The 123,958-nt window shown below is 38.8% G+C and overlaps 3 protein-coding genes across 3 annotated transcripts; 2 read left to right on the forward strand and 1 right to left on the reverse strand.

The window, feature by feature from the left end:
- Positions 1-9,000: 9,000 nt before the first annotated feature.
- Positions 9,001-11,560, reverse strand: LOC119784705 (carbohydrate sulfotransferase 5-like). The gene is made up of 2 exons (XM_038286901.1): positions 11,532-11,560; positions 9,001-10,200 (listed from the first exon to the last, which is right to left on the reverse strand). Exon 2 carries the CDS (start codon positions 10,153-10,155, stop codon positions 9,001-9,003), a length of 1,155 nt encoding a protein of 384 aa, XP_038142829.1. The 5' UTR covers positions 10,156-10,200; positions 11,532-11,560.
- A 3,847-nt stretch (positions 11,561-15,407) lies between these two features.
- On the forward strand, positions 15,408-80,297 carry spire2 (spire-type actin nucleation factor 2). The gene is made up of 15 exons (XM_038286933.1): positions 15,408-15,840; positions 45,873-45,916; positions 46,437-46,820; positions 47,795-47,875; positions 47,974-48,138; positions 49,852-49,938; positions 50,650-50,767; positions 56,972-57,132; positions 58,053-58,275; positions 67,360-67,481; positions 70,811-70,948; positions 71,021-71,088; positions 71,602-71,629; positions 75,549-75,646; positions 79,115-80,297. The coding sequence occupies exons 1-15, from the start codon at positions 15,543-15,545 to the stop codon at positions 79,413-79,415; spliced, it is 2,316 nt and encodes a 771-aa protein (XP_038142861.1). The 5' UTR covers positions 15,408-15,542; the 3' UTR covers positions 79,416-80,297.
- Positions 80,298-82,986: 2,689 nt separating this feature from the next.
- Positions 82,987-119,704, forward strand: sntb2 (syntrophin, beta 2). Its single transcript, XM_038286932.1, has 7 exons — positions 82,987-83,941; positions 102,880-103,102; positions 103,634-103,844; positions 109,738-109,880; positions 114,771-114,967; positions 117,030-117,220; positions 119,161-119,704. Exons 1-7 carry the CDS (start codon positions 83,233-83,235, stop codon positions 119,251-119,253), a joined length of 1,767 nt encoding a protein of 588 aa, XP_038142860.1. The 5' UTR covers positions 82,987-83,232; the 3' UTR covers positions 119,254-119,704.
- Positions 119,705-123,958: the final 4,254 nt, after the last annotated feature.

Raw genomic sequence — 123,958 nt, forward strand, 5'->3', positions numbered from 1 at the left:
TTTTATTAGAAATAAATCATACACTGTTCAGAATACGAAACATGGGGCTGATAGTTACATTTGTGTGGGTTCCAGCACATATTGGGGCGGAAGGAAACGAGAGGGCAGATAAAATGGCAAAAAGGGCAATTAAACATTCTATTAGTTTTATAGTTAAAATAAGTAAATCAGAAGGAAAGAGTATTATTAAAGAGAAACTTATGGAAATTTGGCAAAAAAGGTGGGATGAAGATAAAACAGGAAGATGGTTTTATAAAATTCAGAAGATGGTAGGAGAAAGAAGAAATGGAAGAAGAAATAGAAAGGATGAAAGAGTGATAACAAGGTTAAGATTTGGTCATACAGGACTTAATCATACACTTTTTAAAATACAAAAACATAAAACGGGCAAATGTGATTTCTGTGATAAATATGAAACCATAGAACATGTTATATTAGAATGTCATAAATATGAAAAAGAGAGAAGATATATGAGAAGAGAGTTTGAAGACATTAAGGAGAAGGTTAATTTATTAGATATACTGAGGAAAAATTTAGGGAGTAAACACATACAAATAATTATTCGATTTCTAAAGAAAACGAAATTATTCCATAGAATTTAATTATAGTAAGTGTGTTTGTGAGTGAAGGAATGATATACAAAGCTGTGCACAAATATGTTTATATTTTTAAGTGTGAATGTTTGAATGTATGTTTAGAAGAAGTTAGGGTAGAATGTATCAGGATCAATATTTAAACCATCACGAACCACACTCCATACCAGTAAGTGGCGGTAATGCTACTAACAGTTTGTTGCCAACCGCCATAAAACTCGACAAGAAGAAGAAGAAGACAGACAAGTACTCCGTACGTGAGCGGGGCGGAGCGCTGACGGAGTATGTGGAATCTGGGGGTAAAGGAGGACAAATACACGTCCGGCTGGGTGCAGCGCCGGACGCCGGACAGTGCAATGAAAATCCGGACTGTCCGCCCTAAAGCCGGACATCTGGCCACCCTATCTGCAGTCGAGCAACTTTGCGGGATATATACGAACTCGAGGAAGAGAAGACGGGTGCACAACGCCACGCTAGCGGTAAATATGTTCGATTACTGGTAGCTATGCTAAAAGCAGCCTAGCTTAGCTAGGCAAGCTAAAGACAACCTAGCCTAGCTAGGTAAGCTAAAAGCAGCCTAGCCTAAAGCTTTACTAAAGTGTATTTTTTGTGATTCACAGGAAGCATTATGCCGTCTTAACAACTCGGAGACTAATTGCAGGCGCTATGAACCGGCAGGGGTAAGGTTTAAAGAATATGCTTTCATTCTGCGGTAAAAGGACATGGATACGGATGGATACCGACCATAGCTGTACTTTTTTTTTTTTTTCACAGACTACAGTCGCCTCACAATGAGGCGGTGACCTCCTATTTGTTTGGATTTGCACGATGTTGATAAAGACGACATTGTGTGTAAGTGACTTGTTTTAATGTTTTCTCCTTCCTTGTTACTGTGACTTGCGTTTGATTTTTTTTATTTTTTTATTCATACCACTCTCATTTAATTGTTTTCCAGCTGCCTGTAAGACGTATTATGAGACGGTATGCAGGAGCTTCAGATACACGCTGCTAGCCAGCACGCTGCGTGCGGAGGCCGCCAGGCTATCTGCTCGGAGTCGGGCCAGACGAAAGAGGGTAAGACTTTATTTGGTGACTATTTTTCAGGTGCATTGATAGATGTGTTGTGTCCATATGCAGTGCGCTGATTCATGTTTTTTTTTTCAGCTGCTGAAGGCGAGGCAGAGTGTGCTGGCAGATGAGGAAGTGGAACTCTGTAAGTCCGCCACCGTCGACCTCATGTCCGACGAAGAAGATGGCGTCGTCGGCGGTGTCTCTGGATGGATTGTACGGTCGCCGCCATTTCGTAGGCCGGATCTCACTGAACTCTGTGTTAAGCTGCAGTCCCGGTTAGAAGCGATGTCGAAGTACAAGGCCACGCACAGTATGCGTCTGCACATCGGACCTGCCTCGGAGGGAATGCTGCCTGTTACCTCCAACCCCGAGGAAGCAAACGGACCGTTCACGGAGTTGTAATTTTTAGATACGCATGTGTTTGGATACGCGTTGTATATAGTTGTGTGTGTTTTAATAAAGCTCTTTCTTTGCATAAACAGCTTCCTGGCAAATGTTCATTTCCTGTATAAATTCATTCATGTCCTTGATGGTAGCATAATAATTGTGTAGTAGTGTAGGATAACATAAATACACAGCATATGAATGAATAAATATATGAATATATATATATATATGAATGAATAAATATATATATATATGAATAAATATATATATGTAAATATATATATATGCCAACCAATCACGAGCGACTTCACTTGTTTAAAAAGAAGTGGTTCCGTCCAATACTCAGTAAGAAAATTAAAGCCTGGCGTGGCCACGTGTGGTTTTGCTGCCAATCACGAGCGATTTCATTTGTTTGAGAATAGTGGTTTCAGCCAATACTGAGAAGGTTTTTCAAGCCAGACCTGGCCAGCCGCGCGGGTTTGCTGCATTCATATGCTAATTAGGGCCATTAGTACAGCTGATCGCTCTCCACCTACGTCACTGTCCGTTTCCGACAATTTGTGGCACGACAAACGCGGACAAGCACGGGTTGCAAATTGTCGGAAACTGACGAAAATCAGGCAGATCTGCGGGAGTTTACGGGGGTTTACGGGGACGAAAATCTCACTTTTCATGCAGTGACACTAAAATCCTCTCACTCCACTGGCTGCCAGGAACCATGATATGAACCATAGAATTCACTAAGAAAAACTAATGGGCATAAACAAACAGACAGCAAACAAACATCAAACAATGATCTGGCCTTGATAGCTGGGCTGGAACGAATATAAAGCAGAATCTACAGGTGGATGAGATCAGATGATTAGGAACTGGGCAGAACTGGGCAGGTGAGTGAAATGAGCAAATAAGATCAGCTATCAGAGCAGATCAAGACAATAGCACCAAGATTTTTAACTTTATTATCTGAGAAGAATAGAGAAGTCAGAAGTGACTGAATAATCAGCTTCTTTTTCAAAGACACTGGTCCAAATTCTATAACTTCTGTTTTGTCTGCATTCAGGAGCAGAAATTTGAGAGTCATCTAGGTTTTTATATCTTCAAGACATGCCTGTAATCTATGCAATGGGTTAGCTTCTTCTGGATTTATATACAGATATAGCTGATCATCATCAGCATAACAGTGGGAATGAATCCCATGCTGTCAAATTATTATACAGATTGGCAGCATATATATAGTAAAGAGAATTGGTCCTAGGACTTATCCCTGTGGCACTCCACAGGTAACCCTTGAGCATGAGAAAGATTTGTCATTAAAGTGAACAAACTGAAATCAGATAAATATGATATAAACCAGTCTAGTGCTGTTCCTTTTAGTCCTACAAAATATTCAAGTCTTTCTAAAAGAATATCATGACCAACTGTATCAAATGCAGCCCTGAGATCTGACAGGGCAAGTACAGATACAAGTCCATTATCTAAGGCCATGAGTGATATCATTAGTGTCTATCATATCATTAGTGACTTTCACCAGAGCTGTTTCAGTGCTATGATGAGGTCTAAAGGCAGACGGAAACTCTACCAAAAGTTAATTACGGTGTAAGTGGTAGCACACTTGTTTGGCAACTACTTTCTCAAGAATTTTAGATAAGAAAGGAAGATCGGATATAGGTCTATAATTTACCAAGTCAGCTGGGTCAATTGACAGTTTCTTAAGCAAAGGTTTAATTGCAGCAGCCTTAAAAGCCTTTGATACATATCCCTTTAACAGGGATAGAATAATCACATCTAAAATGGAGGACGAGATCAAAGAGAAAACTTCCATAAATAACCTGGTTGGAACTGGATCTAACATACAAGTTGAAGGCTTAGATGAAGACAATAGTTTTGCTAATTCTGAAAGTTCAACTTGATCAAAGCAGTCCAAACCTGGTTCAGGTTCTATGGCTACCTCAAATGCTGCATCACCTTCCAGAGATAAATCAATCATAGATAGAGGAGTGCTAATGATCTTATTTCTAATAAAAGCAATCTTATTTATAAAGAATCCCATAAAATCATTACTGCTAAGAGCAGGTGAGGTGAACGGTTCAACAGAGCTATGGCTCTGGGTGAGTTTGGAAACTATGAAAAAGATATCTAGGATTATTCTAATTCTCCTCTATTAATGAGAACTAATATATCTTGCTTTCCAAAGGGTTCTCCTATACAGCAGTAAAGTATTTTTCAAGACTAGGCAGGATCGCTATGAGCGCGATTTTTTCTCCAGTTTCCTAGTATTTAGCTTCAGGGTGTGCAGCTCTGCATTAAACCAGGGAGCCAGCTTTATATTTTTAAAGTTTTTTTTCTTTTTCAAAGCTGCTACATTGTCTAAGAAAGTACCCAGAGAACCTGCAACACCATCAATAAAATCATCAACCTGTGAAGGGGAATAAACTAAATATTTTCCCTCTGCAACACTGCTCAGCGACACAGAGGAGAGAGAAAGTGAAACAGATTCTTTAAAATTTATAACTGCACTATCTGATAATGATCTGCTAAACTGAAACCTTCTTTTGGGGGAGGAGAAGTCTGTTAAAGTAATCCTGAAGGTTATTAAAATGTGGTCCGATGTGGCTGTGCTGTAAGGAAATACTGTTATTTCTTCACATTCTATGTCATATGTCAACACAAGGTCCAAAGTATGAAGATGAGAATGTGTGGGGTTATTCACATTTTGAACAAAGCCAATACTATCTAAGATAGCATTAAAGGCTGCACTTAAGCTCTCACCTTCAATGTCAGCATGGATGTTGAAATCCCCCACTATGATGACCCTGTCAGCATTTAACACCAAATCAGATAGGAACTCTGAAAACTCATCTAAAAATTCAGAGTAAGGACCTGGTGGACGATACAAAGATACAAAAAGAAGAGGTTTTCTTGGTTTGCAATTTGGATGAACGAAACTAAAGGTTACAGTAAATGTTCAAAAGAGTTGTAGTTATTAACTGCCTTTGGAGTAATCAGTAAGTCAGACTAAAAAATTGCTGTTGCTCCTCCTCCTCGCCCAGGATTTCTGGGTATGTGAAAATTTAAATAACTGGAAGGAGTTGCCTCATGTATGCTCACATAATCCTCTTGCTGCAGCCAGGTTTCTGTAAGGCAACATAAATCAATGTGATTATCACAAATCAAGTCATTAACTAGCAGACTAGCAGAAAGAGATCTTATGTTAAATAAAACCAGATTTAATCGTTTTAAGTTTACCCCCAATTTGAGTACTTTTAATTCCAATTAGATTATCACGATTTACTCCTTTGGGAATTTTTTTCTAATTTATTAAATTTTGGTCATGGGCAAAACACAGTCTAGATGGAGTAATGAGTAATGAGTAATGAGAGGCGGATGGATGCCATCTCTCCGAAATCCTAATCCTTCTTTTAGGGTTACTCATCCAAGCGTATTTCAAATCACAGCATTGAAGTCTTCTGCCGGGGCCCGAGCACCAAAGAACTTGTTTCGTTTATGTCTTCATCTGCCTCTGTCTCCTTCAACTGTTCAAGTTGTGTCAGATTTACAGAGAGCCTTTTCAAAACAGCATGTTTCAGCCCTTCCAAAAGATGACCACTAGGTTTTAGGTCAGGGCTCATAGGAGGCTGTGTTCGAGAAATTAAGATTTCCCTTATTTCATATATTAATTTATCCAAATTACTCACTATAATAATTTTCACTCAGTCTGTTTCGCCGGCAAGGCCACACAATTCTCCTGCATGAGGGTGTTTGTAGACCAGACATAGTTCTTCCCAAAACAAGCCAGATTCTTTCTCAAGGATTATTTATAACATGTTACTGTTTAACCAAAATTTTCCATTATTGTAAGTAATGGGAACACACTCTGCCTAGGCAGAGCAGGGCTTAAATACCACGCAGTAAGGGCTGTATGATGAACTGTTCTCTCTTTGCAAAGATATGAAAATAAAGTATCGGCTGAGTGAAATCCATTGATCTCTGTTAATTTAACTGGGATGAATAGTTGAATACTTTTTCCCACTACAAGGCCATTTCAGAATAGTCTGTTTTCCTCTGTGTTTTTTCGGTCATCATCCTGTTAGCCTGTTACTGAGACTAAGCTTTCTGACACTGGGCAGCACATTTACTCCACATTTCTTACTCCAGGAAACTTCTGCTCTATGCGAGGTTCCCACCCAAACAGGGACAGAAGGATCCAGACTTCCAGGAATCCGCAGAGCGTTCAGGCAGTGTAGTGAAACCTGTTTAACAGGTTGTTATTCAATGTTAAGTTCCTCAACTGAGGCCACCGAGTGGCAAATGTTATAATTTTGTTCATTGCTAGTTCACTAATGCCGTCCTGTGGTCACTTTTATTACTACAACTTGTTTACCAGAAAGGAAGAAAGCCTGTTGATCCATGTGCTCTGAAAGAAGCACTTTTTTGTTGGGTTTCTTTAATTTAAGTGCAAAACGGCATCGTCTGTAAGTACTGTTCTAATTGTCCTGTCATATAAATCATAATTCGTAACCCGTTGTTTTATGTGAAGATAGACATTTTTACTTGTGTTAGCCCAGTGTGTTAGCCTAGCTGACATTAATTTTCTGTACCTTTGTGTGTTATAGTTTTACAAGATTCTCATTAAACCCTGCTAAAGAACCCATGCAGACATGCACAGAGGCAGACAGGGAGGCTCAGATGCAGACAGGCAGGCTCAGTGGCTGAGAGAAAAGAGACAAGAACTTGTACCAGGATTTCAGCAGGACTTTAAACTGGTCTCCTCCTTGGAACCAGGCTTACGGGAATAAAACTGACCTTCTCCGGGTCCCGAGCCAATACCCTGAGGACTCTGTAGAGAAGGATCAGGAAATTATCAAAAGACAGGACAAACACTAAAATCCTCTCACTCCACTGGCTGCCAGGAACCATGATATGAACCATAGAATTCACTAAGAAAAACTAATGGGCATAAACAAACAGACAGAAAACAAACATCAAACAATGATCTGGCCTTGATAGCTGGGCTGGAACGAATATAAAGCAGAATCTACTGGTGGATGAGATCAGATGATTAGGAACTGGGCAGAACTAGACAGGTGAGTGAAATGAGCGAATAAGATCAGCTATCAGAGCAGATCAAGACAATAGCACCAAGATTTTTTACTTTATTATCTGAGAAGAATAGAGAAGTCAGAAGTGACTGAATAATCAGCTTCTTTTTCAAAGACTCTGGTCCAGGAGTAGAGCAGGCACACCTCATGCAGAGGCTGCAGTGCTTACTGCTGTTGTCCAAAAGAGGGCTCCGGACCCAGGGCCAAAAATCTACCGGAAGTTAAAAGGATTTAATATCTTATTTCTGATTTGTTATTATTTTGTGAGGACTACAGTTGATAATGATATCCATTGTAAAATGTCAATACATAAAAAGACAATCTCTGAAAGAACATAAAAAATAACACATTTTCTTTGAAGTCCTTAGACTTTTAAGTATTCACACATGGCTATCTATTGTCATTCTCTGCATATGACTGTAGCTTAGCAATGCTAAGTGGATCCTCAAGACCCACTGTGTGCCAGACAAAACAAAAGTAAGGTATATTTATATTATGTTAGATAACTACTGAGGTCTTTAAGGATAGGAGAGATGTTTTCTAGATCTACAGATAAACCGACCAACCATCCTGGACAAGCTGACATTTATGAGTGATTCTAAGAGGAAAATGAACCAGGAAACAAAATGAAGGGATTCCTGAGGAATATATTGATAAATGGACAAAATTAACATCTATTATGTTCTGCAGCTACAACGATTAGAGTGTTGTTTGAGCATAAAAATAATTAAACGTGTTTTGCTCAGAGAGATTGTGTTTTTGTTTATGTGGCTTCATTGAGCCTTTTAAATTGCCCCTTAGGGACAAATAAACTTTAATGAATTGACTTTACTCTTCTTGGTAAACCCCTATCTTTAATGTTTAGTTTTTAAATTTGATTAAACTATAAGAAATCTTCTCATCTTCTTTGAAGGTCCAGATTAAAATCTTCTGGAAAATGCTTTATTAATGAGCCATATAAATAGTAAGACTGTTTGCTTTATCAGCTTTATCGTGAGAACATAACCTGAACTTGTCATGCTATACTTCTAACCACTGATTAAAATGAGATGTAAGCTTAGCCAAAAAAAAAAACACCAGCTGTGGGAAAGTCTCTTGTTATATGGAATGTGTTTTGTTCCATTCCTGTTGCAAGCACATACGGTATGTAAATTTGAAATAAACATGATTTTTGACAGCATTGTTTTCTCAGATTTTTTTTCTTTTCATAATTTAATTTAATTTTAAATCATATGAATATTATTGTCCTCTACAAAAATGTAATTTAATTTTTATTGTTATTTTTTTTAAGATCTCCTTTTCAATTTAAGTTTGACAAATCCCATTCCCTGGACTCCCAGGGGTGGGCTTTCCTTTGCAGTAAGGGTATACGACAAATTTCTATTGGTCTGCTCGACGTTAGCAGCAGCATTTTTATTGGTCAGTGTGCCTGTCAAGCATTAACATTCTTATTGGGCTTAAAGTGAAGAGAATGTGATCAATGAAGCACAACTCGTAAAGAACGCGAGTCCAAAACTCAATCTGAAAAAGACATTGAAAGAAGAAAAATATAAAGATTGTAAAAAAAAAAGAAAAAAAGAAACATACATTTTGAAGTAAAGTTACTTTTTTGGGTTTGTTTATTAAGTTTTTCTGAGTTTCATTCCTGCATTGGGTTTTTTCACATTTCTATTTACGGTACAAAACATGATCTTTACTCACAACAATAATGGAGCAAACCCCTCAAACCGTTGCAGGAATGCTTGCTTTGTTTTGTAAAAAAAAAAAGAAAAACTTGTATAGTTCTATAGGAGCTTTGGGGCATCTGAGCAGGAGGCAAACTCTGAGGTCTTTTGACAATAATTCAAAGTTCATGTTTTAGCTAACCTCCAGGTGAACTGCCGTTGTACCAGCAGATCGTTATCGAGTCTCCTCTGCTCCTCTTTGCTGTGAACTGTCTTGTAGCCGAGCAGCGACATGGCTCCTCTACACACCTCCTGAATGTGTTTCACCTTGCTGTGTTGCATTGTTACGCGCCAAGCTTGCGAGACCTCAGTGGCGTTCCTGGAGGTGATCTGAAAAGCTTCCTTAAAAGTGCCTTGACCCTTTCCGTGTGTCACTCTGTAGACCCAGTCCTCAAGTTTTCTGTTTAACTTTAATCCTACAAACTTGTACATGTTGTTTATCTCCTTCAGAGGGTTGCGTGCTACGTCTTCAAAGCGAATCATTTTGTAGCGACCTTCGAGAAACGGGGGTGGTTTCAGTTTTGCTCTTTCATTGATCCGCATGTGGCTCTGGCAGACCTCCTGCATGACTTCGTACTGCACATTGGCCTCTGGAACCTTTCGATGCTCCAAGACAATGGCGTTGTCCCTACGTAAAGCCTTGGCTGAATTCTCTCTCGACCGCATCACAGCCCGAGGGTCTCTAACTAGGTGAACAATGCGGAGGTCCAGGTTGGGGTCTTGCAGAAGGGGATAAAGAGATTCCAGCTCAAAAAATCTTACATCTTTAATCACAATATGAGAGTGTCCATGACAGGTGTCTTCCACCTTCTTCAAACCCTGAGCATCACATCTCTGTAGGCACTGAGTGTGGTTGGTAGCCATTAGGGGGCAGGCCGGTGGCGAGCAAAGCGCCCGGCTTTGAGTCCACATAAACAAAGAGGACACATTGTGTTTTTCTGAAAGGTAGGAACGCATCACAGAGAGGTCACAATGATAAATATGCCATAAGAGATCCCTCACTGCAAATCTGTGAGCTCGTAGGCCAGATTTCCACCCTTTGGTCCACACGTGCCAAGTGGGCTCCGAGAGATAGAAAACAGACGGGTGCTGACTGAAAACCTGGCCCAGGAAGGATGAACCTGATCGCCATGACGACAGCAGGAGAATGTGAACTTTGGGTTGAGATAAGCGGAAGGGGTCAATCTGAGCATACCAGCTGCAGAAGAGCACTACAGCTGCCCCCTGCAGGATTACCAGGGGAATAAGAGCTTTGGGGCTAAATCTGTAGAGGCGACTCATTGTTGAAGTTTAAATTCAGTTGATACAAGTTGAGTCCAGGCTCCTCTGTGAAAAACAAAATACAACATAAAAAATATTTTTTTTATTTGATTCTAGTATGATGAAGAATAGGTGCATTTAATAATTCAAGCAAAGCAGAAATTCAAGACTGGACGTTGGCACATCTAGTTAACAGGAATGTGGGTAGCCTCTCATCAGCTTTAACCTGCACTTTGCAAACAAAGTGCTCTGCTAGAACAATATTTTATCATGAAATTTAATAAAGGTACTTCTAGTAAGGGAATTAAAGAGGTCAAAAGAGTCTAAAATGCAGCGTATGAAAACATTGTACACATTTAAAACTGCTGTCATATACCTATTGATGTGGCTGTCCATCAAGTTCACCATAAAAGCAGTCTGCAAGATGCTGAAGGTTTTGCTAAAGCACTGAAATGCCTCCACAGGACCTAGAATAGGTCAAACAGACGTCTGACAACAGCTTACTGTCTGGATTACTTAGAACACATTATGCTCTCATGGATTTGTTTAATAAAATAAAGCATTTGCATCAGTCACACTCATTTCCTTCCTCGTTGATGTCTAGTATTGTATCATTATGAATGCTAACATTTAGAGTGTCAGATAGATGGCATTTGTACTATTGAAAAATTTGTTTTTAGAATGTTTACATTTTGGTTGTTTTATTTTTTCTGCAGTGTTTGTTATACTGTAATACGGACAGAGAAAGTATCTACAGTATCTAAGATATGCATGATTTAATTAATTGTTTAAGACCAACAAATGTCATCTGGTGGTTCTCACTTTTTAAGCCCCTTAAAGGTTTTTGCTTTTTTTGGTGTTGGTTCTTTCACATTTTATAAATTTAAACTGGGATATTGTGTATTTTCCTTCCATGATAAAGTAAAAAAGTAAAACATTAAAAAAGCTCATCTTTAACCCACCATTTGTTGACAAAATATGTTTATCTGCAGTCTTCATTTTTTTTTTTACTCTGACAAGAAAAGTCAGAGTATTGCAAATTTTATTTCATATTTTTTATTTAAAACAAACTCGAGATCAATAGACTTTTCTAATTTATATCTTTTAGAAAAAAACATTCTGAAATCATTGTTGAATTTTTCTTTTTACTTTTCTCACACACACAAAACCCCAAACACACACACATACGTATTCTAATATTTGTTTTCATGTTTGCGATTCTCTCTGCCTTGAAATGCTAAAGCTGAATTATCCAACTGACAGCTAGTGCAGACTTTGTTGGAAAAGGGAACATCCTTTTAATCTCCAGGGGGACAAACCCTTTTTATAATTCCTAAAATTAGATTATTCAATCTTGTAAAAAAAGATCAAGGAAAAGTTAAACCTTAAAAGCCTACCTTACGCCTCTCACCAGCAGCTGTGTGTCATCCAAACTGCCTGAAAGGCTCAGAGGCTCTCCAACCCACAGTGTTGAACATTCATGGTGAACACCAGATGGCACAATTGTCTCTCCACAAGTTACAACTTCAGAGCATCAACATTAGAAAAAAAAATCCGACCTACAGGATTAAAATATTCAGTAATTGAAACATAAAATTTACATAGATTCTAACAGAGTGAGATTTTTTAAGCCATTATTTCTTGTAGCTCAAACAACATGACAACCTCAAATTTTGTAAAGTAGAAAATTGTGCAATGGTAAACCATAATCAAAGAAAGATGGATAAAAGAAAAATGTAGAACAACAATAACTTAAATAATCCAAGCATTTAGGAGATGCTCATTTGGGTAAGTAGGTTGGACTGAGGGTTGATTCAAAGCACAAAGAGCTATCACACCCATAATAGGTGGGCTGAAATGATCAGATTCTTTCTGTTCAGTGGCTTTTCAACCACAGAAAATATCAGAGCATCTTATAGGCTATTGAGAAAAGGAATTAAATGTCACACTCCATCCATCCATCCATCCATCCATCCATCCATCCATCCATCCATCCATCCATCCATCCATCCATCCATCCATCCATCCATCCATCCATCCATCCATCCATCCATCTTCCTCCGCTTATCCGGGGTCGGGTCGCGGGGGCAGCAGCTTAAGAAGGGAGGCCCAGACTTCCCTCTCCCCAGCCACTTCTTCCAGCTCTTCAGGAGGAACCCCAAGGCGTTCCCAGGCCAGCCGAGAAACATAGTCTCTCCAGCGTGTCCTGGGTCTTCCCCGGGGCCTCCCCCCGGTGGGACGTGCCCGGAACACCTCACCAGGGAGGCGTCCAGGAGGCATCCTAAACAGATGCCCGAGCCACCTCAACTGGCTCCTCTCGACATGGAGGAGCAGCGGCTCTACTCCGAGTCCCTCCTGGATGACCGAGCTTCTCACCCTATCTCTAAGGGAGAGCCCAGCCACCCTACGGAGGAAACCCATTTCGGCCGCTTGTATCCGCGATCTCGTTCTTTCGGTCATGACCCAGAGTTCATGACCATAGATGAGGGTAGGAATGTCACACTCAGGTTCCAAATTTCATTTCTGGTGAAAGACAAGTTTGCACGTTAGTGGGAAATTAAGCTCCCAGTCATATCATCTGTGGATGTTGGTGCTCTGGATTCACCAAAGTCCGAACTCAGTGCAGACATATACCAGGACATCAGAGAGGGGTTTCAGTTTCCTTTTGCTTGGACATTTTATAGAGGTGCTTTTTTCATTCCCAAGCAGGACCTGCCTGGTTCTCTCCTACACTGTGTAAAAGGAAAGCTGGATCAGTGACCATGATGCTAACTTGCTGAATTTGCTAGATATCCCTGAACCCTGTTATGATCCTTAAGTGATTGGGTTTTGTTTTGGTTGTTTGGTTTTGTTGTTAATGTTGTATATTATTTTCAAAGGTCTTGTCATCTTAAGTGTGCTGCTTCCATCAATACCCTTGTTTATAGATGCTGGAGATCGGCCTGTTTTCCAGTGTAGTCCTGTTTCTCTGACCTTGACTGGCTTGATGTGCTCTCTTCATCCTCTGACTTGGGAGCTGGCTCGGAACTCGTCTGCCTGGCTGTGTGTTTCCTGGATGGGGTCGCCTTTTACAGTTGCTTTCTGTATCTCTGCTTCTGTCTCCTTGAACCTCAGTCGGCCTCGGCAGATGGCCGCTCACACTGAGCCTGGTTCTAATGTAGGTTTCTTCCTGTTAAAAGGGAGTTTTTCCTCTCCACTGTAGCTACAAGCAAGCTTAGTGTGAGGAATTGCTTTTGAGTCGATGAGTCGATGTAAACAACTGGTTTTCCTTAGATAGAAATTTGACTGTATGATCTGGTGAACTGTAAAGTGCCTTGAGATGACATGTGTTGTGAATTGGCGCTATATAAATAAACTGAATTCAATTGAATTAAGTTCATACCATTATGTTTCCATTATTTGAAGGTAGTCAGTGTTGTTTTACCTCCTGTCCTCTGTGTACTTTAGTTTATCTTTGTAGATTAGTGTTCATTCCTTATACCTACCTTGCTGCATCTGAACAGGTTTTAACCGTAACACGGAGGAGACGGCACATTACTCCAATTTTAGGAGTTGGAATATAGAAGGACGTGGGTCAGAATAACATAATTGCTTGACAAAAGCGTAAAGATTTTGCAGAACTAGAGAATGTTAGGTTTCTGTTTTCTGTGATGTTTCTTTTTTGAGTATCCAGTTTTGCTTTTCTCCTTGTTTCCTAGTTTTTATGGTTTAATTCTTAGTTTATTTTGTTCTTTAGGTTTTTCTCAGGTACTGTCTCAGTCTTGGTTCTGTTATATTTTCTTTTTAGTGTTCAGTTTTGCTTCGCTCCTTGTTTTCTAGTCTTAGTGGTTTTATTTTTATTTTGCTGTGTTCTCTGGTTTGCTCGGACCTTGTCTAACTCCGTCATATTCCCTCCTACTTGTCTCTCTGAGCCTTCCTCCTTGTGATTTTGATGTCTCCATGGTTTTTTTTTGTACGTTTAGACTTGTGTTTTCATATTTTTTCTTATCTTTGGACTCTTGGTTTCCTTGTTTATTTGGACTTTGGTTTTCATCTTGGATTTTTGGATAACTTGCCTCGTTTTCAGTTTTTACAATTCATCATTAAATCAACTCGAAATTCACCTCTGCCTTCCTGCCTCTACTTTGGGTCAACTATCCACTAACAAATTCTGACAGAGACCACGTTTAGTATATAACAAATCTATCAACTATCCCTTCTCCCAGCAGTTATACTATATACATTAAAAACATCATTGATATTCAATAGAAATCCTTAGCTGTTAAAATCTCCACTCTTTTTCCACTGTTCCTGTAATGGGCGGTTCTAGACAGGTTCCAACAGGGTCCAGAGCCCCTGTAGAGTGGTCCTGGCCTAGGGTGGCCAGATGTCTGGCTTTAGAGCGGACAGTCCGGATTTTCATTGCACTGTCCGGCGTCCGGCGCTGGACGTGTATTTGTCCTCCTTTATAAGGCACTAGGCTTGTAGAGCAGATTAAGTGTGTCAGAAAAAGATCTGCTTGTCATTGGTTACAAAAATAAACAAGGATCAGAATTCTGATGCTAAGTATTAAAGTTAGCGTCCTGTCAACACCAGGACGAAGTGTAGACTATGACGTGAAAGTGGATTTCAGTGATTTGCCCACAGCTGAAGGGATGACCATAAAGAAAGGTCTGCTGCACACACAGACACTTAAGATAAGTTCCCAAAAGACTGTGGCTCTTAAAAATAAAGCTATACTTTTAGGGCAGTTGAATGTATTTTCTACAATATCTATTGTTGTTTAAAAAATATTAGGCTATTTTATTATGAATGTTTCTAGTTAAAAAAAAATGTTTAAACGTTTAAGTCCACACATCTTATGCTTTGTGGTATTCTGCACTTTAAAGATTCATTTGGTGGTCACTTTTTAAACACCACAAGGTAATGCTGGGAACCAATTATTTTTTACATTTCTTTAATATTTTGTTCTATTCAGCTACACAAGCATCCTCTTTAAACTACTAAGAATTATACTATAAATGTGACTTTACTCTATCCTTATGTACACCTTAGTAATTTATTGATATGCCGCACAATGTCCTCCTTTTTGGTGCTATAGAAATGGCCACCCTATCCTGGCCCCTAGCAGAAGTGGATAGTAAAAGGCCTCTACAGAGCTCAGTTCCAAAAATCCCAGCATTTTTTAGCTCCACAATAAAGACTAAATACCTCTTTTATTTTGAAAGTTTGATCAGTTTTATTTTTGTAGGGCGTATAACCGGATGTAGTTATAACGTCCGATACCTTGACAGCGCAGAATATAATCAGTACAGCTGCAGTGGTTGACAACACATCAAGCAGTGTGCTGGAGACGGAGCCAAACAGAGCTCAGCATCCATGACCCCGGTGTTTAGCAGGTGAAGAATGGGATCCGCGGCATCGCTGACATGGCCAGATCCACCAACCGAAGCGCCGAGGACGGGGATCCCCGCGTGAGCGCCCCCACGGACCGAGCGGAGGCGCGGGACCTGGCCGAGCCCCGGGAGCTGTCTCTGGAGGAGGTGCTGAAGTCATACGAGCAGCCCATCAACGAGGAGCAGGCATGGGCGGTGTGCTACCAGTGCTGCAGCGGGCTCAGGGTGCCCCGCCCGCAGCTGCGGAGACCCGGCCGGGTGAAGGAGCCGTCCTCCATCCTCCTCCACAGGGACGGAACCGTGTCGTTAAAGGAGGAGCCGCGACCGGACAGTAAGACCGAACCCCACCGAACTTAATCAAAGATCAAAACAAAATTGGGAAAAGTGAATTTAAGGAGGTTGACTCTTTACAGTAAATTGCCATTAGTTATAATTAAACCCCCCAAAACATAAACTACCGTTAGGCGCTTATTAATCCAGGTTTAAAGCAATAGTTTTCTTTGCCAAAATTAGCAGTGAATTAATCAAAATATACTACACTGGCGGCTGTAAGACTCACAGAAATAAAGCGGAATTCAAGAGTATTACTGTATTACTTTCATTAGATACCTTAAATAATTATTTTCCCTTTTAACGTTATGGTTAAAACGATTCTTTCTTAAATTAAACAATTTTCCAGTGGAGTTTGGCACACAGGAACAATTTCCTCTCCAAACAGCTTGTGCTGTGCGTGTTATTGTGTTTTCTTTTTGTATTTGTATTGCTTTTGAATAAATTACCACAATATTTGTGTCATAATTGTTGTATTCTCTTAAAAAAAATGTCGACGAATGAATAGTGTGCCGGTAGATGATTAATTATTCAGAGTAGCTTCTTTTATCCCAGCTTCTTTTCATTTTGAAAAACTAGAAATACAAGCAGGATGTTTTTCTTTATACAGTCTCCTATTTATTTTAAATCCCGTTTGAATTTATAATATCCTTCAAGTTGTAAAGTATTTATGTGCTCACTGCGGTCTAAGGAATCACCTCCAGAGTCTACATGGAGACAAGTGGAGGCCAAACTAAATGGAATCTGGAGGAGACTCCCATCCTCCTTTAGGTGGGCTACTGCCTTGCAGACTGAAGCATGATCATCAAACTTTTTCACAATTTTATGCTTTAAAACTAGGGATGCTCGATATAGCCTTTTTTTTGCCGATATTCAATATGCCGATATACCAAATGCTGAATTTTCAATTCCAACATAAACCGATACCGATATAAACTAATTTCACATCATGCCAGTCACAAAATTTATGCATAACCTATATTTACTGTGATGCCCCACTACACACATATCCCACAAATGATTAACATTGTAGAGGATAAAAACAGCATTTCAACTTCAGGAAAATACAAAATTTGACATTTATTTTCAACACTGTCTCAAACAACATTCAAGCAAGAGATAAATCTCTTTTTTTTCACAGATTGGAAAAAAGTGTACCGCACCAGTACAGCTGAATTGCACGGAATTGAATGTAAACACAAATGAAATCCAGCGTAGGATCGCTCTTGAAGGACGAAGTCTTGGTTCCCCCGAACATGACAAGAACCTCACATTTCGTTGAAAATTGCAAACTTCAAGTCATCATTTGAAACTTTAAAAAAGTTCCACAAACAGCACAAACAGTTTAGCTTCGCTGCTGCTACAGAGTTTGCTGTCTGGCACGGTTTAATGACATCATCAGGGAGCGTTGCGTGTTAGTAAGTGCGCTCGCTTCAACATATTTCGCAAAATCTAGGCATTATATTATTGGGTTTTAATTATCAGGGGGAAACCCGATAAGGATATGGACAGATATCACATAATTATGCTAATATCGATATTATCGGACATCTCTATTTAAAACATTACATTTTCACAAGTAATTTAATTTGATTATATATGTAACACAGCAGCAGGAAGTGGAAAGAACAATTTTTAAGAACATTTACTCCTAAATGCAATCAGTGGGACCAGTTGCTTCAATTAATTAGTAATCAGAGTGCGCCTGTTTGTAACTTCATCTCATAGATGCAGCTTTAAAGTAGGGCTGCAACTTACGATTATTTTTGCCAATCGATTAATCTATTGCTAACTTTTGCAGTTCATCAATTAATAATTGGATAATAGGGCTGGGTGTTTTCGCCAAAGTGCTGAATCGATTCGATTTTGATTCATACAGTTCTAAATCGATTAACTTCGATTCGATCCGTTTTTACAATAATGAAAGTGGTTCAACTGTTTCAAAATACTCATGTATTTTATTTTTTTTAACTTTCATATTAAACACAAAGTGCAAACTTGTAAATCAGACAGTTTAAACTTGAGATGTGAACAAAACTGTCTCAAAAGAGCAAACTTGTTTGTGAAAAGTGAAAAAGTCAAGCCTTACACAAGCAACACACGTGACACAGCGGGGACACAGCAGACATGCATGAGCTGTATTATCTTCAATGCATAAACCATATTTGCAGTGTTTTCTGTACAGCTACAGGGTGTTTGCTGGTCAGCCCCCATTTGTTAATGTCTTCAGTCAACCTATTGGCTATAGTTGCAGCTGTCTGGCTTGAAGTCATCTTGGTGGTCTGTAGCACAAGATGTGAGGCGCCACTCGTTATCAATGTAGTGGGAAGTCACCTTAATGTCACATATCCAGCACATTGTATTTTGCTGTTTTAAATCCAAAATGGCTCCAGACATCAGACTTCAGTTGGGACAGCTTACTGAATGGTGTGTTACTTGGGTCGGCATTTGCACACGTCTGCTCATTTGAATGTGAAAGTCACGCACGTCACTATAAAACTAATCGATCTAATTTCTTACACATCGATTTTGCAAAAATGTAAAAACGATGTAGAAAAAATAACGGGTATATTTACTATCTTAAGTCTACATGAAATCTATACCCTACACAGAGTAATGAAATACTATCTGTAAAATTATCTATGTAAACAAACCTCATCACTTGAGAAGGTAGGTGATGCGGACGTCGTGGAAGACATTTTGTCCCGTAACGCTCGCCGTATTGTTGGGGGGGAGAAGCGGTGGGGGGGGAGATGTTCACGTTGCTGCAGTCTGACCGCTAGATGTCGCTAAAAGTTACACACTGTAGCTTTAAATCGATTTTATTACTCAGCCCTATTGGATAGCTAAAGGTTCCTTAAAAATGACTTTTTACAGAATTAAACCGGGTGAAACTAAAACTTTTCCACTTGAGGAGTTCTTGGTAGAGCGTATTGACAGATGAAAAAACATTTTTTTTTACTTAAATACAAAATGTTTAGTTATTTTTACAATTTTGGTATAATTCCAGCTTTAAGTGGGTCGCTCTGTCAGCTAAAGGCAGCTCTCCAGTTAACGATTAAATGATTACTATATTAGTTGAAGATTATTTTAATAATCGATTCATCAAGGTTAATCCGATTAATTGTTTCAGCCTTACTTTAAAGGCCTGGAGAAGTTCATCCTGATGTTCAGCACTTGTAGAAAAAGCTCAATAAATTTGATGCTTTGATGGAATACAATAACAATAAAAGCTGCACATTTTAAACCTCATTCATAATTTTCCTTTTACTTCAGAATTACTCTCCTCTTTGTCTTATTCTGTGGACTAATATTGACATTGAAATATGAAGCTGGAGTGTGACACAATATGAGCCTTTTAAGAGATATTGATTGCTTTGGTAGATGTTTTATTTTTATTTATGTCATAAACAGGAACTTTGCTTGTGGTCAGAGTTCTGGGATAAGTTGAAAGATGATTTATGCTAGGAAAATCATGTAAGCTTGGTCAATTTGATTTATATAGTGATGCCCGATGTTGTCTGAAAAGAGAACATCCTTACAATATCAATGGGGACAAAAACTTTTATCTGTGTTTCATTATTTCTCGAAGTGAGTGAGGTAAAAGTGTGTACTCTCTAAAAAACTCCTAAATATCTGAAAGCATTTGAAATGTGGTGAATTAATTTGTTAATGGTTGTCTTATTATAGCTTTTCGTTTAAGAATTGGACCGTTGAGGTAAATGTCTATACCATGTAAAGATTTATTTGCAAGTAAACCTGTAAATGTGTATTTACACTAAGATTGCAGGTCTCTGTTAAAAAAAAGGTGACCATCTGCGTATGAGCTCATTTTATAATATATGTCTGCAGTTTGCGTTCTTCCAAAAATGAAAGGACACCAGAAGTCTTTGTCCAACATGACTCATTCACTGTGAGACCTGCCAATGTCTGTCAAGGAAAATAAACTGTGTTGCATTCCTTTATCCCATTCCTTAAAGCACTGTTGATGCCACTTCGCTGGCCCAGTAGATACGCCTGTCTGCGTGTTTTGGCTTCATCAGCCTTCTTGGTTCCAGCAGGTCCTGTGCTGATAACTGACATAACTGTTTATCTTGGCTTTGGCCTTGCTCCTTACTCTGCTTTTACAACTCTGTGTAACATATGCTCTGCTTGCATAAAAACACAGATAATATATATTTGAATAAAGTGGAACTTTTTATATATTGTTAGGGCTTGTTAGGGTTGTTGTTCTGCAGGAAAAAAGGTCCTGGGTTTCAATCCCAGCTTGTGGTGTTTCTGAGTTGAACTCTTGGTGCTTTGCCTTTGACGAGTCATGTAGTGCAGTGTGAGTGTGTGCACAGTTGTGTGCACTGTGTGTTTCCCTGTGATGGACTGGCGACCTGTGCGTGCTATGCCACACCTATGATTGCTACGTAACTTGTTACTTTGGCAATGTGCTGTGAATAACTAACGATTATTTTGGAAATCGATTCTGTCAATTTGTTTTTCAATTAATCGATTATTAATCAGATAGCAAAAGGTTCCTTAAAGAAGATTTTTCATGAAATTAAACCAGGTTAAACTAAAACCACTTGAGGATTTCTGGAAAGAGCATATTGACAGACGAAAAATTTTTTTTATTTTTTTTTATCTGAAATGCAAAGCGTTTATATATATATATATATATATATATATATATATATATATATATATATACATTTATTTATTTTTTTTTTTTACAATTTTGATATAATTACTGCTCTAAGTGGGTCTCTCTGTTAGCTAAAGGCATGTTTTACAGTCTATATTCCAGTTAACGATGAATCGACTACTAAATTAATTGACAATTATTTAAATTATTGATTAATCACAATTAATCCAATCAATTTTTTCAGCCTAAGAATACTTTAAATTTCAAGATATAAAAATTCACAAAAACAATTGTTCACTCATGTATACATTTAAATAGTCAATCAAAGCAGTGAAGTTATTTCTTCTTCATTGACCCCTCTAGGGCAGGGGTGTCAAACTGAAGTCCTGCAAACTTTTAGCTAAAGTTGGACTGTTACATTTTTTTTTAAGATTGAGGCTAATAATGCTTTTGGCAGGACATGCCGGCTCTTTTCTTGGAACCAATACTAGTTAATCTAATAACTTTCCAAGTCGAAATTAATAATAGATGGTACAAAGAGTGAGCAGCAGTGCTGCTTCATGTTGTGTCAAGACATGGCTGCTGAATGCACTGACACAGTGCTTCCTAAACGTTTCTTGTGAGGACCGGCTTGTGTTTACCAGAACGTTTTTACCCCCCTGATATCCCTAGGTCTGCTCTAACTTGACTAGACTTGACTTTTTCAAAAGTCAAGAGTCAATTACATTTTGCAATATAATAAACTCCAATCTGCTTTAAGTCGTTATAACTACCACTTTTAAAATTGAAATATTTTAATTTAAGCTGTTCATTCAACTGTGTAACAGAAATCAACATTGATATTGATAAATGTATGGACACAAACTGTGTCCTTTATTCAATTTGTTTTTATCACGTCCAACTGCAAGTACACAGCACTACCCCTAGGGGGCGTCCCCACTTATTTTCATAAAATATATGAAAAAACTATGCTAACATTGGCCTCCAATGTTAAACTAACTTGCGCCGTTACTAGGGGTGTAAATCACACCCATCATGGCGATTCGATCCAGTATCGATTTCCTGACCCAACGGTTCAATTATTTTTGATACTCAAGAATACACCACGATACGATTCGATTAATCGGTTAGTTTTTTGGGGTTTTTTTACACCTTACAGGCTAAACAAAGTTTCAAGTTTGAAATAAATCAATGAAAGCTGTAACATCGATATGCTTTTTTTAAATAGAAACAACAGCAAATAACAGAAGTAGAAAAGTTGCATAAAAGAATACTGCAAAAATACTGCACATAATCAGTGCAATGAGTGCAATGCAATACCTCAGCTCCAGACGTCCCCATCCCCTCCACAGACGCTCCGCTGCACCTCTCCCAAATTGTAGCTGACCGCAAACAGTGCCGCAGACAGGAGGCCGGCTTGTTTTGTTTTTATGACCAAAATTGCAGAAAACAACTCGTGAAGTTTAACCCGCTAGAAGAGCGAGGTGCACGAGAACGCTGGGACCCTTTTTCCACCTGGATCTCCGCTCTTTTTGGCCCTCATGTCCCTCCGTTGTCGGACTAAACTCACCCCCACTTCCTCGCCGCCTCGGCCGTATCTAGACCCACAACGTGTTACGCAGACCACGCTTCAATATTGAGCATAATTTAAAAATGTCTGTGTCTGCAAGCTTACTGCAACACACTGCTGTAAGAGTATAACCAGGAAGCAAGGTAGGAGGGCAAAATAGGTTTAGTGCCACCGCAGCACGGGAGGGAGAATTACGCCCAGGAGTAAATGGATAAAAATAGACCGGAGGGAAAAAAAAAAAAACATGAATCGATTCTCTTGTGGACGTGTTGATGCATCGGATCATCGGCTGTTGCATCGATGCATCGATACAAAACGATTATTATTTACACCTCTAGCCGTTACCACAACATAAAAATGGCAAGGTCTGTCGCTGTTGTTGGGATCTTACTAAAAAACATAAAAATATTTTCAACTCTTCTTTTTTTATAATTAAATTTTTCTATTTTCGACAAAGGAGCTTGATTGCTAAATGTGGCCATATTTCCACCCATTTTGCTGAATAGCAATAAGGACTTGGTTCCTCCGTGGGTAATACGCTTCTACAAAGTTTGCTAAGATACGCGCTGTATCAAAGTGTTGATCTAGACTGTGAAAGTGGGCGGGGCAAAAAATCACCCTGGAGAATTAGGTAACAGTCCCCACTCGAACCAATCAATGAGAACAAACCACTGAAGGACCCGGGTCAGAAATGCTTGTATTGGGACACAGCCGAGTTCTGTAGAGTCCTGCTAATGACCAAATTATTTATTTGAAGGGACGTTAAAAAAGAGACACATTTAAAGGGGCAGGACATCAGAGATGTCAACATAGACATTAGTTTATGTCTGCTTGTTTCTGGCGCCGGTAAATAACTAAGTGGAATTTTCTTTTCACAGACAGGACAAGGTTGCATGACTCTTCATGTAGTCCTGTAGTATGCTGCCCCAACCCTTCCACCACCCACCTCCCATCCCCAATGTATGCAAAATAAAGTGAGCTCTGCTTTGTAAACATCTTTAAATGGCTAAACTGTGTTTTTTTTGTTTTTTTTCCTGTGGTCATTTAAAGGCCTGCAGTCAAAACAGAGGCCTTAAACTTCTTTCTGTGAGAAATAAACACATATAAGATAGAGAATCACACTTCTGAAAGTCCTCTGACATGGTTGCCACCATGGTTTACATGGCAATCATGGCTGGATAAATCAGAGGATGGTTGTTGTCTCCTTTTCTGCTGCCCCTCCCCTCCCATCATCAGTCTCCTCAGGGAGGAAGCCGGACTTGCTGGATCTGATGGTAAACAGTAGAGCCGGTGTGCAGTTTTCAGATGCTGCTGACATCAGCTGCAGCTCCAAGGCTCCCATCAGACGGAGCACAAATCTGAGCTGAAGCAGCCATCGTAACATGAGCCGCCGTGCTGCATCGAACCCATAAATGGCTGAATTGTTAGGGTGCAGCTGCATGAGGAGCGCTCATGAGCTGCCTGCCATCTGGAGCCTGCTTACAGATCTATCTCTGCCGTTCGGTCAGAAAAATATAGTATATTTTAGTGGCATCTTGTAAAGTTTTTATTGCCTATAACACATGTCAGAAATGATAAAGCAGGTGGTGAAATTTGATGCTGTAACCTTTATAGGATTTCAATCAGATTGTTGTGATCATGTTTGCAAAAATAACAGCAAACCTCTTAGATAAGAAGAAAAAGTTGATAAAATGTTTTCAAGATTATTTAATTCCAAAGTTCAAAGCCATTGTACCAAAGCTGGTAATTGTTCTCCTTAAAGAAATCTTAGGAAAAGTATTCATAGAGTAAATTTACTCCAAGTACACATCAGCAGAAACTTCATCAATAGAATCAAAATTCCTTTTACTGTCATTCTGCAAAACAGGCCCAATGAAATAAAAAAATAACAACTTTTGACAGCAATAAATAAATGAATAAATAAAAGAATAATACTAATAATAACAAATAAGTTTATAACTTAGAAACAAAGGGAATGTTAGGGAAATTAAATGAAAAAATAAAAATAAATAAAAATAAATAAATAAAAAGATAATGATCTGGCTGTAGAAGAGATGCGTTTTTCAGGTCAGTTTGTTTTTTCTCACAGACGAGCAGACGCAGACATGTGGAGAACTTCCTGTAATATCTGCAGGATAAAATCTGCATTTAGGTCTGCATTTAGAAATCTGATCCTTAAATATGGTTCTAAGCTTTTTCAAATTACCCAGAAATGTAGAATTAGTTATCAAATTGTTTTATTCTATGCAGATACTCAGTTTACCTTGTTTGTTAATGTTGTTTTTTTATGTTTCATAAACGAATATGTTAATTTAAGCTTTATTGTTCACATCTGTAGAAATATGTCTTTGGCTTCACAGGGTGGTTAAAAAAACCCAACAACAACAAACAAACAAGGCTTGGAGAAAACATTGAGCAACAGTTGAGCAACAATATTGCAGCTGGAATGAAAAAGTTCTGGGAGATTTTCTTGGTTGATCTAAATCTCCATCCAGAAGGGAAGCTTAGCAACTTCCCCAAAAACAGGGTGAACTGGGTGACAATTTGCTGGAGCTTTAGTTTTTGTTTTGTTTTTCTCTCAGCATCCTAGTTATTGAGTTAACAGAAATGATGAAGGAACCCTGGTTTTAAAAAAAAAAGAGAACACAAAGAGCTTCAGCTGAAAGAACTTTCTTATTTGTCAAAATCTAACCAGGGAACAGTGAGCAGGTTGCTATTTATGGGCAGGACTGCATAGTGCAGTGCCTGGTAGAACAGTTACCTTACAGCAAAAATACTGGCCTGAGCTTGAAACCCACCATTGGATCTTCCTGCATGCAGTGTGCATCCCAGTGAAAGCTGTTGTTCTCCCCTGGTACTCTAGCTCCTTTCCACGCTCCACTCAGTATGAATAAACTGCCCCATGCGTGTATGTGTGCATGGTTGTCTGTCCTGTGTCCCCGTACTTTTCCCTCTGATGGACCGGTATCCTGTCTTTCCCCAATGAGGGCTAGAGTTAGAAGCCAGCCACCCTGCGACCATGCAAATGCAATAAAAGGATGGATGTTTACGGACCTCAGTGGCTAGATGGATGCATGTCGGTCAATAAATGTCTCTGATGCATTTAGAGGAAAGGCCATTTAAGGCTTTGAAGGTAAGCTGGACGATCAATATAAAATCTGAAAGGGTGATGAAAAGTAAGCAGGAGGAAGAGGACTTTTTTTCCTTGTTATTTTCTGCAATGAGTCAGACCTCATAGTTTGGACCTTGTCAAATTATTCATTGATTTTGATTATAACTGCTGAGTAAACAAGAAAGCAGGATCTAGAAATGCTGTCATCCTTTCAAACCCAAAAGTTATTAACAAATGGTCTAAAACTCCTCTCCTCGTGGCCTAAAGGTGTTAGAAAGGTATACCTGTTTTTCAGTGAATTCACTGGCTTTGAAAGGTAGCATTTAATTTGGCATGCCATTAATGTTAAGTCTAAAAAACACCTGCATGCTGTCATGAGTCGCTCAAGCACATTAGGTATTGTCAAATAATCCTTTCATGGTAACTCCTTTAAATCGCTTTTGCTATTGCTATTTGGATCCAAACTCTAATGTCAGTTAAAAGTTTTGTCTATTTATGTCTTTCTGCTTCTTCTGTGCAAGATTCTAATAAATGAACTCTAAGCAGTTTTCTCTGAGTCATAGCAATATGTATATAGATAGATGGATGGCTTCTACATTAAATACGATTGCACCACCTTAACCACAAAGAAACTAAAGCAGCTCTTGATGAATAGTTTTAAAAATAATTACATATGCTGTGGTTGTAGTGATGATCTTATTTTGGTATTTGCATTCCCAGATTCTAAAGCCTTTGATATAGAGATCAAAAGTACAAAATACAACGGTTACACCCTTTAAACTGGACCTCTGTGTGTACATAGGGTGTATATCAAAGGCTGATAAGGTCATTTTATTACTATAGTGGTACAATGACGATAAGCAGTTCCTTATAAACCTTCACATTAACTGAGTTTTGTTGCAGGTCTTCCAATAAGTGCAGAGATCCTCTTAATGCTGGCCTAAAATAGAGGTTACTTTCTTAGTTTGTCCCTCTGGTTCCAGGAGGGAAACTCAGACTTTCAGCTTACTGTGGTGGATCCGTAGTTTATTGGATTGTTTTATTCTCTGATATGTCAGAAGTTGAAGAATATGTTAAAAGTTTTAAAGAATAGAAAAACCTTTGAAAAAGTTATGTGTGGTTATCATTAGCAGGACCCTTAGATTGGGCATCAATGCAATGTTGCTATGGTTACCCAAGAGCAAAGCAGTGATAGCAACAAGTTCTGATACTTAACATTTTATCAGGAGAATATCTGTCTATTAAACAGTTGCTTTGAGCACTGCCTTAAAAGACCCAGCTGACTGCAACTCACTAAAGTGGCTAAAAGACTCAAAAAAACAAACAAAACAAAAAAACTGGGAAAAACGAAACAACAATACAACTCTGGTGGTATTTAAAAAAAAAAAAAATTATTTCTCACTCTAAACAGCATTTTTTATATGCATAGATAAGCTCTACCATGACCCTAATACAGTATGCATTTTTTAATGCTTTGGGCCTGATCTTCAGAAGGCTTGCGTGTCTTAAAACATGTCCAAATGTGTTTGTATGTGCAGAGCAGACCTTTAAAGAAGGTGCAGTGAGATTTGTGTTCACAATTCAGCAGACAGGACTTGCAAACCTTTTTCTGCATGTTTGCCTTCAATAATCAGATCATATTCTAATGAACAAACAGATCAAATAATGTATGGAGTAGGGGTGCTGTTGATTATTTTTTTTAATCAATCTATAAAAATTGGATAGTAAAAGTTCTGCAAACAAGATTACTTACAGAATTAAACCAGATGAAACTAAAATTTTTCCACTTAAGGAGTTCTGGATAGAACATATTGAAAGACGAAAATGTTTTAGTGTTTTTATGTTAAATTAATTTTTGTTCTTTGTCACAGTATTAATATAAATACTTCTCTACTGATCTGTTTCCTCTGTCAGTTAAAGACACGTTTTAAAGTCAATATTTTCCATTTAACAATTAATCGATTATTAAATTAGTTGACGATTATTTCAATAATCGATTATTTACCATTAATCCAAAATAATTGATTCAGCCCTAGTAAGGAGGTTTTGCAAATGTAAACATTTTCCACATGCAAAGTAGTTTTTCAAATTGGAAACTGAACTGCAGTCATAGTTCTTACATCTAAAAAGTCTCAATCTAAAAATTAGAAAAGCAAAAAAAAATCTTTACAATGATAAAACAAATCTACAGGCGGGCACTAATGAATACAGCGGGTGACAGACAATCTTCATACAATTAAACCAAATCAGAAGAAGTGACTGAAGCTAAATAGTATGGCATGTTTATAAATAAACAGGACAGATAACATAGCGTGACGTCATACATTCGGGATATCACACCGCCATTACAGGAGCTGTAAACTACTGCATAGAAATGACTAATTCTGACTGTATATAGGCCTAATGTAAAATCCGTCTGGACGCCGTTTTGTGCTGCTTATGAATGCAGCAGTCATGCCTGGGAGGAAGAAAAAACATAATTCTTCCGTTTTCAAACAGAAAATATCGGCTTGGGTGCAAGCCTTTACGAAGGATTGCCGAAAATTGGCAAAAACTGGATGCCAGAGTCAAAGCAGACATATGTGTGTATTAGGCATTAAAACTATATCATTCATTCTAAAAATTTGAAGATAAGAAAGTATCATTAATTGACCACCTTTTTAGTAAAGGAGGGAGTGGAGATTGGTTTTTTATCGAAATAGAAAATAGAAAAAATTATGTTTACAAAGGATGGAGTGGGGAATGCACCTAATAGGTTTGTAGGTGGCTTTTAAAAAAGCTGTTTTGATTTAGCCCAAGATGGACTTTTTCGTTGTACTACTTCCAGTGCAGACAGCCATCAGCAGTCGCCCTTTGGGGTTAATAAAGTGTTTTGAATTTGAATTGAATTGAATGGCCTTGAACCTCATCTTTCTTTTACTGCCACTCTCAAACTGCCAGTTAAACATACAAGTTGCTGATTTTAAATGGACAAAGCCAAACTGGTTTGCACATCTAACATTTGCGCAGCAATCTTTGTAGATCAACCGAAACACCCCCACTTATCTCACATCTAACAAAAAAATTGCACTTGTAAATTAGTGCCTCTTATTCCTGATCTTTGAAGATCGCGTCCTTTATTTATTGCATTTTGTGAGATTAAATTAAAGCGGATTGTTTCACTTCTTGTTCTGCTGCAACATCTTGATGATGAGTAGTTTTGATTTCAGTTGAACTCAGTAGATATGTAAAAGCCATGCCTTGAAATGTCACAGTTAAAGCATCTGTTGAGTAAGGAAAAGCAAATGTGTGTAGACCGTTGTTAGGGTAACAGTGTAGAGCAGAAGTGAGCTTGTCGCTTATAACAGCAGCTATTAGTGCAGCTGCTTTTACTGTTACAAAGTAGTAGAGCAGATTTCCCTGCCTAAATTAAAGACAAAGAAGCGGAGTGTGAGTTTGTCATCACCAATAAGGAGCTCTTCTGTGATAAAAACTTTACAAGTGTTGTCAACATTTACTCTATTCATTTTCATTATGGTACAGGACTACACTAATTTTTTTAATCTAAAAGTGATATATTATGTCTCTCTTTTCAGAATAGTGGGAGACTGATAGAGGAATAAGGCAAAAATTCAGATTAGAGCAAAATAGTGTTTAATGAGGGTTTGAGAAAGTGGTCAAGACTGAGCCCTACTACTAGTATTCCCTTTTTGTTATACCCTACTTATAGACAATGCTTTCAACAGCCAGAAGGAACAGATGCCTACTACATGACACTCTATTTAAATTGTTAAGTGTTTCTTTGTACGACATATGCCACATATGAAGATGGTCCACCACTATCCTCTCTAGCATAGAAAGTACACCTAGATCACTGTTTCTATGCTTCTTTATATGTTTGTTTCTCTCTCCTTCAACCCCAGCAGGCCTCAGCAGAAAACCTGCTTCTGCTGGAGCTTTCTCTCTATTAAAAGGGACTTTCTACTCACTGCTATCTCTAATTTCATCCTCAGTATGAGGGGTTGCTACAAAGTCCGTCACTTGATGTAGTCTGCTGGATTTCCTTCCATGGAAAACATTTAACTAATCTGTCTGCATGATTTGATTGGATTGTCTCTGTAACGTGCCTTGAAATGACTTGTGTTGTGAATTAGTGCTAGATAAATAAACCGAACTGAAGCTTAACTGGCTGTGTATAACATGGCAGCAGTGAAAGAGAGCAGCTTTCCTCACATAATCACTTCTTTGTTTTCCTATTGTGATTTCTGTCTCAGATTTCCACGTTTTATCAGCTAAAGAAAACAGGAGAGGCTGCTTTCTGCTCAGTCTTTATTTAGCGGTTAGGAATACATCTGACATGAGATGTCTTGAACTATGACTTGTGAAATGCTCTAACAGACTGTTGATCTTGCTGTAAAGATGAATTGAGACATAACCTTGACCTGCTCATTGTAGTTTTAAGCCATTCAATCTCTAAAAAGCTACATCTCCTCCTTCTCTCTTTTGTGAAGAGACAGAGGAGCAAAAAAAAACAACAACAAAAAAACACCAGACATTCATGAATAGTCCTGGAGGCTTATTTCCTCTCTCACTGGCCTGCTTACAATGATCCAATGCAGCACTTTATAGCAGATTAAAAGTGGCCGAATATTTTTGCTCATTTTTCTGATAATAAATGCAAAATATAACACATCATTCTCCTTTGTTTCGTCTCTAATTACAATTGAAATCAATAGATGTTACACGTTCAAGCAAAACCATAGAGGGATAGTGCAGTATAAAGTTTTTAAAGACTGACGCATTAATGAGCAAACACATTAGTGACTACTGTTAAAGATGCATCAAAGCAGAGGTGCACCTCAAACATCGTCACAGACAACAGTAAGACAGTGAATCCTTGTGTAAGGCGAGAGTAAATATTGGGGCACTTTTAAACAAATGAGGTTCAGATTTTTTTGCTTGAAAAGGTAAGACGCTCTGTTCAAAATAACTATTTTTTATCACTTCATTAACACAGTTGGAATGATGCCTCTAAACAGAAGACCTTTGCAGTTCTTTTTCTTTTCTCCTATGCATGTGCACAACAATGATGTACTGCAGGTTGTCAACTGCAAAGCTGTGGAACTTGACATATGCTCCTTTAAAGAGTGGTTTAAATAAAATCCAATTTCTATTTTGATTATTAGAGTTTATTTATGTGATATTTGTCATTAAACGTTGTGAGTTTTTAAAACTAATCTGCGATTATCATAAAAAGAAACAATCAGAAAACTTTAAAACAATCATCAGAATGATGCCGCGTGTTTCTGCAAGGTTTTAGTTCAGGAAAAATTTTATAACTTGTGTTATAACTGCTCCATACTGTTTACCTTCTCTGATCATTCATTGTCAGCCCCGGTCTTCTGAATCCAGTTTGCTTTTTCTTCTGTTACTTTTCTCTGTCCTTATTTCCATGGCAACAGGAGACAAAGTCCATACTGGTGGAGCTTTTGATTAGCTGTGAGTTAACGAAGGAAATGGCGAGGTGTCAGCTTCAGAGGAGGGAATAGGATCCATCATTAGCCAGGATAAACTGTGTGTGACTAATGAGAGGCTGTTCTGTTAGGTGCAGCAACGTGTCAGCAGGAGAACCCAGAAACCTGAAATTATCTTTTCATTTTATTGGCAGAAAGATCTGGATAAATAAGACTTTTTAACAAACAAACATCCATCTTTTCTGTCTTCAACTTGTGGCTCCAGGGCCTCACGTAGCTGTTTAGTTCCTCCGATTTGTTTTCCAATAACAGACTAAAAACACTCAAGTTGTTTTTAAGAAATTTTCGTCTTCTTTTTCCTATTTTCCATACATTCTCAATGGACTCATTGAAAAAAATATATATCAAGATAAGAAATGGATTCTTCATTTTCACTAAATTGCCTTTTATATACAAAATATTTTTAAGTTCTGAACAAAAATCTATCTAGTTTAATGAATTAAAGTGGGTAAAACAAATCTCTGGTCTCTGGTCTGGATCGGGGAGATTGGCTGATCTCTATACCACCATCAGTTCTCAGTTATTCATGTAATTTGATGCATTTTTTGAATCCTTTATCAGCAAAAAATAGTCTAATCCTAATTTATTCATAATCATAATTCTTTACAAACATTTCAATTCAATTCAGTTTATTTATTTAGCACCAATTCACAACACACGTCAGCTCAAGGCACTTTTCAGTTCAACCAGATCATACAGTCAAATTGATTGAAAGTTTTCTATCTAAGGAAAACCAGTTGATTGCATTGACTCATTGACTCAAATGCAATCCCTCACACTAAGCATGCTTGTAACGACAGTGGAGAGGAAAAACTCTTTTAACCGGAAGAAACCTCCAGCAGAACCAGACTCAGTGTGAGCGGCCATCTGCCGCCATTTGATCTCTTCTTCTAAGAGAAAACTCACTATTTGTTTTTAGCTCTTTTTACTTTTTGTATTTAGTCTATAAAATATTACAGCACCAGCTGGTGACTGGAGGGTCTATTTACATGTAGGAAAGGAGCTTTATTTAGATTTCGCTACAATTCATTTCAAATGTTACTGTTAACTGTGAACACACACCAACAAGCTGTGTGATAGAACAACAAATCAAAGCTTGATTCGAGCTCAAATCATGCTCAAATATGCCAAACATTTAACTCTGCATAAATATAAAGTAAATTTACAACAACTTTAATTGAAAAGATAAGAATTTATTTACAAAAGTCCTGCAGCTCCATGGGCCAATCATATTTCAGTTCAAAACATTTTGACTGAGATGGTTAGGCTAAACTAATTAGCTAATATCTAAGCCTGGGGGAAAAAAATTAAAATGGTTGAAAATCACAATCAATAAAATGATGCAATGATATTTAAGTTTGCCATGGATTTTATGTTCAACAACGAAAGTGTATCTTGAAGAGTTTAGAACGAGGTCAAATTAGCTTTTAAGCTGATTTGGAGTAATTGGAACACTTTCAAACCAATTCACAATGCAGATCCAAGAGGTAAATAAATCTTATTTGGTAAAATGACATTTTATTCAATGGTTTGCTGAATTAAAAATCAATAAAAATGTTTGCCATTTGATTCTTAATCTCCAATTTTTTCCCCTGAACAATATTGGGTAGGGAACTTGGGTTTCACCTGGGAACTTTCCCATAGAGATCAACACAAAGACCCGTCTCAGAGTTTTCAAAAAAGATTTGAATGATCCCCAAGACTTAATATAATTGTGTTGCTAATAACAGCAGTATAAACATCAGACATCATTAATAGCCTAAATTTGACATTGGTGGATCTCTAGTTTAGATCAAAGCACACATTTATTTGTCAGAATGGCCTAGTGAAAGTCCAGACCTAAATGCCATTGATAATTTTGTGGCAAGATAAGAAATTGTTAATAGAAGCTCTCCGTTTTATCTGTCTGAGCTTGATCTACAAAGAAGAGCAGGCAACAATTTCAGCTTGTAGAAGTTTGAAGTTGGTTGAGTACAGCTTAAAACCCTACAGCTCCAGCTGCAGAGAAAGATCTGCTCAATCAGTGGGGCGGCCCAAATGCATGCCACACTTTTCAGGATATTATTGGTAAAAACATTAAAGAACCGTTCTGTCTTTTGCTTTAACTTTAAAATTATCTCCTCCATTGTGTTTGTCTGACAGATAACATTTTAATATCTAAGTTTATGGCTGTAATGTACAATGTCATAAGAAAGTTCAAAAGGTGTAAATACTTTCAAGGTACTGTAAAAGAGTGATGCATCCCAGAGAGTAGAAATGGAAATACACCAAACGATCATTTTCCAGAGCATGTGGTTTACTGGGTTATGGGTTTTTCCCAGGGCTGAGCTTTAGGGCTGTTCACTGCGGATTCTTTCCCTCTTTTGTTTTCGTTGGGCTGTAACTGTGGGAAACATGGAGGTATGATCGGTTTCCCACTCTAACCCGGGCCTTGTTGCCAACCTGCCCGACAGGTTCAGAGGGCTTCATGTTATCGTCTCCCTCCTGCTTTGAGGGTTTTGTAACGGACTCTCCTTTTGTTGCTGATGGAAGCAGCGTCTCCTTTCACACAGGAAATAGAGGCTCTGCCGGTCGATGTGCTCACGCCCTGCTGCCAGGCAAGCGCTTTGTTGTAGGCAGCAAAAGTTGCCAACCATGTCCTGCAGCACAAACAGACCTAGATGACAAAAACCCCATTCACAACCAGGGAATCAGACATCACTAACGATGTGTCATCTCAAAGTAGCCTGCAGCTAAAGTTGTATAAGTCTCAAGGTTTTTATTTTTGATTATTTATATTGGAAAAGCAAGTTAAACCTTATTTCTAATAAAGGCTAATTTGTCAGGTTAGTACATTTATTCTAATATTTTCAGATTTATAGCTCTCAGATATCTTCAATAAGAAGCATTGTATAGGTGCTGCCTTGAGATTCCTTTTGCTGGAGTATTTTCCCTGATAAATGTGCTTCCTCCCTGATCATGTCCATATTTCTGTCCATCCAGTCTCCCGTTTTGTCTTTAACACAGGACAAAAATGTGAGTTAAGATGAAAGGTGGCAGACTTTCCCATGAACTAAATGTTGTCAAACAATCAAACTAAAGGAGCCGTAAAGCTATTAGAAGCTTTAAGTGCCGCAACTTCTACCTTTTTTAAAGCTATAAGAAGTGAACTCCTGCCTAAAATTTATTTTGTAAGACATTAAACCACAAAAATGTTTTTACAACAGTCTTTTTTTTGTTCATTTTCAGTTATGTTTACTCATTTTATGCCCATATCATTGATTTTTTTTTATATATGTGCTTTAATCAGCAGCTTAGTGGAAATCTGCTGTATAGTTTGTCTTAATATGAGAGTGCCTACCTCCAGGGTTTATTGGACTCCCTGGACAGATCAATCCCAGAACAACACACTACCTTGATAATATCAACAGTGGTATTTTTACCCCTTCTAAGGGGATCTCACATCCGTCTAGCTCACGTTAGATTTGCTGTTTTCCTTCCATGCTAAAAGCCAGAGGCAAACACATCACTGCTGACCTGCAGACTCTGATTGTTGTTGAGCCACCAAGGTCTGTGTGTCTGTCTGTGGTATTTTCCTTTTGATATTTCTTTGCGGTCACTTTTAGAAGATGTGATGGTCTGTTTAGTTTTTTTCCAGGTTTGATTATGTTCTGTGAAGCTCCTGTCTTATCCTCAGCTCCTGTTTGTTTTAGTTCATGTTTGATTCTGAAAGCCTCTATAACCTGCTGTTTGTTGTGGGCAGTTTCTCGCCGTCTGTGTTTCATACCCGATCGCTGCTCCTCTGGCAGTCTGTCTGTCGTGTCTTTCTCAGATATTATTCTGTCTCGTTCTCAATGTGTCTCTTTATCTTCCTCCTGTTTTGTTTTTCTTTCTAGTGCAGCGACCATGGAGTTTATTCTTTGTTGTTTCAAGCAGCGGTGCACCGCAGGACATAGCATCACGCATCACTTGGTACCCGCCTCGCAGATGTTTTGTATCACTTTGACAACCAATAATTAAAAAGTAATTTTCTATGATCTATTCATTGTCTGCTGTATGCCCCGATCCTCTGGAGTTTGGTTTTGTATATTCTGTCATTTCTTTAGGTGTTTGCTCTCAGCTGCAGCCTGTTAAACATCACATCACACACCTGTTCTACAACTACCAGCTACCGCCCCTTTACACACAGACATCCCAGTACATTAGAATGTTAGTGAAAGTTTAATTTGCTTCTTCTTTTTTAGGTTCTAAAGTGGTTGGTAATTTAAACAATAATTTACTATACATTTATAAAGATTCTTTATGTCATGGTGGGATTAATGGACCTAACCCACATGCAGAACACACACACAGACTGGAATAAAAGTTCAACAGTTTATTGAAACATCAATGAATTATTCAGGCTGATGCAGGGAAACAGATCCAGAACTGGTCAAACAGGGTTCTCTGCAGAGGGGGACAGTTCGGTTAGCAGTCTTCCAGAGAACTTGCAGATTGTGTGTTTGCAGGTCTATACCATATCAGAGAATGAGCAGAGCGGTGAAAGAGGGGAACCAGGAGGGTCCAGAGGCTGAAGGCAGGCAGAGGGCTAGGCAGAGGCAGGGCAGAGCAGTTAATCTTACTGAGCAGGTTCAGAGCTTCTCTCTCAGCTCTTTCTGAGAGCAGGCAGGCAGGTTTCAGACTGAGTTGGATTTCCAGGGTTCTTCTGAGAACAGACAGCTTGGTTTCACGTTAGAGAAACTCTTCCAGGTTTTCAGGTTTCCAGGCAGGTTCTTCCTGAGAAGCAGAGAGGACAAAAAGCAGATTAGGTTCAGGTTTTGGCTCCAGGGGAGTCAGAGATTCAGACAGGCAGGTTGGCTCAGGCTTGCTAACCATAACTGGTTTAACACTCTGGCACTGGAGTGTTGCACTGCCACTGCTTATATGCTGGTCTCCTGATGAGCAGATGAGAAACAGCTGGTGAAGTCAGTTCCAGCTTCAGGAGACCAAGAACGCCCTCTGGAGGAGAAAGGCAGACAGAACCCAGAAACCAACAGAAAAACAAACCCCAGGAAGGGATCCTTGGCGCCCTCTGGTGGGCAAGCCCCCCCCCCCCTCAAGGGCGGATACAAGACGCACCAGAATAGTCCATGAAAAAGAAAAACAAAAAACAACCCACCCAGGGTGGGCGGAGGGGGACACAGGCAAGGAGAGCAAGAAAATATGAAAACAGACGAAAGCAACGAAAGTCTCTGACGATTCACTAGGCAGAATCTCAGGTGGCCGGCCGTGGGGCCGGGACCGAGGCAGGGTCTCAGGTGGCCGGCCGTGGGAGCGGCAGCAAGGCAGGGTCTCAGGTGGCCAGCCGAGGGGCCGGCAAGGCCGACGTTCCGGGGGCCAGCTGCGGGGCCGGAGACGTGGCAGACGCTCAGGAGGCCGGTTTACAGGAGGCCGGCTGCAGGGCCGAGGACGTGGCAGAAGTTCTGGAGGCCGGCCGGAGGCAAAGCAGAGTCCCAGGAGACCGGTCGCGGGACCGGCGACGGGGCCGAGTCCTTGGAGAACGGCCACAGGGCCAGAGGAAAGGCAGATTCTCTGGAGGCCGGCTACGGGGCTGGAGCCAAGGCTGACGCTCTGGAGGCCGCGGGGCCGGAGGCGAAGCAGAGTCTATGAGAAACAGCTGGTGAAGTCAGTTGTAAAATTATCTCAAATATGTTGAATTCGTTGGTAACATATTCATCTTTTTTAAGTACATTTAACTCAAACATGTGGATGCATCAGTATTCTTTGTGTGTTAATTAGGAATAAGTTAAATAACTTTAAGAAGGTCATATTTGGTTGCAGGTTGTTAAATGCCAAAATCTGAACCCTATATCGTGTGTAAAAAAGTATTCAACTATTCACCCTAGTTAAATAAACGGAGATCAATGGATTTCACTCAGTCGGCACATTTATTCATATCTTTGCAAAGAGAGAACAGTTCATCATATGGCCCTGATGGCACAGCATTCTGCCCTGTTCTGCTAGAGCAGCGTTCGTCCCCCCTTACTTACAACAATGGAAAGGTAGTCAGAGTCAAAACAAATTACAGACACTTTGGTTAAACAGTAACATGTTATGAATAAACCTTGAGAAAGAATCTGGTTTGTTATGGGAAGAAGCTATGTCTGGTCTACAAACACCATCCTGCAGGGAGGATAAATTAATATATAATAGAAGAGAAAAACAAGTTTGCCGACAACACGTGTCAATAGTTGCTTGGGGTTATTGTAATGCCTACAATGTATAGATGGCAAATCTTACAAGTAATAGGGTGTCTTTGTGTTTAGAGTTAGAAATAAAGAAAAAACATAACATAAACTTTGCAAAATAAAACATTAAAAATTTTTGTTTTTGTTAACAAAAAAACTTAAAGATCATTAATAAAATCTTATGAGTTGGTGAATAGCTATTTTGATTAGACTAAAATCTAATCTAATCTTTTTTAAAGTCAACTTAAAATTTGAAGGCATCTGATTACCTCTAAATCTTTGAGTTCTGGTCGCTTATTCTGGTTCACAGTGTTTTGGGATTAGGGCTGGAAGATATGGCCAAAATATATCAGGATATATATCTTAATTTTGGTCGACACGATATAATTCGAATATCATTGTAAGCAATAAAAAGTCTCAAAAAAATGACAACAAAGCCCAAAACACATTACTATGCCAGGTCCAATAAACTCATCCTGTATAAAAATTTAGTAAGTGAAATGCACATTTAACCAGATGATTATTATTATTGTTTGCTAAACCAAGCCTTAGAAACCTAGGGGTTATTTTTGACAAAACATTGTCCTTAGAGCAGCACTCAAAACTGCTGACAAGGAACTGTTTTTACCAACTGAGGAAAATCTCTAAACTTAGAACAATTGTGTCCAGAGATGATCTTAAAATGATTATCCACGTCTTTGTGTCTTCCCGTCTAGACTGCTGTAACAGTCTATTCTCATGTCTAAACAGAAAGGAAGTTGTCTCGTCTTCAGCAGGTCCAGAACTCTGCGGTGAGGTTACTGACGCGTAAAAACAGAAGGGCTCATGTTACGCCGATTCTAAAAACTCTTCATGGGCTCCCAGTCTCTTTTCAGTTCCAGTTTAAAATCCTGGTACTGACCTGCAGGGTCTTTCACGGTCAGGCTCCCTCCTACATTAGAGACTTGTTGTGTCCATATACCCCCTCTCGGGGGCTGAGGTCTCTGGACCAGAACCTGCTCATGGTCCCTCGTACTCGTTACATCACCAGGGGAGCTTGCTCCTTTCAGGCGGTCGCGCCAGCGCTCTAGAATGTTCTTCCACTTTCCTTGAGCTTACTTGATTCTGTTGATGTTTTTAAAAGTGAACTGAAAAGAAAGAAAGTGTTTGTCACTCTCCGAGGGCGGCACTGCGTTAGAAGGAGGTGAGGCAATGCAACAAGACTTGGTGGAATATGTTTTATTGGTGCTGCAGTTCACCAATACACCGACACCCATTTTCCTCACTGCCAAGCACAGCAGCTTGCTTTAGCTTTTGGCCACTCCCACTCCACACCAGGTGAAGGGGTGACAAAACAACAATAAATTATTTACAAACCCAACACAAAATAAAGAGTACAAATAAATATTTACATGCATGCAACTTAGAAACAACTAATCCTAAAGTCAATCAAGAAATTAAATCAAACTTAATATAACTTTAGAGTATTATCCCTCTTAGCTCACATGGTATGCTCCACCCTTCTAAGGAGACACACCAGGAAGGTAAACCCCAATTAACACAACACAAACTGAAATAAAGAAATTAAACAAACTATCTGTTCTATAAATAAATCCCAATTAACACAACACAAACTGAAATAAAGAAATTAAACAAAACTATCTATTCTATAAATAAACCCCAATTAACATAACACAAACTGAAATAAAGAAATGAAACAAACTATCTGTTCTATAAATAAACATCAATTAATAGGGATGGAGCCTCTGCTCTCCATCACATTTCCTCCCCCCTTCACCCAGGACAACAGTTGTTCAATCCTCATACATTCTAGACAGACAGTCAGCGACAAGGTTAGACTTCCCTGACCGATATTGCACTGTAAAATCAAAAGGCTGCAATGACAGATACCACCTTGCAATACGCATATTAGAGTCTTTCATTTGGTGCAACCATTTCAGCGCCCTATGATCTGTTTCAAGGGTAAAAGAGCGCCCCAACAGATAATACCGCAATGATTCCACAGCCCACTTAACTGCGAGGCATTCTTTTTCAACTGTGGAATACCTGGTCTCTCTGTCCTGAAGTTTCCTGCTGAGAAAAACAGTGGGATGTCTCTCACCATCAATGTCCTGCAGCAACACTGCACCAAGGCCTACTCCAGAGGCATCAGTTTGCAGTATAAACGGGACATCAAAGTCTGGGCTGTAGAGAACAGAGTCACTGGAGATTGCAGACTTCAGATCCTTAAAAGCTTTATCACACTCCTCAGTCCACTTGACTTTATTTGGTGCAGAGACTTTTGTTAAATCCGTCAGAACAGCAGCCCTCTCTGCAAAATGGGGAATGAACTTACTGTACCACCCCACTAAGCCAACAAAAGCACGGACCTTCCTTTTAGTTGTGGGAACTGGGTATGCGTGAATAGCTTCTACTTTCCCTACTTGAGGTCTAACTTGTCCCTGTCCCACCACATAGCCTAGGTACTCTACCTGCCTCTGAGCCAACTTACATTTGTGAGGGTTAATTGTGAGCCCTGCAGATCTGATGAGCTGTAAAACATGCTGCAGATGATTAACATGCTCCTCCCACGTCTGGCTGAAAATCACCACATCATCCAGGTATGCTGCAGCAAAGTCAGATGCCTCCATCAGCACCTGGTCCATGAGGCGCTGAAACGTTGCTGGTGCCCCCTGTAGGCCAAAGGGCATCACCTTGAACTGGAAAACCCCAAAAGGTGTTTTAAAAGCAGTCAACTCTTTCGCCTCTGATGCCAGGGCCAGTTGCCAGTAGCCCTTGCTGAGGTCAAGTGTGGTGATAAAATTGCACCTCCCAACTCTCTCCAAAAGTTCATCAATGCGAGGCATTGGGTAGGGGTCAAACTTAGAGACACTATTGAGGTATCTAAAATCAATACAAAATCTTAAAGTGCCATCCTTTTTTGGTACTAGCACGACTGGACTGCACCATTCACTCACAGAGGGCTCAATGATCCCCAGCTCCAACATGAACTGCACCTCATTCTTGAGTTGTGGGACAAGACGTTCTGGAACCCTGTAGAACTTCCTGCGCGGTGCAGCGTCATCTCTGAGGTGAACCTTGTGCTGTATCAGGCTTGTGAACCCAGGTTTTTCCTGAAACAGCTCTGGATCCAAAAGGGGCTTTATGTCCTGCTGCTGAGAATGCTGGAGATGAGAGACAGAAATAGAAACTGGTACAGAGCTACAGGCTGGAAAAAATAGCTCATCTTCCTCTTCATCATCCACCACCTGCACAAAGAGGTGGGGCAAAACAGTCTCTGCATGCTCCTCACTCTGCAATGGATCCTGTTGAGATGACTGTGAAGCAGATGACATATTAAACTGTTGTGGAGACCTGTGGTATTGTTTCAGAAGATTAACATGGAAGGTTTGATGTTTCTTCTTCCTTTCAGGCATATACAGTTCATAATTAAGCTTCCCGAAACGTCGCATGACCTCATACGGGCCCTGCCATTTAGCAAGAAGCTTATTATCACTAGTGGGGAGCAACAACAACACTTGCTGTCCAGGATGCAAGCTCCTCTCCCTGGCATTTTTATCATACCAGGTTTTCTGTTTAGTCTGAGCTGCTTTCATGTGCTGATGTGCCAATACAGCCATTTGCTCCAGTTTCTCTCTCATTTTTATCACATAGGACACCACATGCTCACCCGATGGACTTGGGCTCTCCCATTGTTCTTTAAGAAGATCCAACGGTCCCCTCACCTGTCGTCCGTACAGCAACTCGAATGGAGAGAATCCAGTTGATGCTTGTGGAACTTCTCTATATGCAAAAAGCATATAGGGCAGCCACTTGTCCCAGTCTGTGCCAGTCTCTGAAACAAACTTCCGCAGCATGTTCTTCAGTGTTTGGTTAAAACGTTCAACCAGTCCATCTGACTGGGGGTGGTATGGGGTGGTGTTTATACCCTTTATACCTAACAACTGATAAACCTGCTTTAAGAGTTTTGACAGAAAATTAGTCCCACAGTCTGTAAGGATTTCTTTAGGGATGCCTACGCGTGAAAACAGATGCAGCAAACAGTTAGCCACTTGTTTAGCTTTCACTGATCTTAAAGGAAAAGCCTCGGGGTATCTAGTAGCATAATCACAGATAACCAGAATGTAGCGGTTACCGGAGGAGCTTTTCTCCAGGGGACCTACAACATCCATTCCTATCCTTTCAAATGGAGTGTCTATGATAGGTAATGGCTGTAGATGAGCTCTAGATACACCTCTGTTGGTCGTCAACTGACGTGTGACAGGAAGAGCAGAATTTTTGCACTTGTGTGTACATGCCTGGCCACACAAACCGACTGGCTATTCTATGAAGGGATTTCTGGAACCCAAGGTGCCCGGCCCAAGGAACTGAATGACCGAGTTCCATCACTTTTTCCCTCAGCTGCTGTGGCAAAGCAATGGCTTCCGATTCACCTTTGACCTGATAAAGGACACCCCTCCGCACAACATAAGTTGCATCTTCCAAGACACTTGTTTTTCCCTGCTTCTTTCCCTCAACTTCAATAACCTTATCAAACCATGGTTTTAATGTTGGGTCTGACCTCTGATAGGCAGAAATATCTGAAGGAATATCAAAGTCAAATAAAGGGCAGGGTTTCATCTTTTCATCCACCTCCATTCTGACTGTACCTGAAAACTTATCCTTTCTCCTTTCAGCTCTGGATTTAGATGGTTTTACTGGGCCCACCTCCAGTTCTACATCATAGAATGGTAATTCTTGAAGTGGGTTCTGTGCTTCCTGAGCTCTAGTTGTGACCAAACTCCAGATTGGAGATGAAATTTCTGCTTCTGCTATTTTGGGGACATTTATCTGCAAGGGTACAGTGTTCTGGGTCCTGAACTGTGTGTCCTCATGGTTTCTAAAGAGAGTCAAATGTTCAGCTTCTGTGTTTGACACTAAATCAGTTAATGTGGGAACATCCAAGCCCAAAATGACAGCATAGGGGAGCCTTGGTGCTAATGCTACAGGTAATAAAAATGTTTGACCTCCTATAGTTAAATAAATCTCAGCTACAGGATACTCCATTTCATCACCATGGATGCAACTTATTTTTGTCTTAGTATCACTCCACTGCTCTCTTGGCACCAAGCTAGAAAGAACTACAGATTTAAAACTTCCTGTGTCTAATAAAGCTGTTTCACGTTGACCATTTACTAGCACAGGGACCGTGTGAGCAAGTTCCTGGGCAGGGGATGGGGAAGGTGGTCTGGGAACCGAACATAGAAGGGAGGGCTTACTCCGTGTGGTGGCAGGACATGTGTACTGTGTATGACCTATCCTGTTATACTGAAAACACCTTACATCTTGCTTTGAGGAGGAGTAATTCTTAGCAGGATTGGGTTTAGCCAAAGAAAATGACTTAGTAGCTGAAAAACTCCTAGTCTGACCTATAGCACCACCCCTTTCACCCCCATCAGACTTACTTCTTCCTGCAGGAAAGTTGTCACGCCCAAAGTTGGTTCTTCTGGCTCCCGTCCTTGCTGACAAAAAGACTTCTGCCAAACTTGCAGCCTCGTCTGCAGACTTTGGGGCTCGTTCTCTGATCCACACCTCCAAGTCTGGATTCACCATCCTGAGGAACTGCTCCATGATCATCAGTTCTGCAATGTCCTTCACTGTTGACTTCTCTGGTTTGACCCACTTATAGAACATGTCCTTGAGTCGAACATAAAGTTCTTTTGGTGTCTCACCCTGATGAACATCCAGGGATCGAAACCTCCTTCTATAGGTGTCGGCCGTTATGTCATATTTGGTCAATATGGCATCTTTCACCTTGTCATAAATGTGAGAATGTGCAATGTCCATCAGCACATAAGCACTACGTGCTTTCCCAGTAAGTAGTGGAACCAGTCGGACCGCCCACTCTTCTTTAGGCCACTGACATACCTTAGCAATCCTTTCAAAAGTTGTTAAGAAGTGCTCCACATCATCATCAGAAGTCAGTGGAAGCAGCTTTGGCTCCCTCTGTCCAGCTGGTAATCGGTAGAACATCTGACTTTGTTCATCATCATCTCCTTGATCAACATACGTTTGAGGATCTTCCTCCATGTTGTCACCATCATGCTGTCGTTCCTCTTTCAGTTCCTCCACATGAGCCTGGAGTTGTCGAAACTGATGTTGTAAATTCTTCCATCTCATTTCTTGGCGTGCTGATTCCTTCTCCATCTGCTGGTCTCTGGCAGTTTGAGACTGCATCATTGATTGGACAAGGCTTGCCAGCTGATCCAGTTTGTCATCAGTGCTAGCACCAGGAGCAGCCTCAGCTCCACTCATAGTTGTAGTACTGTCTTGAGTCTCAGCCTCATTATTTCTTTTTCCACCTCTGGGCATCATTGCCTCATTGTTCCTCCAAAGCCACACTTCTGACACCACTTGTCACTCTCCGAGGGCGGCACTGCGTTAGAAGGAGGTGAGGCAATGCAACAAGACTTGGTGGAATATGTTTTATTGGTGCTGCAGTTCACCAATACACCGACACCCATTTTCCTCACTGCCAAGCACAGCAGCTTGCTTTAGCTTTTGGCCACTCCCACTCCACACCAGGTGAAGGGGTGACAAAACAACAATAAATTATTTACAAACCCAACACAAAATAAAGAGTACAAATAAATATTTACATGCATGCAACTTAGAAACAACTAATCCTAAAGTCAATCAAGAAATTAAATCAAACTTAATATAACTTTAGAGTATTATCCCTCTTAGCTCACATGGTATGCTCCACCCTTCTAAGGAGACACACCAGGAAGGTAAACCCCAATTAACACAACACAAACTGAAATAAAGAAATTAAACAAACTATCTGTTCTATAAATAAATCCCAATTAACACAACACAAACTGAAATAAAGAAATTAAACAAAACTATCTATTCTATAAATAAACCCCAATTAACATAACACAAACTGAAATAAAGAAATGAAACAAACTATCTGTTCTATAAATAAACATCAATTAATAGGGATGGAGCCTCTGCTCTCCATCACAGTGTTTAAGAAAGCATTTGAATTCCAGTAGATTAAGGGTTGTTTTATGACCATGTCTTTTGTGACTGTAAATGTATTTTAATTTTGTGAGGCACCTTGTGCCCTCTATCTGTGAAAGATGCTACATATATATATATATATATATATATATATATATATATATATATATATATATATATATATATATACACTATATTGCCAAAAGTATTTGCTCACCCATCCAAATTATTGGAATCAGGTGTTCCAATCACTTCCATGGCCACAGGTGTATAAATTCAAGCACCTAGGCATGCAGACTGTTTTTACAAACATTTGTGAAAGAATGGGTCGCTCTCAGGAGCTCAGTGAATTCCAGCGTGGAACTGTGATAGGATGCCACCTGTGCAACAAATCCAGTCGTGAAATTTCCTCGCTCCTAAATATTCCACAGTCAACTGTCAGCTGTATTATAAGAAAATGGAAGTGTTTGGGAACGACAGCAACTCAGCCACGAAGTGGTAGGCCACGTAAACTGACGGAGCGGGGTCAGCGGATGCTGACGCGCATAGTGCGAAGAGGTCGCCAACTTTCTGCAGAGTCAATCACTACAGACCTCCAAACTTCATGTGGCCTTCAGATTAGCTCAAGAACAGTGCGCAGAGAGCTTCATGGAATGGGTTTCCATGGTCGAGCAGCTGCATCCAAGCCATACATCACCAAGTGCAATGCAAAGCGTCGGATGCGGTGGTGTAAAGCACGCCGCCACTGGACTCTAGAGCAGTGGAGACGCGTTCTCTGGAGTGACGAATCGCGCTTCTCCATCTGGCAATCTGATGGACGGGTCTGGGTTTGGCGGTTGCCAGGAGAACGGTACTTGTCTGACTGCATTGTGCCAAGTGTAAAGTTTGGTGGAGGGGGGATTATGGTGTGGGGTTGTTTTTCAGGAGCTGGGCTTGGCCCCTTAGTTCCAGTGAAAGGAACTCTGAATGCTTCAGCATACCAAGACATTTTGGACAATTCCATGCTCCCAACTTTGTGGGAACAGTTTGGAGCTGGCCCCTTCCTCTTCCAACATGACTGTGCACCAGTGCACAAAGCAAGGTCCATAAAGACATGGATGACAGAGTCTGGTGTGGATGAACTTGACTGGCCTGCACAGAGTCCTGACCTCAACCTGATAGAACACCTTTGGGATGAATTAGAGCGGAGACTGAGAGCCAGGCCTTCTCGTCCAACATCAGTGTGCAACCTCACAAATGCGCTTCTGGAAGAATGGTCAAAAATTCCCATAAACACACTCCTAAACCTTGTGGACAGCCGTCCCAGAAGAGTTGAAGCTGTTCTAGCTGCAAAGGGTGGACCGATGTCATATTGAACCCTATGGATTAGGAACGGGATGTCACTTAAGCTCATATGTGAGTCAAGGCAGGTGAGCAAATACTTTTGGCAATATAGTGTATATATATACATTACTTACTTCTCTCTCCTCATATTTCTCAGTCAATGCCTTCTCACCTTTTTCAATGTCTTTCTTTTGACTGCTTTATTTTTTGTTTTTTTTTCAGGAACACAAACACCCCTAGGTCAGAAATATTTGTAGACAAATCACTTTAATAAATTATCTTAACAACTCATGACTAGCTTTGAATATATGGACTAAAGTTCCCGAATCAATTCTCGTAAATATTTCTATTAAGATTTCCGTCATACTTTCCTGCTTTATTCTTTACTTATAGTGCTGTTTATTTATTTTTATTTTTTTGTTTGTTTCAATCCAAGCTTGGTTTACTTTGCAATTTTCATACTTGTACTATTTTTCCCTGGGTACAGAGAGTTTTGTCTGTTTGGTTGGATCATTGCTATCTGATAAACTGGTCTGAAAATGTCACACAACCAGAAAACCTAAGATCTACTGGTTAGGCAACTTTAGAAACAGGAAAGTGTTGGGATTGCATTGTTGATCCGCAGAAATACTTGAAGCCCTAATCTGGTTTCTATGTGTCTGGTTTTCCAGATGAAAATGATGCTGCTGACCTTCCACCCATCGCTGAGCGCCAGGTAAGAAATGCAGAAGATGCAAAAAAGCTGCTGCACTTTCAGCTCATATTTATATACTCCGAGATCAAAATAAAGAATTTTAAAAAGGATATTTGCAGATAAACACAAATTAACAAATGTTTTTCTACAATTTGACCATCAGATTGATTTTAAATCTGAAAAAAACAGAGTAGGCAGTTAAACCAGCCTTTGTTTCTATTGTTAGCTGCTAATAAACCAAATCTTCTCAACCTTTTAAATAAAAGTCTTCAGTGTTTTTCCAGGCTGCCTGAAGATTTGTTTTTTTTCTTACCAATTTCCTCTCCATGTTTGTACACAAATACATACCAAAAATCCATACATTTTCAAAAGGTCGACAAAATTAAAAATATCCAATCCAAATATATAGAATGGTATAGAATTTTGAAATATTCTATTGTAATTATACAATTTTTTGTGATAGAAAAATTAAAATTTTTAGGTATTCAGGGTTCATGTTTGCTTCCTGCATGTGTTTTTACTCCATAATTCCTGCCTTCAGCTGGTTCAGTCCCTTGGTGTGGCCATCTATCGAGCGCTGGACTGGGGGCTGGATGAAAACGAGGAGAGGGAGCTCAGCCCGCAGCTGGAGAGCCTTATCGAGCGAATGGCCGGCGGAGACCAGAACCAAGAGGGGACCAGCTCTGCTGGCAGCGGTGCCTCGGATGAGGGGTACAGCGGACAGGAAGAAGAAGAGGAGGAGGAGGAGAAGGAGGAGGGGGTGAAAAGGCCGGTTAGTTCGTTTAGTCAGGTGGTGGTGCTCTGTGCATCTCGTCTGGCCAATCCGAGCCTGGCTCCAGACCACTACCAGGCTGTCTGCCGCGCTCTGTTTGTGGAGACTCTGGAGCTGCAGACCTTCCTCAACAAGATCCGAGAAACAAAGGAGGTACATCACAGTGTCATTGTGGCACTATCCCCGAAACATAAAATGTTTATGTCCTCATCAAACTCAGACAGCAAAGAAGAAACAGGGATTCAATCGTAAAAGAATAGAGCAATTCAAGGAATTATTACATTTATTAAAAAACTTGTAAAATATGAGCTCCAATATATCACTCTGCATCATCTTTTTTTCCTGGGTTTTCCTTAGTAGGCATGATGAAATAAAACTTCAGACAAAAAAGTCAAAGCAAGATCTGAGGATCTTGCTTTGATTTAAACCTGCTAAATGGGTTAATCAGCTAATAAAAATAAAAGATGTCCTATTTTGAGAGTCTTTCTTTCTTTCTTTCTTTCTTTCTTTCTTTCTTTCTTTCTTTCTTTCTTTCTTTCTTTCTTTCTTTCTTTCTTTCTTTCTTTCTTTCTTTCTTTCTTTCTTTCTTTCTTTCTTTCTTTCTTTCTTTCTTTCTGTAGACCTTTTTTACAGAATGTGTAAAGTTTATATCTTTTCAGTAAAACTAGTGTGGTCTAGATTCTAGTTTACATCTTTACATCTCAGATCAAATCGATTTCTATAATCTGGGTTTTCTGCGATAAACCAAGAAGGAAAACTAAACGTTTAAATGTTGAAGCTGCTGTAAGGCTTTCTCCTATTATCACATTAAAGTGAATGTTATAGTTTGTATATGTAGCTGCCTTGATGTTCATAAATGCGGGGCTGTGTTTGTGGGATAACTCAGTGATAGGTTTATGTTGAGACCTAGAAAGGTTTTTATATCCGTTAACTTTGACACGTTTGGGGCAAAAGTTCATGAAATCACTTCAATCAACAGATTTTTTTTTTTTATTACATCCTGCTATTGTAAATATCTGAGGTCAAGTTTAGGTTTCAAACATAGCTGATTGTTGCTTATCAAATAAGTTCAAGTTACTTTTAGGGACATGAGAGTTTAAATGCTTAGATATGTTTTTGTTGTCCAGATGTTGAAGAAAATTTCTTCTCAAGAGCTTCAGGAGGACAGATCCACAGCTGAGCTTGATGCGCTGAAGCACACAGACTGGGTGAGACGAGAGGACAACAGAACTGTGTGTTTGATCACGTGCAGGCGGAGCCGTTGCGCTGACAGATCCAGATTTATCTTCTGTTTTTTCTGCACCAGGCTCGTCTGTGGGTGCAGCTGATGAAGGAGCTGAGGCAGGGGGTGAAGCTGAAGAAGGTCCAGGAGCAACCGTTCAACCCGCTCCCCACCGAGTTCAGCCTGACGCCATTTGAAATGCTAATGCAGGACATTCGAGCTCGAAAATTTCAGCTTCGCAAAGTCATGGTGAGAGTCGCTGTTCCTGAACACGTCAATAAGTTCAGAAATCACTGGAAGCTTTTAGTGAAACAGAAACAGTAAAGCTGTTTGAGGACTGAAATGCAAAACAGACAGTTTTATTTTTGGAAAAAGGTTTCTTTAGGTCAACTTATAGACTTTCTGCTTCTAATGCATTTCGTTGAAATGCAGTAGGCAACAGTGGTGTCGAATGTAGGAGTTTGCCCTGAAATCGAAGGGCTGACAGTTCAGGCTTCGGCTTTCAGTGTCATTGTATCTATAGGCAAGACGCTTTGCCTACATTGCCTACTGATGGTACTCAGAGGGACTGGTGTTGCCATTTTACTGCAGCCTCACTTCTGTAAGTGAGCCCCAGCATAGCTGTGGCTACACTGTAGTTTGCCATCATCAGTGTGTGTGTGAATGGGTGAATGACTGAATGCAGTTTAAAGTGCTTTGGTTAAGTATCCTGACTTGAAAAAGTGCTATGTAAGTAAAGGCCATTTTATAAAAGCTTTATGTGATTTATTTTTGAACTGCCACTAATATCTCCTCGGGCACCGCACAATGGCAGCCCACTGCTCCCTAAGGGGATGGGTTAAATGCAGAGAGTTAATTTCATTGCTCTGTACTTGTGACAGTGTAATGACAATAACGTTGGATCCCAGTCCTGAGGTGAGAATTTAGCTGCTTAAGTTTCAAGACTTTAGCGTCAGTTCAAAAATAGTGACATATAAAGGTGTTTACTCTACACACCCTAACCTAGTCTCCTGTTACAGCCCGACTGAGAATAAAAATAATCTAGTCTGGGGATGACAGAGAAAAAAAAATAAGAAGAAAAGGGAAAAAATATAAAAAAGGAAGAAAGGAAAATAAAAATAACATAGCTCGTCTGTGCAAAGAAAGAAAAAAAATGTTAAAAATCTGGTCCAGAGGAACAACATTGGGGAAAATACCAGTTTTCTCCATCATTTGTTTACATTTTTATGATTACATATTAATTATATATAATTATATGTGTGAACTAGAATTTGGAGCCCAACTGAAGTCCTAAACAGGTCCCTGCTTAAACCACAGCAGAGATTCCCATGAAATTCAGATGGTGATAGGTGTACAGAGATTGCTGAAATAAATGCCAAAGAGGAGATATTGTGGCAAATCCTGCATAGATTTAAATCTCAAAATCCCAGAAATCAGAAATAAGAATGGAAATAAAACCAATCATTTTATTCTTTATCCTAAATAAAAAAGTATAGATATCAAAGGTGCACATTTGTTGTCAATTTGCATTAAAGCCATTAAACTTGACATTATTTTTAGCTTTAAATGTGTCCGAATAATAAAGGGGGGTATTTTATGACGACCTGGCAGAGCTTCAGGTGAAGCAGGAAGACTCTGAGCAAGTCTGAAGATTTGATCTGAAGCTTTATGGAGCAAGAATGCAAATGTGTTTGTGGCAAAGGAGCCTCAGGCCTCCATATTCAGCTCTCAGCCACTAATTTAATGCATATTTATAAAACGCCTTCCATCCTTCTGTTTCATTTTATGGTGTTCATTTATTTTTGTAGAGCCCCAGCGTGTGAAACAAAAACTACAGACTACGGCTGATGTTGCCTTGTTTAGCTTATAGCTGTCAGGGTCCAAAAAGTCATTATGTGTGAAAATGTTTATGAAGTGCATGATTTCTGCAGTTGGCTTATGTCATGTTTCTGCTTCATTAAGGTGGACGGTGACATTCCAACAAGAGTGAAGAGAAGTGCCCATGAGCTGATCCTGGACTTCATCAGATCCAGACCTCCTCTCAAACCTGTAAGAAGATCCAATCTAGGATTCTATTAATGGTCCTTTATCGGAGCATTTAAACCTCTTTAACTTTTGCAAATATTTTCCCATCACCACCACAAACTAAAATGTATTTCATTGCAATTTGCATGTCCATCTCAGTTCTTTTTTTGCTATGCAGCATTTGATATGTTGACCAAAACTCAATATTTTTCTGACGTCAGCGCCTTCCTTCCTCATGTTAACCGGGACCTTTTATAGTCTCTAGTAAACTGCAAACAGGACATTGATTTATTTTCTTTCAATACATGAATTTCTGCTGCTCTTACAGATTTACTGAGGTTTAGTTTTACATTTTTCTTTTAAAGCAAAAGGTTTGGATTTTTTATCTCTGTCTTCTGCGTGATGCTCTTCTCTCACGGCCTTTAGATTTCAGGTGGATGATCACCTCTTTGTAGGTTTGCGATTATGTGCCATAATCTTTTCAAACTCAGACGATTGCTTAAGGACAGCTCTGTGAGATCTTTGATCTCCATGGAAAACATTCCAAATAAATGTTCAACTAGTTTGTGTTTTTAATGAGAGGGAATTTGAACATGTTTCAGGGCTGTGAATACTTTGGTAAAGCTGTGTAGATAGATAAGAGTGTTTTGCTTGGGAGACATGGAGAAACTTTCTTTTATTTGTATCTCAGATTTGTTGATAAGCAGATGTAGTCACATATGCTCTTCTCGTTAGGTTTCAGAACGCAGCCTTCCTCCTCCTCCTCCACAGCAGCAGTCGCTTCATGAACGCGTCCTGGCAGAGATCAAGCAGGAGAGGAAGCTCAGGCCTGTGGCACCACACACAGCCAGATGTAAGGAAAAACCTGCTGGATTTTCCTCAATAATCATCTTTGAAAATGTCTATTTCTGTCATTATATACTATAAATTAAACTCGGGTTTATTTATATTGCGACAATGCAAAACACATCACCTCAAGGCACTTTACAGAGACAATTCAATCGAGTCATCCAACAGACTGGTTAAAAGTTTTCTATCAAAGGATACCCATCTGATTGCACCGAGTCGTAGACTTTGCTGGATTTACCTCTCCTAGATGAGCATGTAACGACAGCATATAGTCACTTGCATTTAGTTGTTGGCTCTACAGCAGACAAATCCTAGAGGGCCGATGTCCTGCAGCTTTTAGATGCGTCTTTGCTTCAGCACACCTGACTATGAGCTCATTAGCTGAGCTTGACTGATGCTTGTGTGTCAGTTTAGATAATTCTTTCAGGTGTGCAGGGAAGGGAACATATCTAAAAGTAGCAAAACATCAGCCCTTGAGGATTTGAGTTTGAGACCCCTGCTCTTCAGCAAACCTTCACACTGTGCGTCTCTGCAGTGACAGTGGAGAGGAAAAACCTCCAGCATAACCAGACTTAGTGAGAGTGGCCCTCTGTTGAGGCCAACTGGGTGTTCAAGGAGACAAAGTACGCATACAAACTGAACATAGAAGCACCGATCCATAAATACGTTCTATGTCAAAAAAATTTATTGTAAATTAGCTCCACAGGAGGATCTCTGGGAAATAAACTGTTTTGCAAATGAGCTCTGAGGCAGTTTTCATGTCAAAGGGATGAAAAATAACATATATAGTCAGCCACAGTAATAGCTGCGCACATAGCTATCTCTAGGAGAGAAACAGGACTAAGCACTGAACAACAGGACCAAATCTACCATCTATAATGAAAGTTGTTGATGGCCAGGGCTTATGGGTTACTCCAGTATGATTTTACAGCTAAACAGAGCACCAGGCCAGATGAAGCTACTATTGCTAGAAAAAGTAGAGAGAATATACAGTTAAGGGTTGAACTAGCAAATGCTGCAAAATTAAAGAATGAAAGTAGAATGAAGCAGAAGGGGTAAAGTGGAAGCCATGTCCTCCAGCAGTCTAAGACTACAGCAGCATAACAATAGAGGTAGTTCAGGATAACCTGATGCACTCTAACTATTAGTTTTATCAAACACAAAAGTTTTAAGCCCAGCCTTAAAATTAGACAGGGTGTCTAGCTCACGGACTAAAACCGGTAGTTGGTTCCACAAGACAGGAGCCTGATAACTAAAAGATCTGCCTCCCATTCTATCTTTAGAAATTCTAGGAACCACTAGTAAACCTGCAGATTGAGAGCAAAGTGCTCTATTAGGAACATTATTAACAATCATATCTCTGATATAAGATCTGGCCAAGGGCTTTACATCTGAGGTAGTGTTGGCCTAGTAGGTTAGAGCAGTGCGTTTGTGCTGAGAAGGTTCGATCCCCATAGCCACTCTGGGTTCCTAAGCAAAACCCTTTACCCCACACTGCTCCCTGTGCGCCCCATAATGGCAGCCCACTGCTCCCCAAGGGGAAGGGTCAAATGCAGAGAGTGAATTTACCCATTGTGGGACAATAAAGGGATTTACATTGTATGTCATAAAGAGGATTTTAAATTATATTCTGGATTTAACAGGAAAAGCAAAACAAAACAATGGATGGAAGCAAGGATTGGAGAAATATGATCTCTCCTTTCAGTTTTCATCAGAACTCTGGCTGCATTTTGGATCAGGTGAAGACTTTTGAATACAGATTTGGACTTCCTGATTCTAAAGAATGACAAAAGTTCAGCCTTGAATAACAAATGCATGGTTTCTCAGCATCACCCCTGGACAGGATATGTCTCATTTTTGTAATAGATATTCTGATGTAGACATTATCAGTTGATATGTCACCACATGGGGACAGCAAAAGACAAAATACAGTCAAAGGGCTTTAAGAGAAAAAAAAAAAGATCCAAAGTTACTTAAGGAAAAAATCATGGCTGTAAAAAGGGAAAATGTACAGGAGCAGTTACATTACTGTGATGTTGATGGATTCATGGGGGTTCTGCTACCTTGATTTGGTCAGTTTAAACAAGGGTAGATCAATACCACATCTATGTGATTTCATACAACAAGCCACCATTCAGACATCAGCACTACTACTTCAGTAACTTTGAAGCCCAACCAAAATAGATCAGGTTTGGATTGAGCGGCAGGACTGAGGTCAACAAGAATCTTTAAATCCTTTAAAGCTACAGTGTGTAATAATTACAGGGATATACAGTCAGAAAAGTAATATATTATACATAACTATGTTATTTATCATCATCTACGAGCTCAGCCTCTTAACCTTAATATTTGCGTTGCCTTAGAATTCGTTATTTATAATTACATAGGAGCGGGTCTCGCAGCCATGGAGGCAGACATCTTTGTGCTACGGCAGCGCAGAGCCAACAAACTAGCGATTGCGAGATCGCCCATTACGCTCGAAAGTAACTACGGCAAGTTGAGAGAGATGAACTGAGACGGTACTGAAATCTATACCCTACACAGACTAATGAAATACTATCTGTAAAATTATCTATGTAAACAAACCTCATCACTTGAGAAGGTAGGTGATGCGGACGTCGTGGAAGACATTTTGTCCTGTAACGCTCGCCGTACTGTTGGGGGGGAGAAGCAGTGGGGGGGAGATGTTCATGTTGCTGCGGTCTGCAGTCTGGACGTTAGATGTCGCTGAAAATTACACACTGTAGCTTTAAGTGGAAACCCATAAACATTAATTCTACAACTAAATTAAAAGGATTCAAGGTGTCAACATGAGAAGAAGAGCTCAGTTACCAAATGGAAGCTAGAAATTGTTGAATTTTATAGGAAAATGTTAAACAGCAGTAGGTCTATAAGCCCTCTTATGGTTTCCCATGTTACAAATGTTTACAGAAACAGTTGACAGTCTAAAACATGATTTCTAGATATCTCCCAGTTTAGCATAGCTAAAGGTAGCTCATGTTTTAACAGTGTGACGGACAGCAAACACGGCTGAGTGTTTCTCTTCTTAATAACAAGCAGGGGGTGTCTACTCAATATAAACCACAGAAGTAGTCATCTTTTGCTTCCCCCCATTGAACTCACATGCATTGAGCTTATAGAACACATCTGAGGGTAAACTAAGATAAGGAAGTTACATCTTTCTTATTACTTGTACCCCCCCTCTCTGGTACCACTCTGGGCAACTGTCCCTAAGCTGCATATCACTCCATCACTGCTAAACTGGATGAATTCAACTGGATCTTGTTGCATCAGAACTGAAATTTCTGTTAAGATGCATTCATTTGGGTTGAATTAACAGCTTATGTCTGGATGGAAATGTTTCCCTATTGTTTCAAATTGAGGCTTTGAAGATAAATAGAATTGAATCAACCCGAATAGATTTTTTTAAATAAACACAATTTCTAACAATGTGTCGCCTCCTACTGGTGATTGCTTTAATGCACTTTCTGCTTTTCCGTCAATGTTTTATACGAGTCATTATTTCATCTATGTAATGCCCCCCCAACCAGATAAAGCAGATAAACCTTCTGAGGTTTTCCAGGTGCATTAGCTGCTCTTTCAGCTGTTTGTTCTTCATCTAAAATAAATTAGTTTGACATAAGAGATCCTTACTGTATATGTTAAAGTTAGATCATGTTAAAACAACAACTGCCATGGAAGAATCTCATTATTCAGATATTTAAAAAGCTTTTTGACTGTGTATACCACATCTTAATTTCTACGTGTTCTTTTTCTAACACACAAAAGATAAGGAATATCTGTCTGAATCATACTTTGTCTATAATTGCATATGGGATATAGGTTTTTTTTTCTAGTGTAGGATTTTTATCTATTTAGAGGAAATTTCTGGTTATTTTAGGGTCTTTATTCAGTTCAACCACAGATGTTTATGGGCTTTCATCATTTCTGCCATTATATTCCCTTATCTGGCTGCTGTTTCATTGCTCCTGTTTTATTAGGGAATTATTGCATTAGATGTGATCATATTGTGAGTCTGTAGGGTAGACCTGGACTCTGAGATGAGAATACCTCCTAGTTCAGAATATCATCCATTTTGCTGCGTAAGCTCAGACAGTATCACATTTCACAAATGCAGAGCAGCTATTTTCAGATGAAGGTTGGGCTAATTCACCTTTTGTGACTTTGTTACGGGAGAAAGTCGGTAGGCAATAGGAGCAGTGCTCTTTAAAGCTGTACAATGAACTAAAACAACACTGTCCTTTAAAGGGCCTGTTTGTTAGCTTTTTGTAACAGAGGAATTAATAACACAACCAGTTAAATACAGATATTCCTGAAATCTATTCATCATGTGTTTAAAGCTGTTTTTCTCAGCATGGGCTCCTGATTGCATTTTTAACACAAAAATCAATAAATTAGCAACTGCACATTAATAAAACAAAATGTTTCCACTCTTTTCAGCTAATTGACAATATGTCAAAAAAAACAGCACATTTGGAGTTATTTAGACGAAATCAGGTGAATACAGCTTATTTTTTATGCTGAAAACCCTGCAAAGATGCATCTAGCCAAAACGTCTTTTGTATCTTTTTTCTAGATTGATATACTTTGCAAGAGCAGATTCTGTGGGATTATAATTTTTTTTCTTCCCTAAATACGTGCTATGAGTAAGACAGTAAGACATTTGCGCTTGGTAAGACTTCTTGAAATCATGATAGATACTCCCAAAACAAGAAGTCTTGCCAAGTACAACTGTCTGGCTTCACCTATTTTGAGCAGAATTGTCCTAAAAAAGATTCATAGTCAAACAAAATCTTCTCTTGTGTAGTATATTAGTCTCAAAAGAAGAGCAGAAACATTTTTTGCCTAGATCTAAGATCTGTAAGACTTAGAAGGTGTCAGGATTTGGTTAATGAGTGAGATGACCCAAAAGCAGAGGCAGAGGTGAATCTGTTGTGGATTTAATAAAAAAAACTTGACAGAAAACAGAGCCTGGTTATCCAAAAATCCAAGGAAAACGAAACAAGAAACCAGAAGTCCAGAAATCCAAAAAATCAAATAAACATGAAAACAAGTCCAACGTACCAGAAACCTTGGGGAAAATCAGGGGAATCCCAAACATGATGAGGTGGGCACAGAGAGAAGGAGTTGGAGCAAGCAGACGGGGTTTGACAAGGATCCAGCAAAGGGGAACTGAACAGAGAGGGCTTTTAAAGGAGACTGAGACAAAGAGGGGGCTAACGAGGGGGCAGTGCAGAAAACAGAGCTAGTGAAAGAGGACACAAGGGGGCAGCAGAGGACAACAAATGGAAAACCAAGAAGACTGGATATAACAAAATGATAATCAAATAACTAGGATAATGAAACATGGTGAAAAGAAAACTAAACACTAGAAATCAAGGAGTAAGGAAAGACAGAATACTCAAAAGAAAAACATAACAGAAACCTAACAGAAGGACATTTTTGCAATGGACACAAGAAAGAAAATAGAAAATATTAAATTTCTACTGCATAATAAAAGCAAGTAAAAAAAAGTTGGATTGTAGACTTTTTTTTGTTTTGTTTCGTTTTGTTGTTGCTGTTATGCCCAATAGGAGAGTCCCAAGCAGCTCTTAACAAATAGGGATTCAATTTTGACTTAGAATAACACTAAGTCTTTTCATTTTCATTTTTCTGGAAGTTTATTTTGAAATAACGGAGCATAAGAATTCTAAGCTGTTTCTACATGCAGAACATTTATAAAATAAATAGCACGAAAAAACCCAAATAGTTTATAAAACTTATATCTTTGTTGATTGCTTGGAATCAGGTTTTTTATTAAATTATTTTATTTGTAACACTGTTTTTTTGTATTTCACCTCAGAAAACATTCTGAGCGTGAACACTATACATTATAGCAGGTTTTAGCTGCTTGTTTAAACAATTCTCTTTAAAAATGCAGTAATTTTTTATGATTTACTGGCTGTAATAAAGTTCAAATGAACAGAAATGTTTTGATAATGAAAAAAAAAAAAAAGAAATTCATGTATTTTATTTTTAAAGACAAACTTTTTTCAGAATGCAGCAGAAATGGTTTCTCTGAATGACTGAGGGACAGTAATCACTCTCAGATCCTGAAATTGCTCTTTAAGCACATCTTTCCTCTCCACCCTCTGATCTGAGTGCTCCTCGTTCTTCCCTGATTCTGTTTTTCCTTCTCTTCTCTCAGCGTTCGGCTCGCTGCCCTGTCTGGCTCAGACGTGTCCTTGCAATGTCAAATCCACATCTTGCATTGATCTGTCGGTATCGGAGCCTCGGCCGCCGGCCCGGCCTCGCATCCTGCTCAAGGCTCCGACGCTGGCGGAGATGGAGGAGATGAACATCTCTGAGGTGAAGCAGACTCACTACTAATCACTTGTTTTCACTCTGTGTTTTTCACAGCTGCACCCTTTTTTATCCTGTGTTGAGCAGACTGAAAAATATGACATTTGTATGCAGTGTTAGGGAGATATTAGGCATTAAAACTATAAAACATTAGATTGAATCAACATCCTTCACATAAAGGTTTTCACCCTCACTGATCTTTGCAACGCTGGAGAAACTTTGTTGGATGTTATTAATCAAATATTTTATATCTGCGCTACAGAAGTTTAAGATTGTGTTTTTGTCTTATCAAAGATATAGATATAGATAGATATGTAAATATAATATAGATTTGATACGTAAATAAAAAATATAAGATTTTGATGCTAATAAATTAAGTTGAAATATATTTAATATTCATGTATAGCGTTTGCTACTAAATGTTAGCAAGACGCATGAAATATGAAGAATGTTTGCTGAATAACAGAAATGTAAGATTACATACATTTTTACATTTGGTGTTTTATATTCCACAGGAAATTTACAGAGGCTTTTGTGGAGAAATTTAATTAAAAAAAAAAGTAACGAATAAAACATGTGATCAAACTTAGAGGATGAAGCTTAACTAGCTTGCTGTTAAGTTTTGAACAGATTGAATTAAAAAGATTAAAAGTTCTAATTTTTAGAAGAAGACGTCTAAAAAACTTGACCCAATTTTCCAATCTTCTAGCTTTTAGTCACGGAACTTCATAAGATCTTCATTTTAAAGTCATAACATAAAAAATGCTAAAAAGAGCCACAGAAAATAAAGATAAATGAGTGTAAAGATATGAAAATAAAAATGTGAAGGAACACAAAGAAAAATAAGTGATTTAAACAATCTGGCTGGTTTTTCATGCTTTCCCATTGCTTTATTATGATTTCCCACCTTCCTTAAACCCTGGTAGGAAGAGGAGTCTCCAGTTGAAGGAGAGATGAGGAGAACAGAGAGTTCTCCCACACCGCTGAAAAGAGATCGGTCCTTCTCTGAGCATGACCTGGCCTTCCTCCGCGGGGACATCCTTCCCTCACTGTCTGAGTCAACCCAGCTAGACGACATCGTAAGGCTGAGGGACACCAGGCCGAGATCCAGAACGCTGACCGGCACCGGGCCGCCCCCTCATCACCGAGGTCTGATCGATTATCCCACACCAAACATATCAAACCCAGCTTGGTTTCTGAGGCTGAGAAGATTTATTTCAGTCAGAATGCTGACTATAGACTGTTTCCTTTATTATTTTTATGTTTTTAGCTTGTGTGATCAATGCACCTAGCCTGACATAGTCCTACTCAATTCTAGTCAGAATATGAGTCTGATACTGCTCCATAGAGCTGTGATTATGGGGCGTGTTTCGAACGAACCAGGAAAAAAAATGCCTCTGCACTCAATTGGATAGACCTACAACCAATAAGAGCAACGGAGTGCGTGACGTATGTTAAGCGATGCATAGTTGTTGTCAACAAAAATCAAAGCGTGCAGTCTCACTCCTAGAATAAGAAGATGAGCCTTGATCGCGTTTCTCTGTTCCTCTTTTAAAATTAATTTGCTTTCGATATCTTCTAAAACAGACCTAATAGCAGAATCTACTCACCTCAACTCTCTTGCGGCAGCCATTATTGTTGTCACCCAAGCGTGCTTTGGTCACGTGGTTGATAACGTTACTGTTGATCATCTGTCCATCATCGTATAAAGCCCGCCCTGACAATTTAATTGGCCCGCCAGATATTGTGCTAGCATACTCGTGCTACTATTGAGCAATGCCAGACCGAACTTCCCGACCTCAAACGATGTGGGCGGGACTAAGTTCGGAATGGCACCCTGGCTACAATGCACCTGCTCTCTTAATGAAAATCTAATTCACAGAACTGAAAAATAACTTCACTCTATAAAAAATGACTCCTACAACATTTTATCATATCCCCACAAGCATAAAGGTATAGTGGAGGATTTTCGCAGTTTTGAAAAGACCCAACCTAAAATGCACATGCGCAACCCTGTACCCACTCCCAAGAGACAACACATATTTAACACATGGGTGAGCGTGCATGAGCCCATTTCTCCTCGTGCACGCTCTGTTTAAAATTTGGTGTTTGCATCACTCATGCAAGTTTACTTTACAAAAGAAGATTTGCAATTTTTCACTATGTCAGACTCACCACCTGTAAGGGAAAATGGGAATAAGCACGTAGGACGGCCTTACGTAAACATATCACCAGAATGATGGACAATTAGGAGGAACACTTATTTAGATGATCCACTCAGAAAAAGAACATCCTCCACTATACCTTTAATGTTTAGAGTGTAATTATGAGGAGAGAAGAAAACAATATGTAGTGTTTTACAGCCCTTAGAAAGCAACGATGAAAGATAAACAAAGCTCAGGTCAGGGAGAGCAGGAAGGTTAAAGCAAGTTTCAAGCTCTGAATATCTCCTGGAGCCCAGTGAGTGACGGTCTGACAGTTCCACAAAGCCAGTGCTTCATCTGGATGAGCTACAGACCTCAGCAGCTCAGGTGGTAAAAATCTGTTAAAAAAAGGGCAGCTATTAGTCAAAATCTTGTGCTTTTTCATCAGACGACATGTAGGCGAAGGAGATGCATTGGTCAGATGAAACCAGCATAGCATTTTTTTAGCTGAGCTGCAATATATCTCAGCTAAATACATGTATTAGAATTCATGGTTAAACAAGCAAACAAATGTTAAAGCATACAGCCATTCAAAATGCTCCTTCCCAGTCAAACGCCAGCCAAATGGCAGCTAACTTCCCTGCAACTCCCAGCAAAACCCCCTTCAAACTTGCAGCCACTGGAGTGTCCCCCCTCTTGCGTATTTCTTTACTGTGACTCCACACTTTAACTGACTAAAGGGTCAGACCAGGAGATGACGCATCTCTTTAGATCTTAATGTCCACAAATCATGACAGAAAGAATATTTTAGTACAAATATTGGTGTTTAAAAAGGAATTGTAGGGGACCAGCCAAGGGCCCATCAAGGAAAGTGGGGACATTTTGAATGGCTACTTCTGTACTACTGCTAGTTTTCTTAATCAAAGCTCCATTTACAAAAACATGTTCTGTTGTTGAAACTCTACTTTAAAACATGGTCGTTGCAGCTTCACTTCATTGGAAGGCTTTCCTTCTGTGGAGACATGGAACCTCCTCAGTGTTGGAAGGGAAATGGATGGGACTAAAAGCTGGACAAACCTGGGAGAACACCTGTTAGAGGCTGCAGACCAGAGACTGAGCTGAGGTTCACCTTCCAGAAAAACAGACGGAAATAGAATGGATCATATGTTCCAAAAGCTGCCTCAAAGTTTAGGTTTTAGGTGATGTTCTCTAAAGCTCCCCATCCGTTCTGACTCAGCTTCAGATGTTTAGTAAAAAAAAACTACAGACAAAATAAATCAGTCTCTGGGGAAGTAAAGCTGGTAGCCCAGTAGGCTTCTATGAAATATGACCGCAGGGAAAGGTAAAAGTTTATATCTTAGTGCATAAGCATCTTATTTTTTGTGGTTGTGATATGATGAGGAGGGAGAAGGTGTAAGGATTAAGAATTCATGTGCAAGGTATTGAGGACTATACTTAGAAACTCAAGCCTTAATTACTGCAATTCAGAGATGTGCGCTCATCAAACCCTTCTGCCTCTACAGCATCTTAACACATACCTGCAGTTAGTCTGAGAGATAAGGTCCAATATTTTGGCTCAAATGAAGATTAAAACCTGGAAACCGCCTGTTTGTGCTCAGTAACAGTTTTAATTCTCGTCCTCTAGAGGGAGACAAAGTATCAGAGAAAGGATCTTTATCCAGGTGTGATGCTGCACATCTGCAGCCTGCAGAGGCAAATAAAAACATAACCCAGAATTTGGATTCAGTGAGAAGTAACAAACCAGATGAAAACAGTCAAACATCTGCTTCAGAATTCCTCTGAGGTTTGTCACATTTAAACGGCCCAAAGAAATAAAATGTGCATAATAGTAAAAACAAAGAGAAGCTTAAATAGGTTCTTGATCTTCCTGCTGATTTTACAAAGCATAGGAACTGACGCTCTGACTGAACCCCAATTAGAGAGCAGTTATTCTTTATAACCTCTTTTTTCAAATTTGAACATCAAATTTTTATTTGACATGAAAGGAAAATAACAAAATAAAAAGACATGAAACTCCCGTTTTTACTATATTTAAATGTGCATTTAAACAAATGTGTAGCCTGATTTTATTGCTCTAATTTATAACCAGCTAGTGAGACTTGTGACTACGGTTGCTAAGACAACAACTTTCTCCTTAATACAGTTATTTAAACATCTTTTATTTTATTTTAACCTAAATATAAAGAAAAAATATAGGATACACCCCTGTTGAAATAGAGGTAGTGTTTTATAAATTACCTTGTGCGGATTATCAACCTTTTTTTGCTCTTTTGTTTTCTCTCAGAAAATAATAAACTTATATCAGCTGGTTAGATTTTTCTGGTCATGTAGCTAACCTGCAGTCTGCTGCTTGACACTTTCACATCTCTTATCTTTGCAGTTATGACTTAAACAGCAGAACCTCAATAAGAAGGAGAGGTACTTATTCGGCTTGAAAACATGACTGTTTGGTGTTTTGTTGCAGCTTCAGGTATTTCTAAACAGATTTTTCTGTCTTGGTATTGATCGAAGAATAACATTATGGAAAATATGTTTGGATATTAATATGCATCAGTTAGAGACTCTGATCTGAGATTTTTTAGTTTTATTGCAAAGGGAATTTTGTCCCATTTATTTAAAAAACATATTAACATAGCAGGACTGATTAAAACCCAAATGTCGTTTTCTCTCTGCAGACTTTACTATACCCCAAAGCTCATGGAAAACTTTGAAAAGAAATATCATTACATTACATGCTTTATTAGATTACTATTTGTTACATTTATGCACATGATACCTAAGTGCTTGTGTCACTTTATGTATGTGTAACAATTCAAATACAGATACCCAAATCCTTGAGGGTCAGCTTTTCCTTCGGCTTTTTATGTGTCCCTTACCCCAAACAGTGGAATCAAATAGCTAAACTTCTTCATCAGCAGCAGTTAAGCTCTGTTAGGTGTGTTGATATCTAAATGCTGCAGGACATAGGCCCTGGAGGAAAGGAGTTTTATGAACACTGTTTTAAATATATTTGATGAATATAGGTTTGACAGCACAATTAAATTGTCCCATAATCCTGTTTATGGCACCTCTTCTATTTTAGGGCCGGATCTATCAAAGGTTTGCGTGTATAAAAACGTGAGCTATTTCACTGCGCACGCTAAAAAATGTACAAACTGATCTATCAACAGCGTGCTAAAATGATTTGGTCTTTAAAACGTGCTAAATAGCGCCTCTTATCCATTTAGTACTTTTTCTGCAATGAATATGCAATATGGGGCGTTTACACGCAAAAGTGCGTCTTGTGGGAGGTGAACATGTAAATATATTAATTTAGCACTCGCAAAGTGATTTATTAAACCTGAAAGCAATTTTGCTAATGGTATCTGACTCTATATTTAACACGTTTCAAAAGAAGGTGCAAATGGTCTGTATGCGTAATTGCGCACACATGGCAGCGGTTATTGTCGCACAAGGGCGTAGGTTTGATTTTAACTTTGGTAGGGACACGATTGGTCGGGTGTCATTGGTGCTATGCAATATGCACGCCCTTTTTTATGCTCGATGTGAGCATCCGTACTGATAAGAGGAATTCAATGTTAAAAGAGAAAAGCATAATTTTGCTACATTAATAAAAATTAAATAAAAAAAACACTACACTCATTAGATGCTGTTTATCAATGTTTGAAGCATTAATTGATTATTTCAATAATCGTCAACTAATTTAATAATTGATTCATCATTAACTGGAGTATAAAGACTCTAAAACATAATATAAATGTAAAATGTGTCTTTTTCCAACAGAGCAACCCACTTAGATCAGTAATTATACCAAAATTGTAAAACTACAATACATATATATAATCAAAATTCTCCATCCAGAACTCCTCATGTGGAAATATTTTAGTTTCACCTGGTTTATTTAGACATCACCTGAAGCACTGAAGGGCCAGCTGCTTCACCTACAAGCTGCCCTGCACCATTATTACTGGATATCTGTGTTTCCTATAATCATATAATGTATAAGTGCATTTTTAATAGTAAAGGATTAAATGTAACACAACCTTTTATCATTGTCCTATATTGCTACTGTCTGACTGTATAAATAGCTCCTTATGTATATTTTCTTTTTAGTGGCATCATCTACAAACACAACACTGAGAATGAGCCTAAGTTTATTAAAATATAAAATCACTTTTAACAATTATAAAAGACAATATAACACTATCTTATCTGTAATTTAATAATATCCAAAATAAACAGTCAGATTCCAGCATTTTTACCAGACATTAATGTTTGTACTAATTTACTTATAGACTGTGTGGAAATCTATGTAAGATAAAATCAATGTTAATATTCTTCATCTGTTTGTTCTTCTCTTTATCCTATTTCTAGAAGTATAAATAGTCAATTAAATTATTATTATTATTTGGAACCCTAATTATGCTTTTTAAACGATAAACAGCAGATGTTTAGCCGCCATTTCTTGTTGTTTTCCTCTATAAGAGAAATAACACCTGCTAATAATTATACCTGAACTTCCTCAGAGTCATCAAAAAATGAAACCAGTAACAGCAACTAAATATTGGTAAAAAGGAAACCCTCACATTTTCTTTTTTAGGTGGCTGTGGCTAAGAATCAGAAATGTTGATGGCTTACAGCCTTTATTTGCCCATTTTGTGTCTTCAGAACTCCTGGCTGACTCAGAATATTTCGTTTTATAAAAGAAAAAAAAAAGGTTTTTGTTTTTTAGTGTACATGATATTCATTTTTTTATTGGGACTAGTTTCATAGTCTAATATTAATTGTAGTAACCGCTGCATTCTAGTGTGAATAAATTTTCAATGTTGTGCTCCAAGCACAGCGGACTAGAAAACAGCCAATCAGAAAGAGAGAAGGCGGGACCTAAGGCAGAACAGCCAATGAGAGTGGAGTTAAACAGCGCAGCACAGTTCAATGCGCTGCTAGGTGAAAGGGACAGGAGAGACCAGGCAGAGGAGCTGCGAGAGGAAAAGAGCCACTGCTGTAAATTATAAACATGTTGCTCACATCCAATTATTGGTCGGGACAATTAGGACGGTTCAAAACTTTGGTAGGGACATGTCCCTATGGTCCCTATGCAAACCTACGCCCATGTTGTCGCAAGAAGAAGACATGGAAATGAAGCAAGGAGACGCAGAGAACGCATTTTTTCACTCCGTGTGAATATTTTTGGAATGAACGAGGAAACGATCATCAAAAGATATCGTTTATCCAGCATTGACATTTTGGAGCTGTTGGGGGAACTCCGATTGAATTTTGGAGCCAGCCACAAGGAGGACCCACGCAATACCAGATATCACAAAACTCCTTGCAACATTGCACTTTTTTGCATCTGGGTCATTCCAGCGTACGGTTGCAGCGAGAGCTGGGATCTCCCAATCTCGTTTTTCAGAAGTGCTGTCCGACGTTTTAAATGCCATGTCACCCGGACGCCCTAACGGAGAACCCCGACCTCCTCCCTGCGCCTGTGGAGCAACATGCCAATGCTGCGGGGATGCGTTTTTTTTTTTTTTTTTTACTACAGTGATGTAGAAATTCAGCCACATACCACCTTAGGGAATAAAGGTTGCCAAAGTGTGTGTATATATATATATATATATATATATATATATATATATATATATATATATATATATATATATATATATATATATATATATATATATATATATATTTTTTTTTTTTTTTTTTTTTTTTTGGAGGGGGTGGGGGTGTCACTGTAAGATTAAAATTTCTTAATGCACTAGTTTGCACAAACAACAAACTACTTTGCCGCAAACCACAAAACGCGCAAAACCATCATTTAAATAGGGTGTCTCTAACAGTTTTGCACCTGCCAACACTTACGCAATCGCTCTTGTTAAATCACCCGCAAACCATGGTTCAGCCCCTCGCGCAAAATTCCAGTTTGCGAGCGCAAATCACTGCACGCAAAATTAGATCTTGATAAATCCGGCCCTCAGTGTCATAGTAATGGTCCAGATTATTTTATGATGAACTAAGGTATAAGAAAATGCAGAAATGATTAGATGAGATTTGTTTGCAATCTATCCATTTTCTATGCATTTTCTGTCATGCTTTATCCCAGCTGAGGTAGCAAGGGGTGCTGGTGCCTCCAGCTGTCTATGGTCGAGTGGCTGGATACACCCTGGACAGGTTGCCAGTCCATCGCAGGGCAACTCAGAGACAAACATGACAAACAACCATTCACGCACACTTACAAATAAGTAGAATTTAGAGAAATGTTTTTGGACTGTGGGAGGAAGCAGGAGTACCCGGATAGAACATGCAAACTCCACGCAGAAAGACCCTGCGCTGGAAATCGAACCCGGAACCTTCTTGCTGCAAGGCAGCAGTGCTACCCACTGCGTCACTGAGCAGCTGGGCAGCCCTTGTGCTATATATATTATATTTATATATTTCTTAAATAAATATACAGATACAAGATCTCAAGTAAAAATAATTTAATATCTTTCTTTTTTTATTTTAACTATCAGATATTTACTTTCAAAATATTAAACTTAATGTTAGGTTAAAGGTTTGTTTAGCAGCAGCAGATAACTACTTGATACCCTTCGGATGTTTATTGGAACTTCAGTGGCAGTAAATGAACACAGGGTGGCTTCTGAAGTCGTTAATTTCACAAAACTTTCCAGCAGAGATGAAAATTGCCACGTTTAAGCTTCCAATTTTCAACCAGCTGACAGCAACATGTAGGGGAGGGGCAGCTGAGGCTTGAAGCAATCTCTGCTATTCCTTCAAACAGATTTAGTAAATAAGTAATTAATCTTCAATGAAATAGCACATAAAAAAAAAAAAAATATATATATATATATATATATATATATATATATATATATATATATATATATATAAATGCAAAAGCAGATTTAAAACAATAATTTTAACTGTTCTTTAAAAAAGCCAGTGAGTCTACTGATCTAAAAGGGAGTTCCTAAGTCTTGGGGCCACATTAGAATGCTTTGTCTCCTTTTGTTTATAATTTGTACGTGGAATAATCTGCACGTCCTGATCACAGGACCTTAAGACCCAGATGGGGTGTTGGGATGTAAATCAGTGTCTCTCCATGCAAAGAGCACCAATTCAAAACAAAAATCTTGAAATGCACTCAAGGATAAACTGGTAGCCTGTGAATTTTTTTTTAACCTTATAGTTAATAAACCCATAATGAAACCTATTAACTCACTGATTTTACAACAACCTTAACTATTTTTGAACATTGATATCAATGCTTTATGTTGCTCCTTTTCCATTTTCTGCTTAAAACATAAAAATGTTATCAAATTACGGAAACTTTATCGAAATCAGAGCTTTTTTTTCTCTCCCGCTGAGGCTGTTAAAAGACTTGTGATGGGTCGTAATTAGATAGAAAGATGTGCTGATAAAGTCAGAATGGGAGATGGAGAGGAGGAGCGGAAGCTTCTGCTCTGATTCTTGCTTTAACGGCCTCGCCGTCTGAGTGCAGAGCGGAGTGTTTGAAAAACGATCCTGGTTTTAGCCCACTCTCCGCTGCCCTCCACATAGAGTTGGGTTAATGCCAGGATGAGGACTCATCACGCATTGCATGGCTCTGCCAACAGGGGTCTCTTATGCTTTAGCTGAGACTGTGTCAGGATGTAAGCCTGTAAGCTGCAGTTGTCATCAGCAGCTGAACCAAATCATGTGTAAAGATGATGTTTACTGGCCTGTTTGGACCATCTCCTCAGCCTGTTCACTCCCTGTTAGAGACAACTTATCTCCCTCCTCCTGCCTGTGTGGTCTACACTCCCCTCACAGTGATCTCAGTTACAGCAGTAGCAGTGTGAGCCTCCTGGAATCAGATTAATAATACAAGACAGCTTTAGAAGAGATCGACAAACGCTGTGAGGGGCTGAGATCAGAGACAGAGCTGAATGACAGAGGCTGATGTGTAATTCATGAGTTTGTTAGGCTGGGATTTGTGGCTTCAAGCTGCACTCATTTGATCCTCCTGTATTTTATTCATTGTTTCCTCTCACTGACTTTTAATCTGTCTCTACATACCCAGCTTCCTTCCCCGTCCACGGCTGGGTGCCTCCGTCTCCCGCTCGCCTGTCTCTGAGTTCGGTCGACGAGGCCATAGAGGCTCCTGAGACGACAACAGACGCCAGAACTGGAGATCAGTGGATGGTGAGATAAAATCCTTTATCCTTCACACCTATTTTCCCTGAAGAAGATACAACAACATACTTTAACTGTTAAAACCTTGTTCTTTTTAAACTGATGGGTCCAGTTGTAACGCAGAGCTCTGGGTATCCCTTTATTTTGGGTGAATGGTGAGAAGTCCATCATCTAACTACTACATCCTTTTGGTTGACGTCCTGCTCCATCCATTTTCTTCCATCATCCAAATGTTTCGGCAGCATCTGCTTCTGATCTAAATCCAAACATCCCCTTAAGGCATTTCCTGCATTTCTAACTGGAGATTCCAATCAGTTCCCAGAGCAGGATGGATCTACCGTTCCTCCAGAATATTCTGGGTCTTCCATGCATCCCTCCTATAGAAGACACTCAAAGGACATTATCACGAGATGTGGAAGCGATTTCAACTGGAGTGAAGAAGTTTATTTCAGTGGCTCTCCTCTGTTATCTGATTTTTTAATGATCAGGATTTAAATCAGGAGCTCTAGGTGTTCCTTGATGGCAGCAGGCCAAAGACACACTGCAGATCAAGCTGCCATCCTTCTGTCCATCTCCTGCTCTATCCTATTATCTCCTAAACAAAGACACCAAGTAACTCCTTTCCCTGAAGCATTCACCACCGATGTAAAGAGCCTCTGGTCCCAGCGATTCCCTCTCCATTAACTGCATTGTGCCTCCTTTGGCCTGCAGAGGGGCAACCAGAGTGTATTTGAACTAACAATGCTGCCACATGTTTAGCTTTGGATTAGATGACCAGATAAGAATAGTACACTGGAAAAAATCCAAATCTAGATAAGTCATTTTTTCTTAAAATAGGTGCATTTGTTCTTGAATTGATGAGGTAAAGGAGACATTTTGCCAAAGGAACAAGACAATTTCCATTTAAAATGAGAAAACACAATTGCATTATATTATTTCAAGTGCATTTTATCTAAATATCTTATTTTAAGAGTAAAAATACTCATTCCATTCGCAAATCATCTAATTTACCTACTCAAAAAAGGGTAAATACACTTAATTTAAGAATTTTTTTTACTTATTTCTAGATCGTTTTTCCAAAGTAGGTCCTTTATCTCAATGTTAACAGTTTGAAAAAACAATATTCTCTTGTACTGTCTTTAGCCATATTTGGCTCCAGGCCATTGCTCTGTGTCATTTTAAAGGGGTTTATGCTTGATGGGTCATTTTTGCATCCATGCCTCCCTTCAGCGCAACATTCTCACAGCCTGATTTTCCTCACTGAACAACTACTAAAAATGTAACTACGTGGACGAATGACAGCTCCTACTAGGGAAGGTTTGCAAACATAAACATCTAGAGACATCTTATGTTTTGGCCCAGAGATATAATTATGATCAATGGATTGTAAAAAAAAAAAAAAAACTCTAGAAAATGAATCGCTGTTTCTGTTGGATGAAAATATAGGAAACGGCTGAGTTTTCTTTTTCTATATGTTGTGTGGTTAGAGTGTTATTATTAGAAGGGAAAAGCTGCACCGTGTATGGAAGCTATAGACGCTGTTACAGCTGAACGTATAAGTGTCAAGCATAGTTGAACCTCAATAAGACCCAGCTGTTGACACCCAATGGAACCCTAGTTGGGCATAGACCTCAATAAAGCTTTCTATAGTGGATTTCTAATGTTTAGACACTTTGCAATAAGAAAAGATAAACTGAAAGTGGAGATCAGAGTGAGGATCCCATGACAGCAGCAATGGGACAGAGAATTCTCAGACTGTCTCCCATTCTTTCTGATGCCCTTTGCAGACTATCCTCCTTTGTCCACTAAGGAGACCTACTGTGGGAGGGAATGAAAGCCATTCATCTTATAACCTCAGCATGTTCCTTTTATTTTTCACTCAGCCAGGAACAGGTAATACTTATAAGTGAAGGACACTTACCAATAGGGATGGGGATCGAAACCCGGTTCCATCAAGGACCCGGTTCCACTTTTTTCAAAACCCGAAAATCAATAACGTTTGGGCTTATCGATACCACTATCGAGTCTGGTCGTTTTTTTTTTCTCCCGGAGGTCCTGTAACATAATTGTGTGTCCCTCGAGTCGCGTCACAGCATTTAAATCTAATCAATCCGATCACTGCAGCATGTCCACCAATGTTTTGGAATGAAATTGTTAGCAAACAGATATTTAAAGTAAAACAAGTCTGGCACTTAACTGTGCTCGCGACTTGAGAATGGCTGAACGGAAAAGACTCCTCCTCCTCCTCCTGCCCCCGCACCACAGCCGGGCCCGTCTCCATCATCCACTCAGAGTACCACTGGTAAGCGCGCACACAGACTTTGTAGCTTGTCCAGTCAGTTAAAAATAGTAATTGTGAAATCCGTGTTGTAATCGGAAGCATACAAGCTAGTTAGCTTGAAAAGTAAATAAAGTTTCAGACGTGCTGCGTGATGATGTGTTCAGATTGGCTCAGTAAAACGACAATTAGGTTATCATGATGCGTTCAAGTGTAACGTAAAGAAAACGGGAAATTGAGTTTTTAGCGAGAAACATGAGTAATACAGTTGTATATTGCTCTAATTATTTTAGAATATATAATTAAACTACTGATGCCAACATTTATTAAAAATTACATTTAGTTTAAAATACAATTATTTATTTGTTAAATATTTTCCTAAAAACACGATGAAAAGTGACAGTAGACAATACATTAACCAACAATTGGGAAAATATATTCTAGTTAGTTTTATGTCATTTCAAAGTGGCCTATTACATTAGCCATGTTTATTGAAGGCTAGAAACGTTTTTGTTATGCTCACTTGTTAAGCAATAAAAGCAATACCAGTTCTGTTAAAAAATATTGTTGCATCGTCTTTCCACCAAATAACAGAAAAGTATCGATAGTGGTATCGATAAAGACTCGGATCGATAAGGAGTATCGATAAAGGTATCGATATCAATAAATATTAACGATCCCCATCCCTACTTACCAATTACCAAAACAAGGTTCTTTGTTAATAGAAAAACAAAAAATGCTTGACAGATGAAAGATCAGTGATCAGAGAGCAAAAATTAAAGGATCAACTTTTGAAAAGGTGTATTATGTTACATTAAAAAGAAAAGCACACCAAAAAGATCCACATCTGGGGATTTAACCTATTAAGCAAATGAAATCTAGGATTGCTCTGCAGCCATGAGTGGTGTTGTTTAAAGAACAGCGGCAGGATGGAGCAAAAGATGCATTAATTAGATCCTCTACTGCAGTGATCCACATACATTGGTACTGAAGTACGTTGGTTTGGACTGAAAGAACAAGACAAGAACTTTCTGATTAATTTTCCTCATGCTGTCCTCAGGAGGAGTTCAGCCATCCCGTTGAGAGTCTGGCCTTAACGCTGGATGAGATCATCAACGTGCGCCGAGTTCTCGTCAAAGCAGACATGGAGAAATATCTTCAGAGCAAAGAGCTGTACAATAACCTGAAGCGTGGAAAGGTAGCAGATGTAGCTTCCTCTCTCCTGTGTTTACAGCTAATGCAATCAGTTAACGTGTTTCTGATCCTTCAGGTTTGCTGCTGCTGCAGAGTGAAATTTCCCCTCTTCTCTTGGCCCTCTACATGCTTACTGTGCAAAAGGTAGCCGAGAAAGATTTTGTTTCCTTGTATGCCTTTTTTAAAATATTGTTTTATTTAAATCTTGTGCAGAAGTTTCATATTAAACATGGATGTATTTATCCTAAACATCATCCCATAATTGTTTTTTCACACTTAAAATTCAACTGTACAGCTTAAAGCTTTGATGCTTTAAAAATTAAATAAAGAAGTAGTTTGCTAAGTGCAATCTACATTTGTTGATCACAATGCTGATATAAAGCAAGGACTCAGCTAAAGGTTTTGTTACCTAAGTGAACTATTGTCAATGTCTTCCTGCTGTATTTTTCTTTGCTAATGTGAGTTAGCTGACTCACTAATTGTGCATTGAGTTAATTAAATCCCTTTAGGCAAATAAACAAATCAATAAAACCAGTCAAGCATGCTATCAGACCGTAGTTTCTGCTGCAACATGTTTAACCACAGGAATGTGAAGCAGGAAATATTGATGATTTGAAATAAAATGACAGACTGATCTGTTTTTCGTTCCCCTTGCAGGTCCGTTTGTGGCTCCTGCAGCGCAAAGGTAACTTAAGAAATATTTAAAAAATGCATTCCAAGATAAATAGGGTAAAATTGTAAAATGTTTATATGTATTATGAAAATACCCAAAGTCGAGTTCATTCTCCATTCCTTAAAGTGGGCTTATCGTACCTTTAAATCCTTCCTTTTAACATTTAATTCATTCATTTGTGATTTAAATAAAAATTAAACTGTAATTCTTTGTTCCGATTTCCTCTCCTTTACTCCTCTTCTGAGGTTTGCTTTAAAGCAACTCATTTTAGCGCCTGATCTTCCAAGAAGACGCTAAATTGCACATGCAGTTTTTTTCTACTGCGTGCAATTAGTGAACGTGTTGCAGGTGATCTATAAAGACTGCTGCTCAAATGTAAAGACGTGCAAACCAGCTTGGTTCCGTCCACAACAATAATGATTAATAAATAATAAGACTAAATGGTATTTATGCTGCATCTTGTAGCCTATCTCAAAGTGCTATGAACAAAGGGGTAAAAAAAGTGAAATATGTGTTATTAAATCGAGGGAGAAAAAAAAAATCCTGTAGCAAAACATGTCTCTGCATGCTCCTTTGATGTTCTATTTTTAATTATCATGCCCCAATATTTAAGTTAAGTCATTATTTTCCAATATGGTTCAATTGTATAAAGACTGTCTGCCACCCGCTGAATTAATCTTTGCCCAACTGTATCAGTATTTTTTCGTTTATTAATATTATTATATTATAAAAGTATAATCATATATTTCTGAGCATAGGATCTCTCTCCATCTTTTAGTATTTTATAAATGCCTCCCCTGTGGCAACAATGACTGCAGATGGTTTTGGATTCAAACACCATAACTTCTCTCTGATTCCCACTTAACAAGTTTTCTACTGTGTTTATGCATATTAATAAAGAGTCGGTGTTCTATTGTGTTGAGTTGACGCCTCTGCTGAGAAAATGGAGATATGACATTGTTTGCAGTCGATTGCACTCTGCCTAATGCAAGGGTCATAAAATCCTGGGATGTTTTTGTTCCTTTATTCTCAGTATAGAAGAAGGGTACATTAGCTAACTAGGGTCTAAAAATGACATTGTCACAAGCTGACACTGGTTCAATGAGGGTAAAAGATGGGTGCCCTGCAAAAAAAACCAAAAAAACCCACAGATCAATTACAAATCATACACGTTTATTATGATGTAGAGTTCATAAAGTCAGGGTTATGTTACATTTTCAGGCAGCTGATTTATAACCAAGTGCATCTTAAGTTGAAAACTAGATGGATTTCAGACTAACTTTTAAATTTCCATAAACGAATCAAATATTTAGTGGGTTTAAAGAAGTGCTGGATCCAGTTTGGTGCAACATCCTGTTTCCTCCTATTTCCTGCTCAGTGACACAAAAACAACCGGAAATCATATGTATTGTTATTGTAAACACTTAATAAAGCCATTGAAGAATACAAAAAATAACATAAAAATAGACAGAAAGATGTTATTATCCTTTAATTTGTTTTTGTTCACATTAAAATTTCCGAATAAGATGAGAGTGTTTCATATGATCACACTGTGTTACCGAACTCCATCAGGTCTCTCAATTGGATTTGACGATCTAAACACTCCACCTTTCCATGACTGTTAAACATCCAACATCCTGTATTCTTTTATTTCCCTTTTCTTCATTTTTTCTTTCGAACTCCTTTCATCCCTCTCTTCCTCCTTCTTGCCTCCTTCCTTTCTGCCCCTCTCTTCCCTTTTCTTACTCTCCTCTTTCTTCCTTTTAACCTTTTTACCCATGCTCTCTATTTCTTCCCTTCTCCCTCCTTTGCCTGTCTTTGCTAAGAAAAGAACGGAAAGGTTGCCAACAAGTGAGAGAATAAATAAATAACTAATATAAATAAGGAACAAATATAGAGCTTGAACATTTCAGTAAAGTTAAACAAAAACAAAAGATTAGCAAAGGAACTGTGGCTGTCACATCGTTTCTGTCCTTTTCAGATCTAGTGTTCATGAAGGTCAACCATGGTGTCCAACATTTTTTAAATCTTGTTCCTCAGTGCAAATATCAATTCTTCCATCCGGAGAATGTATTGAACAATATTATTTTAAACCTCTAACATAGTTGGTGTATCAGCCGTCCAATTCCGAGTGATTGCTTTTTTTACTGGCAGTTAGCATTATATTAAGGGTATAGTGGAGGATTTTCGCAAATTTTTGAAAAGACCCGCCCTCTCCACTTTAAAAAAAAATGTGCATGCACAACCCTGTACATCCAGTTTATCCAGTTTACTATATTTATTAGGGCTCAAACAATTAATCGGATTAAACGGATTAATCATGATAAATCAATTAATGAAATAATTATCAACTAATTAATCGATAACTGAAGTGTAGAGACTCAAAACAAGCTGACAGAGTGACCCACTTAACTATATCAAAATTGTAAAAAAAATATATATAAACATTTTATATTTTGAGATAAAAAAAACTTTTTTGTCTGTTAATATGATCTATCCAGAACTCACCTGGTTTAATTTCCCAAATAGTCTTCTTTAATGAACCTTTGGCTATCTGATTAATCGAAAAAATAATAATTTGCAGATTAATAGTCTTGTTAGCTGTGTCGTTATCCAGTGGCAATGTTTCTGGATCCAAGAGACTAGCCGTGCCATCTCTGTTTGTTCTTTCATTTTGTAAAATCTGATGTTGTGACAGCAGATTTTTTTTCTTTTTTTTGGGTGTGTTTTTTAGGCATTTTGAGTCACTCTTTGGTGTTTTTATATGCCACAACCTTTTTTTTTTTTTAATAGGACATTTCTGGAATTTGTCTTGGTTAAGCTGTCGCCATCTTGCTTGCTCACCCAGGAGTCCACTTTAGTTTTTAAAGAGTTTTTCATGCTTGTTTGTTCTTCTGTTGACAGCATATCTCTGTTTTGTTTTTGTTTTTTTGCTCTGTCTTTTTGTTTGCTTGTTTCCTCAGTTCCGGCTCGTGTTGGATATGTAGTTCTGTGCTCTGTAGGTTTGGATTTTGTGTGCTTATTTGTGGTCTGCACTGTGCTGTGGCTCATCTGTGCTATCATCACCATTATAAGTTATGCATTTGTATTTAAGTGTTTTTGTGTTGTGAGAGTGGATCTATTATTGCAGTGGATTTAAATTATATACAGTTGAGCAAAAAATGTATTTAGTCAGCCACTGATTATCCAGGTTCTCCTACTTAGAAAGATGAGAGGTCTGTCATTTGTATCACTCACATTTCAAGTATAAGACACAAAATAATAAAAAAGCCTAGAAAATCACGCTGTTGTGTTTTTATAGAATGACATTTCAGCACAAATTCCAGGACATCCCCATGGTCTCTGTTCATCCTCATATCAACTGAGAGCAACTGGTTCATCCTCCTGTCAAAGAAATTGATCCACAAAGTTCAGCATAGCATGTCTAATGACCTGCCTTGTTCATTTCCAAAGTACAGCAGATCTCCAAACTGGATGTAAGGTTGGAAAATGATAATCACATTTCCTGTTTACAAAATAATTGTTTTCCCTCCAAAATAAAAGAGTGCAAGAACATTGATATAAATAAGAGGAAAAAAAGATTAGATCTGGTGGAGGAATGGACCCAAATACCAGCGACAGTGAGAGTTACCCAGATGAAAACCAACAGGAAATGTCATTGAAAATAAAGGTTATGCTACAATAGTATTGAGTTCAACTTTTGTTATTGACCAAACAGTTATTTTTTATCATAATTTCTAAATAAACGATTTAAAAATCCTATTTTTTTCTCTCATTGTTAAAGTGATTATATAACGACATTTACAGACCTCTCCTCTTTCTGAGTAGGAGAACTTATTCAGTCACTGACTGACTGAATACTTCTTTGCCTGAATCTTTTTTTTCTGAATGGTTGTTTTGCTTTTTTTTTTTTTTTTTTTTTTTTATCCAGATGAAGATTCCCTCCAAGAAGATGGCCCATATTCCTGTGTATACCCTGGGCTTTCACAGCACCCCAAAGAGCCACGGCCACAAAAGCCTGGTCTACAAGTGAGTCTTTGATCAACTAAGGAGTTAGAAATGACAAATAACTGGATAGATCTACAATGACTGCAGACAGTCTGTGTCTCTGCTCTGCTACCTCTTATTGGCAACAACTAAAGTAAGGAAAGAGAACAGATTGTGTCTTTGTGAGACAGTTCTGCCATTCCTAAAATCCTACAAGAATTTTCAAGCTATCTGGTTATAGAAGTAAAGCATTATCAATCAACCTAGGAAATGGACACCAAGCTATGGCGTTGAAGCTCTGCTAGTCAGATGTGGATGTTGAGAAGAGGGGAGTGGTCAGCTGTGGGAAGGCGTTCACTGCTGGGCAGCATGAGTCCTGTCAGCGGCCATGTTTGATCATTGGAGAACTAAAGAGATTTTCTTTCAAAATGAAAGATTTTATCCAGGGAAGCTGATAATTACATTGGGTTAACCTGGCTTCAGATTGGAAGTTGCTGACAAAACATTTGATTTCCCTATGAGAAATAAAAAGACCACCAGGAAGCCTGGACCTTATTGATCAAGTCCACTTTAAACTGTTATAGAATGCCTGACTAAGCTAAACACAGGATAAAAACCTGAGGGGAGTCTGAAGAGACTTGCATGTATGGTGGGTTAAACTAAATGTTTAATGCTCCATAAGAAAGCAGGGCAGGTGTTTCATTATCACAAAGGTTTTTACTCATATTGGGGTTATATTGTTTTCTAATGAATATTGGAGTTTTTCATTCATTCCCTTTTAAAAATGAGTCCTGAAAGCTGTTCATTTCTTATGTAAATATATATAAAACAGATAGATGTTAAACAAATGTTTTTGTGAAGTTTACATCATTTAATGTAAAGCAAATTATTAATAAAACTATTAGTTAGCATCTAACAATTAAAGATGGCTCCGGATTCTTTTTAGTCTGGAATAATTCAGAAGTTTTAAGTGGAAAATCTGCGGCAGGATGTCAGACATCTGGTCCTGCTCCAGCTAAGATATGGCTGACAAAGGTAACCCTGCTGAGGATAGTAACAGGAGCAAAGAAAGTTCCAGGACAAGGACCAGAAAAGGGGCTCTGAATGTGGTCAGAAACTCCTCCCATCCTCATCCTCCAACTGTTTTAGGTGCTGCTCCTCAGAATCAAATGCTGGTCTGAGTCTACCTGCAGCTGGTTTGCATGTCTTCCGTTTGCTTGGGTGGGTTCTCTCTGGGTACTCCTGCTCTTTCCCTTAGTCCAAAAACATGACTGTTAGGTTAGTTGGTCCTTCTAAATTGCCCTTGGCTATCAGTGTGTGCGTACGTAGTTGTCTGTCCAGTTTGTCTCTGTCATTGCCCCAGTGATCGACGAGAGACCTGTACAATTTGTCCCCTCCGATTCTTCCGGTGACCGACACAGACAGTCACCAGGCCTTATGTGACTCTGTAAAGATAAGAGGGGATTATTTGTGAAAAACTGAGAACGTAGCGCCTTTAGTTTCAGATTCTCGTATTTTTTAGCAGAATTCTCATAAATTGATTTGATCAGGAAAGTCATTCACAGTAATCTGAACATAAAGATGTTAAGAAGTGTTTCTGTCTCCCTCTTTTTATCCAAATTGATGATTTATTAATACATTTACAGCTGTAATCGACAACTTTTCCCCGATATATAGACCAACATTGATCTCTTGGTGTTTTTTACCCAGTCACTGCTAAGCTTCCTCATCCTGAGCAGAAAGGGAGAGGAACTGTCTTCTGCTCAGGCCGGAGAAGATGACCTCCTCAATCTAATCACCTCCACCTCTCCCACTCCTTCTTTCCTTTGTTAAGCATATAATCAGTGCAGCGCCTCCTGCACAGCCTCTAAGCAGCCATTATGTAATAATTACCCAGCTGTCATTACAATCCTCCCCCCTTGAAGACAGCTGGTGGGGAGAGTCATGTTTCTCTGCTAATACGACTGATGGAAGCTCACTGATGTTCAACCATTATTTTAATCAGAAAAGTTGGTCTTCCTCTCAATCTTTAATAGTGATCGTGGTTTGTGGTTATTTGTATGTTTAGTTCACTTCAGTTTTTATTTTTATTCTTTTACTGTCATGCCTCAAATCCTTACAGCCGATTAGGATGAGAAAATGTTTCTTATTTATTTGGTTTTTATGGCCTTTGCTTTATTTCCCTTTTGCATCAGTCAAAACAAAAAAATGAAAATTTGCTTTATCTTCTAAAATTTTGTTGCAAAGTTGACTGTTTTGGATGATATTATTAGATTGCAGAATATTTCACACTTTTTACCTTTATTGACTTTGTTTATAAGTGATAATACAAATTTTTGATGTATTATTAGTTTTGGAGCATTAAAGGTTTTTTGAAAGTAAGATTTAGTATCAGGAACCGTCTCACCCCTAAAAGAAAAAAAAAGGATCATTGATCCATTTCAGTTTTGAGAGACAAACACACATAGTCTTGTCGTCTATTTAGATTTTTTTGGAAAAAGCACAGAGGGTCTGATCTTCAAAGATTCTGAATAAGAAGCTTAAAACTGCACACATTATTTTTTTTTTAGGAGGTGTTGCAGTGATCTTCAAAGATTACTGCTCAAATGTAAAGATGTGCAAACCGCTTTGGTTCGGCCCATTAAAATGAGCAGATAGCCCTGTTCCAGAGTGGTGCTAAATAAAACACAAGGTTTTAAGCCATGTAGTTATATATATATATATATGTATAAATAATAATAAAATAAAGTATTTGAAAAGATATATAACACTAAATAGTATTTATACAACATTATAAATAGTCAGGGTCGGGGTGCGGCAGATGCCTTTCTCTAGCAGTCTATAGGGGACAGAAGAGCATTTTTTTTTCAGTTCCATTTACAAATTGTGTTCTTACAGTTACTGAGTTACTAACTCAGTTACATTTTGAAGTAACTTGTTACTTTTTAGTTACATTCCCAACACTGTTAGAAATGGTGAGAGTCTGTTGGACTGTCCAGTCAGCAGTTTTCCCCAGTTTTCCTCGAGGGACAGAGTTCTGCAGCTTTTGCACGTCTTCTGCTAAACTACTTCCCTAGCATGCAGTCAGATCTACAGAGATCTGCTAATGAGCCAATTAGTCCGATGTGATGAAGCAGACACACATCTAATAGTAGCAGGACATCAGCCCTCTGGGACTGCAGTTTGTTCCCATTGCATAGATTATGCCATAATGAAGCATTTTGTGTAGAAAAATCACTTTTTAAATCAGAAAACTTCAAATTTGGGATTTATTTAACCTTTATACCATAACTTTTAAAACTAACAGAAATAATCATTATAATTATAGTTTCAATCTGTGTTAAATTAGTCAATACGAGTTTAACTTTTTGGAAAGTATTATATTTCCAAATGTATTCTGTATCATCTCTGTTGTACTATATGTGTAAGTTAGAGTTCTCTTGATCATCTTTTACTTCTACATGTCTAATTCTATATCAAATGTGATTCCCATCCTCCTTCTGTCTGTAGATCCTTGCGAACTCTGTCCCGCTGCTCAGTGGAGGAAGAATTTCCACACCTGTACGCCCACGGCTGCACGCTGCGTGACATCTGCGCCGAATGCACCAAGTTCGTCGCCGACGTCATTTCCTCCAGCCGTCGGAGCCTGGACTTCCTCAACAACACCCCAAAGAGGGAGGCCAAGGCCGCTGAGAGGCCTCAGCTGCAGCGACAGTCCAACTTCGAGGCTTTGCCTCAACCGAACCATCACCACCAACGACCTTCACCGCAGCTCCACCGCACTGAGACCGCCGACAGCACGAAGCAATGACTGAATCAGACACTGACCTCACTGTGCACACGTTTGTCGGAGGAGGGTTCCCCTTCGCTTCCCGAGAGTCGCAGGGTGTCTTATAGTCATATAATCCAGTAAAGGTGCTTCTGTGTTGATTCTGCTGGGTTGGAGCGTTAAATGTATCATTTAACTGTCAAGCTTAGGTCTAGAAGAAAAATCACTGAAGCAGTTCAGAACTCTTTTTAGCAAGAATGTAGAGATCTCTTTTTTTTTTTTTTTTGCTCAGCTGCTTTACCTTCCAACTCTCCTCATCTAACTCACAACACACACATAAACACACATTCACTGGGATCTCTTTCTGCATCTGCCCTATCTGCTGCACCATACTTTCACTCACGCACAGGGGTGGGGGGGTGAATTCAATCATAAGGGGGACTGGGGTTCGAGGGGCGGGGGTCTAGAAAGAGGGTGAAGGTGGGGTTGTGACGTCAAAGCTGTGCTATGTTGCAATAGCATCTATGGTTTGATTGGTTGCCTTGTTTTTGTGTCCTGAATGTACTTTAGACGTACAAAGATGTAAACTTGAAAAGCTTCTACAAATCAAAGTATTTATTTTTAATCACCAAAAAAGGAGAATAAAAAAACAAGCTGCTGCTGCATCACAACCAGGCCGCTCTGCTGATGCTTGTGAAGATCCCAGACCCGCAGGGCGAGATGAAACAGCAGCGACACTTTGAATGTAACAGGGTGGAGCTGCAGGCCGCACCTTCAGCGGGCGTAGCTCAATGGCCTTCTGCGAAACGCCAGCGGTTGAACCTCCCGCCTCTTTCTCTCCCACATGGACGCTTTGCAATCTGCTATGGTTTTGTAAACACAGATTGAACCTTGGCTGCAATAAAAATACAATGATAAACATGACCAGTTTTGCACCTGCGAGTTTTACTGTGGGCTAACTTAACAACAGAGTAATAAAGGTGTCCTGCAATGACACAGCAATCATGAAATTAAAACCCACAGTGTACCTATGGGTGTTTCTCAAGGGGTTAAATAGCATCTAAAGAGACATACACATTCCTCAAATTCAAAAATAATTTCAAAACATTTCCCACATTTTAATATGACATTTTTTCCTGATCAACTTAAGAAACAAACAAATCTTCCAAGAGTAGAAATTCAAAAACTAAAACAAATTGACTATATATTGGTGGTATAAACATTTCTCCCCTTTCATTCTGTTCCATCAGTTTTATTAAAGTAAACCTGTTTCCTGACCTTGTCTCTGTTAGAAACTTCTTCTGGTAGAGAAACTTGACTCATTAAGTATGATCAAAATGAGGTGAACATAATGAATTAGTTGTTTTAGAAAATAAATGTGTCTCCAGTGAAATAAAAAATAAAAACAAAAGGCAGATGAGCTCCGAGCCAGCTCCCATGTCAGAGGATGAAGAGACACATCCAGCCAGTCACAGTCAGAGAAACAGGACTACACTGAAAAACAGGCTGATCTCCAACATCTATAAACAAAGGTGTTGGTGGCAGCAGAACAGCTGATATTTCTCTCCAGGATGGCGTCACAGCCAAACAGGAACAGACAAGGCAAAGCTATATGAGAAAAAGCACAGAGAGCATAATGTTAGAGATTGAACTAATAGATTCTGCAGAGTTGGAGAATAGAGATATAATAGAGAATGAAACAGAATGATGAAATAGTAAATAGTTCATAAATAGTATAGGTGTTTAAAAATGTAAAAGAATCAGACATTTATGCAAATGTATTTTATAACCTATTCTAATTCGATTTTGCAGACTGCTTTTTGGAATTCATTTTTTTTTATTCTACAAGTTATGTTTAGATATGAAAAGTTTTGTTTTTTAAGATCAGGGAATCAGAAGTATTAAATTAAAAAGGGACCAGTTCTGATTTCATAATCTGAAAAACTCTTGTTTTCTCACCTTAGGTTGAGTCCTAAAGCTTAACGGGTAAAAAAAAAAAAAAAAACATTTTAAATATTTGCTCAGTGAGCAGAATTAAATATCTCCTGCATTATTTCAAAGACAGCTTCTGTAAGCAGCAGTGGGATTTATAAATACAGCTAGTGCGGTGTTTGAACTAAGAAGGCTTTGCTTCCTTTATCAGGGATCAATGCGTCCTGAATGAAGCCCCGCCCCCTCATGAATAAATAATCCGCTCTGTGCAGCTATTGGCTGCCTCTTCCTGTCATTCGGCTCTGAGTTTACTCTTCGACACAAACAGCTGGAAGTCAAGAGCAATCAGTACTCCGTACACTCAAACAGGAAATGGAGATTATACTTTCACAATACAAGCATAGAAAACTACAGCACATCTTATTCATTTAAATGTTCATGCTTCAGATTTGAAACCCTAGTTTTAGAAATGCCATAGGCATGTTTAATCAAACAATCTTTTTTTGACCTTTTTGATTTGGTAAATGTATTTCCATCATACTTACAAATTTACCAAATATTTGAAAAAAATTCAAATTGTTACTGCTTTTAACTTCCAAAATAAACCCATGTAAATAATAAGAATTCATTAATTAAAGAATTATTATCATTATTTTGTCTTAGATAGGGTCAGTATTATAAATTATACTTGTTGGACAATTTTTTTTTATTTAGAACAAAAATAAAAAAAACTTACAAAGCAAAGAATAAAGTAAAAAAAAAAAAATAAGAAAGAAAGAAATTAAACACCAAAGGGAATTTAAAAATACAAACTGAGATGGAAGATGGAGACAGAATAAGGAATTACCTTTGCAAATGTGTGATCAGAAGAAGTTTTTAGAATCAGGTTTATGAATTTTTTTTTTTATATATATATATCTGTTAAGAAATATTATTTGTAAATAATATGCAATTTGTCTTGTTGTCTGCTGGGCCCCTGACAGTGCAGAGCGGGACAGAAAGAGACTGAACAAACTAGTGAGAAAGGCAGTTTCTGTCCTAGGCTGCACTCTGGAAGAAGTGGCTGAGAAGAGGATGACGTCCAAGCTTACATCCATCATGGACAGCACCTTCCACCTCTGCACCAAACTGTAGAGGATCTGAGCAGCTGTGTAATAACTGTTTCTCTATATTTGACATCCAGTGCAATTACTATATATGTAAAAATAAAAATCCATCTATATAAATACACATGTAAATACACTGTGCCATAACCCTGTATAATGATCCTACTATAAAATATATATAAATATATCCCATGCACATTTTTCTTCCGATGGCACATTCCTCTTTTTTGACTATTTTGAGCTGTGGTAACAAGTACATTTCAATCAATCAATCAATCAATCAATCAATCAATCAATCAATCAATCAATCAATCAATCAAAATGCACAAATACAAAAAAAACAACTTTTCAAATTGGATTTCTAATTGTCTGATTCTATTGTTAAATTTGAAATTGCTGTTTTTATTTTCCAATGACTTTCCTGGTCCTCCAGTCCATATTATCGCAGAACCTAAATTTGAGACCTCTAAAAACGTTTGGCGAATATGTATGATTTTATTTTGAAAGGGTTTGCCGGATGTTCTGGGTTGTGTTCATGCTAACATCCATGTGGAAGTCGCTCAGCTTTAGGGCTGGAACTTATCAACAAGCCTTCCGAAGCTCGCCGCTTGCAGCCCGCTTGCTCCCCTCCGCTCCCTGTGTTCTGGGACTCCCTCTGTTCTCCACCCACCCTCTGCGGGGCCACGGGTGGAAGTGGGTGTGTCGATGCGAGCCAGTGTAGCCTCGCAGTCGCTCGTGCGCTCTCTGAAAAAGAGGAAAAAGTTGATGAGGAGTTCAGAGTAAGAGCGGCCCAGCCTCGGAGCAGGCTAACCGTCCCGGGAATGGCAGTCTGGACCCGAGCGGACAAAAACGGCCAGCTGGACCTTCTGCTCCGGGACCGCTGGATCCGAGTGGCAGCCGAACTCACGCGGGAGACGTTGACTTTAACGGCCGAGGCGGAGCTGAGCGGACAGGGGGGTAATCACTGGGACTACACCTCGGCTGGCCTACGAAATGGCATGTCGAACGGAAATGACCCCGGAGCGAGCCCCGGGAACCCTGGACGCGGTTCTTCCTCAGGTCAAGACCAGCTTCAGAACCGGGGACGCAGTAGTAGCCCGGGTCGAGGGAGCGTCAGCCGGTGTCAGTATGATGGAAACTACGGTGTAAACAGTTCTGGAAAGTACCCGGTTAACGGAGCAAACTCTGACTTTGGAAGTCCGGGGTCTGGCTACGGGAGTCCCGGGTCGAGCTTCGGGTCGAGGCAAGGCGACCCCCCGGTCAGCCTGGACGGTTCCTCCGAAGCGGTGCGGAAAGTCCGGGTTGTCAAACAGGAGTCCGGCGGGCTGGGGATCAGTATCAAAGGGGGGCGGGAGAACCGGATGCCCATCCTCATCTCTAAGATCTTCCCGGGACTCGCCGCGGATCAGAGCCGGGCTCTCCGGGTGGGCGACGCCATCCTGTCGGTGAACGGGAACGACCTCCGGGAGGCGACGCACGACATGGCGGTTCAGGCGCTGAAGAAGGCCGGGAAAGAAGTCACGCTGGAGGGTAAGTTAGCCAACGCGAGAGCGGGGATTTGAAAAGGCCGAAGGCTGGAAATCCACCAATCACATTTCCAGGTTCTCAATATGATAACTTTTCATTAAGGATTTTATAATGGAGGTATTTTATTTCATGATTTTTTGATTACTTCTAAAACAATAGGTATAGACAGAAGATATTTTAAAACAGAATTAAACTGTAATTTATAACAAATTGAGCCTTTTTCTTATGTATTTTTAAAAAGGTTTGTGTTTTTTTTTAAACTTTAATACCTTGCAATTTTTTTCACACAATCATTGAAAACCAACTTAAACCCAAGAATTATTCAAACCACAGAATAATTTCAACTAAAATTAGAGTAAACTAGTTTTGATAAAGGTTAGATGAGCTTCATTTTCTAAAGGTGCAAAATTAAATCTTAGCACATTCAATAAGTTTACATAATTAAGTCATTATTTTTATTCTGTTAAACTAAAACTATTTCAAACAAAGTTCTGCAGAACAATGGCAAAGACTGCTGACCTTAGCAGACACTTCAAACCCTCAAAGGTCACTGTGTGAGTGCTACATCCTGGCACATCACTGGAAAGTTGAGCAGAAGGAAAACATAAGGCAGATGATGCACAATCAGATTAGTTACTTTTTTCTCCGGGGAAGAAACGGCAGCAGCTCTCAAAAGTAAGGTTAAGGTATCATGATGTTGTTGTGCTGGACCAGCCTGCAAACTGTCCTAATCTGAACCACCATAGAGAATCTGTAATGTGTTTAAAAGAGGATGATCAGAGACAGAGATGCAGATGATCTGAAGGCAGCTATTCAAGTAACGTTCATTAAGAGCGGAGAAGAGCAACGTGACGATCGTCCCATGCTGTGCTGAGAAAAAGTGAGGTGTATGAGAAGAAAAGTAAGGCATCAGAGGAGGCAGATATATCCTGGAAAGCTTTGCACAGAGAGCTCTCCTTGCAAAGCATTATGGGATTTCTTGTCAAAGCGGCCCATTATTGCTTCCCGACAACGGCGACTAATAACAAAGATGGCGCAGGCACTGCCCAGTGAAGGAGGAGTTATGTTACCAACGGGGCAAAAAGCAGTGATTATCTGTCCAAACAGTCAGTTAACGGAGTTCGCTATAACGTCCACTATAAAGTCCCCGCTCTATATAGTTGTTGAGGGATTTAGGGCTTAGGGCGGACATTCGGACTCGGCGTGCACAAGGAGAAATGGGCTCGTGCACGCTCTCGCACACACATTCTTTTAAAAGTGGACTATGGCAATCTTTAAAAAAATCACGAAAATCCTCCACAATACCTTTAATTGCACTTTTTATATTTAGGAGATAAATATCAATGAGAAGAGTCAGTTGCAGACTTTGTAAATAACTTGTTGACTTGGAAAAGACACAAAATAAAATGTAGAGCTCCAACAATCTGCCATTATCTGTCCGGTACTGATTTTTGGCCTTTTTTTTTTTTTTAGTGCGGCTTCCTGGTTCAGGTTTTGACCAGTTCAGATTTCTTTCTATCTGAGGACTTGGCACAAAGTAGTTAAAAAAAAAAAAAGAAAGGCTGGTTGTTTGGTTCAGGTACTGGTTTTGGATAAAGTGTTTGTTCCTCAGTGAAAGGAATGCATCTGAGTAAAGACTGTTTTAGGCTTTTATGGAATGAAAATGGTGGAAAATCATTGTTTTGATGCATTTCATGATTAAAAAAAATATTTTCCATCATTTGAAAAGATCAAAGATCAGAACCAGTCAAAGGAAAAATGGTCATCCTCTGGTTGACTTATTATAGCCTCTAGTTATTATCACCTCCACCATCCCAGATAAACACAGCCGTGTCTTGGTCTGAGCCTATCTAGATCTTCAAGCCACATTGATTCAAATCATCTGAACACAAAGACTTTGATTCATGTAAACAGGAATTTATCTGCAGCTGCGGCCATGTTTGGATATCTCCTTCATTTGCATGTTAAAAGATAATGTAAGCCTGAACTGATGGGGTTAATTTGTGAATGCATCAGAGCTGCCTTGAAGGGGGTTCATACTTTATGATAAAGTTGGTGGTTTTGTGCAATTAAGATAAGAACGTCAAGTGTTTTCTCTCTTTACTACTACATCATGCCGGTACCACTCTGCACGAGATTTAGCAATGCTGCTACTGAAGATATACACCTGCTGTGTGCAGTAGGAGAGTATTAGATTCCATTCTGCTGACCAAATATGTTATAGTTGTGCAGAGCAGAACCTGAAACTATGATCTTCCTCCAGAAATTATATGCAAGTAGTCTGTTACAGCTGCAGTTTTGCACATGGATTGACTGCAATTTAAAATATAGTTTAGCTTTAATACATATTTTGCATACAGCCAGAGCCTCTTCTTAAATTTACATGGTTACCAAAAGCAGAAAAAAAAAAGAAAAGCAGAAGAACCTTTTATTCTTTTCTTTTTTGGGCTTCAGTTGTATTTTAGCTTCCAGCTAGTGATCAGATCACACTTTCAGCTCTTTTAAACGAGCTCATGCAACCGATCCAACTTTCAGATGAGCCATTGCAGCCAAAACTTTGGTTATTATTCTAACTAGTAGTTTGATGCACATTCTCTGAGCAATTAAAGGTAACCATGGCAACTAATTGGCATTACCTGAGAACTTTTTAGATGTTTTTTCTCTCCATGCTGGTTTTCACTCATGCAGCTCTGCAAGAGGCATCATGAGGTCTGCCATCGGCAGGAAGACGCGTGGTCCTAAAGTTATCCACTAGTTAGTTGCTCTAAAATGAGAAGTATACCATGAATAATCTTCAGTCCTATAAAGAAATGACAGCCAAGCCAAAGAGTCTGATTATATCATCTGATCTTTTCTCATTTGTCTCTGCAGAAAGAACCATTTCAGTTAAAATGATTGTGTTTTACTAGTTAAACTAAAGGATTTGAACCAAGTTTCAGTCTGAGGAAGGTTTGAATCACTCTTAAAGCCCAGGACTTTATTCACTCTCAGTCACACTTTGGTGGCGTCACTGCCATGCTTTGAGTCACTGTGCAGGTTATGGGTTCACTTCTCCTTAGCATTAGTTTTTACAGATTTCATATTTTCCTCAACCCTTCTTTGATTTGGTGGGTTCTATAGATGAACTTTCTTGAACAGCCAGATGTGGGATCTAAATGGCCTCCAATATTGGGCTGCTTTCTCTACAGTGCTCCTCTTACACCTCTTTAAATCCAGTAATAGGCTAATGAGCTCCTGCAGTTCTCTCTCTGGGAGCCTCAGATTCCTCTCTTGATCTCCCCATGATGTTCACTCTCACTTCAACAGCGAGGAGCAGCAAACTAAATGAATTACGTTTAAACAGGACACATCTTTAAAATGCTGAGTAGTCATGTTCTAATCATGTGCACCTCATGTGATATGATCTTTATTGTTTCCTATTTAAGGAGCATTATTCTAAGTTGTTATTATCTGAAGGACTTGGTGGTGTTTGCTTCTAATAAATCTGACTGCGCACATTTATTATAGGCTTATGTATTCCATACCAAAGCCAGAGATGACGTGTTTATCGTTGAATCTGCTGTACAAGGCTTCATAAACGAACAACAGGGTCTTAAACTGGGAGGATTTTTGTGGAATCTGTGTGGAAAAAGAGTGGAAGGCAAACTGACTGCAGATCCCCGAGGGTTTGGAAACTGAACATGAGGAACATTTAAAAGCTGTGTTTAATGGCTTGGAATAAACGTGGGGAGAATACCGCCGAGCACAAATTGTAGGAACTAATCAATGCGGGACACATTTCCCCTGAAGTCAAACCCAGGCATGTTGTAAACCAAAGTGCAAACCGCTCTGTTAAATATTCATAATTTTCCCCCAGAATGACATTATTCAAACTATGTATCTTTACTGTGGGTCAAACAGCAGACTCTGTGCTTCCTGGGGATGAAAAAGTGTCGGTTTGAAACCACAGATTGAACGTCTGTTGCAGGAATCTGTCAGCTGCCTGTCATCAGAGCGTTTGCGGATCTGCCACTGCTTTGCGAAATGACTGGCGGTCAGTTACAGTTAACACTGTTAAAATACACAATACATAAGCTCACAGATTTCCCTTCAATTAGCTCCGGAGCCCCACATTCCTGACCTCCGATCACACATACTTATTTAGGGCAGAGGTCAACACGGTCGTGTTCCATGTGGAGCCTTTCGACTGTTCTTGTTACTCAGATTGATTTAAAGCTGCCAGTATGTCAGTAAGCAACAGTTTAAATAAAATCAGCATTTTTCTTTGAGACTATCTTCCTGATTTAAATGAACTGGATGTGGATATTCAAGAATTCTATTGCTGCCTGGATTAAGTGAACATCAGTCGCACAAACTCTCGCTCCTCCAACAGGAATGACTCTCCTGCTGTGTTCAGTGAACGCAGACCGTTCTCAAAACATCATAAACTCAATCATACACTTAGGTAGATGAAGCTCTTAAAGCTCATGCCTGGGTTTGTTAGACATGCACACAATTCCATCAGCAGTGAAAAAACTGACTAGAAAATCAACATTATTCGTCAGGGTGCTCAGTATATCATAAATATATTATTTCAATATCATTTTGAGCAATTTTCATACTGCAAAGGACCGCTTGGAGTGCAATAACTGGTTCCTTTAGGTCCTAATGTTTAGCCGGTAGGTTCGTAGGCTTTATGGCGCAAATCTGTTTCACACATCAAAGTGATGGAAATGCAGCAGAATATCCTGTTATGCTAGCTTCCAAACAAGGAATACAAGTCATCAGTTAAGATGATTGATCTTATCAATCGTCTAATGATTAATTTGCAAGCAGCTGTTTTCTTATTTCAGAGAATCTTTACATAACATAAATGGCTATAATTTTTATTTTATTTTATTTTTTTTACAAAATATTGAGTAAAAAAAAGCAAACTACATTATTATGTTTTCTTGGACTGAATGATTTTGCTAAAAACAAAAATTGCATTTATTTTAAACCAATATTCTAATTGTGATTTTATTTTGTCTTTCCTTTGGACTACCCACAATGTTTTGTGAAAATGTGATTATATTGTAAATGCAATTAATTACCTCTCCCTAATATTTTAACAATTTATGGTGTGAGTTTTAACTAATATTGACGTAAAAACTAAACATTCATTTCACTCCATGGCAGCTCCTTGGCTTTATTACACCTAATGTAGATTTATGGGTTGGGTCTGTCTGAAGTCATCAAATTGACATTTTTCATATTTATTTCTGAGAGAGATGGATGGAGGGATCTCATTGATCTGGGGATGTACAGTACAGGTGTGTGTGTGTTTGAAAGGGAGATTTAGCAGAATGTTTTGCCATGTGGTTTGATGGTGAACTCATATTAAGCTCTTACATTATATGTTGCACTTCTTGCCTCCATCAATACTTTTCATAAACTGTTTTCGGATTATTATTTTTTTTTTATTATTTGATTTAGTTTTATTTTTACTTCTGTAATAATGCATCCATCACTAATACAGCTCCTGTCTTTTAATTTTTACTGCTTGTCTTTTCAGTCAGCAGATTTTCAATCTTCGAACCCCATTAATTCCATTACTATGAATGAACACCGTCTGACAAGCGTGCAAAGTCATAGCCTTCCCTCTTATATGTAGCCTTATAAGTTATCAGGGTTGCATTTATGCAGATATACATTTCTCAGGAACGCACACTTTACACAGAGGTTTACTGCATAAATATTTAAGATAATTCACTTAAGTTAAAAACACCTTTTTAATCTGATGTACCCACGATAGGAGAAAAAGTAAGAGAAATTTATGACGAAAATGTTGCATGAGACTGGCGTCCTGTCCAGGGTGTACCCGCCTCTCACCCATAGACAGCTGGAGATAGGCACCAGCACCCCTCGCGACCCCACTTGGGATAAGAGTGACAGAAAATGGATGGGTGGATACCCATTGTGCTGTTAGCAGCGCTTTTAAACAGCTGTTTCTGGTTAATCTCAGAGAAATGATCAAACTTCGCTCTAAGAAGGGCCACGATTTCCAGAATCCTTCCCCATCTTCTGAGCTTATTACTACCATGTCTTTTGTCATCGTGTTACAAATGTTTTGTTCCTGCACTATTCTAACATCACATCCTCTTCCTCCAATCACAGAAAAGTTGATGCCGCTCCTCCATGCAGGACTCCTTAAATATATGCGCTATTGAGACGATAACCTAGGTAGTTTATCGAGTGTTTAAATTAACAAACAGAACCACATAAAGTTCATTCTGCATCTGCATCTCCATTAAACAGTGTAAATATTCACAGACTCGACTCTGGATCGTTTTATGTTTCTGCTCCTTCATTTCTCTGCTCTGGCATTACTTCTATTGCACATGAGGCGCCACTTCAAAATGAGAAATGTCCTCTTCTGGATATTGGTAACATTATAACAATAAAATAAATTATTTTTAAGCTTTTGATCTGATCTCGTTACATGGTGGTAAGAGGTAAATTACTGCCGTTCTTTAAACTTTATGAATTGTTAACATTACTAACAGAAGAATGTGGTGGTTGTTAAACCATAGCTTTGCAGTTGGGGCTTGAAAGTTTTGTTCGCCATCCAAATACTGACTTAATTATTATAATTGAATTCGATCCTTTGATCAGTGCTCTTACCCCATGTCCGACTGATTGGTGCCCAGTGTATTCAGACCTTTGGGGTTCATTGGGTGCATACCGCGGGTCAGTATCAGAATAGACACCAATTAAAACTCTGAGGCACTGTTAGTGTTCAGTATGGACGTGCACAGAGTAACTTCTTTTGCAATGTTGGCATACTGCCTGTTATTTTGATGCTGGGGTTATTTATTTTTTTTTTTTTCGCCTAAAGGCATATTAAAATTGAGGTTGGTTGATTCATGAAGAAATTTACTTATTGTTAGCTGTAGATAACCTGACATATTTGCTTTAAAACATATTAGATGACTACAAGACGTAGCAACCCAAATTCCTCAATGATTGTCGAAAAATTGCATTTGGAGCCTTTTGTTTGAGTAAATGCAGCAATAATTAGAGGGTATTAATGAAAGAGTCAGACCAGTTTAGTAAAGGTTGTTCGCTGTCTGTTAGCTTCTTCGCCTTGGCAGGACCTGAACCTGAGCAAGAGTCCTCAAAGTTTAATAGATTATCCATCCACCATCTATAACTATTTGTCCTTTAGGTGTGCTTGTTACCTCCAGATAGGTACTAGCTATTTTTAGACATCTTATTCAGACATGTTTTGTGTATGTTTGTTGTTGTTTAGTTGAATTATTTAGTTGTGCTCATTCTTCATCTCTTCTTCATCATTTCCCATCTGTTTAAGATACTTTTAATGTTCGGTTAATATTTTTGCTACTGGTGAAGACAAGCTGCATAAATAATATGGTATTGGTCTTTAAACTGGTCATTGCCTCAGTCTGCAATTTCTTAAATGGCAAAATTTTAACTTGGAGGAAGAAGAAACTGAATGGATTCAGTTGACTTTTAGTGACCTTTGATCAACTGCATCATTAAGGCTGATCTAGTGGTCTAATTTAATTGAGCTGATATTGCTGGGGATCATCATTCATGTTTTTTATAAGCCACGGTGAGAAGATTTCTACCCTTTTGTTATTTCTTACTGCTGGGTCAGTGTATCCAACAAATATTAAATTGGTAATTGTTGTTTCCTCCTTTACAAGTATAAAGGGTTTGAAAGTAGCGGTGCAGAATCAAAGCTACGCTGTGACTTTGTCCTGTGATGTTGAAGAGGTCTGAAACATGCAGCTTATGGTCGCCTCTGGGCAATCAATGTGTTTGCCTCTGAAAGCATTAAAATGTCTATATGTTCGCATATCCCCCTCCAAATGATGACTGAAAGCTCAGTAAAAACGCTCTGGTTTTTTATTTACTGAGATTTTTACTAAAAACAAATATAACTTCTAATGAATTCTTAATATGTTACAAACAAGCAGTTAAAGCATTTGTTGAACTTATACCCTGAAGTCAGGTCAATGTGTGCATTAAACATTTGGCCAATGTGCAACAAGTTTGGAGAGAAATGCCAACTTTTACACCTAAAGGCAATCACCTGTGTTTCCCTCATCTGTAGTAAACTCACCCGATTTTAAGATTAAAGCTTCACAATATGTCACTTTCTGTAGCTTTTATTCTCATTTGTTGTTTTAGAAGATTTTTCATCAATGTCAAAATCACCTCATGCAATGTTATATCAGAAATCAGTTGTAGTTGTCCAGTGTAGCTCTTCCTTGGTTTTTAAAAATGGCGCACCCTGGCACAGAATGAAGAAGGATGACCACACAGACAGCCGGAAAGACATACCAAGGACCAATCACAGCTGGGGGGGTTTTTCTGCGAACTTCCGCTTGAGGTCTGCGCAGGTTTGCGACCATCTAACGCATAGTCAGGATTTTTGAGGTGAGCGACGACTGTTGCACAGAGACAGATTTGATGGTTGCAGAGGCTATGCATCAGAAGCATAAATTGGCCTTAAGGCTGACAAGTTTGTCCCCTTTTGCCTTCTCTGATCAAAAATAGCGATGCAACATTGCATCTCCTATTGTTTGCACCGCCGCCTATGAATTTATAAACTACTAATTCTGAGCAATGAGAGGGTTCATATTTCATCCGATTTTATTAGACTTTTGCAGAACATGTGTTTATTATAGCAATACTTGATTTCTGCTAATAAAAAGCGAAATTCATTACATACCGTTCCTTTAAGATGTTTTCTCTGTGCCAGTGATTCAGCTTTAATCAGCCAGAAAATAAATAAAAAAAAGAGTCTATTTTCTAATTAATTACAGGGAAAAAGAAAAAACATGTGCACAAATGTTAGCACATGGTAAATACCCCCAGTGACGATATCTTCAGTTTACTGTGAATTCATTTTCACTTCAAAGGCTAAGGCTGACTCAGCAGATGGAAAATAACATTAAACCATCAAAGCTTCTGTAGAAACAAGAATGCTCATTTAAACCGGAGGTTAAGCTTTGTTTTGTGTCTTTTGTCTGAAACAAGCTTGTTCTTCATTTAATGAAGTTACTAGCGATGAACAGATTAATATGACCTGACTTAATGAAGTCAGCTCTCTTTAAGGTGACTTGGAGTAAGAAAAAACCCTATCAAATAGCCACCTGTTAACCTGCTGAGAAAGGTTTTGGTGGCCGTTAGTCATCAGCCCACAAGTATACCTCTGATTGGTCTAAATCTCTGTGCTTTAACTAGAAATTAGTTAAAGCACGGAAATCTCAGGAGAATCCTGTTGATCCACACATTAATCCACCTTTTCCATGTTGCTGAAACCTGCTGCAGTCAAAGTCAGCCTGAGCTCTCAGTACAGCTGCCGGTAATCTTTAACTGTCTGTGCTGCAGACGATGATAAATGTGATTATTTTAGCCCTTAATCTGCTTTATTCTCTACACAAAGTTGACCCACCACATCAAAGTCTACTTTTAGTCCCATAAAAACATTGATCTTTTAGGAAACCGAGTCATGCAATCTGATAAATATAACAGTGCTTTTTTGCTCTTTAGCAATCAGATTTTTTTTTTAAGCTCTTGCTGAGGTTTTAGCTTAGTGTAGCAGAGGGAAAGGTGTGTTTTTATCTGACAGATCAGACCCAATTTGTACCGGGTTAGCACCCCCGTCGCGTTTAGCTTGTTATGCATCTCCCCATCGTCCAAACCTGCTTCTTCTTGCAGGGCCGTGGAGAACTGGTGCACAACTGTGGCATCCATTATGCAAGACGGGGGGGTGCAGCCCGAACAGGTCGGCAGTCCGTCACTGGGAAACAGAGAAACACACAAGGCAGCCAGGCAGGGGCTTCAGAGAGATCACTTAACCAAACAGTTAGGTTTTTTACCTTTAGAGAGAGTCGGAGGACCCTGAAAAAAAGCCACACATGCACAGAAAGCAAATTGAAATTCTGTGCCCTAAGAACCATCGCAATCTCCTTCTGTATAGACTGACTAATTAATCTACTGATGGTTATCAGTTATTAGTTCTTTCTGAATTAATTGATATTAAAAGAGGTCAGAAAAACAGATTTAATTTGCTGCCTTTTATAGCTTCAATAATACTTCAAAATACTTACACTAAAGTTACATTAAAGTAGGTATATAAAAAGTATTTTAGATTATTTTGTTAATAAATAACAGAGAAACAAAGGGAGAAATATGCTCACAGTCATTCCTGGCACTGCAGATGCTGTTTAAGGATGGGGTTCCTAGTTTGGATCTTTTAGCTGAGGTCTGGGTGGTTGGTGCTTAAAGGAGAAGTTCGGTTTTTTACACTTTAAGCCCATTTTCTGTAGTGTCCAGGATGAAATCGAATGATCGACACCAAAAGTTTGACAATTGCTCCTGTCTCTGCTTTTTGGCTCATTTAGAATCCCCCCCTGGCTGCTTTAGAATGGCTAGCATAGAGCATGTCCGATAATGTCCTGAAAACAACCTTAAACGTTCTTTTTTTAAAATATGCTACTCACCGTGTCGTCAGCGCTGTTCAATGACGTTCCAAAAAAAGTTTCGTGAAGAAAAAACGTTCCTGTCGTGTTTTATTTAGCATTTTGTAAATCCCATTGAGTTCTGTAGGAATAGTCAATATTCCGCTGCCACCGGAAACGGAAATGGGGCCTGTTTACACAGTTGTAGTCTTTTCGCTTCACTCTGTGTACTCCGACGTCGAGAATCAAGAATCCACCTTTCGTATTCCATTTTCAGAGTTTTTTAAAGTGTTTAACAGAGACGTTAGCACCCCCCCAATAAACTATTAATCCTAAGATATAGGAATGTTTTCCTTTTTTTATGTGATGTTTTTAGACTTTGAGTAACGTGCATCTATTAAAGCAATTGTGTGTGTGTGTGGGGGGGGTTAATAAAAAGCCACATTTTTTTTTACATGTTGTCCCTTTAAAGCAAACTTTTGTTTTGGAAAAGAAAATTTAATTCTTAGTTTAACATCCTGTAATGCTCTTTCCTGTTCTCTTGAACACAGTATCATGCATCATCTCATCTGGTAGACTGGTTTGTTTTAGCAGTTCTGCTAACCATCTGTTGATTCAAGTTGTGCGTTTTTTTAAGCAAAAAACGTCTGAAATCAGAGACTCTGGTCTTCCCTTTTCTACTGCAGGAATCACAGAAAACCCCTTAAAGGGGTTCAGTTGCAGTTGGATCTACTATCAAACACGTTGTTCTCATTTTATTTTCTGTCAGAGAAAGGAATGAGCAGTGGAGGAATAGAAAGTGAAAAAAGTAACACAAGAGATGGAATGAAGAAATTATTCTTCTTTACTGCTCGAAACAAGCAGGATGTGAAATACGATGGACAAATAATGGGGTGAGTCTAGATGGAGACTTTGGGGAATGAAAGAGAGGCCTGCATGGAGAGCGTGTCGGGCCAAACCACAAAAGAAATTCTGGGCAGTTTGGGGGGAAAATACAGAAACCGGGGTCAGACTGTATGACTCTCTGCTCTTTGAGCTATTAATTCAACCATACTGAGAATTGATTCCTTCTTTGGGGGAACAGCGAGGAAGAGTAGTTTTACTGGTCACTTACAACCACAGCTTTTGCCACAAACCAAATATGTGCCGAATCAGACAATCCTCCTTTACATCTGAACACCATCCTCCTTTTCTTCTGTCTTTCCTCTGCCCTGCAGGCAGCGAGGTATAAATGGAAGCAGATGAAATGGCCTTACGAGATGCTGGTTGCCATCTCTGGGGAATCTCCCTCAGCACACATTTATATAGAAGCTTAGAGACACAAACGCATGCACAGATCGGCTGGTCCTCTGTGGACGGGCCTAATTAGAAGCAGAAGTGGAGCTGAGCAATCAGCCTGAAAGAACTAATGAGTTCATTGGACTGCAACAAAGCCAGAAAGAAGAGCTGTTGAACCTCTTCTGTAATGATTGGTACAAGCAGAAACTAAAGTTATTTCACTTTTGGCTGCAAAAATCAGAATTTTAAATCCTTTCCTTCCTGTTTTTGAATTCTGTCTGAACTAGTACCTGATTGTCTTCACTCAATCCTCCTTCTGAACTTATTTGGTTTGTCCTTTCATAAGAGATCAGATTAAAAATAGCTGAATATTTTCAGTTTTCCATCAGGGTCTGTCACCTTTCAGCTTTTAAATGAACCATCATCCCACAGTGGTAGATCAGACTTATCTGACGGCATAAAAGATTATAGCTGCTTTCAGGTCTTTTGTTGTTTAGACTAAAGCAGACTGAATAAAAGCAGATGTAGAATAGTCAGCGCACTGCCAAAAAGTCACACAGCAGAGCTTTTACAAACGCCACGGCTGCAAAGCAAAAGAACATAATTACAGTTTACACAAGGGGCATGCAGAAGAGTCCACTCTTTCCTTGAATCTGTTTTAGTCATTTCACAACAAACGTGAGTAAAGTTTACACTAAGAAGATTGTGGTAAAAAGTTTACACATGACAAACTGCTTCTTGTTGATAAAATCACAGCTGGTCTTGCATCATGCAACTGTGGGTTGGTTACAGCCAGATGTTTTAAAAGCTTCACAAGACTAAACACTTAAGAAACAAAGCAGATACCAAATTAAGGATTCTGGGAAGTGTGTCTGATAAAAAGACATAAAAACACATTGTATTCGATAAGAAACTGATCACATGTTGGTGTTATAAATCATGTAAATACATTTTTGCTGGGTTTAAATGATGATAAGGATAAATAATGTCTGAATGACAAGAATAAATTGGCTGAGGAAGAAGAGCTTCATGACCAACTTCTAAGAGGAGGCCACCAGAACTTCTGGGGTTTTATTCATTTATTTCAAGCAGGAAATGCAGAAACAAATGGGGGTAAATATAACAAACAACTCACAGATGGTTCCAAAATTAGATGCTCAGTTAAGGTGTAGAAATGCTCGGAAAAAAGTAAGGTAAAGTAGTACTTATTGAATATATTTTTTTTATTTTAAAACATTTGTGGTTTGTTAAGACAACACGTAATCAGGCTAATTTAGCACCAGAAGGTACAGGTAACAATGGTAAGAGGAATACCTCAATGGTAATATGCTACCACTAATCAGACAAGAATTTAACAGCGGTAAGATGAACAACAGCAGTGTGGGTAATATCTGAGGTTTTCTGAGTTTACATATTGCAGCAGAACAACACAATCAATCTTTGTGAAACGGAGCCTAGGCGGAAGTTCAACTGAAGAAACTCATTGCTTTCCTTCATCCACCTGCGACACAGCCAGTCAGCTTAGAACTACGCCTCCACCAAAGCCATTCTACATCCAAAGTTCATCTTAAAAGGCCTTCAATCCGCAACTTGTCTGCTCCTATTGCGCAGGCGGTGGATGCGCTGTACTTCATTCCGATGACCCCATTTCAACCCCAGCCCCTCCTCCACTATTGTAGCTAAAGCTTCATCAGAGTTTCATTACTCCTGGACTCTTACTGCATTCCGCATCTCATTTCAACCGGACCGGCAGAAGACCGTCATGTTGAGCCTGGTTCTGCCAGAGGTTGCGTCCCAACGGGGAGTTTTTCCTCTCCACTGTCGCTTCATGCTTGCTCATCATGGACAGGTTCTCTCAACTAAACTGGACTATCTTCCAGATCCCTGAGTGAAGCTGTAGTATCAGCTCACGCAATCCACTGGATCTCAGCATACCGTCTCACTAACCAGCAGTCTACAGACTGACCAACTTCATCTATCTCCACTCCACGATCAGTTTCAGGCTTGAGAGGAAACAGCCCTGTTCTTTGCTCGGGTTTATGCATATCTATCAAAATTCAGAGCTATGTTTCCTGCCGAGGTCTGAGCACCAACTAAGTAATTGTATCAATACATTTCTTATAATTGTCTTTTCTCTTCTTTTGAGTTTTTCAGATTTAAATGCCTTCATAACAATACTCTGAGTCCAGCTAGAAGTTTGAGAAATGCTAGCGGCAGGCAAAGTCTCTTGACATCAGATAAAAATCAATTTTAATTTAAGGGATTTAAAGTGTCCAAATGTGTTTTGTCAAAAGTATAAATTTATCAGCATCTACCAACATATATGACCTCACATAGTTAATGTGGAGACAGAGAATCTGAACATCTGGAAGTGGAAACAAAAAATGAAAGGAGAATATAACCAAAAAGAGAGTATGGGGTGGATTGGAGTGCTTTCATTTTCTCTTTAATCGGAACCAGGATTCATTGTGAAACTGCTTTAGGGTTTGAGAGACGATAGAGGTGTCCCCCAAACATAAACACGGCTGTTCAGGAAAGCTTTCACACTTTCACTCCAAAACACTTACGTTTGCAGAAAAACTCCCGTTCCTTGTTGGTGTGGGTGATGTGGTTAGGATGGTTGGCCTTGGCTCGTTTCCTCCTCCTTTCCTTTCCTCCCCACCCAGTCTTGTGTTCTGAGTCATACATAGCATAAGGTACACGGACGTATACGGGGGCTTATGCACACTGCAGCCTCCTCTGCATCTGCAGATTATTGATTGATCTTTGTCTTCTGACTGATTACTGTATACTCAAACATCATTGTGGTTTCCAGGCTTTTTACCAGGCTGTACCTCACAGCTGTGTCAGCAAAAGCCAAACACTAAATAACACCAGTCAGCACCATTTCACATTCTGAAAAAACTTTAAAATGCAAATAAGCTTCTTGGCTTAAAAATGTATGAAAAAAGTGTTGATACCTTATCTGTGTTTTGGTTTGATTTATTTTTAGTTTAAAAACAAATTTCCAAAATGAAAAAAACTATTGTTTTTGTTTTTTTCCTTTTTAAAACTTATATATTACAGTTTAATATTGAACTGATAAAAAAAGTGATTTTCTGCCAAAATAAAAATGGGCACAATATTTGCAGCTTCAAATTCAGCCAATTAAACAATGTTGGCAAACATTTGTTTGTGAAGGAACATTAGTAGAAATTTGTCGTCCTTTTAAAATAAGAAAAAAGAACAAACCTCAGACATAGGAATAGAAAAAAAATAAGTGAAATAAACAATATTATGATTAGGATATTGAGTAGGAAATAAAATATTACGATACATTGGAACCAATTATAGCCATTAGGTTCTGCTTATCAGTTATTGGGAAATTATGGATGTCAAGAAGAGCATCAGCTGGAAAAGTCCAGAAATCAGTAATTCCTTAAAATACTAGTGACTGCAGAACCCAGACTACACTTTGCATTGATTATAATAGTTCTTCAATGCTTTGTGTCATTATACAGCTGCACATTACCATAAATGTCGCAGGGTTTTGTGTGGATGAGTTGTGAATAAGAAACCCTCTGTAATGTTTACAATGTTTAATGTATGCTTTTACTTTGAAGTCTAGATACCAAGGTGAAGACAGGAAATGCTGTGGTTGCCAGCTAAAAGAAGTCCCAAAATCAAAGATCAGAAAGGCTCTTGAAATCCTAGCATTGAAATTTTCTGAGGATGAAACAGACTAGATGCACATTATAAAAGTAAATCATAGCTTTAAAATAAGTGACGCTAAGCGTCAGTTCCATTATTTTCAGTCAGAACGTCAAAAAAACTGCACCGACAAAATGTAAAGCCTGTCTTTTAATCATTAAAAGGAGGGACAAACGTATTTTTTTTTTTTTTGGTCGGGGGTGCAGATTTGTGTTTTAAGATGTAGTTGTAAAACAAAAGAAAATGAAAGGACTTTTTATTTTTCAATGCTGAAGTGTGTCTATTCATCCAGCACTTTTGTTTCCAAACAAAGATACCCCAAGTAAATATAAAACAGTTTAAAAATTATTTTATTCCTAAAGGAAAATAAGTGGTCTAAGCTAATCGAGCCTCATGTGCTGTAGCAACAAACCAAATAACTGGATTTTTTACCCTTTCCAGAGACAACTCTTCAGGTTTAAAAAAAAAAAGGCCAAATCCGACTTGCTGGTGTGGTTCAGATATTTGCCTTGCCTCATAACCAATCAAAGTTTTATCTTAAGTTCCTAAACTTTTCCCTCAATTACATAATGTTTTCCAGCTCTTCAAGAAACTATGGTTTGCTCTTGTTTTTACCTTTTTTTTAAATGCTTCTAGTTTTATGCCAGATTTACTGGATGCACAACTTCCCAAAAGTTCTACTCTAGTCTCATCTGTTCTGTTTTTCAGTGGTATTTCTTGTTCCCATTGCAGCCTGAAGTGACCCCAATCCGATTTTTTTTTTTTTTGCCCATATGGGCCATGTATCTGATTTCGTTTATGATGGTCTGAAATGCACAGATCCATTTTTTTTTTCAAATGCAACCCAGGCCACTTGGCCATGTGGTCCTAAATCCGATACATATCTGATCTTTTCAAATGCAACCTGTGTCTGAACAGCCAGGTCGCATTCATCTGACCAGAACCTAATAAATACTCAATAAAGTTCCCTGCTCTGCATCTTACAATTCAGCAGCGGGGAGAAAAACAACTATGGTGGACGATAATGCAGAGAGCAGTCTTTCCTTTTGATCTTCTTGAAAAGATTGCTTTGTTAAGGCGCTGGCTCCTGGGTGTAAATAAATGTAAGATCACTACATGCGCTCAAGCACTACATGTATGTTAACTTACGTAAACGCAGAACACGCTCGCTACTTGTGACGCTACTGCCCTTCTCTATTGCATATGCAGTTAAGTTGTATCAATACAGTTCACACAGGAGATCAGATACAAGTCGCATATGTTTAGAAATGTGAATTACTACACAAAATTGGATTTAAATAAAAAAATATCAAAATTGAGTTTAAGGCCTGCAGTGTGAACACCACATTAAAAACTTAAATTCTCAGAACTTCTTCAATTCTGGCCTTGGATCCCCAGTACCTTTAGGATGTGTCTCTGTTCCACACCTCTTTAGCATGCAGTCCTGCTAATGACTTGATTATTTGACCCTGGTGTGTTGAAGCACAGATGCTTATAAAAGGTGGAGGACATCAGACCTCGAGCACTGGAATTGAGCAACCCTGATTTCGGTGCTGTTTTTGGTTCTTTTGAGACCTTCTGGGTGATTATTTGATGTGTTCTTGGAGTAATGTTGATAGGTTGGCTTCTCCTTAGAAGGTTTACCACCGGCCTATGTTTCCTCCATCTGTGAATAATGGCTCTCACTGGGGTTTACCACAGCCCCCTTCTGTAGACTAATAGATGTTTATGATTTTGTGTCTTAACCATTCTTGAATTTGTTTAGGTCCAGGCCATGATCTGTTGCTTTGGGAGATCTTTTGGCCTATTTTATGTTGTGTTGCAGGATCTATTTGGTGGTTTCTTGATTCTACAAATCTGGGAGGGACAGTCAGCACTAAGTGTATCTTGTAAAATTGAACTCAACTTTCTTTTTTTTTCATGAATAACATGTTCACTATAATGCATTTTCTCTTTATTTAGATTATGTCCCAATGGTGAAACTGGAAACGAGTGTCAAAGCATTAACCTCGAGGGGAGCAAATACTTATTTAGAGTGCTGTTTTACAGCTTTCCGTCTCATCTGAACCTCTTTCTGGTTTGAAACTTACCTCCCTCTTTTTGAAGCATACACTCTCAAATTGAATATCTCGCTCCACTCTGAAGAATGACCTCATCTCCTCAGAGCGTTGTCTCAGGTTTCACACAGAGCAGACGGTCTCATCGTCCAACTCAGCCGCTCACTCAGAAATGTTTCTGCCCTGTTTTTCCCATCATTGCTAGGAGAGAATAAGACCCTGACACAGGAGGAAACAATGAGGAGATAATGCTTACGTGCATAGGAGGGAGACAAGGGGGGATAGCAGTGAGGCCGCCGAGGGGACGGGAGGCTGCAGTACCAAATTTGGAAAATGAATCCTTCACATCAGAGCAAAAGCCCCCCTTTTATTGTACAAACAGCCAACGGGTCCAGCTCACATCTGTACTTGTTTTTCTTCTAGGCTTTCTTCGCTTGCACACTCTACTCTTTTTATGACTTCAGGGAAATGCAACAGCAGATATCGTAATCCTATTTTGAGCACTGGAAATTTCCTTGAATTGTTGAAAGACTTGATAGCTGATTGTCTATAGCATCCCGCCTCTGTATTAACCAGCTGTTACCACCAAAATAGGTCAAACTACACCTGTACCTCTGCTGTCTGTCAGTATTCACATTTCTTTGGCTTAAAAAGGCTTATGCTGATGAACTAAAATGATTAAAGTACTTTCTCTTGTAACTCACCATCCATGGTATGGTAATGGTAAGCGTGTGTCCCTGGGGTCCAGTGTCCTGGATGGTTTTAATCTTTATCTGTTTTAATCTACTGATGCTATTGCTCAGGTAACTCCTCAGCCTCTCAGGGGCCTACAGGGGCCCATTATATCGCCCCCTACTGGGCTACATGGTGTCTGGAATTCCAAATCAAAAAACAAGTCTTTTTTTTTTTTGCTTCTGTTTTTGATATCTATGCTAAATGTAGCATCATGTTCTTCATCCACTGGTACAATAGTATTTTTAAATGGTAATCACCAATCTCCAGTATCACACCATGCCTCATCATCACATCATTACATTATACACGTTTGTCAATGTTTGGACCCCTAGTTCCAGCCATATCATACTATAACTCAGCTTTCTGGATAACGGCACAGAGAACTCGCTGCTAAGAAAGATACATCCAGTCTTTGCCCGCTTTTCATTTCCAAATCTCTGATATGATAACTGTACAGAAGAACTGCTTTAATTAGATAAACTGCTTGGGAAACCATTAGTTTTTATACTTAACAAGCAGGCATTATTAGGGTTTAACAGACTCACATAATAAAAACTGTCTTAATAAAACTATCATTTCCATTTGGGAATAGTTTTTGTTACAGATAATGGGAATAAAGATAAAAAGAAATAAAAAAAAATGCATTTTTATCTTGGAAAATATGAACCCATATAACTAAAATATCCTGCATGTTGGCTGAACTACGTATTCTGTCACCCGTCCTCAGTGAAATACATCCGCGAGGTGTCGCCGCTCTTCAAGAAGCCGTCCCTGGTGGCCGACCTGCCGTGGGACGGCATCCGCCCACAGTCTCCCAGCTACAGCGGCAGCGAGGACTCTGGGTCGCCCAAACACAGCAGCTCATCGTCCACATCCAAAGATAGGAAGGTCATCAGCCTGAAGATGTGCTTCATCAGCAGGAACCTCACCATGCCTGATCTAGAGAACAGGTTTGTTGTTATGCTTAGTTTGAAATACCTGAGGATGTGGGAGGGTTAGGTGTGGCTGGGTGTGGGATTGGTCCCTGTGTGTGTCTCTCATGTTCATTAGATTGGAATGTTTGTTTTAACAGACATTACTAGCAGGACACCCACGGCCTCCTATGAACATGTTCATCTAAAATGCGGAAGATAAATCACTGGATCAGCCTCCTCACCGCTGTGTTGGACTGTTTTGCCTACAGCTTGGGGAAAAAAAGTGGCTTCAATGCAAAGAAAATGTGCAAGCATTAAAGATTAAAGTGATGGATGGTTAAATGTCTCTAATAGTGAGGAAAGTCAGCCAAATGGAAATGTGTCTCTAGTCCCCATCAATATGTTTTCTCCTGTTTTTCTTGCTGTAGTGGTGCTAACATTCTCATTAAAGTTTGGGGTAAAATTAAAACATAAGTTTATGAAAGTGCAAGGGGGGGAAAAAAGAAGCTTTTAAATTTTTACAGTTTCCCCTCATTATCTTTTTTTAATTCCTTCTTTTCCATGTAGGCTGCTGGAGCTGCACTCCCCGGATGGCCAGCACACCGTGGTGCTACGCTGCAAAGATGGAGCTTCTGCCAACGCCTGGTTCACCGCCATACACACCAACATAGCCGCCCTCCTGCCACAGACCCTGGCACACATCAACGCCTACCTGGGGGCGTCATCTACAGCCTCCACACACCCCCACTTGAAACACATTGCCTGGTTGGCTGAACAGGTACGATACGCAGCTTCGCCAACCTATTATACACCTTTACTTCTGATCAAGCTGCAGCTGCCCTAAAAACAACAGATATTCTGGAGAAACAGAATTAACTAAGGGAAAAGCTATTAAAAAAAAAATAATAAACATATCAGTGTCTTTCTTATTAACTACTTTGACCTTTCCAGTCATACTTCTCATAAGAATCAAGTAAATTTGTTTTTATTCAATTTTTGTATATTCAGTTTGTATATTAAGGTTAATACTACCCTCTGGCTTTTAGAGATGATGCCCTAAAGTAAAATGAATTACTTCAGACTCCATGACATCTGCTGTAAAATAGATCAAATGACTTGTTTCAAAACAATCCTCAAGGGAAAAGCTTTGATTTGGCATTTGGTTGAATGCACACCCCTCTGTTCTTTACCGTGGTCATTGTGTAACACCATCTGGCACGAAAACAAGCTGATGCTGAATTACATGCATTGGAGAAAGATCCCTAAACCGAGAAAAACGCTTCGCCTTTGGGATCTTATTGAAGTAAAGAACGAATTAGCTTCACACAGTAGCACTGCAGCATTCCCTGAAGACACAGCAGCGTCCTGAATCATCTTAAATTAGGTAGATTGGAGGAGGAGCTTCACCAATGAGCAAAGCTGATGGAACAGTCTGGTGGCTCTGAACTCATGTCTTAATGCCTCCATTTGTTAAATAAAATGTCAAAATAATTTAACTTAATTAATTGTGGTGAAAGAGACAAGTAGATGCTAAAACATAAGTGTTCACATCTCAGTGTGTGCTTTTAATCAGTGATAATTTTTTTTTTATTTGTATGTTGTAATAACGGATTGTGTCACTACTAAAGACATAATTTTGGACGGGGGACATATGGGACATTTTTTTCGTTTTGGTCCCCTGCACTTTTTACTGTCAATTCAATTCAGTTTATTTGCATAGCACCAGTTCACAACACATATCATCTCAAGGCCCTTTACAGTTCACCAGATCATACAGTCTAATTGATTCAAAGTTTTCTATCTAAGGAAAACCAATTGATTGCATCGACTCATTGACTCGAATGCAATCCCTCACACTAAGCATGCTTGTAGCGATGGTGGAGAGAAAAAAACTCCCTTTTAACAGGAAGAAACCTCCTGGCTCAGTGTGAGCGGCCATCAGTGTGAGCGGCCATCTGCCGAGGCCGACTGGGGTAAAAGGAGACAGAAACAGAGATACAAAAAGTCGCTGCAAGTCGAGCACTGGGACCAAGCAGAATACCGCAGCTCAAGCTGAAGCCTACTTCCCTGAGTTTAGGCGAAAGACAACAGAACATGAGGGAATCTGCTATTGTATGTTAGGAATTTATCTCCCCATTGAGTCACAAAATCTAGAAGGGTTGTTATATCAGATATATTAATTATCATCAAACGATACATCTAAAAATACAATCTATGTATATGATTTTATATATCCAAACTCATAATAATTGTAAAACTATCTGTTTTTAATCTAGATAGATTGTTGCACCCCAAATTGTCAAATTGTTCATGTCATCCATCCATACATTTTGTCAGGAGAGGAATTGCAGAAATGTAACTAAAAGTGGAGGAAACAGAAGATTTATTTAACTTTTATATGAGTTATATTAACAAATACTTGCAGGCACCCCACCCCCACTTCTGAAATCAAAATTTCATCCATGGGTAATACAAATAAATGTTACTGCTATGGGAGATTTAAAGGATCATCTTGCACCAAAATAAAGTGTCTTTACAAAATATATATATCTGGTGCATGTTTCTACTGTGTAAACATTGATTTGATCCAAGCACATGTATTTAACAGTAGACCTGTGCGACTTCTGCCTTTCTGGCAACTTTTCATGCAGTTTTTATTTGTTTGTTTTTTTTGTAAAACTTTTCCTTCAATTGTAAAGGAGAACTGATCCAGACTTTACTGACTGAGCTATCAGCTGATTAATGTTTTCCTTCGTTATTTGTGTGTGGTGCAGAACGTCATACCTTGGAAGTCTATCTCTACCCAAATGGGTAATTTTATATCAGTTCTTGATGCAAAAGAGTATCTTTGATTAACTAGTTTTCAGATATTTTCATTTATATGGAAATACTAAATGACAGCACATCTTTATGTGCTGAAATGCAATAAAATCAAGGCAGACTTAGTAATACATAGAATAGAATTACAGTGCCTGGCCGTGAATTCTGTTTTTCTTTGTGGTCTGCCTTATAGATTTAGGTTTCCTTTAAAACAACAAAAACAAATTAGTTTTACATCTAGATCCAACAAATAAAGCTATCAAATATTGAGCATTAAACAAAGAAACATGTTTTTTTTATTCCTCATGAATAGGGGTAGAGGTTTTCAGCCAAACTGTACACAATAATACAAGATTTGTTAGCTTTGAAAAAAGATATGCCATCAATAGTATTTAGGTCTAGTTTTTTTTTTTTTTAGACTTCTAAATGCACCTACCCTGAACTCTGAGATACAGAGAGACTTTTCTCCTCCAACCTAAATGCACAGGAAGAGCATGTTTTCTCAAAACTAACCAACTCTCTAAATTCTAACATAGCGACCAAATCAGGGCTTGTTCTGAAGTGGTTACAGGAACGATACCTGCGTTCATATCTTTTCACTTTAAACCATTCATTCAGGCCCAGAGTGAATGAATGCATGTGTTGTTGTGTTTATCTTGGCACGGCTACGACAGGAAATACAGAGGGAAGTTTCCGTCACATTACGTTACTTCCTGTAAAGCAGCACGCACCCCACAATCAAACCTACTGGTTTGATGTTGTTGCTCGATGGTGGCACAGTTGAATAGAATCGAAATGTACTTTGAGATGGTACCCTCTGAAGAGAATGTTTTGTCAGCCCCGGTTTCATAGTAAGAGCTAATTTTTATGGGGAAGCAAGAATGCCCTGGATGATGTTCACTTATCAGATGACACTTGGCATGAAGGTATATGGAAAAAGCCTTAGATCTGTCCCCTTATGAGAAGAGTTTGAGATGTTCACACTCCAACCACAGACTTGGTCTAAGTGTAAGTCTGTGGTTAGTCACCTGCAATTCCCCTTAACTTGAAAACCCAACAGAAGCACAATACTCTAAAACTCCAACCTTCAGTTCTAGCAGCATAAAAAAGATCAAGGCATTAAGAGTTCAAATAGAGAAAAGGACTGACCCAGCAGATTTATAAAAAAAAACAAAAACTTTTATTTGTGATGACTCATTGACTACAGGAAGTGGAAAACTGGATTTTTCCTATAAACTAAAGCAATTCATTTATTTAACTTGGTATGATTATTACGCATATCAAGTTCAGAAGGAAACCAGTCACTTCTAGTCTGAGAAGCACAATTTTTTTCCTCGAATATTAAAGAGTACATGAGATTTGCTCACATTAAACTGAAGAGTTGTGCTTTCTCAGTTCAGTCTGTGTTAGTTGTCATTTCTCACCCATAAAACATGCTGGAAATGTCCCATTGCAGTGTGATAAGATAAACTGATGCGTTTTAGCAAAAAATACAGCTGCTTAAAAATCTCTCATCAGACACTGGTGGTCTGATATTCGATGGTACTAAGCTGCCGTCATTGCTCCGTCATACTGATGCCCTGTCTGCTTTGCATGTTGGTAAGATATGAAGATAAGCAAACTGAATGCAATCTCCAGGAAAACCAAGTAAAACCCTCCACTTAAACGTATTTTTCCCTCATTTGGTTCAGTGGTAATGAATGCAGATAAAGCAGGTATTCAGTTAATACTACTACCCAGTTCACTTTTTTACCTGAATCAAGTTATGATTTCAGACCCAAGATGACAATTTTGTAACTGCTTTTTTCGAAGCAGTTACGCTTTCCGTTCTTTTTAGAGCTAAATTCTTAGCAGAAGTTGCTTATCTTTCTTTATTTTATGCACTGAGACACACCACGTGATGACAAATACAGATTTTACAAAGATGTATGAAAGGTTTGTCTCTGTATGTATGTGTGTGTGTATTAGGGGTGAAACGGTTCACAAAATCCACGGTTCGGTTCACGGTTTCGTGGTCACGGTTTTCGGTTCGGTGTATGTTGATAGTTAGGCTGAGATGTTGGTCGTGTTACTGTTAGCATAAACAAAACGTGTTGCACAATGCTTGCACACTGTTTTTATCCATAACTTTCTTTCCGCCGTCATCGTAGGTCCCTCTAAATGCAAAGCTGTCCCATACAGCAGACCTATAAAGTGCTGCTGGCGCGTCTTCCGACTCCTGTTCTTTCCCACTCGCCATTTTTCTGGTACACCCGGCTAAGCTGCTTCGCTTCTTCTTCTTCTTGTTTACTACTGGTGGTTGGCTTTGGTCGCAGTACCGCCACCTTCTGCTCTGGAGTGTAGACGCTTCGTCTATGAAAAAAAGGAGCCGCGGTTTTTCATAAACCGTTCCATCCCTAGTGTGTATGCAACAGTTGCTACATTTTATGGCAACAGCCATACTGAACACAAAATGCAAAGTTGGTTTTTATTTTTTCTGAATGGGAACTCGTGGCGGGGTGGGTGGGTGAACACACCATTGATTTCCTGCTAATTTATGCAGATGCTCTGTCTGCACCAGGGAAGACTTAAGGGCTGGTTATACTCCCGCAGTGTGTCACAGTGAGCTTGTCGCAGGTATGACACAGACATTTTTGATTAATGCTCAATATTGAAGCGTAGTCTGTGCTATGTTTATTTCATGCCACAACACAAAAGGGTAAAATCACGTACTAGCTGTGGGTCGAGATACGGCCGAGGCGGTTAGGAAGTGGGGGCAAGTTTGTCCGACAACGTAGGCACATGAGGGCGAAAAAGAGCGGGGATCCAGGTTGAAAAAGGGTCCCAGCGTTCTCGCACATCTCACTTTTCTAGCTGTTCCAACTTCAAGAGTCGTTTTCCGCGGTCATATATACAAAGCAAGTCGGTAAGGTACCAAACAGGAGATGCATAGTGTAGTGCAAATTCAGATTTGACCAATCAGATGCCTCCTGTCTGCGGTCACCTACTGGGGACGGGGCAGGGACCTCTCTGCTTTCACGACGACACCTACGCAGATGACCTAGTTTCGAAGTAGTATAAATCAGCCTTTACTCACTTCTGCATGTTAAATGCTTGAAGTGGCTGTAAAACCATAAGTTTGTTTTCTCTTGATAAAATCAGCTGATAAAAATTTATCAATCTGGTGGCAACCAAAGATTTTATATCAAACTTTCATCCCCAAATCCCTAGGTGATCACCTTATAGGGATAAGGATAACTCGTTGTCACTTGGAGAAAGAACTTCAATTTCCATAAAAATACAGCGCAATGTTAATTTTTATCAACCCCCAAAAAGCCTTATTATATGCATGTAACATATTTTCCTTATAAGCAGTTCACACATATGAGGGAATTTACACTTCATTTCCTCCCGTTCGGCTGACGTTGAATTAATTTTTAGAATTGACATACAGTACTTGGTTATAATTGTAAAACTATGAAATCAGCCTCCAATCTATTTTTATGAAGCATATTATTTGACTGAGAGGAAACCAGCTCTTTATTCGTTCTATTTAAAAAGCATGGAAGTACCTTGTAGAACTGCTGTGGTTAAAACCAGCCACATGTCTGCAACTGTTTTCTTTAGACCCAAGGTAAAAAAAAAAAGAAGTCATTTATTTCTGTCTCAAGCCAGAAAAATCTGTTCCTAATATATTTTTGTATGAAACATTTTAAATCATCCTCATAACATTACTTATCTATTCCTTATTTATTTAGCTAATAAAAACCTCAAGAATAAAGGGAAAGGCTTAGAAATAAAAATCATTTGGGGATTTTAGCTCCTCTTTGTGTTTATTAGCTTCAGTGTTTCATCTTGAATTTTTTTCTTAGATTCAGCTGGAGGGCGGACGGCAGCAGTTCAGGCCGGTGGTCATGGCACTGACGGAAAAAGACATCCTGCTGTTTGAATCGGTGCCGTGGAGCAGAGAGTCCTGGTCCATGCCTCTACTCACACACCCGCTGCTTGCCACCAGGTAAAAACAACCAACTCTGAATTTGAATTATTATCCAACAGAGAGCAAGGAATATTTTAAAGTCCCTGATTAAACCATGGCCTCAATGGTTAACAGGTGTCCCCCATTGTGTAGTGGTTTAAGAGTGTATACACACCAGCCCTGCTTAGTCCACTCTTTGGCCAGAAAGTTTGATTTGTTTAGGGAGGTACATGAATATGCAATCAAACTCTGATGCAGACAAAAAAAGCGAACTCTGATTTGCCTCAAACCTAAATCTCGGCTTGGCTGAAGTGAACTCTGATGCTGTGTGAATAGAGATATGAATGCCAAGCAGACTGGAGACCCCTCCAAAAGCTGTAATTGTACTGTAATAACAAATTGAGTTTTTTCAAATATCAATTAGACCTTGCTGCCTGTGCAGTCTTGAATTAGTTCAATTAGGTGTAATTTGCAAGTTCTTGTACTTCGCTGCCTTATTTGGAGCTGTCTCACCTGACCTGGTTATACTTAAAAATTAAAATGGTCTCCACGGTCATCTGCTTTGTTTTTGACAAATACAGAAAACTACAAGAAGGTAGTTTTGTGTTGTTGACCAACTGTCTTTCTATAGTGGTTCTCGGTGCGTCGCCACCGCAGGCCAGGGGATAAACAGATGGGTCAACAGGTTTGTTCCGGTTTGACAGTGTCCTGTAAATTAAGGTGACCAGATTTCTGAAATCAAATCTGGGGACATTTCTTGCTCGTGGATAAAAATCAATACATCTTATCGAGATGAAATTAGGAAACGGGGACAGTAATGGTTTCATATATTTTTACATATTTATTAATATTTAAACAACAAAAATCAAGTGTAAAAGCCAGGAATGTGCCTTTCCAAACGTTTAGTGTATCCTAAGATTAATAACATGAATAGTGTTATTAGTAGAAAACTAGAACTGTGTCTCTGGGTTGGGTCAAAGTGGTGGGGGTGGGAGCGGAGGGGTCAAGGGTCATTAGCAGGGCTTTCCAATTTTGTTGGGCTCAAAGAGCTCTGCCGCCTCCTAAGGGGAGAGTGACATGAGGAAAAGAAATTTAGAAAAGTAAATACAAATATTTATTCTATGCCTGTGGCTGTCTGTTGAGACAGTTTCCCCACCTCTTCAAAAAAGTGCAACAAATACTTATTCTGTTTACATCTACTGTACATACCTATAAGAAATATTTTTTTTTCTTCATTAACATAAAAAAAAAAACAAGTAGTAGTCAAGCCTGCAGGTAAAGGTTCATATATGTTTCTTACTGTCACCTAGCCACATCAGGGGCCTGTGTGTCTCAAAGTAGCAGGTTCATTTTTCCTACTAACCTGAGTATACAGCCACTCTGTGTTCCACAGCATACTTTGCACACTACATCGCTCAATATGTTAGTTTATCACTCAAATCATGTCAACGCTTTATCACTTGAACTTTATTAATACATATTATACATTTTAAATGTTTGAAACAGAAATATTAACTGAACAGGGTCTGAGGCAGTGGCCCTGGTAATTTGGGTAAAATAATATAAGAGAAGACATAGCAAGTAAAAAGCAAAATAACCTTTTTAAATATCTTAAACAAGTTTAACCATTGAACAGCAGAATAAGCTTAACATCAACACAATGTATATAATCCAAGAGAGGAGCTGCGAGAGGAAAAGAGCCACTGCTGTAAATTATAAACATGTTGCTCACATCCAATTATTGGTCGGGACAATTAGGACGGTTCAAAACTTTGGTAGGGACATGTCCCTATGGTCCCTATGCAAACCTACGCCCATGATACAAACCCTTGTTGATCCCTGGAGAACCAGCGTACCAGATTAGCGCCTTACAAGGAGTTTTCAATCATTTTGCTACATTTTAACCCAGCGTCTTTTACTCAGGCTCAACTCGTGGTCTTGTCTTACTTTTTATTATTGTTTTAACCTGGACACAAACCAAACATTTATCACAAGATCAGCCCGATCAGAATAAAATAAATTGATTAACACACTTACCATCACTCAGCGTAGCTCCCCATCAGTTGCCACAGGTTGTAAAAAACGAACTTCCACTTCTTCTTCTTCTGTTTTAAAAGTGATGCGCTCTTCTTCTTTTTTGTGTTTTAATGGCAGCTAACATCCAAAAGGATAATTTACCGCCCTTCTAGTGGTGCGCTCTGTTCCTTATCTTTATGTTATCAGCAGCGCAACCAGCTACCGTAATACCTATTTTTGCGCGCAACAGCTCTACCGTAATAACAGTCTACACGCAACATTTTTCGCCTCGGTAAAATCGGGGACATTTCCGGGGACAGCTTTAGCCGGGGACAGGTGGTCCAAAACGGGGACAGTCCCCGGAAATCGGGGACGTCTGGTCACCCTAACTGTAAATACAAACCGCACCAAATGAAAATGATTCAAATGTGGCAATTTTGGTCTTTAATCGACCTGAGTCTACCAAACTATCAGGTGTGAAAACTGCCTTAGGCCCCGTCCACACGAAGACGAACCCTGGCCTAAACGCACAAATTTTTCACCAAACCAGCCTCCCATCCACACGAAGCCGGCGTTTCGGGGGTCTGTAAACGATCATTTTTTTATTCACCCTTCAGAGTGGGAAGATTCTGAAACGCCGTTTTCGAGTTTCCATCTTTACACCCTAACCGCATTTTTTTTTTTACACGCATGCGTCATAGCGTCGCCTCTAAACACGCAAGCGCGACACATCACAACAACAATGGCGCCGTTGCTGCTAATGCTACTCACCCTGCTGTCGGGCTGGTCGGGCTTACAACAGAATCTTCTTCTTCTGGAATATCTCCAGGAAGAACAGAGCAATATCGACCACATAGTTCAGCACCTGAATTTGACTTAACCACGAAAATAGACCCGCAGGGCAACCATGTATAAATATTAGTGCGCATGCCCTACATTTCGTCGCTTATTTTTGCTTTGGCACCACAGCGCCACTTACAGTTTTAATGCATTCGTGTGGACGCTCACATTTATTTTACGTCTCCGTCTTTACGGCAAACGTTTTGGAAAATATCAGCGTTTCGTGTTCGTTTTGACTTCGTGTGGACGGGGCCTTAGTCTCTGGCTGCTATGCAGAGGACCCTGGTTTGAATCCTGGATATGGCAGGACTGGCATCGGCTTGAAACTTTGCCAAGTATGATGAGCAGGTGATAATGATTTGCCTTGGCAGCTGGTGACAAGTAAGCAGCTGTAAGGACTTACTACAAAATTTCTGTCAGTTAATTTTCCTTGAGCTTTATATCAAAGGTAGCTTTAAGTAAGGTAATTTTGTGTTAATGTTTACTTAAGTCAGAACTTATGCTAATAAATGCTCTGATCATTTAAAGAGCTTATTCAATTCTATTGCAGCATATTTTTAGAGAATGTTTATTTTATTGTAAAATGTTAGCAAGGTTACTTTCGACTGTCTACGAATTGTGAGTAAATATTTAGAAACAGACCAGCAAACTTTTTTTTGCGAATTTTCCTATGATGAATAGTGAGAGAGCCTAATTTCAATCTCACATTTTTCTGAACAGTTCTGCTTTCTAAGTTTAGTCATTGTATTTATAGTATAATGCTGACTAGTTTTACTTCTGTCAAAACATGCTAAAAAATTTAAAGTGAATCACAGCCGCGTTGATGAGAAAGGGCAACAAAAAAACTTTGCTTCAGTCGTCTTTCATAGAGAGGATCAGGAAGGCTCTGCTGGTGATGGTTTGTTCTCAGCCTGCCAATAATATGGAACCAACCAGTAGCTTTAACCAGTATTGTGTTGAAAATAGGAGGATCATTATTAGTACAAATTGGGGCTAAATGATTTTACCAAAAAATAAAATTGCAATTACTTTAAACCAATATTACAATTGTGATTTTATTTTGAGTTTCTTTTGCAGTCAGAGCAGCCATGTAAATGTTTCCCTACGGGGTTTCAGGTTTTTCGTGACCTTTAAAGCTTGCTTTGTAAGAGTCTGTTGTTAAAGGACCTTTGTGTAGAAAACTGCTAAATATTAGTTGCATGGATGAATCTGCATCCTAGCTGCTCTCTCTTCCACACTGTGTGGTTGAAAAACCCACTTGAAGCATATTACCACCACCTAAAGGACTGGAGAGAGAATATTAGCTACTTATTAAATGTAATATGACCAGAATTCAGTGCCTCTGCAATTCAATGTTTTTTCTTCTAATTGCAGTTATATTGCAAATGCAAATAATTGCCCAGCCCCAGTGCAAATAACGTTTCAATGTCTCACATGAACAATTCAAATCTCATTTAATGGATGAAATGTTTTCCATGAGTGGCAAACATTCTTTGACTTTCCATGTCTGTTTACAACAAATGAGCAGGTCAAGCTAAGTGATCTTTCACTTTAGAGTCCTTCATTTCGGCCTCACCTCAAGTGCTCCATCCCAGATAGCGTTACAGTGATGTCCTAAATAATACAGAGCCAAAAATAAAGTGAAAAAACTGAGATTGTGTCTTGAGAGCACATTTCTTGATGTCTTGAGTTTCTCTCAAACTGATTAGATAGAAATATTTGCTTTACAAATTTCCTCATCTTATCGTCATTATGTTTTTCAAGTTTTTTTTTTTTTCAAATAGCAAGAAGAAGCAAAGACCCTGATTCATTAAAGCACATTGGTTTAAAGAAAAAAAAAAGCTTAAATGTGGCAGGAAGACATGCCGGGTTGTGGTGGGGTGATCTGTTTAGTTTAGGAGAGAAACTGCAGCTGTAAATGTTTTTTTTTTCATCTCATTTAAAAACCAAAACAAGAACCTTGCAAATGTCAACATTTAATCCGTCATGGTTAGAGACCTGAGAGTCTCTGTCTGCAAAGTTTTTTCTCTATGCTAACTGTGATTTAACATGATTTCCTCTCTCTCTTGCCAGACTGGTCCACTCTGGCAGCGCTCGGGGTTCTCCGTCCCACGGTTCAGACCTGGTGTTCGCCACTCGGACCGGCACCGGGCGTGGTATCGAGTCGCACATCTTCAGAGTGGAGACTCACTGGGATCTGTCCACGTGGACACGCGGTCTTGTTCAGGGGGTTCACGCTGCAGCTGAGATAATCAAAGAGGTCTCTATTGGTGAGTGACCGCACAGCCGGTAGCTCATCTTGGATGCTATACATTTTGTTTTTTTTCTGGAGGAAGTGAGTCTTAAGTCTTGATCTCAGAGTTGTGATCCCCACATTATGATGTCAGCTTCCTTGACTTGCTTTATGCACAAGTCAAGGAAGACCACGTTATGCTTGATCCAGCCAGAAATTAAACATCTCACTGGAGTGTTTTTTCTGAACACTACTAATACTTTGTTTGACTAGATGTGGATGAATCCAGCTCTAACAAGCAGATACCAGTTTTTTTTTCTTTTACATTCTTTTTTGTATTTACCTGGAATGCATAGAATAAATGAGATGATAATGTTCTCTAGATTCTTTGATAGGTCGCAGTACTTAGACTCCAACATAAAAAGAAAGGATTAAGGGATTATCACCATTAAATCATCACTTACATCCATTATGCTGGCAGATGTTTAAAGGTGGGAATTCTTAGTTTAAAATGCAAAGGGGATTCTGCTTAATTCTTAACACATTGAAGACAACAAAGAGATTGCAAGCTTTATTAAAAAACGGTGTAATCCAGCTTGGAAACTTGTATGGAAACCAAACAAAGCATTGGTAGTAAGTTTTAGCTAAGAGGCTTTTTTATAAGTTTATACGTCCTGCTGGTCCTTTGCCTTTAGTCAGTTTTTCTACCTTTAACAGTTTGGTTAATTGTTTTCTTCTTGTCTTGTCCTCTTTTTATAGGTATTATTATCGTCGATATTTTATGTCATTTTTTTTTGTTTTTCATAAATAGATACAGAAATTAACTGCCAAACGAAGGTTAAACATCAGCAGGTTTTACTTTTACCTGTCATATATTCTGCCCTTACATACAAAAAGTCTACCTCTATACCTATAAGCTGTTAATCAATCAGAAATCCGTCAGAAAGCTAATAAGTTTCCTAAGACTCAGAATTTTCTAAGGGTGGTATTGCTAGAAGAGCAAAAGAAAGTATTTGCACGAAACAATCAGATGAAATTCTGATTTCAAGCATGATTTCTGCCATCGTCTCTGTAAATTTTCTCTTGGGAGCACCTCAAAATACCTCAGAACCAGCACAGCCGACATTTATATCAGTGTTATTTCACACCATGTCTGGTCGAGGTTTTTATCAGACAGTTTGGAGCAGGATGATGATATTTAACCACAGGATGGGGTTCTTTTTTACATGTCATCATACTCACCTGTAGTTAGCAGACGTCCGTTATTGTCCTTTAAGGTAACATATGCTTTATTTCTTCAACTCACATTTATAGATGTTTTTTTCTGTTAGGACCTATGAAGTCATCACTTTGATTTCCTTACTAGCGACAGGAAGGTCCTGACAGCAGCTGCGCCAAGCAGTTTGTTGCAGCTCTGTGTTGGGAAAAGCTCAGGCAGGATCCAAGAGAAGGGAATGTTTCTGCTCGGAGCAGAACAATAGCTGCCTGTCGCAACAGTTCTGGAAAGACTCTGCCTTTTTTTTTATCTTCCCTCCTTGTCCAGCTGCTACACAAACACACGGTTGTGTAGAAACATTTGGGGCATTGGGGACGCAGTGTTACATGCTGAAATGTTTTTGGATCAAATTACCTGTGCCTGTGCTGGGCTGTCTGGGTTCTACATTGAAATTTGATTTTTCTGTGGGCTTTATTTCAGTTTTGACATTTTTTGAAAACCGAATGTTTACATACACCTTTAAAAAAAGGCACACAACACTCTTCTCTTTGGAGTCTGGCATTAATATAGACTAAATGTTTTCATGCTTTATATCAGCCTGGATTACCAAAAATATGCTAAATAGTATATATATGGATTTGTTTGATCTTTGGATATTCAGGTCAGTCTGGAGACTTTTGGGAAAAACAACCTATTTGTTGTTTTGTGTTTTTTTTTCTTTTAAGCTTATTTTTCTCAACTTTTGAAATGTTTTCCTTTTTCTGAACATTTAGCTTTTTTAAGGTTCTTTCCTGAGCTTGTATTTGGTGTCTATTGAAGTGGATTTAAATATTTTGGAGTTTTACCTTACAGTTCTTATTTTTTTTTTTATCCTTTCTGGCAGGTTGTACGTTGAACAGACAGGACGTCCGGCTCACGCTTCACTACGAAAAGGGCTTTACTGTTACAAGGGAGCCAGCAGACCAAACGGGGGGCACAGTGCTCTTTAGGTACCCCTATGAGAAGCTCAAAATGTCCGCCGACGATGGAATACGCAACCTTTACCTTGACTTTGGTGGTCCAGAGGGAGAAATGGTGAGTTAGGAAAATGTTAAATTATTACAGCTTTACTTTTCTTCAGCGCTAAGTCTTGGACACTTATTCAATTACTTTCTCTTTTTTCGTTTTGATATCTCTATTCTAATGCTAACAATACATTTTTTAATCGCAATCAATCGCAGAAGCTTAATGGTTAATTGTGATTAAAGACTGTTTAAAATTTGTAAAATAAAAATAGTGTTATTTGTTGTATCAAGACAGTTCTAGGCTCATATATTTAACCGTACTCTTCAAGGGGAATCAAATAAACATATAGAATTTCTTTTTTGATCTAATTAATCTAAAAAAAAAAAAAAAAACAGTTGAAATGTTTTCCCTCCTTGTAAAAGCAAATGCAGCCAGCATGGTGAGGCATTCTCTCCTCTCATTGGTCAATTATACCCTCGTTAATCTGAGGTGATGTCATTGACAGCAACAAAAGATAAAACAAAGCCTGCAGGTGTAAAAGCTCGAAATTTCATGTGGATAATTTCAGCTTGGCTAAAAAAAAAGGCAAACAATTTCTGCCTCAATGCACAAGTTCCTTTATTAGAAAAAGAATGGAATGTTTATTTTAATTATTTGTTAGATCATGTTCAAGATCTGCACTAAAGTTCAACAAAAGGAAAAACAGCTAAATCATTTAAACAAAGGCTGAAAATCAATCAAATCTAATTACAAAGTAAAATTATTTCTGAATATTCCTGGTTTTTCATTATTAAAACAGGAAGGGTCGTATTTAATTGAATCTAAACCAATAATCTTTCTAATCTCCTTTAATCTAAGTCAATAAACATTCTTTTTATCATTTTGTGGAATCATGGATTAGCACTGCTGTGTTCTGAGCCCATCTGTCATGTGTTTACATTACATTTGTTTACAATAAAGCATCAGATTGGGACAACACTTCACACCCATGGTTCTGTGTTTTTCCAAACCACTCCACTCAGACAGAGAGCGACGACTGATTTATGACTACCTCAGTCTAAAGAAAACATTAGAAGACAATAGGCTTGTGTCCTTACTTCATGTTCTCTTATCACTTACATTTTCTTCTGCCATTACAATCAAACCAGGCCTGGCCTTTTCCTTTTTGTTAGCTTTGTTATCTGTATGCAAACGATGATCAGAAAATGTAATAAACTGTATTAAAAATCTATTTTCAACTTCTACTGAAATGTTAGTGGATTGCAGGCAAACTCTTGTAAAAAAAACAAAACAAAAAAAACAGCCTTCCTGCAGAATAAATGACTTTAAAATCAGCAACAGACTAAACATTTCAGGTTTTTGTCAGTCGACTATGACTGAGGGAGATGTATTTCTTGGACAAGGTAAGACATTCTTGGGAAGTTCGTCAGTTTGTTCTGTTCTGGTAAAAAGCAGACTGGACTGGGCCTAAAACCAACTATGTGTAACACAGTAAACCACATTCTTTCATAAAACGATTCTGATATGTTGCACAATTATATGTTGCACAATTTTTTATATATATATATATATATATATATATATATATATATATATATGGCAACATTCACAGTTAGTTTTAAGAATTTAGGAATATTGTTTTTCTTTTGCTCAACACAAACATTGATTTCGTTCCTTCATGTGGTTTTAAACCTACTTTTTCTTCTTCAACTAATATAAGTGGATGGTTCTGCTATTTTTGTTTTCTGCTCCTTCGATAGGAATGGATGGAGTAATATATAATTTCAGCAATCATCAAAGATAATTTAATATTTGTACTGCAATGGAACCAAAACAATGTTCATTATTTTACTTGCATAAGCAGCTTATTTTAGAACAGAGGATTTATTATGAAGGCATGTTGTACTTTAGCATCCCTGTATTTGTCATCTCTGCTCTTTTTCTCTTCATATTGTTTTGTTATTTTAACGTCTTACTCACTGCCTTCCTTCCTCCCTCCCCCCCTGCAGGTGTTCGACCTCCACTCGGGTCCAAAGCCGGTGGTGTTTGTTCTCCACTCCTTCCTGTCAGCCAAGCTTACCCGCATGGGTCTGCTGACGTGAAGTGGCCGACTAATTTCAGCACAAACAGAAGGATTTTCTTTTACAGTTTTTATTTTTTTTTTCTCTCCCCATGTTTTTTCGACTGACAGTTGAAGTTAGGCCTTTAGACGCGCTGCAGGGAAAGTTTAAAGCATGAGTCGCTCTCTTGATCGTCACAGAAATGTGCCTTCCAGCTCCCCCTCAGCCTCTAATCATCTGCGCTGCAAAGTTGATGCGAAAAGGAATGAGCGTTTCGCTTCAGGTCAAGAGGATTAAGGAAGCTACTTTGGCATGTGAAAAAGTAGGAGTTTAAGGATCTCACTCCAATCCATGGAGCAATGTTTAATCCTTGTTACGATGAGAGGATGTGGTGAACGACGTACTTAAGAGACTGCAACAGCAAAAAAAAAAGAAGTCAGGAGGGATTTTGTAGATACAAACACAAAGTTAAGCACAAACTAGTCAGTTTTCCCTGTTTTATACTCTGCCTATCATTCCACAACAGCCTTCCCAAACACCAGGGCTTTTTTAACTTGTGTTTGTCTTTGTGCCAGCCTGTGTTAGGAGTGTGTTTTAGGGTCACAGTTCAGTTACCTGAGCAGAAATGGTGTGACTGAGTGTCTCCATACTACATGCTTCTATTGGCTAGAGGTGTCTGCACATTATCCCAACCTTATATTTGTAATCAGGATCGCCATTGGTGCCTTTTTAACTTGTAGTCAAAGACACTCTTTATAATGTTTCCTTTTATATGTCACATAACAGGTTTGAAGCTTTGATAATGCACAAGCAATAGTATTAATACATGTTACTTTGTTTTATGTGTATATCTCTGTCTATCGTGATGCTATGACTTTCTGATGGTAAACTCTGTATCAGATATGTCCTCATTTGCTGTTACCCTCTATCCTTTACCTAAAATTCTACATATTTTCCTTTTCTGTTTATTTGTCCAAAATGGTCAAAATTTCATATTTTTTGTTTCCTACTTAACTCAAATTACTTCAGTAAGCGATGGTATAAAAACTTGTCCAACAGGTTTGTATCACGTGAAATAGATATGAATGTACTTTAACAGCGGCTTCATACTGAAACATATAGATTTTTTTTTTTAAACTCTGCCTCAGATAATACAAACAAGCACTCTTATTTAGTAAGTTTTGTCATCTTTTCTGATTTTACACCTTCAACTTCAAAATTGACCAAATATTGCTAAACTATAATATATTTTTTTTTAATTAACATAAAAAAATAAACGAATGAAAAGGGCTTAGCTTCTACAAGTAGTCATCCTAAAGGGAATGAAATATGATTGATTGTCCAACTTTACATTGAAGATGCTTCAGATTAGGGTCCTGTTGAATAATAAAAATAAAAAAATCTATTAAAGTTATAGTGGAGGATGTTCTTTTTCCAAGTGGATCATCAAAATAAGTGGTCCTCTTAATTGTCAATCATTCTGGTGATATGTAGGGGTGTAAATAATCGTTTGGTATCGATCCAACAGCCAACGATCCAATGCATCGACACGTCTGCAAAAGTATCGATTCATGTTTTTTTTATCCTCCGGTCTATTTTTATCATTTTGCTCCTGGATGTTATTCTGACTCCCGTGCTGTGGTGGAACTAAACCTATTTTGCCCTCCTACCTGGCTTCCTTTAGCCACTACCTTCTTTCCACATTTACACACACAATCGCTTTAACAGTAGGAAAGATAGACATGGGAAAAAGGATATGATGTATTCATGAGTATCGAAAATAATCAAATTGTTGGGTCAGGAAATCGATACTGAATCGAATCGCCATGATGGGTGTGATTTACACCCCTAGTGATATGTTTACGTCAGGCCGTCCTACAGTATGTGCTTACCCCCATTTTCACTTACTGGTGGGGAGTCTGACATAGAGGAAAAATAAAAAATCTGCTTTTAGAAAGTAAGCTTGTATGAGCGATGCAAACAGCAACTTTTAAACACAGCGTGCATGAGGAGAAATGGGCTCCTGCACACACTATTACATGTTTAATTGGCGACCTCTCTCGGGAGCGGGTACAGGGTTGTGCGTGTGCATTTTTTTTTTAAGTGGAAACGGCGGGTCTTTTCAAAAGTTTGCAAAAATCCTCCACTATACCTTTAAGTTTATGTTTAAAGTCAACCCTTTCAACAGTTTCAAAAATCTGGACTTTAACTCAAAAAATTTACAAAATCCAAAGCAATGCCAAAAATCAGCCAGCACATTAAAGAGGTCAACCGATTTTTTGGAATCTTTTAATTAACACACAAAACAAACTTAACCAAGGAAAACTGACCTAACATAATGACACCGAAGGGTAACGTATATAGTGATTTGGCCAAACATAAAAAACAAACAGGGGAAAACAAGAAGACTGACAATTAACTTAAGCCAACATTTAAACTGACTAAACCCAACCCCCCCATTGTTCAGTGGTCCATGGTACGGCAGGTGCCCAGCTTTAGGCCTTCTCAGCCCACAGTTTGCATCCCCACCTTGGCAAGTTAAACATAGGAAAGAAATGTTAAAAAAAAAGAAAATACTTTCGATTGCTGGTATGTGTGCACAGTTTAACAGCAGTGCAAGATAAACCAAATTACAAAATTAGATATTGAAAGAAGTAAAAATATTACCACTGTGGGGCTTCAGCCCACACAGTCTTCAAGTAAAATCATAACATAGCATGTTTTCTAAAATGAAATGGTTAAAAATGTTTTATTTTTATTGATTATGAATTCGACAAAGAAATTATGCTTAAGATATTGACAAGAGGTTATCTAAAATGGGCAAATTAAATTAAAATATGCTTGTCTATACTGTAATATTTCGTAAACTATTTGAAATTGACCTAGCTACATGCAAGGTATGCTTTGTGTGAAACAATTATCACACAGTAGAGTTGGTGAAGCTAGTCTTAATAAAAGTTATGTTTGGTCTAGAAGGACCGTTAATGATTTATTTGAACAAAATGTTTAACCATATCATAAAACATTCACAAGCTCCCATTTCCTCCTTGTTAACTGGAACTGCCTCAGCTGGGATGTTTTAGCATCAACCAAGCCAGCATATTTAGCTATGTTATGCTAATCTTACCTGAAGTTTGTTTAAATGTTTCTAGCAAGAGTATTACAATGGAAGCACATTACAGCTCTAATTTCTTCATTTTGAAATGTAGAAAATGAATGTATAAAGATATTATGCGGTCAACTAAGCCTAAATAAAACCAAGGCTAGAGGTTGTACTTTGTCTAGTTAGTGAGAGGAACTAGCCTAGCATTAAATATGACCTGAATTTGGCTGGTCCTGCTCAGAGCTGAGATTAATGTGTGTACCACTGCCCTCAAAAATATGAGATAAAATAAATAAAAAAAAAGAGAGAGGTCTAAATAGCCATCTAAATGATATTTCTGTAACCATTTAGCATTTATTTATTTGTTTTTTTACTTCTAAAAATTGTCTGTGACCACAGACGTTGTGGTTCTTCAGTCTATGAAGTGCAAGTGCAGATCGTCGACATGCTGAATACAGTTAAATGTGGTTTTAGAAGTTATAAACAACAGCAATGGATGCTGATTTTCACACTGCGGTCTTCAGTATGATTGTAATTTACACTCTGGCATCCTCTGAAATCAGGTTCATGTTTCCAAAGTTTCCCCTCACAGGAGCCTCAGTCCTTTTAGACCCCAGACAATGTCCCATTGTTTCCGCTCACTGAGCACCGGAGAAATACAAAATAAAACTCTCTTGTTTAGAAATAAGGTCATTCTGGAATAATTGACCTCCGGACCATTGAAGCAAGTTCTTGGATCCATTTCTTTTTATGTGAAGGTAAAAACACATTGTTGTCCAGTTCCCTTTATTCTAATCCTTTTGTTTCTTCATATAAAGTTTCATGTTATCTGAATTTAAGCATAAGTAAACTGTACTTCCCTCATTCTGCTCATTAGAATTTCATTCCTGCTACATTTGAGGGTATATTAAAGATTGTCCATGAAGCTTTTGATCTTATGTCTTCTTGTGTAGCTGTGATCTGATTTTAACAATGTTCATTTACTCTAAAAGCTTCAGATTTTCCTGTTTTGAACTGATGCACTCACCTGGCAGACCCCTTTAAACCTTTGAATGTATACTTTTAACCCCTTTTGTCTTTTTTTTTTTTTTATAAAATCATGGCATTCCTGTCTATGCAAATTAATGCTTCAAGGAAGGGGTTTTTATGAAACCAAAGGTATTATCTGTGGCAGCTTGCGTCCTACACAATCATGAAACTGAAAAATTACAGTGCTACAGCAAATTGTCATATTGCAAAGTATTTTAGATAACCTTCCTAAGTACAGTATACAGTGTACAATACCAGTGTAGTTACCTGATCTGTAAATATCTATCAATAAAACAGTTGTAATTTAAATGTTTTTGTGTTTTTTTTTGTTTTTTTTTAATGATTTTTATTTATGAATTCTGGTTCCTTTCTCCTAAAATACCTACTGTGTTCAACAGAGCATTTCACACACAGAGACTCATCCATTGCCTGAATCATGCAAAATCAGCCTTTATTTTTTCTTTCTTGTAACTATTTTATAATTCTATTCCTTCAACAGATTTGTGCAGAAATTGGTATTTTGTTTTTGCATCTCTGACTAATTGTCATGAGTTTTTTTGTCTGAGCAGCACCCCCTCCCTCTCCTGTGAAAGCGGGCAGTTTAAAAGTGAAAGT

The sequence above is a fragment of the Cyprinodon tularosa genome, unplaced genomic scaffold, assembly GCF_016077235.1.
Source record: "Cyprinodon tularosa strain WSP-4 unplaced genomic scaffold, ASM1607723v1 ctg232, whole genome shotgun sequence".
NCBI lineage: Eukaryota > Metazoa > Chordata > Actinopteri > Cyprinodontiformes > Cyprinodontidae > Cyprinodon > Cyprinodon tularosa.

Excerpts from the sequence above, each read along its gene's own strand:
- LOC119784705 (XM_038286901.1), bottom strand. The coding sequence starts at position 10,155 with ATGAGTCGCCTCTACAGATTTAGCCCCAAAGCTCTTATTCCCCTGGTA.
- spire2 (XM_038286933.1), top strand. The coding sequence starts at position 15,543 with ATGGCCAGATCCACCAACCGAAGCGCCGAGGACGGGGATCCCCGCGTG. Across the intron at positions 15,841-45,872 it reads GGAGGAGCCGCGACCGGACA|ATGAAAATGATGCTGCTGAC; the intron begins GTAAGACCGAAC and ends CTGGTTTTCCAG. Across the intron at positions 75,647-79,114 it reads CACAAAAGCCTGGTCTACAA|ATCCTTGCGAACTCTGTCCC; the intron begins GTGAGTCTTTGA and ends TTCTGTCTGTAG.
- sntb2 (XM_038286932.1), top strand. The coding sequence starts at position 83,233 with ATGGCAGTCTGGACCCGAGCGGACAAAAACGGCCAGCTGGACCTTCTG. Across the intron at positions 83,942-102,879 it reads GAAAGAAGTCACGCTGGAGG|TGAAATACATCCGCGAGGTG; the intron begins GTAAGTTAGCCA and ends ACCCGTCCTCAG. Across the intron at positions 103,845-109,737 it reads TTGCCTGGTTGGCTGAACAG|ATTCAGCTGGAGGGCGGACG; the intron begins GTACGATACGCA and ends TTTTTTTCTTAG.